This window comes from Pinus tabuliformis, chromosome 8, assembly GCF_031772625.1.
Source record: "Pinus tabuliformis cultivar Carrire ecotype Pingquan chromosome 8, CPIR1, whole genome shotgun sequence".
NCBI classification, from domain to species: domain Eukaryota; kingdom Viridiplantae; phylum Streptophyta; class Pinopsida; order Pinales; family Pinaceae; genus Pinus; species Pinus tabuliformis.
In genome coordinates, this window is record NC_142294.1 from 338,363,583 (window position 1) to 338,507,761 (window position 144,179).

Genomic DNA, 144,179 nt, shown 5'->3' on the forward strand with positions numbered 1-144,179 from the left:
TGAATAGATAGATCCTATAATGACAAACTGATGTCAGAACATCACCATCTGGGTTGGACCCCAGAATCCTATAAGTAATTATGAATTGGAAGTTAAATCAAATCTTCGAGATCCAGGATTTGGAAAAGGAAAATATCGGAAGGTCTAATTTCCTCGGAGTCTCAAGCCCCGGAAGCCCATAACTAAACAAATATTGAATTAATTGAAGAGTTGGGATACGAGATTAAGGAATTTCATAGGGACAGGTGGGATCACATCATTGTCTAAACGTGATGTCAACTTGATGTGTCAATGGACACATGGAAATCAGTATCGAGCTTTTTAGGTACCCAAAATCCCATGAGTGAGTGACATGTGTACCTCTCATAATTCTACACATGGTTAGGATTATTTTACCACGATGACACCCTGGCAGTGGGAAATCTTGGAGGTGGGAATCATGTAACCTTTTATGAAATAGATTATTGAAGAGTAGTGGCACTAGGAATCGTCAAGAGATGGTGATGAAAGGAATCACGTCTCGTGAGCCTATTATCTAATGTCATGCGGGTCCTAAGTTATTTTTCTAACCATCCTAGACACTGCATGTGATGTTTTATAAAGCCAGGGAGAGTCCCCTCACAATATATTTGAGTCATCGATTAAAGTGAGAGGTCATTTTATCAAAGTTCCTCCTAGGACCACCTCGCTTGTTAAATTTTGGTAAGTGATGTGATGCTAGGTGTGTTTAGATGTGTTAGGAGATGCTCTAATCCGTCAATCCCATTCAACGATTATGAGCTTAGGGGGACACCTCATTTTAATAGATATATTTCCCAAGTTGTCTTCCATCGTTTCATTGTGTTTACCTTCTCCCTGTTCGCCAATAGCTAGTTGTGCTGACTATGTTGGAATTTCATTTTCAACCTATCAATGATCCAAATAAGATCGATACAATAGTATACTTTTGAAGAAAAAATGAAAGAAAAAATAGAAACAAAATTTTATACCCCAATCAGATATGTTGCAGATCGTGTTAGAGTGCTTCAGTAGCCCATTCCTTCAATGTCAAAGAAGGAGTTGGGTACATAACATAATTATTATTTATTATTTATTATGATAATAATTACACATAAGTGTTGGCTTGTTGAGGCTTGACCCAGGTTCAGAATTGTTTTAGCCAAACAAATCCCGTACTACTCGCCCTTTAAGCAACAATCTGCAAAGCGCAGATTGAAGTCTCACCCGAGGTAGTAAGGGAGGGTGTTAGAACCAGGTTTCCGCACCCTAGGGATGTCTTGATGGGGACTAGAAGGGTCGTAATCCGATCGGTGCACTCACACTGCTCTACGTGGCTTCGCATAGATATGCGACAGGCACTTCCTAGATTCTTATTATTATACATGTTTATTATCATTCATATCTACTTCTTAAGGTCTTTAAGAAAACATTTAATAGGAATAATCAATGCGCACAATCATAAATATGCATAAATTCTTAACATAAGAAAATAGATAGATTTGTGATGAAGCATGCAATGATTCAAAAACTCTTATCTTTCTCTATTTTCTGTTCAGTACAACCAGATCCCCCCTGTGCACTCAGCTACAGGGGTCTGTGCACACAGCAACAAACTCTACTAGGCCTCTACACACACAGCTGTAGAGACTCTATCTATCTACCAACACCCTTGACTCAGACTTACAGACACATAGAGAATATTGCCTTAATAAACCCATAACATTCAAGATCCAAAAACCCAAAAACTACCTTCTAACCTTAGAGCCTTGCTATAAGGTTGACTTACTTTCTATTTTCTTACATTATATTCGAGTAGACAACCTTTTGACTTGACTCATTACAATTCACGCGTCGCACACTTCGCAAACCTTCAGCATACTTTTACCCAAACTTGTCGACTTTAAGCCTTAAAACCGTTATGCGGGGATCTGCTACCCAATAAGCCCCCAACACAATCATCATGACTTGTCCTGAGTCACTCGTCTGGTGTGGAAATCTTCACATAAAGGTCATGCAACAACTTCTATTCTTCGCTTAAACTCACAACAAAGTCTTCCACCATCTGTTTTACCTATTGTACGTGAGCCATTGATGCATCAATATCAGTTTCATTTGTTTTTCCTTGTTTTTCTGGGTTCATATGCTACCTGCATGTGCGCTAACTTTCCCTTGACATTGGTGGAGACCACGAATGCCTCATAAAGCCAAGGATAAATGCATTCTTTAAGCACTGTTTCCTTCTTCCGTGTGGCATCAATTTGTGCCTTGAGAACCTAGGCCTTCCTCATCTTGGCCAATCGCTATGTGATGGTGACCGCTTGCACCATCCCTCGGACTTGGTCATAAGCCTGCTACAACTCCCATGCTTCTGTCTCTACCTGTTGTAGCATTGGGTCTTCCTAAAGGGATGTGAGCGTAAGGAGTGACTGATCCAACAATCCCAAGCTATCTTGGACAGCGTGCACTATCACTTCCCATCCTGCTTGGATTTCGCAGTGGCACTGCTCTTGAACTTCTAGGGGTGTAGGAGGCTACACCTTCATCCTTAGTTCCGTGATTTGTAAGTTTAATTCCCACTGAGCTTTCGCGGCCTCCTCTTGGGCCATACAGAATCCTATGGCCATGTGATGAATCTTGTCAGCTATTGGGAGTTCTGCTGGCACAACCAACTCTAGTACATTGCTACAGACCTCCACCATGGCTTGTTCCAATTCCTTGTTGTGTGTGACCAAGTCATCGCACTGTAGACTGATCTACTCCAGATTTTCCTTGTGCTCCATTAAGACTCGGAGGGTGCAACCTTCCCTATCACAGAGCTCAGCGATGACCCCATCCTATTGGGTTTCTTTGGGAAGGGTGACTAAATTCAACCCCCAATTTCACATGTCACCTGCAGCTTCTGCTATGATAGCGCTGCTGGAAACACTAAAGTGTTCATTGTGTGGGCTCGCACCATCTGCTCGACTGTGGAGGTATCGTCTGCTAAGTTTGGTATCATCCCTCCTGGGGGTCACACCTGTAATGCCTGTAGTTGCACTCTGAGCTCCCCCAACAGAGTTGTATAATCTATCATCACCTCCTTCAAAGCACCTTTAGTGACATTACGCGCTGGTTCGCTGTTGTCAAGAATCTCTTTCTCCAAAGTCTTTGATGTCTTTTTCTTTTTGCATGCATATGGCGGCTCCTTGATGCATGGCCTCTTGACTTGGGTCGATTTTGTGGTAAGGTGCCTTCATTCTTGTATCTCCATTTCCATCTAGATGTCCTACTCTGAGGACATTTCCTGATCTTCCCTGATTTCTTTAGGGATTGCTTCATCGGTCACCTCCTACTGCGAAGTTGTCTTCTATCCCTGACGCGTCCTTTCCACCATCTTAGTGAGTCGTAGCTAGATTTCCTCCTTTTGCTGCTCTTCTTCCATCCTTTCTAATGCAGTGAAGTCTGGGGCATGCCACTTCGGAGGCCAGACTGCCATCCTTTCTAATGTGGCCAAGTCCGGGGTGCGCCACTTCAAAGGCCATGTTGAAATTACCTCGTGAATTGCATTTCCCATTGCAATGAATGGAAGTTTTACCCATGTTTGTTTTGGATCCTTCCGCGCTTAGATATATAGATTATGCATGTCCATTTTGAACTCGGCCATGCTTTGCAAACTGTTGTATACTGTCGGGGATAACCACGGTCTGTGAGTGACTCATGTCCGGATACTCGCTTTCATGAATATCCAAAACACCTTGATCTCACGAATCCTCGTGCCACCTTTCATAGCCCAGAGCAAGTTATACCGCATGGCTTTAGGGAGGTTGTCCTCCATGTCAGGAAATTGGCTACCCTGCCGTAGCTCTCCTCCAACTAGTAGAATTGTTAGGAGCAACCATGCGTAATGGAAAGCCTTACCTTACTCCTGGGCTTCCCAACAATTTGTCAAAAATCTGTTGCAGAGAAACTGCACCCATTTGAACTGAACCCCTTCCCCACACTGCTATGTGAGTGCAATGACAGTGGCTGACACTTCGTCTATGCAACATTTTCTGATGAGCTTACTGGCTAGTAACTAGGTGGTGATGCACACCCCTCAGTCTTTCATGATTTCTATTACATACCCTTACTTCTATTTTTCCAGCTTATATTTACCCTTCATGGCTTCTGCGAGACCCACGTTGCAACTCATTTGGCTATGTCTGCAGGATCCTTCCCTTTAGTAGGTAGCTGGGAAATTTGGTGTACTAAATCAGCCATGATGGGAATCGGTTCCTCCAACTAGAGATACTCATCATGTACTAGACATAGTAACTGTCAGATAACAAAAATGGTGATGGCCGCATGGTGATAGTGGGGTATCCACCTAAGATTGAGTAATCCCACCTTCTCCACACCCCGTAAACACTTCTGCTGCAATAATTTCTCTTTAGCCAATTAGGGGAAATTCTTGTTGTCCGCAAGATCCCAATCTTCAAACTTGATACTCATTACTCGGCCCAGCGAAAGACAGTAAAACCTTATCTCATCTGGAAGAAGCAGGGTCTGGAGTTGACTCTTCATGGCCTTCAAGACCTTTGGTATCTTGGCCAACCCTTTCCATGGACAGACATATAATGGTAGCAAAGGTATTTGGACAACACCCTCCTCTTCGTCATGCTGTGCTTCAATCTGAGTGATCAGTTCTTGCAAATCTTCCTCATCCTCATCGATTTCAGAGGTGATTGATTTGCCCTTTTCTGCCACTAATAATTTACTAAATCTCGGTGATACCCAAACTAGTCCTGTAGTCTGCTTGTCTTTCTAAGGTCGCGACGTGCTTGGGGACTTTGGAACTTCTAGGGTAGTGGTCGCCGCTCCCGACTCCTCCTCGGTCAGATAGGGCGCTTCCTTGAACATTACCCTGGTTCTCATGGTTTCTATCCTAAATTCACTTGGGGATGTGCTCTCAAGGGGCCAGGTAGGTGGGAGCTCATTATTTTATGCTAGCTTGAGTATTACATAGTCAAGGGTTTCTATAGGGCTACCCCAATGGATTTTATAGGAACATGTGAATTTGAATTTAACCCTTCCCTCCACTTCTGATTCAGTAGTATCTTCTTGGCCGTAGATATTTTCGTATCTAGCTCGGAACTCCTATCTTAATGGCTCACTCCCCACTCCTCCCTGTTGTAACTCTAACTTCTTGTCATGAATAGTGACGTCAACAGTCACCTCCCAACCTTCCCATGCGATAGTGTAGCCCCTTCGGTGTGACCGTGATCTTGCTAACTGACTGGCCCTACACGAAACCTTCTTTCCATTTAGGTATTCTGGTTACTTATTGATAGTCCCACGCCTCCTTTCAATAGCTTGGAATGCTGAGACTATGCCTTCGACAGCTACTCAGGTGTTCGCACCCCAGGTGCAAGAATTCAGCTTCCCTGCTAGCCTGGGTTGCGGGCACCTTATGAGTGCCTTCATATCCATTATCCCATCGTGCTCTACTATATATGGTACACTCCTTCGTTGGTGTGGTCACAGCCATGATAGTAGGGTCTCAGCTTGTTCTAGTCCCAAGGTAGAACCAACCAGGCCTGGTTCGCTTATTTATGGACTCGCGTGGCCCGCTTGTGTGACGTCGATTTGCATTTTGCTGATTTCTTCATTCAACATCATGGTTGTCCTCCTTAGGTGTGCCCGTTCTTCATCAGTTTCATGAAGCCTTCCGCTGCTGCACCGAATAGCTTCCTACAACCATCGAATTCCTTTGCCCATGACCTCGCGTGTTGTCCACACCGCGGAGGTTGCAGTCTGGAGAGTTTCTTCTATCCTCTTAGTTCCATCTTGTCTCATCATTGATAAGATCACATTCGCCCCCCTCCTTTTGGTGATTGTCTTATAGGCCCATCAAACCCCTGGTAACCATAAATTCCCATTGGATTGTCTTATCAGGCGAACATTGTTCATGCTACCACCTGTTTTCCTAATGGATTTGTCATGAACAGTTGGCAGAATGCATCACTGGAAAATTCTAATTTAGGTGGTTATGTAGTTGAACAACAATTGCACAACATACACCTACATCCTACATTTCCGATGCGCCTACCTTCTACATCCACACCAATTCCTCCTAGTATTTTAGTGTGCACTCCACCCTTGTGCCGTTGTTGCACACAACGCCCTTGTTTGTGCACCCTACAGTTTTTGTTCCAGAATTGCCTTTTCATAGTCATCTACAAGTTCCTCCATGTTCCTTACAACCGCATCTGTTGGCAGTTCCCTTGCTTCTATCATTACGCGGTGTAGTGATCTAACCATCATATTACAATTTAGCATTGTTACCTCATGCAATTGGTTTTGCCATCGCTCGATCTCTTCATCTGAGTCTAACGTGTAGGAACTGTCATGTTCCCATGAGATTCTCTCGTTCGCTGTCAGATTCACCCGTTCCTAATCTTGTGCTATGATTTTGTAGATGTCGTCCAGTTCATCGTCATTGTCCTCATTGCGCAGAGGCTTAGTGTAGAGTTCTCCTTCGGCTGGGTCCAGCAGAACCACCACGCGTAGAGACATTTTCTCAAATATCATTTTTCATCTCTTTAGGTTGATGACTCCATTCATATCTATGGCCCAATCTATCCCTAATAATGCATGGTATGAGTTATTGTCATCCACAATTTCTATTACCTAAAAATCACTTTGTGTCCTTATGCCTTTGATATCTACTGTAACTCCTTGTAATCTCCCCATGGGCAAGATCCTCTATTGGTTTGCCATCCATAATTGAATAGGATACCATTGTAGTGTGGGCCTGCCCATGCATTCCCAGGTCTGTTTAGGTAGCACATTCACATCTAATCCCAAGTCCACAATGATGTAATCCATCTCATAGTCACCAATCTGTGTAGTCAGCCACATTTCCCGCCTAGTGCGCAAAGCATGCTTGCCTAGTTTCCAGACCATGCGCGGTTCACCCGACCCTGTGCACCTAGTTATCAGCTCTTCCAATCCCTTAACTAATTTATTGTCCCATACTAGCCTCATGCATGTCTCTAAAAAGGTAGTTAGCATAGATAGATCCATTTATGGTTCAGTTTGATCCTTGCTACCTATAGTAGAGGCTTCCATGAAGCTCTTCTTAGCTTCCATAAATGTCTCCTTCGCACATTCTAAATCAAACTCGGGTTTTTTTGTACGGGCCTTGCGAACCCATGTGTACTCCTCAGGTCACTTCCCCTTATCCTCTCCTATAGTGGCACCACTTCTGAGCACCATATTCATGTTAGGGTCCTCTTCGCGTGATTGAGCCTTCATCATTTGGATGTTCTGCATGGGAGTAGACTGAAGCACCCCTTTTTCACACATCTCTATGATTAGTGTGGGGAAATCTACATCTTCATGATCAAACTGGTAACAATTACGGACAACATGTTCTATTCAGGTTCGTACAGTCACACGCATACTGCATAGGTCCTCCATAATTGTAGTAGATTAACTGTCCACGCCCTCATCCAGGTCCCATTCCTCCTCATCCCTGTCTGTGTCCCTAGAATCCACCATGCACTATTGCTACGGCAAGATCCTAAACTTGAGCCTCAATCTGCATCCTATAGGTAGATTTTCTATCCATTAGCAATTCATAACTCTAACAGTCTCATTCATCATGACCCAACAATTTATAAAAGCCACGAAATAGTTACTGGGGGGTCTGTGTGAACTTCTGCAATAGATGAAAGTTGTCCATTGTGTGCTTTCCTCCCACCTGACAGATCACGCACCAAAGTGTGGGTTCCACACTTGGCCCCACCTACACCTCTGGTCTCACTGGCATTGGTCCTACCAAATAGTTCGTGAATATTGGACAATTATCTTTATCATGGCCTTGGGCTTTAAATTTAATGCACCATACCTCTTCACGCACTACTAGGCAGGGCACCTTATCTTGTTTCAAAATTTGCATCTCCAAGCGTAGGTTTTCTAGTTGCGCGTGGATTTGTTGAACTCCCAACCTAAGATCCCTTATTGGAGTCTCATGCAACCTCATCGCTATCTCTAAGGCTTCAGCGTGGGTCATGATCTTTTGTTGTGATAACGCAGTCTGTAGATTTGGTGTCAAAGACGCCACAAACCATGCGTAGTGCTACGTATTTGTCAGTGTCATGTTAGCCTCATGGATCATACTCTTCAGTCTCTGATCTAGATCCCAAGGGGTTTCACTTGGTAGCATCACGATCTCCTTGAACCCGATGATCGACTATGTCTCAGATTTTGGCTGCCTAAATTCATTGTTCAATGCATCCTGGATAGCCGTTATTCCCGAATTTGGGTGATTGATAGAGTACTTTATATACCATGTCAACGCGTGATCCTGTAACTTGCTTACCAAAGTATCCTTTTTGATGTTATCATCTGTAACGCCTTGGGCTTCCCATACTACCTTTACCGTGAACCATAACTATTTTGGTTCTTCATTTTCTACACCTCTAAATATAGGCAACTTGATCGCACTCACCATTCTAATACTCAGTGGTGGAGGTGGAGGGGGTGTAGGTGAATATGGGGTTGATGTAGGTGAAGTGAGTGATGGCATGGACGGTGGTGGTGCCAGTGGAATGCACTGCTTTATCAACCGGACTATACTTCTCAGAGAGAACCCAGTAAGCTCCTCCTCACCTTCTCACGAAAATGAAATCAGGGGACTTTTCTCTAATCCTTCGGTCCCTCGGTAGCCTCTTTTTCTCTACATTACCCCAGACATCAATGGATGCACATAACCCATTTTCACATAACATCATTTTAATCCAAACATTCAATGATTTGATGTACTTACTCTTCGGTCCTTTGATAAAGCGTCTTTTTGCCTCGTTGTAACTCACTGTTTTGTCTATCGCGAACTCGCTGATAAACCCTCCTATTATCCAATCCAACCAGTGATCTACTACCTGTGTGATTTTATATTCAGATGCCTCTAGCATGTGTACCAACTCTGGATTCCACACGATGGGCTGATCAAGTCTACACCTTCCCTGACAATTAGATAGCCTTGCAATCCACTGATACAGTTCAGTCGAGAATGATGCGAAGAAGATCTTGTGGATTTCCGTGTATATGTAGTGATCCAACCACCTCTCCTCAGTTATCTGTGCAATTTTGTTTTCTTATACCATGAACTCGTGAAACTTCTGATCCAACGAATCTTCAATCTCTTTCTTCGTAGGGTTCCAGCATTATGAAATCAGACGTCCATTAGGCAGAACCTGGTCCTAGCAACAGAACCATTTGTTGGCTTATTGGGGCCTGACCGGGGTTTAGAATTGTTTTAGCCAAACAAATCCCGCATTACTGGCCCTTTCAGCAACAATCCGCAAAGCGCAGACTGAAGTCTCACCAGAGGTAGTAAGGGAGGGTGCTGGAACCAGGTTTCCACACCCTAGGGATGTCTTTATGGGGATTAGAAGGGTTGCGATCTGATCTATGCACTTTTACTGCTCTGTGTAGCTTTGCATAGATCTGTGACTGTCACTTCCTAGATTATTATTATTATACGTGTTTATTATCATTCAGATCTACTTCTTAAGGACTTTAAGCAAACATTTAACATGAATAACCAGTGCGCACAATCATATATATGCATAAATTCAAAACATAAGAAAACAGATAGATTTGTGATAAAGCACACAATGATTCAAAAACTATCATATTTCTTTATCTTCCATTCAGTACAACTAGATCCACCCTGTGCGCTCAGCTACAAGGGTCCATGCACATAGCTGCGGACTCTACCAAGCCTCTGTGCACACAGCTACAGATCATCTATCTATCTACCAATGCCCTTGACTCGAACTTACAAATGCAGAGAGAATAATGCCTTAATAAACCCATAACATTCAAAATCCAAAAACCCAAAAAATGGCTTCTGACCTTAGATCCTTGCTCTATTTCTACATTCCCATGGTCCATAGACCATGGGCAGGCTGACTTACTTTCTATTTTCTTACAATATTTTCTGGTAGATAACCTTTTGACTTGACTTATTACAATTCGTGCACCGCACACTTCGCGGAACCTTTACCATACTTTTACCCAAAATTGTGGACTTTAAGCCCCAAAACCGTTACGCGGGGGATCTGCTACCCAACATGAAGATGGAAATTTTATTTGTCAAAGTAAATTAGAGGATGGTATTCTTTTTAATGTTTAAAATTTATAATGGCTAATAGTGTATTGGATCCTATATATATATAAATATATATATATATCTATATATATATATATATATATATATATATATATTTAATATGGATCTCAATGATGTTGATAAGTATTAATTGTAGACTCAATTATGAGATAGATTATTGGGAATAATTTTCTTTTATTAAAGTGATAATTAATTTTAAATGAAATAGGTATTAAGTTTATCTAATAAAAAAACTAATGATATAAAAATTTGAATATTATTTAAAAAAACAACTTTTTTCCATGGTAATTATTCAGTGAGTAACTACTTGGGAGAATTGTTTTGGATAAGATATATGACCAAATCATAATGATTTTAATTACTTATCTCAATATCAATATTATTCAATTTGTCTTGCCCCTTTTATTTATAAGAGTTACTCAACGTGATTTTCAACTTGTTAAATTTCTTTCCACACAAGCTGACATGTCTTTGGAGAAAAAAATCTCATTCAAAGGGCAATTAAACTCGCTAAGTACCTCTAAAATGATATTCCTTTGAAAGAAATAGTTTTTTTTTTTTAATTATAATATAAGGGAATTAATATATTATAATAAGGATTTAATAGTGCAAGAAAAATCTGATCATTTTAATTGTAAATTTTCTTCATTCCTTAGTTTCTTGAGATGATAGAGACTACTAATAACTTGAATGATAAATATTGATGAAATAAAAATTTTGAGTACAAAGTAACAATGTAACAATTTTGAATGATAGAAAATGTGAATAATAAGTATGTAGTCAATTACAAATAGTCTTCATTGTGATCAATCTCAAAGTATTTTATTCTACTATTCTTATTATCACACATGTTAGTTTTGTTATATTTTCATATCGATCATATGAAAAGGGAGGTTGAAATCGTAGATCATTCAAATCTTTAACTCACACTATTGTATTAAATGTCATATCTTGTCTCTCTTACTCTCCAATAATAATAGAAACTTTCTCCAAAGTCAATCATTGTGACTTATGGGGTGTTACGTGCAAAGTAAGTTTCAATGGTGGTTGTTTTGTATTACCTCATTTGAAGGAAAAGTGACTAAAAATGTTGAATTGTGGAAAATAGAAATAGTAAGAATGTCTTCAATTACAAACATTTTACAATTTCAAGAAGTAAACATTATAATCAAGTGAACATTTTATTTGAGATGAAAATTCAAGTATTTTATTTATGCTTGAATTACTATAACATAGAAATCAATACACATGGTTAATACTTTTTTTTCTTAAACTGAAACCATTGTGCAATGTTAATATAATTACCATGAAATTAATGTACACCATACATCTAATTACATCAAATCAGACATCAACATATTCACTAAAATTATTGCATCTAATGCAATCAATCAAATGGGATGAGAAATTAACATCTACACTAATGGAAGAAATAAAATAGGATTAGAAATAATCATCTACATTGAAATCAATGTATCTAATACAAGAAATCAAATAGTATTAGAAATCAACATCTACATAGAAATCAATGCATCTACTTCTAGCAATCAAATACGATTAAGAATCAATGTCTACATTGAAATCAGTGCATGGAAATAAATTCATCTAATGTGAGTAATAAAATAGGATTATAAATTAAAATCTTTACTGAAATAAATGCATCTAATGCAAGTAGTCAAATAGAGTTAGAAATCAACATCTATACTGAAATCAATGCATCTAGTGTAAGTAATCAAATATAACTAGAAATCAACATATACACCAAGATCAGTGCATCTAATGCAATAAATAAAATAATATTAGGAATCAACATCTACACTAAAACTAATGCATTTAGTGCAAGTAGTCTTCCTCCTTTTGTCTCCCCCCTCTATATATATTTATACATCCCTTCATATCTCCTTGTCTGTCTCTCTATCTCAGCCCCCAAATACACATGCTTTTTATCTCTTCATATCTATCTATCGCGCCTTCCCTCCCTCTCCCCCACTTCCATATATATATATATATATCCCTTTTTCTCTCCTTCTTTGTCTGTCTACATTGCCCCACAAACATACACATTGTTTCTCCATATATATCTATATCTCCCTCTCCTTCTCTTCCCTTTATCTACCTCTCTCTCTCTCTTCCCATTCTCTCCCCCTGTATTACCTTCTATATATCTTCCATCCTACTCTCCTCTCTCTAAATTCCTCTCTCTCTCCCTTCATATCTCTCCCTTTATCTCCCAACTCCCTATGTCTCTCTCCCTCATCACTCACTCTATCTCTCCCTTCATCGTCAAAATATTTCACTATCTCCCTCCCTCTCATTCTCTCTCCTTATCTCCCCCCTCCTCTTCATTTCTCCTTGTTTGTCTTTCTATCTCACCCCCAAACATACACACACTCTCTCCATAACTCCCTTGTCTCTCCCTCTTTGTATGCACCTTTCTCTCTCTATTTATTTCTTCTTCCCCTCCTATCTATTCTTCCAAATCCATCTCTCTCCCGCTCTTTCTCCTCCATTATCTCTCTCCCTCTCTCAAGTCCTCTCTCTTTCTCTTCCTCTCTCTCCCTTTCTCTCCTACCTCCCTCTCCCCCCCCCATCTCTCGCTTTCTCCCTCTCTCTTCCCTACAACCCTGCCACTATCTCCCTCTTTGTATCATTATATATCTCCACCCTAGCATCATATTTGTGTCTCCCTCACTCTCTTTCTCTTACTCTTCTTGTTCTCTCTCTCTCTTCTCTCCTATATTTCATCACTCTTTCTCTTTCCTCTCCATCTCTTTATCTCTATATTTGCCTTGTAACTCTCTCTATGTCTCCATCTCTATCAATCTAGGTATTTGTTCTTCTCTTCCCTATATATTTGACCCTATATATATATATATATATATATATATATATATATATATATATATATATATATATATATATATATATATATACAACAAATTTTATATTATATTAATACAAAATGATTAAATTTAATAATATTAATATTAAATTTTTAATATTAATATTATATTTCATAATAATAATAATAGAAATAATAATAATAATAATAATAATAATTATTATTATTATTATTATTATTATTATTATCATTATTATTATTTTATATTTAAGGATGTTTTTACATAAACTGATAGTAGAAATTATAATAAAATTAAATAACATTAATATTTTGAAATATTATAACTTTTATTACAGCTTTGACTTGGAAATATTTTGTCCTTAAAAATTTTAATATATTCATCAGAGGTGATTTTTCCTTTTAAAGATTTATCATATAAATATTTAACTAAGATAAATATTAAAATATTTTGAAGCCATTTTATATAAAGCTTAAAGGATTTCTTTAGTGAAAGAGTGTGGAATGACCTATTAAAGAGTTTTTTAACCCAACATTTTGGACTTGAAAGTGAGTCCATCATTAAGGGAACACTTAATATCCTAAGAAGATTTGATGTAAAAGAGCTAATGATTTATATGTATTTAAGTGAATAATATTTTTAAATAATGAGTCCATATAGGTGGAGTGTATTGAAAGAGTGTGGAATGATTTGTTAAAGAGTTTTTTAACCCAACATTTCGGACTTCAAAGTGAGTCCATCATCAGGGGAACACTTAATATCTTGAGAAGATTTAATATAAAAGAGCTAATGATTTATATGTATTTAAGTGAATAATATTTTGGGAAGAGATTTTGCTCTCAATATTCATAATTTCTCAAAATGAGATGTGTTGTCCAACATGTGCCTTCCATGATAGGACTAGATGCTTTTAAATAATGAGTTCATACAGGTGGGTTGAAATGAAAGAGTGTGCAATGACCTATTAAAGAGATTTTAAACCAACGTTTCGGACTTCAAAGTGAGTCCATCATTAGGGGAACGCTTAATGTCTTGAAAATAGTTAATGTAAAAGAGCTAATGATTTATATGTATATAAGTGAGTAATATTTGGGAAGAGATTTTGCTCTGAATATTCGTAAATTTCCAAAATGAGATGCATAGTCCAACATGTCCCTTCCATGGTAGGACCTGATGTTTTCAAATAATGAGTCCATATAGATGGAGTATATTGAAAGAGTGTGGAATGACCTGTTAAAGAGATTTTTAACCCAACATTTCACACTTCAAAGTGAGTCCTTCATTAGGGGAACGCTTCATATCTTCAAAATATTTAATGTAAAAGAGATAATGATTTATATGTATTTAGGTGAATAATATTTTGGGAAGAGATATTTCTTTGGATATTGGTAACTTCTCGAAATGAAATGCGTTGTCAAACATGTCCCTTCCATGGCAAGACTTAATGTTTTTAAATAATGAGTCCATATAGGTGGAGTGTATTGAAAGAGTGTGGAATAACACGTTAAAGATTTTTTTAACCCAATGTTTCAGACTTCAAAGTGAATCCATCATCAAGGGAATGCTTAATATCTTGAGAAGATTTAATGTAAAATAGCTAATGATTTATATGTATTTAAGTGATGCACTATCCAACATGTCCCTTCCATGGCAGGATTTGATGTTTTTAAATAATGATTCCATACAGCTAGACTTTGATTCTTTGTGTTAAATGAATATTTTTCTTTTTCTTTTGATTTAATAAATTGTATTGGCTTTACAAAAGAGTAAGGATCTACAAAAATTTACATAAGATGTAATTTAATGTGCTATTTTTTTGTAGTAAGTAAATTTATGATCCATTCAAATTCAAAGTATATGATAAGGTATATTTTAACCAGAAACATGCATAATTACCCATTAGCTCCATAAATATGTCTTTTAACATAATAATGCATTTTAGATTCTATTTTAATATGTAACATACACATGCAAAGAATTTTTAAATAAAAGTCAAACTTTGTGATTAAAATATTTATTTTTTAATATTTAAAAAAATTATGAGATTACTCAACTCTCTCACATCTTTGCTACTTCATTTCCTTAGACTTGTTTGTGTTAATTTATTCATGAATCAATATTCCTTCATTCGCCACAGTTAAAGAAAATTTCGGGAAAAAAACTTCCAACCAATCATAGTTATAGAAAATGTTACAACTTACTTGTATATAATTATTCTTATTACGTAATATTGCACGTTTTTTTCTAATTACTATATAAATATTATTCTTTTCTGAAATTTATCTTTTATAAATAATCTTCCTAAAAAAATCTAAATCTATAATCTAAACATGTAAACATTTTCTTCTAATTTATTTAAAATTTTGATATATTTATATTTTCTAGCCATTAACATAATTAAACAAACATGTTTTTCTCACCCATATTCCAGTTTTATGTAATATTTTCCTTCAAAAAAACTTAATTTTTAAATACAATACCATGAATAAGTATGAACCAGAGAATATATCCATGAAGAAATTGGATAAGGTTGAACCTTTCGTCAATTAAAGGCATTCTTATGTTTGAAAAGTGGCTAGATGTCACTAACTCATCAATTCAAGAGTACTAAAGATAAATTCGTAATTTCGACTATAAAAATAAAAAATATATATCACAATACATAAATTCATCTGGTGCACATATCCATGAAGAAATTGGGTCAATTATAAGCATTTTTATGTTTGAAAAGTGGCTAGATGTCACTAACTCATCAATTCAAGAGTACTAAAGTTAAATTCGTAAGTTCGACTATAAAAATAAAAAATATATATCACAATACATAAATTCATCTGGTGCACATGTTTAATAATTAATACTCGTTAAACATTTTATATATATATAGTTGAAATCATTTTATCACATATTTATTTAGAAAAATGGTTTATTGTTTATCAACATATCAATGCAGAAATTTTCACTTTTTTTCAACTTTTTTAATTATAATTAGGAAATCTATGCTCTAGTACAAGTTATTGAAGAGTAGAAATAATATTTTATAATTAAACATTACTCCATCTACAAAGATCACCCATTTGCTACTATGTTTACAGGTTTTGAATAAGTTATAAGAAACTAATAATTATAAGTGGATGAGTTCTTTTAGTAGTTTCAGTTAGTGATCAAGTAAAAGAAGGATAACAACAAAAACTTGACCAACATGTTTAAAAAGCTAACCACATAAAAAGGTATAGAATTCAAAACTTTAATCCACATGGAGCCTTTAACCCATGATGTATGCTTTGAGTCATATACATAGAATGAAACATTTAGGTGTAACGCCCCTTTTTGTGTGATAAATTATTTTAAACCGAAGCTACGTTAAATCTAGGTGTCATATCCTCTCTTGTATGTTAAAATATTTTAAAGCTAGGCTGAGGAAAGCTAAGTGTGATACCCTCCTTTGTTGGTTAAACTACTCTAAACCTAACTTGAGGAAAGCTAGGTGATATGTAATATGAAAATCAAATACGTTATTAAATAAATTAATAAAAATTTATCACTTGGATGGTGGAGCACCAAGAGAGAGGATATTCTTCTCAAACCCCATGAAAAATGGGATAGAGCTGAATATTCCATGATAAAACTTCTATATGTGATTCTAGATAAGCTTAGATGGATTGGAGATCCATAGGATGGATGGGAGATAAAGATAAATCAGACATAAAAGCTCTACAGGAGATAAAGGCAAGATTTTATGATGAAAAGCCTTGTGCGAGATAAAGACGAGATTTTCTGAGAAATACCTAGGCAAATGGAAAAATCCATAATAGCGGAACACCGTTAATGGTAACTAAATCATGAAAGAGGGTATTATGCATTGATCAATTGAGGATAGTTCATCCTTGGCAAGATCTCCGGCTCAGGGGGAGTCAAAGATGATTCATGATTGGTTTGTGGTGCTCCTCTCTCCAAGTGAGGTTTTAGTTGGTGTTATATGCATGGATTTTTTTTATATGATGACTAATACTCTCTCTCTCTCTCTGTTATAGTTCCAATTTGTTTATGATAAAATTTCTTAAGTTCCTTCGCCATAAGAATGTTCCATGAATTACATCTGCTTATGTATTAATAGATTTAATGGTGTTTCCCTCTATTCTGATGAGGTTCATTTCCATGGTACGGGTTTTATATTAATTCTTACTTTTTATGAAGTTAAATCATTTAGCTAAGATATGCGGACCATGGATTTCTTATCTCGATATTTACTTCCTACTATTGCAATGGTTAAAACTTTTAGCTCAAGAGTATAGAAGTTGTGTTGTTGGTATCTATGAAAATGATTGTATTATTATTATGCATGTAACTTTTATTTCACTCCAGATAGCGATGAAGTAGTTTTTGAATGTAATCTTGGACCTTGTTAAAGGTGTGCAAGGAAAATATAGTGCCTCTAATTTATTTCATATTATTTATACATTAAGACTTTGGTGCATGCAAACCATTATGGAGTAATGTTTTTAATTTTATAACAATGTAGTATTGTCTATGCCTTGCATGAGGTATATCAATAATCTTCTTCATATATTAGATGCAATAGACCCAAAGAGATTTCATATTATGTGTTGGTGAGGTAGTTGTCAAAGGGTTTAATGCTTGTTCCTCCGAAACATAATTGGTTGATCTGAGTTATAAAATTTGACAACTGGATCTAAACACCCTCATCCTGGTACCGGTTAGGGAAGGTATAGGTATTATTGCATGTGCATAATAGATAACATAGTAGTAGCTTTGATTATGCCTGAAGTAAGATGAATACCCATGCTATCGGAATTAGATGTAAGGAAATGTTCTGTTAATGTTGCATGAAGACATTAAAGTAGTTGTAAGGGTTACATATCAGGAGAGCATGTGATATTACACCCAAGGTATATGATTCCCTACCTTGATATTTCACAGTGGTTATGATCCTTGGTTCACTGAACTCATGATGACTATGAAATCTTAACTATAATCAAGACAAAATTTTTAAATTTATGGGGCCTAGAGGCTATTTTCCTGGGTAGGATAAGGAGGTTCATTACAAATGGTATCGGAGCTTGAGTTCAAAACTTGAGGCTTATGGACACATCTACCTCTGTTGGTGGGTGTGATTATAAAATTCCTATAAAAACAATAACCCCAAAATTTATGGAAATTTAAACATATGAAATTCATAATAATTTCTCACCACCAAGGGAATTTAAGATCCTTTGAAGGAGAATCCAAGCATAATTATGGATGTTGAAGGGTCAATAATATATATATATATATATATATATATATATATATATATATATATATATATATATATATATATTTGAGGAAGAGTTTGTTTTTATAAAAGTTTTAATTGATTAAATCAAGAGCTAAATAAGTTCGCTCTTTTGGACCAAACCTTTATTTTGTTGAGGTCGAACATCCCTCGACCGCCTATCCCATAGCCACATTAAAATAATTGTGAAATTGTGGTATAATTGTGCATATTAAATCATGCATTAAAAATATTAAAATAGGAATTCAAATATTAACATGGTTATTATCAAAATATATAACATGTTAGTATTTTAAAGGATTTGAAACTAATAAGGGCTTTTATGCATATGGTGCCTAGAAAATAAGGGCTTTAATTGACTAATCTATGGCATAAGGACTAAATACGGATATTAAAACCAAGTAGTGAGACTTCAATGTCGCTGGTCAAAATAGGTTGTGTCTTTATAAAGAGTTGCATACAAATGTTGCACTTTCGGAGATAATAACTTATGTGAGTACATAGAGTGACTTTTTAAAATAGAATGCAAGAACTCCATGCACTATTGTAAATGGATAAAACACTAAATTTACTCTGAATGATTACAATAGAGGTTAATACTTTTGTTAGTATACATTAGTTAATTTGTCATGGAATAAGCGGTCTCATGCCAAATCACCGAGATAAAATCTGATTTGTGCAATATACATTTTGGGTATGGGTATGTTGGGAAACCCTGAGAGTGAGAATGAGATGAGAAGGCAACTCAGAGAGGTTGGGCTGGAATCTGAGAAGGCATTTTTTGAGCCTAGTTATGTTTTTCATATACTTGCATGTACTGCAAAACCCTCTATAAGTATCAGTCAACTTATTAAAACAAAATTACCAGATACTGCGAGTTATATTGTGAACGAATAATCAACATATAATTTTTTTGTTTGAGGCTATGTATGTAATTTAAAATCCATCTTTAAATATCTACCAACCGATTAAAACAAAATACAACTACGTGTGTAATAAGGATGACGCGGGCTTCATCCAAACTTTACGGCTCAAGCTTCGAACAATGGTCCTAATCATATAATCATAGCTTGCATGGCACGAATATGCCAATAGTTGGTGTTCACTTGTGGTGGATATTGGACTAGTACTTATTCATAGCTGCACCCAATGATGGGAAACATCCATGAGAGCTTGATCTCATCTAATGATTCAGAGAGGTAAGAAAATCTTCGACCCCTAAAAAAAAAGAGAAGCAAATTTTCTCTTTGCTCACGAATATAGTAATGTTGTCCATTAAACCACTGGTAAAAAGTAGCTATATTGGATAACATTGATGTTCTTTCCTTTGTGAATTTTTCCTTATGACTGTTTATCAAAAGTTTAAAGGGATAAAGTAATGTTTCTTTTTTTTCAGCTGAGACTAGAAGGTTTCTTAAATTACGTGCACACTAGTTTGTGAAATTCTAAAACCATGAATCATGGATAAAATCATTCATAAATTAAGGGAATATGATCATCAATGGAAGAATCAAGGGAGTATGATTCTTCAAAAGAATGGAAATAAATCAGCAACAGAAGAGCTTTTGCGTTGTGATTTTGCATACGACCTGTCGATGAAGAGGTATGCCTATGGTGAAAATAGGTAAACCACAACGAAACCACAACTACTGTTGTTTCCTCTGCACAATAGATAGTTACGGATAAGAGTTACCATCAACATGTCGAGATGGATGTGTTGGGAATGATTTTGTTTTTACGATAATGTTTTCATGAAGTATCCCTGAAAAGTTACAAGTATTGTTTCTTTGATAAAGGTGGTTGTTTCATTTTGACTACATCTTTCGACATGTTTTACCACAGTTTCAGATGGATAAGGAAGTCGCCGCATGACTATTTCTTTTTTGAAAGCAAGGGAAAATGCATATCTATCAATTGGAAGCATGGGATAATGATTATCCTTGTGGGCGGATAGAGATATCATTAGATTCCACGGAGCTCCACTGTATAAAAACCAGAAAGAAGAATGCGATCTTCAAATAAGTATTCTAGCCATCGATATGGAAAAGCTACAAGCTCGGTCTCTATAGATCTCGTTATGCTCTACAGACAACATGGGTAAGTCTATTTCCCCCAGTCATTTGAGGTTATGTTTGAATAAGTTGACAGTTGTTAAAAATTGTTCTCAAAATAGTTCTTTTAGTTGCGGACATAGTTGATGTGCAATATATATTGATTGGATTGACCTCCTTTTCTGATCTATGGTAAGAAGTAGATATGGGAAGAAGATTTGACAGTGGCGAATAGCAAACTTGCATGCATCAATGCCCATAATGATGCTACCAGGTGTTATCACTTGTCTTATGTTCCCATTAGAATTGATTGTATATTCATAATGTCCCTTTCTTCTTACCGTAAGAAGAATGCTCAAATTTTAAGTGATGAAACTCAGATAGTACAATGGCTCACATTGTTGAGCTGGTGTCGATTACGTACTTTTTTTTTGTTTCTGTAATTTCAACGGTTGTTCTCTTTCGTTTCACCAAAGCGCTCCCTTTGAGGATTAACAAAACCTTTATCGCTGGAAAATATATCTAGGGGAAAGGGTTATACAGACCTCCACGGACCAGCGTAATCCTTTTCTTAACCTTCTGCACAGAGATGGGGATTGGTAAATCCTGTTAAATACTTCAAGCAGAGTGCAGGTCGACTTCGTTTAAAATTGTATGTTGTTGTTGCTGTGAGGCTTGAAACTTAAACATTTATTGTTGTACTAAAAAAAAAAAGTTTTCAAAGATAAACTTCCCAAAGAGATGTTTAATCTTTGTATCCTCTATGAAAACTGTCAGGATTATAAAAGAATCACTAATTTGTGGAGTCCCCATATTCAGAGATTCTGAAGACCTTGCTTAAGGATGTTGTAATTTCTTGGTCAAGAATACATTCATCTGAGGCACTTGAACACTTTCAGAAGTTCAATATCCCAGTAGATTCTTATGGTGGTTGTCATCGAATCGAAATGGCAAGGTTATGCACAGATGAAATTTTTAATATTCCCTTACAGTACTCATTCCTGCTTAGTGTTCATTTTAAGTGAACTTGCACAAATAAGGGAGACAATATATTTAAGTAAGTTTCCTCTTCTTCGTAAATAAATATGAGTTTATCAAAATGATATTATTCTAAATGGTTGCAAATAAATTACTATTTCCAAATTGTTTTGCATGTGGGACTCATTGTGAAGTTACAATGAGTTGTATAAATATGCCTTCATAAGTGAAGAATTCACAAGTGAAGAATTCACAAACTAAATTAGGCTAAAAACAAAAATGAAAATATATAGATATAAGCAAGGTAGAAACTAAGCAAGTTCTGAATAACTAACTTGCAAGGGGAAAGAGCGAAGCCTTGGAAATCCATGTTGGAATGAAAGGTAAAATTTTAAATAATAACATGGTCATTACAATAAAAGGAAGAATGGTTGAGTTATGCAATGGTAAAGATTTCCATGAATAATGTTAAAAATTATAAAGAGCATGAAATGGCATAATTATTTTTCAATATATACAATGCATTTTGGAGTGTAATTTGTCCTTCAAAAAGAAATTTGATTGAGTGGAAATCTATTTTAACATGTTATTATATACCATGATCTATGCATATGCATACTGGTACCTATAAGTATTCTTGTGTACCACAAATAAACTAGGGAAATTAATAAGAAGCAGGTTCTAATGCTCTTGATTGATGAAAGAGAGATCATGTTAAGCTTATAAGTATCTTCTTAATAGTATGAAACTTTGCAACTTAAGAGCATACTTTAATGTATATATATGATATAGATAAGGTTCTGGGGGTAATGTTTAGCCAAAATGAACCCTTCCAATTTGGATAAGATTCTAATTGACAAGCAACAATGATTATGATCTAGTATTATTCACAAGTTATTACTTGTAGATAAGTAAAGGTGGGTATTTATGTATACCTTGAACTGTGGAAGAAATTATCTTTTCCGTGGAATGTCATGCAAGTATGCAGAATTTGACTTTTAAATCCTTGTATAAGACTTTCAGTTGCTTGAATTATATATGAGGTAATATTTAGCATAAATTATCATGTGCAAATGATAAGCAAGCAAGGTGTACCACTCATGAATATGATGTGATTACACCAAGAGAGCTTGTAAGTATTGTGTTGTTTCTTATTAACATTGGTGTAATGGGCAAGTTCGGCCTCTATTTAGGATGTGGATATTGCTTGGTTTATTTTATAATAAATCTTCCCTCATAGTTAAGCAGTGAAACCTTTTTAATATACATGAATTATTAAGTAATTATGATAAGAAACAACGAGATGTAAACTATGAGAAATTTTCATATTTTAAAAAATGGATTAATCACACCTTGAAAGAATTATGGTCAGATTGGAGGATTAATTAAGTAGGTATTAATTCCTACTACTATATGAAAATCCTTATAACCAAATCATTAAGGCCTACATAATTACCTTCCCTAAAAAAGTGGTGAAAATGGAAGATGATAGATTGGGAAAATCAATGCCATAGGATATTATACTTATGGTGAGAAAGGTGTGATGATGGTATGATAATCATCCACTCTCGAATGTTTATAGCATAAGAAACTATGAATGCAGAGCAATTAACAAGGTATAATGGTTAATAATTACTATTGTGTCAGAGGTTATGCACAAATTGTAGTTCGCTACTATGGTTATGGTAGAGGGCTTACCCTGTTAGGTACTGACCATGAGCCTTTGTGATAAACATGACATATTGGTAGGATATGGTTAGTGGATGATTTTCGAATGTGTTATGAGAATGTTGACTGAGAAAGCTTGTGAGAATTTTTAACATTGATGTAATTGACATATATCATCATGATATTAACATTATAGTTGGCTTCAATAGAAGAAGTCCATGTTTGCATCATTTTTTTATTGTTATATGATACATATACTCACGCATTGTCATGGATTGTTTGGTATATTGTTATCATAAGCCTAGTTAAGGGGTCATCAAGATAAACATGTTGTGGAAAGAATCATGCTAAAATCTAAACATAATAATGAGGCATGCATTATCCATGTAAACACATGGGTGTAAAATATATAGCCTTATAAGAATATTGTAGTTATCATTTGGTTGATGAAAGATGTCAAGCATCCATGACATGAAAGAGTCTTGATTTTAATGGATTATTGGAATTATCTTGCAACTCATGATGAATTCTGGTATTGGTCTTGGTTCGTTAGACAATTTATATAGAATTATTTGTACAACAAAGTTAAAGATGTGGCTACCCCAATGCCTAAAATGGGAGTGATCTACAGAAAAATGAACATGATTGACATAATGATCACGTTGGTAAAGTATAGTGCAAAGTGGTTAAGTTGTTGAAACATAAAAGTGCAATAGTAAATCACCCGAGATAAATGAATTAAGAATGAAGCATTGATCTAACAATTGTTAAACTATGACTTAAACGTCTGCTTAAGATACAAATATGCGTGAATACATACTATATTACTGATATTTTGTTACAATGACATGAAAGTTGAAAATGATTTACACTTGACAAAACTTTCTCTGATTACAAAAATGAACCATGCTCATACAAATTCCTTGTCAACTGAGTACAGTTATTTGTTTTCTAGAAAAAGATAAAGGAATGTTGGCATGATACTAACATGGTAGAAAAATAAGTGGACAAAGTTTTTGTCATGCAGGTGATACCATGGGAATGGTATGATGGCCTATAGAACAAATGGTACTATGTACAGTAGTAAATACGGTACCCATAGGACTACATATGTTACATATTTGAAATATGATATGTATATTAGTGTGTATAATACACATTGTGTGTAGGTATGCATGAAGACATTGGGTAGATATCTAGTAGGACAACTAAATAGTGGTTACACAGAAGAAGAAAAGAAAGAAGTGGTTCAAGGATAAGTAACCATGGTTAAGTTTATAATACATACGATTATGATGAATATATATATTGTTATGAAATTGCACACATATTGATGTGGAAAATATGCTAACATATGCATTGTATGCAGATAAACTGCAAGAATAAGGTGTTCAAAAAAGAACACAAAGGCTTGGAAGAATGCTAGAATGAACATGCATTCTTTAGGTAAAATGAAAAATGAGCAATAGTTACTTTCGTAGTATTAAGTAATAGATTATGATATGTATCATACTTAAAATCCTAAATCTATAAATTCTCACCAATGGTTTGAAAACCATGTTACAGGTAGCTATGAAAGGAGGAGAACTCTTGCTGACCAATGTAGATATGGAAGAGGATCGCTCCTTGTGACTGATGTACATTATGAAAAATTGCATCAGATGGCAAAGCCATGAAATCTGTTGATTTAGAAACTAGCTACCTGTGAATGAGGACATGATGTAGTGACACACCGATAATGGTGTAAAATTTAAGGGGAGGAGTATGTAACAACCCTCCCTTGTGTGCTAAATTATTTTAAACCCAAGTTGAGTTAAATCTAGGTGTGATATCCTCCCTTGTATGTTAAAAGATTGTAAACCTATGCAAAGGAAATCTAGGTGTGATACCCTCCTTTGAGGGATAAACTACTCTAAATCTAAGTTTAAGAAAGCTAGGTGATATGTAATATTAAAATCAAATGTGTTATTAAATAAGTTAATAAAATAAATCACTTGGAGGGTGGAGCACCAAGAGAGAGGAGATTCTTTCCAAATCCCATGATCTGAAAAATGAGATCTAAGACAGTAATAAGGTATTACAGACTTATGTGCATGGATTAGTCTACGTCATTTTATGCAATGGATCGATAAGATTGTGAAATGCATAGACAAAAAAGAAGTAAACAAAACATAATAGACAACACATAACACAACAAATTTAATGAGGAGTTCACCCATTACTCCTGGGCTACATCTCTTGGTCCAGCCTTTAACGGTAGCCTCTCTATTATGTCTTCAAGAAAAGTTCTTTTACAACAGTCAGCTCAATTTGAGTCTCACACATAACAGATTACAATAACAAGATCTTTACTTGATCTTCTCAAGTTCTCTATGAGTACACAGACTCCCTCAGTGCTCTTTGTCTCCATGCAGACTCTGTCTTAGCGTTTGCCTCAAAATACTGCTCTCTTATTATGTTCTCTATCTATGGCTTTTAAAGCCAACCGTGTTGCTTGTTCGTTTCATCTCCTTGGCTCTAAGTCTTCTCGGCCTCTTGCCAACTACGAATCCCTCTTACAACATTATACAACCATCGCTTAAGGCCCCAAAGGGGAGGTGGCCATTGCTTCTGTAACGTAACAATGCCTCGAGCCTCTGGAACCTTTGAAACTGTCGTGTTCTTCTTCCGTAGTGAAAATACATTTTAACAGAGAAAACCGCCAAAAGCATGATATGTCTGACTTCAAAAGTCCTTCAATGCACTTCATTCCCCTATTGGGTCCACCTATCGATCGTTGTCACTTCTCACAGTGGTTCTATCCCTCTGTTTCATAAATACACTTAAAATCATGAAAATCCATTGGGAAAGGGTCTTCCTCATACTTGAAATCATAGGTAATAGCCTTAAGGTACCTTTTTGGGTCTAGCTTATCGCATCAGTGTTCTACCCTTCGCATTTCATTTATCAAATGAAACTATGAAAATACATTAAACCATGGTGTTTGGCAGACTTCAAAATCCCTACAATCTAGCTCATAATCTCATCAGGTTTGTCCATCGAGTCTCATGTATGTATATACACATACCCCCGCTCTTGTAGATCTACCAATTACAATCTGGAGAAGAAACATGGGTCATCGATATGTGCACTTGATCAACGGTTCTCGTTGACCCTGCCAATCACTATCGCATCTCTTATAAGTTCTGCGTCGATCACAGTCAAAAGACTCATGCAGATCCCGTTGATCTTTTCCGAAGGTCACTACTGATTGTGATTACCGATTCAATCTAGACCATTGATTAGCTAGATCAAATGGTTACTGTGCATCACTTGTTCCACGCCTCCATACTCTGTTTTATTCATGATTTCGTGGGTTTTGGGCCTTCCGATAGTGTTTCGCCGCCTTGTTAAGGGTGTTTCCTCTGCATTAACTTTGATCATTTAAAAGATTTTTGATCTTTGGAATGATTTTTAAAGATTTTATGAAGACTTAGAGAGCATTCTTGGATCCATTTGGATCACGCCTTCCCAATATAAAAAAGACTTTTGCACCACCAAAAGTTGGTTTTCAAGCATCAATCAAGTGAGGATACAACTGCCTCACTTGTCCAATCTCTATCATTTTGTACTGCTAGGTTCTGAACTTTTGATTCCAATCCTTAGGTACTCAACATCTCCTTTGCGCATTGTCCTCACCTTCCTATCCAAAATTGTATCTTCCCTGCAACTCATTGAGGTATTTAGGCAACAGATTATCAATGGAAGGTAATTGACTTTGCTCTTTAGGATCTTTAATTAATGAAGGTTCAAACAGCCTTAAACTTTCTGCGTTTACTACTGAATATATGTGCATGTATGCTGGCAGATCAAGGCGGAAAAGATTCTCACCAATTTTCTCAACTACCTTAAAAGGCCCATACCTTATTGGCTTCAGTTTCTTTCCTTTACCTTGCATTTTTTCCTTGCTGATATATAGCCAAACTTGATCACCTACTTGGAATTTGTGCTGCATCCGATGTTTATCATGCCTTGCCTTGTATTTGGCTTGGATATTTTCCAGCTGTTCCTACACTTCCTGGTGAATTTCTTAGATCTGTTTAATGAATCTGATTGCTTTTTCCACATCACTGTGTCCAGCAACTACTATGTCTTTTTCAAAGACAAAATCCAAGGGATACCTTACTATGAAACCAAAACCAATCTCAAAAGGAGATCTCTGTGTAGAAGAATGTTTAGCATGGTTTTAAGAATGTTGCACATAACATAAATGTTCATCCCAAACCTTGGGCTGCTTGCTGCAATAATCCCTGAGCAATTGGATCACTGTCCTGTTGACTAACTCTGTTTGGCCATCTGTTTGTAGATGAAAGGCTATGATTTTCTTCAGTCCGGTGTCCATTGATTCCCAAAGACTTCACCAAAACTTCGCAACAAATCAAGAGTCTCGATCAGATACTATGGAAGTGGGTAACCCAAAATGCACCCAGACATGTTGAAAGAACAATCACGCTATTTTTTCAACTATAATCTACTTATTACAAGGTATAAAAATACACATTTTGCTAAACTTGTCCACAATAACATACAAATAGTCATGACCTTTTCTAGATTTTGGTAGTCCTTCAACAAAGTCCATGGAAGCACTTTCCCAAGGATAGAAAGGGACTGGTAGTGGAGTGTACAAGCCTAGTTTTCTATTGTTGGGCTTACTTTTAGCACACATGGTACACCCTCTTACATATCTAGAAAATGTTTCATGCATTCTTGGCTAATAGCAGTATCTTTGCAGTTATGCCATTGTTTTACTTACCCCAAAATGACCGGATATCAGAGAAGTATGTGCCTCCCTAATTGTTTTAATTCTCTCTGTTTGTGCAATGCATAGCTTTCCCAAATGATACAAGAGTCAGTCCTTAATATAGTAATCCAATTATTCTACCTTTTTACCATTACTTAAAGCTGCATATACATCTTCAAAGTCTATATCTTGAGCATATTGTTCAATGTAGCTTTCATGCATTACTGAGTTATGATTAAGTATAGTAGATGCATTTATAATTGGTCTAGAAAACATATCTGCGAATTTATTGTGTATGCCCTTTTTATATCTGATGACTAAATGAAACTGGTGTAGGAAACCCATCCACCTATAGTGTCTTGATTGATGCAATTTAGTTTGTGAGTGCAAATACTGAAGTGGTTGATGATCAGTGTGTATAATTGTTTCTTTTGCCATTAAGTAATGTTTCCACTTCTTCACAGTCTGAACTAATGCATACAATTCTTTATCATATGTAGGATAATTAACTACTACAGAATTAAAAGTCTCAAAATGATAGCATATGGGTTTACCATGTTGCATCAACACTGCTCCCATGGCATAGTCATTGGCATCGGTTTCGATCTCAAATGGTTGTTGAAGATTTGGCAATGCTAGTACTGGTGTTGTACTAATTCTTACTTTCAAGGTGTCGAAGGCTTTTTGTTATTTTCCTCCCCACTGAAACACCTTGTTCAATCCTGTTAAAGCATGTAAGGGAGCTGCAATTAACGAAAAGTTAGCATTAAACTTTATCTAATATTGTGCTACCCCTAAGAAGCTTCTAACTTCTGTAGCAGACTTGGGCTTAGGCCAGTTTACAATGACAACAACCTTAGAGGGATCTATCTTTATTTCACCACCCCCTAAAATGTGACCCAAATAATTCAAAGATGTTTTACCAAATTCACACTTTGATAATTTAACATAAATATTTTCTTTTTTCAAAACATCTAGAGTCTACTTTAGATGTTTCAAATGTTATTCCCATGTTTTATTGAATACAAGAATGTGATCTAGATATACAATTACAAAATCATCAATAAAAGGCCTGAGTACATCATTCATTACTCTCATGAAAGTGGCAGGAGCATTAGTTAAGCCAAAAGGCATAACTAGCCATTCATACAGTCCTTGCTTCATTTTGAAAGCAGTCTTCCAGTGATCTTGCTCTGCTACTCTAACCTGATGGTAACCACTACGTAGGTCCAACTTGGAAAAGTAAGCAGCCTCTTTCAGCTGATCCAATAGATCATCAATGCGAGGAACGGGATAACGATTCTTGATCGTTATTTTATTCAGTGCTGGGTAATCAATGTAGATCCTCCACGAATCATCCTTCTTTCTCACCAACACTATTGGCGATCTTCATGGCGATGTGCTTGGTCTTATGAACCCTTTTTCGAGCAGCTCCTTTACTTGCTTCTTGATTTCTGCATTCTCTAAAGCGACTAACCTATACATTCCAATGTTAGGCAATGGAACATGTCACTGCAAATTAATATCATGTATAATTTCCATTTTGGGTCGCAGACCTTTAAGTTCTTGAAATAAGATATCATATTCTAAAACAAATTTTTCTAATTCAACTTGCTGTTCAGCATCAAAGCCTTCAAATACATTGGTTTTATCAGGTTTCTTTTCCTTTACAACCATCAGTAAAAATTAGTTGCATGAATTTACAATTCTTTTCATCTGCCCTTAGTTCATAAGAGTATAATTATTCTTGAGTTTATGAGCTCTTACAATATATTCGATTCCATATTTAATGAGTTGATACTTATTTTTAGCTCTATAGAAAATGGCTTTTCTATCATACAAGTAAGGACTTCCTAAAACAATTCCGCATATATCCAAGGGAATGATATCTAACTCAACCTCATCTACAAATGTTGACCAAAAGAAAACCTGACTTTACATTGTCTAGTCACTTGTAGCTTTGATTTATCACATACCCAACCTAATGGATATGGCTTCTTGGGAGGTGTGTTTTGTAATCCAGCTTCTTTACAATTGCTTCAGAAATTAAGTTTACTTGTGAGCCACTATCAAACAAAATATCAATCTTTTGATGCTTGGAAATAACTCTAATATGAAAAAGCTCATGTATTCTTCTCTCATTTTCTTCACTATCAATAGTTTGTGCAGAATTACTAGTAGATACTTCAGAATTTTTACCTTTTACATCTGTGGCTGCAATTGTTGTTTCATCACCTAAGTCTGACCCCAAATCTTTTCATATGGAATCAACAGTCTTCTTCTTCTTTCCATCAAACTTCTTGGGTTTCAGCTCCGGATGCAAAGACTAGCAATGTTCATCATCATGTCCATCTTTCTTGCAGTGAGTGCATGAAGGTTTGGCCTTCTGTACAAAATTTGCCTTCCTCTCTTTCCATTACTACTTCCTCTTTTCCTTGTTCTTGCTTGCAATGGGTTTTGATGATACCCCAATCATTGAGTTCACATTCTTGCCTCTAGCCTCTAGATGGGTAGCCTGAATAGATACCTCATATATGCTAGCAGGGTTAAACATGAGAATGGTATTTATCAAATAACTATGTAGACCACCTATATACTTCAGTAAAGTTTCAAGTGACTCTAAAGAAATGCCTAGAATCAAAGCTCTTTTTCTAATTCCTTGGGTGTAGCTTTGTACACTTTGCCCTTTTAATTGGCAAAGAGTTTCCCAACTCATCAGAACTTGCTGCATATAAGCTAGTGGATGAAATTGTTTTTTAATTGCAGAAACAAATTCACTCCAGACAGAAGAGTTTTACCATGCTTCTTCAAGTCAGCTTGTGTCCTCCCTTCCCACCATACCAAGGCAATTCCTCCAAGGTGTAGGCTAGCCAGTTGAATTTTACTTCTGTCTGAATCAATGCTCTACAGATTGCAATACACATCAATCTTTCTAATACAGTTATCTAGCTTCTCTACATTTAACTCTGCATCATACATTGGCAAATCAAATTTAACATCTAATTTAATCAAAGATGTTTTCTTCTTCTTATTTTCATGGCTGCTAGGAGGTGTGGGTAGAGGAACCTCTTTTCCTTTCCCTTTCCCTTCAAAATGGCCACCTATAAGAGATTATTTTGTTCCTTTGTTTTGTTTAGAAGTGGAAGAATCTTCATTTCAAAATTTCTTAAATTCTTTATACATTTCTTCTACCATGGCTCTCATGGTCATGAAAATGTCCATTAGTTGAGAGTTTGATTCCAAGGGAATTTCTTCTATCATCTTCCTCTTACGATAGACTCTATCGATTTCTAGGTTAGTTTCAACCAATTCTCCTTCTCCTAATTTAAGCTTTGACCTAGTTATCATTCACTAACAGTACAACACAAGCTTGTCTAACCTTAGCAACCTAAAGCTCTGATACGACTTGATATGGAAAATGAGATATAAGACAATAATAAGGTATTACAGACTTATGTGCATGGATTAGTCTATGTCATTCTATGCAATGGATGGATATGATTATGAAATGCACAGACAAAGAAGCAGTAAAAAAAAAAAAATTAGACAACACATAACACAACAAATTTAATGAGGAGTTCACCCAATACTCTTAGGCTACACCTATTGGTCTAGCCTTCAATGGTGGCCTCTCTATTTTGCCTTCAAGCAGAGTTCTTTTTACAATAATGAACTCAATTTGAGCCTCACACGCAACAAATTACAATAACAGGAGCTTTACTTAATCCTCTCGAGTTCTCTATGAGTACATAGACTCCCTCAGTGCTCTCTATCTCTGTGTAGACTCTGTCTTGGCATTTGCTTCAAAAATACTGCTCTCCTATTATGTTCTCTATCTGTAGCTTTTAAAACCAACGCCTCAAAGGGGAGGTGGCCAGCATTTCCATAGCGTAACAATGCCTCGGGCCTCTAGAACCTTTGAAACTACCACGTTCTGTTTCCATAGTGAAAATACATTTTAACATAGAAAACTACCAAAAACATGATATGTCGGACTTCAAAAGTCCTTCAATACACTTCATTCCCCTATCGGGTCTGCCTATCAGTTGTTGTCACCTATCGCAATGGCTCTGTCCCTCTGTTTCGTAATACATTTAAAATCATGAAAATGCATTAGAAAAGGCTCTTCCATGGACTTGAAATCATAGGTAATAGTCTTAAGGTACCTTTTCGAGTCTGGTTTATCGCATCGGCATTCTCCCCTTCAAACGAAACTGTGAAAATACATTAAAACATGGCGTTTGGTGAACTTCAAAATCCCTACAATCTGGCTCATAATCTCATCGGGTCTGTCCATTGGGTCTCATATATGTATATACACATAACCCTATTCCTGTGGATCTGCCGATTGCGATATGGCGATGCAACGTGGGCCGTCAATCTACAGGCTTCATTGACGGTCCTCGTTGACCCTGCCAATCACTATTGCATTGCTTATAAGTTCTCTACTGATCAGAGTTGCAACTCTTATGTGGGCTCTGCCAATAAGGCTGATAGCGATCCGCCTATCGTAGTCGCAAGACTCATGTGGATCCCACCGATCTCTGCCCAAGGTCACCACTAGTTGCGATTACTGATTCGATCTAGACCATTGATCTACTAGATCAGATGGTTACTATGCATCACTTGTTCCATGCCTCCATACTCTATTTTATTCACGATTTCATGGGTTTTGGGCCTTCTGATAGTGTTTCCCCACCTTTCTAAGGGTGTTTCCTCTGCATTAACTTTCATGTTTTAAAAGATTTTTTATCTTTGGCATGATTTTTAAAGAGTTTATGAAGACTTAGAGAGAATTATTGGATCCATTTAGTTCATCCCATGAGGAATGGGATAGAGATGAATATTTCATGCTAAATCTTCTAGATGTGATTCTAGATAAGCTTGGATGGATTGGAGATCCATCAGATGGATGGGAGATAAAGATCCATTCGACATAAAAGCTTTGTGGGAGACAAAGGCAAGATTTTATGAGGAAAAGCCTCGTGGTAGATAAATATGAGCTTTTCCGAAAAAGACCTAGGAAAATGGAAAATTCCATAAAAGCGGGACACCCTTAATGGTATCTAAATCATGAAAGAGGGTACTAAATACCTAGTGCATTGATCCGTTGAGGAGAGTTGATCCTTGGCATGATCTTTGGCTCGGGGGGAATCAGAAGTGATTCATCATTTGATGGTGGTGCTCCTCCCTCCAAGTGAGGTTTTAGTTGGTGTCAGATGCGTGGAATGTTTTGTATGATGATTCTTACTCTCTCTCTCTCTCTGTTATAGTTCCAATTTTATTATGAGAAAATTTCTTAAGTTTATTCGCCATGAGAATGTTGCATGAATTACATTTGCTTATGTATTAATAGACGTAATGATGTTTCCTCTATTCCTATGAGATTCAATTGCATGGTATGGGTTTTATATTAATCCTTACTTTTTGTGAAGTTAAATCATTTAGCTCAAATATGTTGACACTGGATTTCCTATCTCTATATTTATTTCCTACTCTTTGAATGGTTAAAGCTTTCAGCTTGAGAGTATAGAAGTTGAGTTATCAGTATCTATGAAAATGATTGTATCATTGTTATGCATGTAACTTTTACTTCACTCCAAATAGCGATGAAGTAGATGTTGAATCAAGTCTTGGACCTTATTAAAGGTGTGCAAGGAAAATAGAGAGCCTCTAACTTATGTGATATTATTTATAAATTAAGACTTTGTTGCATGCAACCATTATGGAGTAGTGTTATTAGTTTTATAACAATTTAGTATTATCTATGCCCTGGATGAGCTATATCAATAATATTCTTCATGTATTAGATGCAATAGACCCAAGGAAATATCGTCTTATGTGTTTTTGATGGGGTTGTCAAAGGATTTAATGGTTGTTCATCCAAAACGTAAGTGGTTGATTTGAATTATAAACTTTGACAACTAGATCTAAATGCCCTCATCCTAGTACTAGTTAGGGATGGTGTAGGTATTCTTGCATGTGCATAATAGATAAGACAATAGTAGCTTTGATTATGCCTCAAGTAAGATACATACCCATGCTATCGGAATTAGATGTAAGGAAATGTTCTATTAATGTTTCACAGAATATTGGATAAAGACATTAAAGTAGTTGTAAGGGTTGCATGTCAGGAGAGCATGTGATATTATGCTTAGGGTATATGATTCCCTGCTTTGATATTTCACCATGGTTATGATCCTTGGTTCACTGAACTTGTGATGACTGTGAAATCTTAATTGTAATCAAGACAAAAAATTTAAATTTATGGGGCCTAGAGGCTATTTTCCTTGGTAGGCTAAGGAGGTTCGTTACATTAGGAAGGTTTATCAATAGTTGCAATGTTAGAGTCATTTAGATAATTGTCAGAACAAAATTCACTATGGTCTCTAGAATGGATTAAAATATAGGTTCAAAAATCTATTTGTTCATATTGGTGAGTTCCTACAGCTAATTAAGGAAGGTCACACATCTAAGGTTACAGGTCATTTCAATGTGGGGAAGAGGATTGGCAATTTCCTTACATATTTGTACAAATCCATGATGTAAGAAGCTATAGCTAGGTTCGTTATAGAATTTATATTTTAGTTTACTAAGAAACCTTGTTATATGAAATAAGGGCTATATCGTTCATTACATATACCCACTCGGGCATGGGAATGCATTTCCATGGATTTTGTAGGTTGTTTCCCAACTAACAACAAGGGACAATACTATCTATCTTTCATAGTTGATAAGTTCAATGAGACAAGCATTTTAATACCTTGTAAGAATACAACAAGGAGAGGAGAAGCACCAAAACTGTTTTTTCAGTACTTTTGGACACATTTTGAGATACAAAAAAGCATTGTTTTAGTTAAGTACAACATATTTCTTAGGGAATTTTGGAATTCAGTGCTGGAAAATATGTATACAAAATTGAAGAGGCCTACAATGTAGACAAATGGGAAAATATAAGTACTAAACAAAACGTTGATACAACTTTTGAGGTGTTACAATCAAAAGCATGTGAAAACTTGGGATGAAATTTTTTTCTACATATAGGACTCCTATGACAAGGTAGTAAAAAATTCAACTAAACATTCATTGTTTGACATTAGTTTGAATATTTTCCACCTTCACTTTTAGATGTTGTATATGTGTGGAATGTAGGAGTAAAGGAGGATATCACCAGGGGTTCTTTAAGATGAGGAACATACGTTTATAATATTGTCTAGATCCATTTAGAAGTATAGGAGGAACTTCAGATCTCATAAGAAAAATACAATGTTGAACATGATCAAAACAAGATAGAGAGGTAATTTATAGTGGGAGACATAGTATGGTTACATTTGAACATAGAGAGGTTATAGATTCATCATAGGAAAGTCAATGATCTACAATATTTCCCTTTTGACATATTGGAGAAGGAGGGAAACAATTTATACATTCACATTTACTCAATGTTGAACATGTAAAATATCAAAGTCTATGAGCCTTCCATGTTGGATTAGGAAAAGGAGAAGCTCCTTCCTTTCGTAGATGACTTATCTCCATAGTGTTAAGTATAGTTGATATAAAATATAATTTTGTATAAAAAGGTATATAACTACAAGACACATGTGACACGCCGATTGGTATATTAGGTTGAAAGGATAATTCCAGGAAATGCTAATCGATAGTACAAGAAAAGGATAGAGACCAAATTTCCTCTCCTCATTTAGTAAAATACATTTAGGACTAAAATCTTGGGAAAATTGAGAAGTATGATTTGGATTATAACATTATATTATTTTTCATCCATCTTGATACTTTTGAAGTGGAAAAATGAGATAATTTTTCCTACATGAGAAGTTTTAGTTGTGAGACACAATTTCGAGTATTGGGGTCTAAAACCTTCTTGGCTCTAGTTTAAGGCCTTAAATGGAATTTTGTATGAGTAAAAAATTCCTTCTAAATTACTAAACCCTGTGATACTAATATAAATTCAAATTACTTTCCAATGTGTCAAACAATCACCTAAATCAATATTTAGACACAAATGGTATGCCTTGGAAATTAACCTGTCATGATTGCCCACCACAATTTAAGAGGATGGTACGTTAACCCTCGCCATTGATGTAAAATGGGTAGATAAAACCAACAATATGAATAACACTCTACAAGGGTAAAAGTTATAATTCTAATTATGATGGTCGACATTTCTATTTTGAAGTAAAAGTTCTAGAATATTAATTCAATTATCAATAATTATTAGGTGTATGGTAAGGATTTATCTCAAAAGTAGTTACTTTATTATCTTCCTTGCAATTAAATTAATTAATTAAAAAAAGGTCATATAAGTAGGTATCATATGAAATGAGCTATGATTTTTTTGGAATGCGGTACTAATAAGCCATAGTATCGATCCATAGTATTATAACAAAGGTCATTTACAAGTTAAGAGTCCTTTTGGTCAAATAGGGGATTATCTCTATGGTTAAGAATATCGTTACATGTTTTTATAAATCTATATATGTTTAAACTATATATTAATTATTTTCATAATTAATAATAACAATATTTATTGAAAATAAAGTTATACTTTAATTAATTTTTATTAGTTTTTTAAGATTAGTAATATGAGACATATCATGAAGTAGACATTTCGATGTTCATTATGGACTGATGCCCATTTCGATGTTTATTATGGATTGATGCCCATTGGTGTTTACTAGCCATTTATTTATATATTGCATTAGTTGAATTTGAATGAGTTAGACTTAACCACTAATTGGATATTAGGTTGTGTTATGACAGTGCCACTAGGCAGAAAAGGGGTTCCATTTTATTTGCTTGCATCCTTTTCCTATTAGTTTAAATTAGTTGAGTGTTGTGGAGAGTAAAATTACAATAGAGGGAGTTCATGTTCTAGACACAGATCATAGGAAACTCCATTGAAGTTTTTTCTCCTTTGTACTTACATCATTTCCATTCTATATAAAGGACAACATAGAAACCTCACCTCTAACTCGATTTTCTTCCATAAACAATTCCTTAAGCATATTTCGAACCTCATTATAAATTGTAAGTAACTATGTTTACTCATTCTTTATTTTCAATATATTATATATCTCTTGCATAAATAATAAAACTCTAATAAAAAATATGGAATAAAAACAAATTAAATATTTATTATATAAGTCTGAATTTATTTTGAAAGATTTTTTGTTACTATCTCTTTTCCAAATCACTTCTTAATTCTATATATATTATATATAAATGTAGATTTGAGTTACTATGTGCACTCGTTAACTAGTTATGGACAATTCATGTAATAGAATGAGTCTTTTGTAGAACGTGTTATGTCGTCTTATTAGTGCCTGTCTTTGGAAGCATAGTGACTATTTCGTTTGCTTGGGCATTGACTTCATATTAAATTGCGCTGACTCACTCATCTACCTAAATTTTTTTTAAATATTCTTTGAAAAAAATGCTTTTATCCAAAATTTTGGTTCGGAGGTCTTATTGTTGGATTGCAAATTGTGCACATCAAAAAAAGGTTTATCCAAACTCTAAAAACACCCCATCAACTTTTTTATCCAAAGTTTGAGGCTTTATCCAAAATTCAAAAAAACCCATCCACTTTTTTATCCCAAATTCAAAACTTCTTATATCCTTCATTTTATATATTCCAAAGTTTAAACCAAATATATTTTTCGTTTTACAATTATTTAAACCAAATATTTCCTTCGTTTCACAATTATGTAAATGTAACGGTAGACTTTGGGATATGCATATCATTGCCTTGCCTTGCCACCTATTGCTACAATGAAAATTGGAATAATACATTAAAGAGTTCGACCTTGCAACCTATTACTACTACAACTTGGTGTCAAGCCAGCTGTTAGGGTGTAATTGTGGTTCCACCTTCTATACTCGCATGTTATCACTATCAACTAACTTGCTGCTTCAAGGACAAACTGGGAGAAACACATTGGTGTGCAATGGTTATAGTTTAGGTAAATTTTCAATCAATTCATATACACGAGCTAGTTATTTAGTAGGTCATGTCTTGGCTAGTAGATGTTAGTTTATAATAGAGTCGAGAGAGTCAATCGAGTTAGATAATTGATAGGTGGGGAAAGGTACCACATAGAAAATCCAACATCAAATATAGAGACAAAGACAACAGAGTAAGTAACATAGCTATCTCCAGCAAGGAGGCCAGCATGACGGCTAGACTCCCTCCATTTAGTCTGGTCTTTTGTTCTGAACCTATATTATGAATCTATATTGTAATAGTTGGTGCTCCCACCCTTGCATCTATGCATGATGTCTCTATATATTATGCTACCTTCGCTCCACCTCTCTCAAGCCCTTAGGGTGACTTTCTCTTAGCTTGCTTGACCAAGAACCCCCACTAAGCCATACTAAAGACAACACCAATGCCTAAGGTAGCGATTTCACCCCCTAAAATAAGCCTGATAGCCCTAATACTATTACGAGTATCCCTATCTTTGACTGGTATAGGTAGATACTATGGAAATGGAAACAATATACATGGTGTTAGACTCCATCCATGACATGGTTGATGGGGCACTATTAGGAGGAGTAGAGACATCTAAAGAATTTGTTGACCCATAGCTTGAGCTCATTCGAGAGCCAATTTCAGATCGAGGTAATGGAATTGGGTGCAAAACTAGATGTTTTACTTGCCTCACAAAAGGTAGATATTGAAGGACAGAATCTGGTTCACTAAGGTTTGGACATATGTATTTATCCTAGTTGTTGTCTCTCATGTACAAGGTATGTTTCTTATGTGTCTTCTTGTTCTTCCCGTGCTTTAAATTCTTAGATCTCTCTTCACTACTATGTGTCTACTTGTTCTTCCTGCACCTTAAATGATTATCCCTCTCTTCACTACTACAAAGCACTAGTCCTTGACCAATTAATGAAATTTTGGAACTTTTGGATTCTATCTCTTAGTATGTAGAATTGTGTATTTCATGTTATGATCGTTGTCTTTGGCTTCTTTTCTTATAAAAATAGTTGTTTTTCTCACTTTTTTCTTAAGTTAAAATTTGTATGGTTTATTGGTTATTTTTTCTTATGAATTTATTTGCAATTTTTTTACAGGCCAAGAACAGGTAAAAGTCTTACCATAATATCTATCTCATTGATGGGAATGAACTCTCATTATATTTTCCAACGCTTAATAAACTCTTTCAACTCACTAGAAAGTTTTCCTAAAGTTCATGCTAATGAAGTTTGGATGTGATTAAGGGTTTGAAAAATGCTTTTAAGAAAATATTTTATGAACATGCCATCTCTTTCATTAAAAATTAAATAGGGCAACTTGTAGTGAAACTGTTACAATGAAAAACAATCATTAATGGCCATCTTATAAGGAACAAAAATGTTCCAACTCTATGAGTATTGACAATTACCATGAATTGATTATTCTAATTTTACTGCCTTCACAATCTATTAATGACATTGGTTTTTCCATTTATTTTTTGTTGCACTCTCTTTCACTTTATTATAACAAAAACGTAGATTATGGATACTTATTTCCTTCCATTTTATGAATAGATTATAGATCATTCATTGAATTCCCTATTATGCTCAACTTGTTTATATTGGATACATCAAAGAACATAAAGACATCATTGATATGATAGAATGAAAATTTTATTATTTCCAAACTGTCAAGAAATATGAAAATTTTGGTATTTTTCATGAATGTCCTTCGTATTACTCGACTACAAATTGATGAACATGGTGCAGGTTATCAGATTTTTTTTCTTCAGTTCATATACCATTTTGCATTATCAATTACAATGGTTTATTTTCCATGCAACAATTGATAGAATTGTCTTCAAGAACTATTTCAAGAGGGTCAATGAACGTTGCAAAAATCCAAATATTACATGGACAGATGAGTTGGAAGCATAAAAAATATTATGATTTTTCTTTTAACTAGAAAAGATGAAACCCTGCTCTAGCAAATCTTATCTATCTCGTCAAAAATTTTCAACCAACCAATTCATTGTACTCTTTTGGTTTTATACTCTAGTTCATGATACATGCATTGTTTTGTAGTGTACGGGGTGGAGGAGCTACTTCTAGCATATCTGGATATTATACAGTCAATGTATTATCATGGAAAGACAACACTACATGTTTCATTTTACAGTGCTCACTTTGTCATTGTTAAGAAATTTTTATCATCCTTTCCACTACTTCTACATGATGGAAAGACTCTATTACACATGGTTGTAGCTAGATATATAGATTATGGATTTTCATCTTCTTACCTGATAAGAAAATAGATCTTATGAGACATTTAGTCTGAGATGTATCAAGGAAGAACTATAATACACCGAAAATATTTTGGAATAACACTTCTCACCATGTTAGATATCAATATATATGACAAAAATGAAATGTCTATTGTTGATGTATTGGAACCGAATCCTACTATCTGCTATAACATCATAGCATCAAAGCAATTTCTTAAAAAGTTGGCATCAATAGGTGGATAGTTGGCATCACTAGGTGGAAAACTATCTGCTATAACATAAAATAATCAAAGAAATTGCTTAAGAAGTTAGCATCCACCAGCAGGTAGAAAAGAGGTATTGTCCTAGGAATTTCTTCTTTAAGAAATGCACTCATCAACTTCTTTAAGAAATGCACTCATCAGATAAATTGGCATTGCATTGAAAACTTATGTTTATAAAAGGTTTCAATGACACACACCTATATAAGGGATTTCAATCTGGTAGAGACCACTTTTGCTTGCTACGCTTGTTTAAATAGGATAAGACTATCATAGAATTATAAATAAGAGAATATTATGAGAATGTTTGGTTAATTGTTCTTTAGGTGAGAGATTTACTACGATGAATTGGGATCACTTACAAGATAGGAGTATGAAAAAATTAGATAATTGCATGAAGAGGTAGAGTTTGATGTAATGACAAAGGAAAAGTATGTAGAAGTTGTATCAGAGATACATTAATGGAAAAAATATTTGGATTTGAATGTTATGCTTTCATGAAATAATGGTGCATTGTACGGAGACTTAGTGTCCATATCAGATATGTATATGATTGATATGGTTGTGGTTGCAGAGGAAAAGACATAATTTATATGGTTCTAACTTTGTATGTATGGTTGCTATGTCATTACATTGTTGATTTGTTGTATTTATAATGGTCATGTTGTTTATGGAGTTGCGATTGGTGTCTATGTAGGAGGTTTTTTGTTTGTCTGCATATTCATGTAATCTTTTTATTTATGGTTTGTATTCTTTAGTGAGAGATTTATTTGTTGATATTTTTGATTGTATGAGAGCTACTGATTGTATTTGTGGTATTGATTATTGTTTAGACTTGAGTTGTATAGTGATGATAAGGTTTTTATGTATTGAGGTTTTATATGTTGAGTATGATATATGGTTGTGAGAGTAGATTCCATTTCAATTGTGGTTAGCCATAGAGTCATTGTGAACTCATTTTGAAAATTGATGAAAATAGGTTCACGATTGTTTCAATGTTCAATATGATGGGTCATAGTTTAAAAATACATGAAATGAGGTCCAAGAATGTTTGAAGGTTTGGACCTTTAGTGTTTGAGGTAGAGGCTTGTAAGTGAGTGGTGGCTTTCCAAGGGGGTAGTTCCTTCAGGTCGAGGTTGGAAAACAAGATTAGGGAGTAAAGGCTTCCTTCCATTGGAGGCTAGAAGAATAGAGAGGGTGGTGGACTTCCATAGGTGGTGGCCTGCATGGTTTATGGGAGTGGGAGCTTCCAAGTGAGTGGTGGATCACATTGCTTTGCAAGTAGAGGCTTGCACAATGGTGTTGGCCTGTGGTTCATATGTAAAGTAAGTTCAAGATTTATAAAAGAATGAAGATGAAGCATATCTTCCGATGATATTTTTTACCCTTCTAGTTTCCACCTTACATATAATGTCCTTTTGTGATGTGATTATTGATGTGTTTTTGTTATATGTGTTGACGATTTATGGTTTATGCATTGTTGATCTCATGGTACATGCGCATTAGTATTGTTTCTCATATGATCATGGTTAATCATATTGTATTTATTGTTAGTATATTTTGATGTGTTGTTGGTTAATTTATGTATGCTTATGTGGTTATAATAAGAAAATCTTAAAGAAGGAAAAAAATCACCATATGTCTCACTACTAATTGCCCCTGCACCCCAAGACTCCTTCCTCTTCCTCATGTATTTCTACACTCATCTTCAACCCCTCCTAGCTTCATAACATGCAGAAAGCATCGAGCTAGTAGTTATCTATTGGCTAGGACATGTTCTATAATCAAACCATATACCCTTAGCACACACCTTAAAATTTGTTGTTTGTCTTGTATCTGAATTTCCATTTAGAGAATCAGAGTTCTTGGACTTGCCATTTGTCTCTCACATCTTGCCATCATTCACTTGTCATTTGTCTAGCATAACTTGCCGCAAACTAATCTTCTATAAAATCACTATCTATAGTCATTAATGTAACTCATGGACATATATCTATTAATTCATTATTACTGAAATTGAATTATTTACAATATTTATTACAATGTTTATTACGTATTCAAATGCTTTAATTTCAAATAATAATTTGAAATATTTTTTAATATTAAAATTTTGTAACGTTACATTTCTGAACTGTAATTCATTAGTTTTAAATTTTCATATGCTCAAACTTATGATTCAAGGATAAGTCCACAAAATTGCAATGAAAATTATCAAATATCATATATGCATCCGCCATGAGTGCGTTTAATAACAATAGTGTCATGTTCATTCATTTGACATTCCTAGAAAAGTCTTTCCCATGATGCCAAATAGGAGCGAGCAAAGTCGCCATAAACTTAGTGGAGTGACAAGTAAAACATAAATTAGACAGAGAAACCATAGATTTGGTGTCTTCAAAAAAATTCAATATATCCTCTTCAATTTCACAAAGATTCTTAATATACTCAAAACATTCCACCACATATTTAGAAATTAAGCATCAATTTTTGCCACTCATATTGCTAAAAACATTCGTGAGCCACCACTGTAACAGTGATAGCGTTTTTTTATTCTGAAACTAAAAGATATTTCAACAAAAGCCTGCAAATATACATTCTATTGAAATTAGAGAATAATAAAAACAATTTCAAACATCACAATTCCGAACCAGAAATAAATTTTGTTATCTAGAAACTCTAAAATATTCCATGTATGAGTTTACACAACCACATAATAAAAATTAACAATTTATATCCGGGGTTAAATATAATTTGGACCCCAAAAGGTTGTGACTCTGCACTAATAAAGAAACTAAACCACCGAGTAGATTATTGTCCTTATCACCCAACATATATGATACCTAAATAAATATTTATATATTTATTTTACATTTACAAATGCGAAATAATAAATATGTTATGCTTGATGTTGGACTGGGTAATAATGAGGGTTGCTTCTGAAACCAGAAATCGCTTTGGTGGATCTGAAGAAATAAACATACTTTTTCTGTTATGTGAGTTATTTGTTTATTTATGTAATTAATATTTATAATAAATAATATGGTTAAAAATAAATAAAAACTTAATATAAATCTAATATACTTATTAAAAAAATAAATAAAATAAATTTAATGAATTTTTTATTATCAAAATTTTATAATAATAATAATAATAATAATAATAATAAAATCATAATTCAATGAAATATCACATTAATATATAAGATATATAATTTAATTTAAAAATTTTAAATAAAATAAATTTAAGGATTTTTTTTATTATCAAAATTTTATAATAATAATAATAATAAAATCATAATTCAATGAAATATCACATTAATGTATAAGATATATAATTTAATGTATTTATTTATTAGGAAAATAGAAAATTAAATACAAGATTGTAGTGATAGTGTGCTTATTTTGGAATAAGCTTTTTATAATTTTAATTTAATTATTAATAATTATTAGGTCGACGACAAAGATTTAACCTCCACATAATATTCTAGAGTATTTTTGGTAATATTCACAAATACAAAGTTGAGATTTATTGCTAATGTAATTATGCACTCTTTGTTCATTGAATCTAGAGACTCATCTCATTCTAGAACCCAGTATAAGGGGGTTGGTAAGTTTGTGCATCCATCCATGCCCCTTTAAAATGAAATTAAAAATTATGTTCTACATAAAAAAATAATGTTGGCTATAATTAAACAAAAATGAATATGTGATAAAGTAATTGAAAGAAAAAAATATGTGAATTAGATGTTTAAATCTTATACTTTTCCAAAAGATTTCAACAAAAGATTTAATTAAACTATTTTAAGATCTATTTTAACTAATTTATGTCGATATCAACTTTAGGTATATTTTTATATAGAAAAAAAAATTATGGTTAAAACTTTTATTTCGTCCTATATATACTCTATTTAGCATTCAAAAATACAATTTAAACAATGAAAAATAACACATTGCATTTTTCACTTTAAAGAAGTTTGCACTGGAAGAAATTTGATCCTTATCAACTAATCTTGAATCCGTACTTAAGATCGATCTATGTTGGTTCTACAACTTAGTAAGAGGGGATGTGTAAGTTTGTATGTCCGCCATTTCCATTTAAAATAAAAATAAAAAAATAAAAAATAGCAAATAAAAAATATGTTCTAAATAGAAAAATAATGTCAAACATTTATTTGATCATATATATACTCTATTTAGTATTCGCAAAAACAATTTAAACATTGCAAAATAGCATATTGTATTTTGCACTTTAAGGAAGTTTGCACATGAAGAAATTTGAATTTCATCCCTCTCGCCTCATTTTAGATTTGTACTTAAGATGGATGTACATTGATTTAATTAAATTGATTAATGTCCACGTGGCCTTCCATAAATAGTGATCGGGTGCTTTGTTAAGGCACTCCTTGATGTGAAGTCACTACTTCAATTCCCAGCGGAGATAAAGGTGATATATTGAACATGATGAAGATGTACTCTTGCTAACTTAATAAATAAAAAAAAATTGATAATAATAATAATAATTCAAAACTAGAATACATGTCACATGAAATTAGTTCCTATTTGGAAATACAAATTACATGTAACATGAAATGAGTTATGGTTTTTTGAATATGTAGTATTGATAATCATTAATATTAAAATACAACTTATCTAATTTTTATTATAAATTAAAAAAATATATATATTTATAATTAAATTTTTGTTATATATATTATAATGATGATGGTTAATGTCCACTTAGACCAAACTTTGGTCTATCAGACCTAAAAAAACAAATTATTTAGTTTGATTTAAGATTTCATTCCTGTGCTGAAAAAACTTGGAGAGAAGCCTCCCGAACTCATTATAATTTTGACATCGTAAAAGGCTAGGAAGGTCACTATTGCGACAAAGATTATGACACTAAGATCTAATGTGATTGTACGCAGGACACTCTAAAAGGAAGTGGTTTTCATCCTCAATATTCCTATTCTCACATAGAACAATAATAATAACAATTATAATTATAATTATAATTTAATTAATATTTTTTATAATTAATAATAATATAATAATAAAATAATTAAAAATAGAATTATTTTTTAATAATTTGGAGCATTTTTACTATAGTAGGTGGAAATTTAGATTCCATTATCATTTTCAGGAGGAGTACGTTGCAAGAGAGAATTGTTGTGACCCCGTTCACTTGCTTTCAACACTTACCCATTTTCCTGAAAATATGTTTGATCGAACAACCCTCTTCCACCACATCCAGACTGAGCTGCACTGCATAGTCTCAGCCCTCAGTGACTTGTTCTGCTACCCGAAACTGTGTAGTGCTTGAGGCTATCCTCTAAGTTAGTTGCGTTGCAGAATCCCCGAGGTGAGCAACTTTCCTACCTCTTAGAATTTCACAGAAACTGCTCCATGTCCAAATTGAACTGTTCATTTCTCAAGCACAGTCATCAAGCCTCCTTATGGTCTATCGGAACCCTGAACAACACAAAGTCTTGGGTCTGCACTGGTCTCCAAAACTGTGAAGACATGTCCAGCTAGTCCTCCACTGCCTTGCTCTGCACTGCCTTTAGAAACTGCGCAAACATGTATTGCATGCACTCTGTTCCCTATTCTATATTATTCTAAAAACCTGCACATCCATTTATGGCAACCCCTCTGCTACCTGTCCTACATTTTCCTCCAAAACTATGTAGTCATGATCAGCAGGTCCCTTAGAGCCATGTCATGCCTTTCTATTAATAACTGCGCAGAACTTCCCAACAGGTCCTCTATAGCCCTGTCTTGCCTTCCCTCCAGGAAATGCAGAAAAGTTCTCCTCAAGGCCCCACCTTGCAACTACTGTTAGTGTCCTTCACTGCGTAATTATGCCTCCCAGTGGTCACTGCCCAATTTTTCTCCATAGTGCAGGTTGTCCTCCTGGAGTTCAACGTTCTAGCTTGAGCTACATTTTGCGTTGTCACAATGAGTTGTCCTATGTCCCTGTCACCCAGAACATGATAACAATGCATCATGCTAGACTAGGAGGTTTTGGATTTGATGTCATCCCATCATGAGTGAATTACAGGAACAGGTACACTGATAGATCATGGCGAGAGGACGAATGAGATAAAGAAGGAATGCACATGCTATAAGACTTGCTTGTAGTTGGAAGTACGTACCAAGCACATCAATCAACAAGCGAAAGGAACATATGCATTGAACCATCATGCAATACAAAGGCCATCGAAGATCCCATATCACTATTCCATCCTTGTGGATTGCTACACGGGATACTCAACAAACCATCTTTATTTTATTGTTATAACGACTATCATAGTCTTGTGGATTACTCCACTGGGTGGTGAGAGTGTTGTCCCCTTCACCTCAGTTTTAATGAATGTCACATCCGTTGTGGACTATTCTCCTAGATGTTGGATAAACCCTTTCTTGTTAATGTGTGTCTCTTTGTGGCTGGTACTGCTAGCTCTCATTTAGAGGCGCACTTTACTCTCCCCCTTTGCAGTACGAGAGCATCGACAAAGTTATATTATGAACTCACCAGGCACACATACCTTGCTATTTAAGGATACTAGCGTAACACTCTCATTTGCTGACACCTAAAGCCAAGGAAAATTTATAAGTATATGGAAATTGAGCCCTCATAATGAATGGGACTCCTACAGCAAACAATGTGAGGTCTAGTTGGGACTTCACATTGGGGAGATCCCCTTTGTTGGAAGGTCCAACACCGTTAAGAAAATGGTGCTAGGAGGGCCAGATGATAGGCTATGCTAATAGAGTCTAGTTTGAATATCTTATGTTAAAAATGGATCTTCCTAGAATCATAATCCCGGGATGTTTTTATAAAGAGATTAATTATACCATCCCTGCAGAACTCATTCATGGCTTATCTGAACATAAGTTTGATGGTGAGGGTGAATCAATTTTTCATGAACATTTCTTTCAAGTTATCATTCTCTAATTGTGTAACAAAGTAGAGTCTGAAGATGTCATGGCTAGATTACTCGCCCTCACATTTGAAGGTCTTGTTAAGAAATGTTGCCATACATTACCCATTGCTTCTATTCATTCGATCACTCACCTTTCCTGGATTCTCCGTAAAGATTTGGATAAGTAAAACCACAAAGATATCTATAAAAGAATATTTCATTTAAGAATTAACTGTAATGAATGAGTTGAGGACTTTGTTGATTAGTTCCTTCACCACTGTTTCGAAATTCCCAAAAAAAATTGAACTTAGATTTCTTGGGGCAATAGTTTAAACGCATGGTTCATGTTTCCCAATATAGTGAACCTCTTGATTTCCCTTCTTCCCAAACAATTGTGAACCATGAGGCACCTCAAATTACAGAGGGGGAGCCCAGCACCCTTTTTTGTTCCTTGTCCTCCTCCTTTTCCAGTCCCGATTTTGGTGCCCCCTTATGGTGATTACAAAGATGAGAAATTTGCGCAACATGTCCCCAACCTATCTTCTCATCTATATCCCACTTCTATGGGGGATGTTTTGGAATGTCTCAGGAAGCCTATAACGAAGACTCACTCCTTGATTCTGCAAGAGGATGTCATCATTCATAACTAAAGTCTTGAATTTGATCTACATCTCTGCCATCCTCCATCATATACAAGAAATGACTCCGTGTACCATGGCTAGCTTGATCAACCCACTTCACCAGTCAATTGTTTGCATCCTCTTGATTCTCAAGATGCTGGCTCAAATTGCAATCAGGCACAAGGAAGTCACATTACATAGGTAGAGAAGCATAAATTTAAGGACACTATCAGTCTTCCCTCTATGTTTCAAAATTGTGCACATCAAAACAATGAACTTCCATTCTTGAACAATTCTTAATATGCTAATCTCAGTGGAACATCATGTACAATTAATTATTTCGATTGACCACCCGTCTTGCGAAATCACCACTCCCATACTTCCATATGTCATGACAAACACCCAATCACATCATGTCATTTTTCGTTTTCTCATGAAGACTCTGAATCAGATCTAGAATGTGATATGGTTAAACAAGACATCCATATCAAAACTTCCTCTTCACTTAACTTTCGTGTGTGTCCTACCATTCACAACACATCCACATGCATTGGAGATACTCCATGTTCTCTTGTTTCTTCATATGAATAGTTATCTCCTCAATTGACACAAGATGGTGAGGAGTTTCGTGATAAAGTTGAAAACAATATAATCATAGAGTTTCCTTAACATCCCCCATTGTCTCTTCTCTTGCATGAAGACAAATCTTCAAGTTAGCTTGCTCAAGCTGAAAATTATGGTGAAACATGTGACACAGATGGTTGTCGTCCTCAGAACAATTTTGAAATCAGCAACAACAACCATCCTCAAGCCATGCATGATCTGGTTAAAGCTTCAAATTATGATTTTTCAATTCTAGAAGGTTTTGGGATGTATCGGGGAGTCAAGGAACTTCAACGTTCATTGATGGATATTTCAAGACCTCGCGAGTCTAGTAATCCCCCAGAACCACATCAGACCTGGTTTCAAACTTTAAAAATTTCGCGTATGACTAAATCCATAGATCTGTCACAATGCGTCCATCTTCATCAAAATATCTTATGTCAAACTCGGGTTGGGAATGTTCATCTATCATGAAATCATGGGATTATGAGATTGATCAACTCAAAGACTCTCTTTCCCTACTATCATACTTATCAAATTTCCCTCTTCATGATCAACTCCTGAACCTTATGTAAAACCTTTCCTTGCAAATTGTCCATCATATCTAGCTCACAGTGAACTTGGTTCCATTATTTGAAGTGTTCACAAGGTTTTTCACATGGATTTTTCTTTGTTCATTACAAACTGGGAATATGATGTCTCAATTAATTCATCTGATCATCACTCTACCTTGGGTGATTGTCATTTGGCTTATAATTTTCTCGTCAGCACGTCCGATGACAATTTCTTCGTGCACTCTGATCTTCATTGCTTATCATACTTTTCCTCAAATTTATGTGAAGCAGGTGAGGCACTTCAACCTGCACTAATGGTAGGTGCTCACTATCTTGGCATGACTGCCGAGAATGATTAGATTTATTTTTCCTTACAATATCCCCATCATGATACTGTCTGTCAAATAGAGAATTCATCCTCTCAAAAATCATGAGTCTTTCCAAACACCCATCATGAATTTTATGATCCAATCATTGAATGGATCGAAAAATCTTACTTGGAAAGCCATGTTACAGGGAAAAAACTTCAATCCTTTCTCACACTTGTTGAGAAGCTCGGTGCAGAAGAGGATGCACCCAAAAGAAATTTTTGAAGTTTATTTAAAAAGGGTATCCATAAAAAAGATAAGAACATCTATTGGTTGGTTTTGATACATATTTATGCCCACATGTAAGACCTTCCATTCTGTGTGCATCTTGTTCAAGTTTTTGTATTTTATATTGCACACTCTTTTTATCTGTTTTAATATCTTGTATCTTTATGGATGCAGGGTGGGAGAGACTATGATGTCTTCACTAGAAATTTCAATTCATGTAACCCTAACTATTTAGATGTTAGAATAGGAATATGATTAGTTGCATCTCAGTTTTCCCTTCCTTGCACTCACGTTGCACTCATAGTCTGTCATGGTTTTCTTATTTTACATCTTGTAGCTTTAATCATTTTTCTTCTTATTTGCTAGTTTTGTTTGTGATCCAGGTGGATGTTGGTGGCCACCCACCAACCCATTTGGACCCCCACAACTGTCTCTTTCAGTCTTTTTAGTTTCCTAAATTGTAGCATAGTTTACTATTTTTAGCAGTTTTTCGGGTCCTAAACTTCCGGAGCCGTTTTGAGGCCATAAACGACGTTTTTTTGGGAATCTGGGGCAACATGGGTCCGTGGACCGATGTTGCCTCCCAAAGTGGTAGTACTCGGATAGATCTTTCTAACGAGATATCGTACGCGTCAAACGGAGATCGTATGCCAAAGTTACGACCCCGGGAAATTGATGTACCAATTTACCCAAACGGGGCCCACAATTTGGCCGTTCATCTTCTAGGGTTAGGTTTCGGGATGTGAAGGGTTTTCCATTGTTTCTCAACAATAAATAGGCCTTCGAGCCTCATTGTAAGACAGTTTTGGAACAGTTCAGAGGCATGTAGCCATCACATCTCTTCTCAGAGATAAGCTACCATCGCCCTAGCTAGTTTATTTCCATTTCTGGTTGTAAGCATATTTCAGTATTTTCCATTAATGAAATGAAGTATTATTTCTGCTGCATCTCTGTATTTATGGTTATCGCATCTCTGTATTTATGGTTATCTCTGTAATCTATTGCGTTCCTGTTTAAATCCGGATCAGTGGTATCAAAGCGGTCTGCTTTTTCTCTGTTTTTCTTTGCATGTCCCCAACGAGGTTGGGATATAAGGAGTTAGGGCTTGAACTGGTCGAACCTTTGCAAGACTAGCCTCGCAAATCCCGACGGCCTCCCATGGCGGATGAGAAGAAAGACGAGGGGGCAGGAGATCCTATCAAAATCTTGCTCGAAGAAGCGCTCGAGCGACAAAGGAACGCGATGATGGATAGCTTTGCGCAGATCCTTCAGCGGCTACCCAGAGGCGACGCATTGGCTTCCAACAGCGACTCTGGAAACGCCACACCGTTTAAGGTACAAGTGAATTTTGAAATCCCCATCTTCGAGGGTAAAATAGACGCAGATGCCGTAGATAAATGGTTAAATCTGCTAGATGGGTATTTTTCTGTTCATGAATTTTCAAGTTGGGAAAAGATTGTTTTCGCTCTTCTCAAAGCAGCCCCCCACGTCAATGACTGGTGGGAAACCTACTGCGAGCAGAAGGATGAAAGTACAGGCTCACTATTTTCAGCCGCACCCACTTGGAATGACTTCCGGGATGCCATCAAAGAGCAGTACTACCCTGTCGGAAGCTATGAGGACAAATACATCAAATGGACCACACTGCGGCAGGGACGAGACCAAGATGTGCCGGAGTTCACAAACATTTTTCATACCCTTCGCACACAGTTGGGTATCAAAGATTCTGAGCTGCATCTGGTACTCAAATATCGTGGCTGCCTACACAGATACATCCAGGAAGAGATGGTATTCTTGAACATCTCCTCACTCGGCACAGCGTACCGATACGCTGTCAAAATCGAGCAAAAGTTCAAACAGAAGAAGCGAGACTTTGGATCTACAAATCTGAAGCCCAAAGGACAAAGCCAAGGCGGGGCAGCCCAAGACAACCTGTCGAAGTCGCAAGAAAAGAACAACACCACGAAGCCGAAGAAGGACACAGGAAAGTGGTGTGAGTTCCAGAAGAGTCCCACTCATAACACAAGTGAGTGTCGGACCAAGCAGTCGCTGGTGGCCGAGTTGAAGGCTTCCGAACCAGATGCATGTTCTGATCCTGAGCCAGAACCCGACAAGGGTAATGGCAAAGGGAAGCAGATCATTGATGCGGATCCTAGCGCCATTGTTGCCACCGCCAAGATCCAGAAAGATGAGCCCGAAAATCCAGAGGAGGGGGAGCATCTTTTCCACTCACAGATGTGGGTGAAGGGTTCACCGCTGCGATTCATTGTCGACAGTGGTAGCCAAAAGAACCTCATTTCAGCAGAGTTCGTGAAGTGGTTGGGCCTACCGACTACACCGCACCCGCAGCCGTACAGTATCGGGTGGCTTCACGAAGGACGAGATCTGAAAGTTCGCCAGCAGTGTCGCCTTCCCTACAGCATCAAGCCCTTCACAGATGAGGTATTGTCTGATGTTACACCTCTGGATGTTTGTGATGTACTATTAGGCCAGCCATACTTGTGGAGGCGACATGCTGTGTATGAGTCAAGGCCTCGTGCTGTCATTATTTCTTTGAATAATTCATTATACAGGATACCAGAGGTAGCCCCACCTACTACCACATCCTTGATCACTACTAAGAAAGGCAGCAAGCTCATATCACAGACCAGGAAATTCATCTGTCTGGTTCACTCCCAAAATAAGGGGAAGGTCATTGCTACATCCATGACCCCTGCAAAGGGTTCCTACACGCAGCAGCAGCAACAAAGGGATACGGTCATGAGAGAACACAGGAACAACTTCTCCTCACCCACAGGGGTACCACATAAGTTTCAGGTGGGCAACAATGTTTGGTTACATCTACAGAAAGAACGCCTTACAAGAGCCCATCAGAAGCTCCGACCACTCCGACATGGTCCTCACAGCAGTACCAAGGCTATGGGCAACAATGCTTTGAAGCACAGCATTCCTCCATTCCTTCGCTTGCACTGAGTATTCAATGTGGACCATCGTCGACCATGCTTTCCACCATTTCTGGACACATCAAAGATTGCAGAACAGCTCACCAGAGAACCAACTCAGCAGAAGCTTCCTCATCTCAGGGAGGAACTCAACGCAATGGGGACCATTGCTTCCTAAGGGGGGAGGAATGATCCAGGTGGATGTTGGTGGCCACCCACCAACCCATTTGGACCCCCACAACTGTCTCTTTCAGTCTTTTTAGTTTCCTAAATTGTAGCACAGTTTACTATTTTTAGCAGTTTTTCGGGTCCTAAACTTCCGGAGCCGTTTTGAGGCCCTAAACGACGTTTTTTTGGGAATCTGGGGCAACATGGGTCCATGGACCGATGTTGCCTCCCAAAGTGGTAGTACTCGGATAGATCTTTCTAACGAGTTATCGTACGCGTCAAACGAAGATCATATGCCAAAGTTACGACCCCGGGAAATTGATGTACCAATTTACCCAAACGGGGCCCACAATTTGGCCGTTCATCTTCTAGGGTTAGGTTTCAGGATGTGAAGGGTTTTCCATTGTTTCTCAACAATAAATAGGCCTTCGAGCCTCATTGTAAGACAATTTTTGAACAGTTCAGAGGCATGTAGCCATCACATCTCTTCTCAGAGATAAGCTACCATCGCCCTAGCTAGTTTATTTCCATTTCTGGTTGTAAGCATATTTCAGTATTTTCCATTAATGAAATGAAGTATTATTTCTGCTGCATCTCTGTATTTATGGTTATCGCATCTCTGTATTTATGGTTATCTCTGTAATCTATTGCGTTCCTGTTTAAATCCGGATCAGTTTCCTTGTTATGTACACCTTTCCTCTCGCCTTATTTTTCCTTTCATGTTTAGTTTTCCATTTGTTTCCACTACGTGAATAAGCGTTGTGCCTGCATTATTTTTTGGCTTCTGATGGGTATGTGGCTAAAGTCCAAAGAGTCTTGTGACACTACAACGCTTGGCCAGTCTTGTGTTTGTCTTCTTTGTACTTGGTTATAAGTTATGGCCGATGAAGTTTTGATGCATAATATGATCTGTTTGTAAGAAAAATTTTGGTCGATCATGAATGCAGATCCAGTCTAGAAAACCTCATGCTTGTACTCAGTTTTCTTCTCTGGTGTGTTCAAGATTATCCAACTAGTAGAAATGGAGAAGGGTAAAATCTAAATGATCAAACCTGAATTAGAAGTCTTTATATGATTCTCTGAAGGAACAGCCTCTCCCACTCTTAATAATTTGGGATCCCTCTTCTGACCCAAAAATAAATAAGTGCCCATGCACGGTTCTTTACAAAAAAAACAAAGGTGAAAGAAGAGAAATTCTTCCTGCATAGAGAGGTTAAGAAGGCAAGTCCACCAAGGTACTGTTTAGGCATCTTGGTAGTGCGACAATGCATGTGTTCCTGCGTGACTCCATTAGGATACTTTCCAGGCCTACTGTCAATGGAGCAACACCAAAGATGAAAATCTATACTCCGAAATTCTTAAGCTTGTGAGCCAAATTACCCTTCCCGATTTGAAACACTATGATCTGGCTAAATTTTGTGTTGTGTTCAACTGAGTCAGAGCAAGGTGAGCTATGCTTGTCCACAGGGTAAGTGGGGAAGCCGAAGTGATCCGTAGAATGAATCAATACTCCCTAGAAAGGCCAAGGCCATTCACTATAAATGGACCAGAACACAGAAGTTGATATTCAACCAGTGTGTCACCAAGTGTTACAGTGGCTGTAAAATCCTCGAAACAATTTTATTACATCAAAATTCTAGAGCCTTGGTTTTTCCTTTGATGGCTACAAAAACTCGAGCTCACCCAATGAGGTCTTGTCAAGTATTTTCACCCTTTTCCTTGTTTGACCAGCAGTCATATTTTGGCATATTAATTGCTTTGTCATGCTTGCGATATTGTTCTGGTGAGTTTGAAGGTTTGTCTTTCTGTGTTTGGGTTGTCTTCACAATGTAAACATCTATCGTACTTGCATAGAAAGTTATAAGTACTGTCGCATAAGTGTCATCACAGTCGTCCAAAGGTCTATCTCAAGTGTCATGCTTGTCACTTTTAGCTCCAAGACAGTCTCACTGAGGGCATGTTATGTCCTGTTGTACTGGTGGTCTATGTTGTGTCGTTGTAAAAGTATGCTAAGTGTATGATCACAATATCAAGTATGCACAAGTTCACTTGATTTCAACACTTACCCATTTTCTTAAAAATCTATCAGAGACAACCCTCTTCCACCGGATCTTGACTGAGTCGTACTACACCGTCTCAGCCCTCAATGACCTTGCTCTTCTTGTGGAAACTATGCAATGCTTGAGGTTGTCCTCTAAGTCATTTGCATTGCACAATATTGGAGGTGAGCAACCTGTCTGCCTCCTAGAAATGCACAAAGACTACCTCTATGTCGAAACTAAACTACCCATTTCTCAAGCATAGTTATGAAGCCTCCTTTTGGTCTACTGGAACTAGGGAAAATTTTAAGAACCCACCATAAATTTACATGTATAATAAATGGGTGAATCTCCATGGTATATAGGAAAAATGGAAGGCGATTTTATCAATAATATGATATGTATATATAATTTTTGGGCGAATCTCTCACCAGGCATGGCAAATATTTTTTACTCAATTATAAAATCTTGTGTTTATTGAATACACAAATGAAATCATTGCATTTCTTTAAAATATCTTTTGAAATCAAAATTACCGAAATTACATATCGATAACCTAGTACGTGTAGGATAAAATTCACCTGTGCCATTCACAAAAATCATGAGAAAAAACCTAATTCTATATATATAAAACCAAGAAAAATTCAAATTCATCACTTCTAGGGACCTCGTAACCACCCTGCCAATACACAATTATGTTCCTGTTTGCAATTAGAAAAATTAACCAAATTACAATCTGTTTACTCCAGCATATGTTGGAAAGTTATAGAAGGATGACTAGTGCAATCAATCCATTCCTTTTAGCCCTTGATTTGTTTCAGTTTAAAACAGAAGTATAGAAATATACTTGTCCAATGTCTATGCTTTAACCATTCACCTTAAGATGTTTTTACAATATAATTTCCTAAGTCTATTTAATATCTTCATTATCATAAAAACCAACCTATATCCATTTTAACTCCACATCTACCACTCTTAGGGGGATGAAATCTATTTATCCCTCTGAGCACTTGGTAGACCCAGAATTAAGATGGATCTAAAATGATAGAATTTCCCCTTTAAATAGTCTATGCTCACATGAATACCATGGTATTACCATGGGTTATCATAAACCTGGAGCTTAAAAATTACTATTAGTAATTTATAAAAATTGATAAAATTAATAGTTGATTTTTATTTTAACCAAGCTAAAATGTTTAACATACATTAAATTACAGCATCCATTTTTACTCTTGATCGGATCAAATATTTTTTCACTCTATGCTAGTTTTCATATCATGATATTTGATACCTCTCGGGTGTTAGTAGATCCAGAGTAAAGATGGATCTATGTCGGTTTAATTCCCCCAATTAAATAGGCTACATTCCAGGTGAATACCATGGGTCAATACCATGTGCCATTTTTATTTTTATTAATACTAATATTAGGGTTAATAATATTTTTTTGCATGGTATTAATAACAATCTAGTCCATGGTATTTGTCCCATAGTATTTTACCCATAGGATTCACCTAAATATAACGCATTTTTTGAGTGTTTGTAAATATAAGGTGAGTTATGGAGTAAATATAAAAAAATGTTTTATTTGTTTACCATACCTCTCGTTTATTTATATTTTTATTAATTTACCATACCTCTTTTAAAAATATGGTATTTGGCCCATAGGATTCACTTAAATAAAACCTCTTTCTTGAGCCTTCATAAATAGAACGAGGGTTATGGACTAAATATAAAAAGATGTTTTATTTATTTACCATGCGTCCAGTTTATTTATATTTTTATTTATTTACCATACCTTTTGAGTAAGTATAAAAAGACCTTTTATTTATTTACCATACCTCCACATATATTTTTATTTGATTACACCCTTGCATGTATATAAGGTGACTTATGGAGTAAATATAAAAAATGTTTTATTTATTGACCATACCTCTCATTTATTTATATTTTTATTAATTTACCATACCTCTACTATAAATATGGTATTTGGGCCTTTGGCCCATACGATTCACTTAAATAAAACCTATTCTTGAAAATGGGCGAATGGATTCACTTAAATAAAACCTTTTCTTGAAAATGGGCGAATGGAAGGTTGTAACTCCTAATTTCAAGGGCTAAATTGACCTTTTTTACCCTCTCCCTTAAAATAAGGTGGGCTATTTGAGGTGATTTGTACAAATGTACTATGATAGAAAATATTCGCCCACTAAAAATTTAAAACCCCTTAATTTCGCCAAAGGGCGAACATTCGCCCCTAAAATCACCCCTAACTGGAACCCTACACTGCACTAAGACCTAGGTCTGGATTGATCTCCAAAACTGCGGAGACATGTCCAGGCTATCCTCTTCTGCCTTTCTCTGCACTGTCTTCTAAAACTACGCAAACATGTCTAGCAGGCCCTCTACTGCCTCTCCTACACTATTCTCCAAAACTACGCAATCATGCTCAATAGGTCCCTTTCATCCCTGTCATGCCTTGTTCCTTCAAACTATGTAGAACTACATAGAAAGTCCCCTACAACCCTATCTTGCCTTCCCTCTAGGAACTACGCAGAAGTGCCCCTCAGGGTCCCACCTTGGAGTAGCCATGCATATCCTTCACTAAACAATTCTACCTCCTAGCGGTCACTCTGCAGTTTTTCTCGATAGTGCAGGTTGTCCTCCCGAAGGTCCTCATTCAAGCCTAAGCTACGCTTTGTGGTTTCCTAGTGAGTTGTCCTCCCTCGCTGCCACCAGAACACGATAGCAATGCATCATGCTAGACTAGGAGGTTTTGGATTTGATGTCTTCCCATCATGAGTGAATTGCAAGAACATGTACACTGATAGATCATTTCAAGACGACAAACAAGATTAAGAAGTAGTGCACATGATAGAAGACTTATTTGTAGTTGGTTGTACATACCATGAACATCAAGCAACAATCGAAAGACCCTATCAAAGACAAAGATTATCAAAGACCCTATAGCACTATGTCATGCAGAGGAGAAGACAAAGCACACCAAGAGTACATCCATCACTTAGCAGTGCAGCAGCTTGACACAGACACCACAGTCAACACGTACATGTCAGCAGTGTCATGTCGATTTTTGTCATGAGTTGTCTTGCCCACATCACCATTATGGGCCATATCCATTGTAACTTAATGTAATTTAAAGTGAAGTCCAATGGATGCAAACAAGAAGTTGAAAAGTCATGTTAGTTAAAAAGTCATTGGAAGTTGAACGGTCGTATGGGTAGTCCAAGAGTCATAAGATTCAAGCATCGTCCTTGGCTGTATATACCCCTCCCATTGTATGAGCAAGGACTTTTAACCTTGGCTCCTCCCATATATCCTTAAGAATATGTAGCATGTTCTTTGAGGAGTGAGGAGCAGCTCTAATGTCCCACTACTGGGACTAGTCATGTATGGTGTATAGATGTGTTTTGGGACATTTTTCCTAATTCAGAAGCCTATTAAGGCCAACACATTTTCACGCATGTTTTATAGATTTTTGTAAGGCTACTCTTTAAAAAATTGTAATACATTTTTACTTAACCTGTACTAAGATAGTTGGTCTACTTTGGTTCTTTTAGTACTTACATTATTGAAGATGTTTTCTATTTCTTATCATCGTTATCTCATCCTTGTGGACTACTCCACGGGATACTATAGAAACCAACTTTGTTTATTAGCTATCAATGCTGTCACATCTTTGTGGACTACTTCAGAGGTGCTCAACAGACCATCTTCATTTTCTAGTTATAACGAGCATCACATCCGTGTAGACTACTCCGTTGGGTGGTGTAAGTGTTATCCCCTTCACCTTGGTTTTAACGACTTCCACGTCCTCTGTGGACTATTCAAATGGAAGTTGGAGAGACCCTTCCTGGTTCATGTGTTTCTCTTCCTGGGTGTTACTAATATCTCTCATTTAGAGGCTCACTTTACTCTCCCCCTTTGTAGTAAGAGAACCTTAAGATGGTCACATTACACACTCACCAAGCACACATACCTTGTTGTTTGAAGATACCAACGTAACACTCTCATGTGCTCACAATTGGAGCCAAGGGATATATCTACGTATATGGAAACTAGGCCTTCATACTGGATGGGACTCATACACCAAATGATGTGAGGTCTAGTTGGGACTTCACATCGAGGAGATCCCCTTTGTTGGCGGGTCTAACATCGTTATCGAAATGGTGCTAGGAGGAGGGCTAGATGACCGAATGTGCCCATAGAGTCTGATTTGAATATCTTATGTTAAAAATGGCTCTTTACAAAATCATAGTCCCAACATGTTTTTCTAGGGAGCTTAATTATACCATCCCTGCATAATCCATTCATGACTAGTCCAAACATAAGTTCAATAGTTAGGGTGAATCAAATTTTCGTGAATATATATTTCAAGTTATCTATTTTGTTTGTGTAACAAATTAGAGTCTGAATATGTCATGTCTAGATTACTCACCATCACATTCGAAGGTCATGTTAAGAAAATGTGTCATACATTACCCGTTGCTTCTATTAATTAAATCACTTAGCTTTGTAGGATGTGTTAACACTCAGGTTGTTCCCTTTGACTCCCAAGGGAATACGGTCGTGGTAACCACTAACCAATCTTTGGGTCACAAGTTCTAGCCTACCTATGACCAGAGAGGGCTCTCTCTTTATGATTTAACTTTGTTTGTATACTATTTTAGGCTAGTTATGATACTCAAGGTTTTGTTTTGAATTTTGCTGGGTGATGATTTCAGTCAAGATAGATATATGTTTATCAGGGTGTTCTAGGCCATTGGGCATGGAGTCAGTAATGTTTAATTGCTTGATATGCCTCCGCTGATACAATAGTGATGCTACAAAGCCAGATAAGTGTCCAAGGAACAATTTTTTAAATCAGTATATGGATGTGATGGAATCAGGGCTTGAAAGGCAGCTAAGGATCTTTCAGTAAACTGATATGGAGAACAGTGGGAATATTAGTCAGGACCACTGAAGAATTCTTGCATAACATTCATATTTATAGAATTGATGTAAACATGAGCAATTAAGAATTCATGTTCATGATTAATTCTGAAGAAAACATTTTCAGCAACAGAGATTGAGCACGAGGTTTAATCAAACATTTCCTGTACTATTCTTTTTCTCTATTGTTAGATTGGTGAAGCATGTGTATGATTCAAACAAACATACGAAGATAAAACATAGATTGAGAAAACTTATTGTTCCATTTGGACAGCATACGAATTCTGCAACAGCACGCAGAGCATCATTGAGACATCAAGCATTCAGGAAACACTGAACTTTTTCCAGCCTTTTTCATTAGATCATCTGAAAATATACAATATATTTGCCTTAGAGTGAAAATAACCAACCCCTAATATGTTGCCACGGGAGGTATATATACAAAATTTACATAAGAAAAAAATCTAGCTAGTGAGTTAATGGCTCATTAATATTGTGCCAACTCTTGGAGCATTGTAGTTGAGGAAATAAATGCTGTATTAACTTCTAAGTGTATTATCTGTCCAAAATGGTCAGAGAATGTTGACTTTGTGACCGATGGAGTCGGCTGAGGCCGTGCTGCCCAAAAGTTGCGCATTTCCTATGTTTTGGCTTGCTTCCGCTGTCTTTATGCTGAGTCACCCTTTTTCGGCTGCCTTGTATGCTGTCCAGATTCTGCTTTTTGCTTTTGGCTGAGTGGAAGCTGACTGGGATTGATCAACTGAGATCATTGACGCAAAATTTGCAGCATTGCCTGCCACCGATCCTCTTTGGGCAGTTGGTGTCTTCGAATTTTCACCAAGGTTTCATCTGCCTCTGTATATCTATAAAAATTTGGAGGAACCTCAAATAGGTGATTGATTTCATGTTCAATAAAAAATAGATTTTCAAGCTTGTCATAGAGGCCCTGCCCTGTTGGAGGCCCTGTTTCCTCAGAAGTACTGGCAGATGCAGTAATTTGATTTTCAACAAAATTTGTCAACCTGGTAGCATATTGCTCACGAGGGAGCAGTCTTCCTGTGCTAGTTAGTAGGCTGGGCAATCCCTTTCCTTGCAGTGCTCCCATTTTGAGCTTGTATTCATCCACCTCAGCCTGTATTTCATGGCATTTCCTCTCTACATTTTGTACAAAATTCCTCAGAGTCAGCACCTTTTTATCTGTAAGGACAGCATCTGTTCTGTTAACGATGTTGAGGGCTACTAGCTCCTCCTTGGTCTGATTGTTCAGAAAATTTATCATTCTATTGGCCTGCTCAGGCCTGTTCCCTAGTACTGTTCTGGCTTTTTGGATCTCAATTTGTGCTTGTCCAATCAATTCCATTTGTTCATGCACTGTCTTGATTGACTTCCATTGTCTAGTAAGGGAGTGGTCAATCCGGGTCCACAAAATCCTCTTTATTTATGCCAGAGTATTTTCAAGTTTGAGCTCCTTTTCTAAGGCCTTGATTTTGTCTTTGAGGGCCTTAATTTCTCTAGACTGCTCTGCTACAGTCATCTTTGATTTGTCATATTTGGCCTCTAGTTCTGCCAATTTTTCCTTGGCCTGTTTGATCTCGGTTGCTTGGAGCTCCAGCTCTTTGATAGCCTTTGTTAATTCATCCATGTTTAAGCTGGACTCAGGAGCTGTTGTTGTTGCTGCTGCTTCTGTTGTTGCTGTAGTAGTTGCAGGGGCTACTGCTACCTCTGTAGTGGTGGCAGTGGTTGAGGTAGTTGGAGGAGGTTGGGAGATTGATTCTCCCTGTTTGTCTTGCAGTGCCCCTTCTAGTTCCTTCTCCAGATCAATAACCTTTTGATTGAGCTGCATTATTAGATCAAGCTGATCTTCAGACTCTTTTTCCTTTTGCAATTCTGTTGTTTGGGGGTGCTCAGTGGGAAGCAGTTTCAGCCTTTTCTTTAATGCAATAATATCATCTTCCTTCGTTTTCATGAGGGCCCTCACGCCCTTTGGGTCCTTAGGATCATGTCCTAGGTCTATGATGATGTCCTCTAGTGTTTTAATCCTGTTGTCCTTAGCCATGGAGGGCATTCTCTCGAAATCCAACTGAATGTTTGTATTCTTCAGTGATTCTTTGAATTCATGGGCCATTGTGGCCATGTCTACCAAGGTGGCATAGACCATTTCCCCCGTTTGTTTGTGCAGCTCTATCTAGTCCATGGGGTGAATGTCCTTTGCCATTACTTCCACCCTTGTTCTTACAAAATCTGCAGCTGATTGAGGTTGCGGCACCTTGGGTTTGAAGTGACTGAGGATCATCTTCTCCTCTTGTATGTCATATACTGACATCAACCTCTCTTCCTTAGCTGGTGTTGCTTTGAGGAATTGTTTGTATACTTCTATTCTCAACAGATCATTTTGTGCTTTTATTTCTTTGAAGGAAGCCTTGGTGCTTGAAGGCTTCTTGCTCTGTTGAGTGGAGGAGGACACCTCCATGCCAAGCTGTAATCCCTGCTCTTGCTGAAAAGAGCTTGTAGCCGTTTGCTGACTGTCTCCCCCTTCTTTCCTTGGACTCTCAAGGACTTCTTCACTTATTTCTTCTATGACTGGGGAGTCAACGTTTTGTCTCTTGGCCTCAGGTTGCTGGGAGGATCCACTAGCAGGAGTGGACTCTCCTCTGTCTCTTTTTTTTCCCCTCTCCTCATGTGCAGGGGTCTACAATATAGGCGCTGTTGGTGGTTCTGTTTTTGGCAGAGGGGTTTGCTCTTGTTGCTGCCCAATTGAGGAGGCAGGCTTTTCTTTTACTGTCTCTTCTTCAGCCCCCATTATTCCGTTGCCCTTGTCTGTGCCTGATGCTACTGTAGATGGCGCCTGGGTGGCTGGTGCAGTTGTTGTAGTTGAAGTTCCTTCTCCAACTGGATGCGGTTGCTTGAAGATTACCTGCTGCACAGAATCTAAGTCAAGAGTTTTTTCCAAATCCTTGACATTTCTTTGCATTATTTCTTCTTCAGTTAGTTTCTCAATTAATGTGTCTTGCAACCATTCTTGCTGATTGGCATACTGCTCAATATGTGGAAATTTATAGTGCTCATAGCCTAGCAGCCTGTACTTTACCCTTCTAGCACAGATGAAGCCTTCGGGGTCATAAGGGACCCACCGGAAGCTTTTTGATAGCTTGTATTTATCTTTGAGGATTTGCTTAGCCTCTTTCCATCCCTCGTTTTTGTTCATGATAAAGGGGCCCAGGTGGTGTTTAAACTTGAGGTGGGATTTCTTCTTAGCACTATGAAAGTGGGTGAGGTCAGAGTGAATAAGCTGCCTATAGTACTCCAAGGCAAACAGTCTCATTGGTACATATTTTGGGAGCCTATATGGACAGAGCTCACAGCCATAAATTCTGATGACTGTATGATCTTCGTATAGGTACCAATCACCTATTTTATAATTTTTGGACAGCAGCAAAGTTTTCTGGATTTCAAATGACACTCTGGGAGGAGGGGACCTCATCAATAAGCAAGAGACTGGATAGACAAATTGATCAATAAATTCATAGTATTAATATGGTGAATCTTGGACTTGGTGAAAAACTGATGTCCAGAAGATGACAGACCTTCTTTCTCCTCTAGAATCCAGCTTCTTGATAGGGCATTGAAAGGCCTCGGATTGATAATACATGAACAAATGGTAGATGTATGATGAATATTTGAATATGCCCTCCCTGTCCACTTTGAAAAGCTGGTCATGTATCTTGTTGGCTATGAATTTAGCAAAGTTATACTTGTAGGCAGGAGGCTGGCCTGGGCTGTAGGCAGCTAATAACACCAGCACTGTCTCATCAACGAATTCACTGGTTTTATAGCCCAATACATAGGAAATCATGTCAACCAGAAGTTGGCCTACATCAGTAAAATGGACATGCAAGAAAGGAGGTGGCCCTGTGGGCTGGCGGTCAGCTCTCATAAATGTCTTGGTGATCTTCTGAATGTCAGCAGTGGAAAGCTTGGCACCTATATCTAGCAGATAATTCATGGAGAAGGGATACAGCAGCTGAGTTTGTTTGAAGTTGAGCATCTGGTTGATGGATTCAGCATTGATGTGGAAGAGTATGCTCCCAGATGGAGACTTGACAGCTCTGTGATTTGGATCATAATTCTCAGCACATAAGCGAATGATTTCTGGAAAAATGTTAACAGATGGGAGAAAGTAATGAGGCAGATTGGATTCCCATATCCCATATGTGTCATTGTTGCTCAAGTAGTTATCCCTCAATTCCCGGAAGGTCTGCAAATGGTTCCTGTCACCCACAAGGTCTTGGATGAGGTAATCTTTGTCACCAAGAGGGAGGGCCTCAAGCTCTTTGTTAGGTGGATTCATGCGGGCAACACTGAGAGCTGTGGGTGCAAGAGCAGCCATTGCATAGCTTTTGGGTGCTGACTATAAAATGCAGTTTCTGAATGCAACAATGTGAGTGCAATAACTTGCAAATCTTTCTAGAAGTCAACTGGCAGATTGAATGCAGGTGATGCCAGATATGTTCTTCAAAGAAGAGTAGGTGGATTAAGTAGGCTTGCCTATGTTATGCTCTTGTAAATTCACAAGGATTGTGAATAATGAGGATGAATTACAGAGGGAGGGCAGGACTATAAGCTGGTGAAATGCTGCTTTTCAATCATGTACCCGGCAAAAGGGAACAATGCCGGGCAATTGGAGGGTCAATTTGCAAATTAAGGCCGAGAATGGTTTTTCAACAGTGAATTTTGGACAAGGGGACAATGTGAATTGTTTTGGGCCAACCTTTACTGAATGACAGAGTTCAATTTAGGATTTACCAGGTATTTAATGGATAATATAGCAGAGAAATGGCATGAACACGGGCAAAATAGGTGAATTTCGGCAAATACCTGGATAAATGACGCCGAGAGCCGCCGGGTTGAACAGTGGATGAAAAATGCAGCTGAATTGGTGAGTGGCGGCGTCCCAAACTTTGAATTTGCAGCGTAGAGGAAATTTTTGGAGCGAACGAGAAAAACGGCTCCCACTCTTTTCAAATGAAAATGACATAAAATGGCTCAATTGCGCGTTTATAACGACAAATTTAGAAAATATGGGCTTTTGGTGCTTTTGCGCGATGACGTCAGCATTACATCATCGGTGGGCCCGGGTACGGATGATGACGTGGGTGCTGAGCTGGAGGCCAGTGTGGCAGGACATGGTGGAGGGACGTGGGGGCGGCAAGGTGGCGTGGAGGGTGACGCGGCGAGGTGGCGGGGGCCCAGGGTATGACGTCATGGCGACGCGGGAGTGACGTGACAGGGAAGGCGGGTTGCGGGAGGGCGGTTTCTGGTTTCCCCGCACCGCCATTGGAGGAAAGTGGTAATGGGGAGGGGGGCTCCGACCAACCCCGTGGGCCGCCACGCGTCCAGCGTACGGGAGAAAAACTACCCGCTCCCCAGACGCTAAAGCGCGACAGGTCTAGATCTAAAATTGACCGTCCACCTTTGGATTGGGGGCAGCGGGAGATCGACGGCTGGCGGGCGCCCCGACCCAGCGTGCAAGTTTGGGTGGGGACCCGCCAGCTAATAAAATATTCATTTAAATTCTTTGGGTTTAGAACTTTGGTTACGGGGGTTTTAATGGATTTCAGAGGTATATGGTTTAATGTGTCAGGGTCCAACAATATGTAACATTAGGTTTTGAGCGGGGGGGGCTTTTTCATGGGTTTTTTCGGAAAAAGGGTAGATGAGAGTTTAGTGTAGGTTATTACTCTAACTAGAGGTTGGAGTAATCCCAAAGCAAGGGTTGACTATAGTCCCTGGTGGACTAATGTCTCCCATAGAAGTGCTATTTAGCTATAATGCTAAAGGAGGGATATTTATACATTTTTTGGGTTGTTTGCATACAATGCTATGATAGTAGGGGGAGGGGTAGCACTTAGGGATTTATATAGTAAAATTAGAAATTAATATGAATTGGGGATGTGAGAGAGGGGTAAAGAGCTAAGTGTAATGAGTAAACTTAGTTTCAGAAGCAGATAGGAATGAAGAATGATTTTACACAGGAAATGTGGCTTCTTTTCAAAGAGAGAAGCCACAAATTGACATGAAATCAGCAAATGGTAGATGTAAGGAGGACTGTATAGGCAGATCCTGCAGTGCTCAAAGGGATGTTAGTAAGAAACTTTTGAAGGGGATGAGGGAAGTTAGTGATGGTTTGGTAGTTTGCCAAATAGGCCATTGCTCTTGCCTTTCTCCTGCTGGTGACATCATATGTGATTTTTCTCATGTCAAATGCTTAGACCTTGTATTCTGCAACCTTCAACTGCCTACCCTGCCTAATATGCCTAACATTTTTTCTTCCTTTGGATGGGTGCACTTAGCCTTGCAAACCCTGATAATTCTCTTTTCTTTTTTTTTGTTGTCCTCCTATCTAAGTCTACCCTTATAGCTTCCAAGGGCCCAAATTAAGCAGTTGGGCTCCTTCCTTTCTCTATCCACCTAGTCATCTGTCAAGCTTAAACTTTTTGAGCAGGTACTTCCTTTCTAGTCTACAACATGCAATTTAAAACATGGTGAGGCCCAGCTTGAGCTGTTGGACCACCCATCAAAGTAGCAGTGGAATTTTGGATTAGCCACTTTCATGGTCTTTATTTGGGGTTCATTTCTTTTATTTTTCTTTGACCAATTCATTTTCTTGCCTTTTGATTTTTCTTTTAAGGCATACCCTCTTTACATTTTTTAATTGTCTGCTTCTTCCACAAAAAATGGAACCTTAGTAGCATGGAAGGTGAACATTTTTTGCCCTTCCACTGTCAATCATGAGAAATGAAAACCTATTGGTATAGCAGGCTAACAGTGGCTCCACTTGGGGATGGCTTTTCCAGATGAAAAGCCAAGAACAGCAGGTCAGATTGCCTCACTTCTCCATTCTTGCTGCAGTCTGAATTTCTCTGTTGTTAGAGACTATTGCCCAGGATCTTAGATACTTGCAGGCAGTACCCACTGAGCTGATTTGCTGTGAAGTTGCAGATCTGTTTTTTACCTGTTTCTGAAAATTTTACTCATCACCTTGATAGTTACCCTATGTTTTTATTTACTTTCCCATGCTGGGGTCAAAACTTATTCCAAAAAGAAAATAGTGCAGCACCTTGGTCTTTCTCAAACTATACTCCACTTGGTGCTTTATTTATCTGTTGTAAATGAAAATACTTTGAAAATACAAGTATTTATGTACAATATATGACTGTTTAGTGTTTGATCAAAAGGAGTCAAAATAATGCTTGAGCATTCTCCCATTAACTGGGCCTTCCTCCGTGTTTGAGCCATCCAGACTCCTTAGAAAATAGGTGTTGTTACCTTGCATAACATAAATGACATAAGGTCCCTTCCATAAAAAGTCAAACTTGCCATGTTTGCCTTTGTCCTCCCTCCTGGAATCCCATCTTAACACTTTGTTTCCTATAAAGAAATCTTTAGCTTTGGTTCTTTTTTTAAATATTCTTTTGAGCTTTTCTTGCAGTACTTGGGTTCTTTGATAGACTTCCTCTCTCGTTTGCTGTAAGTGAATTGTCTTATTAATTCTACTTTGAATGTCATTGGGCTCAGCTTGTATTTCTTGCAGCAACTTAATCACAGGAATTCCTAGAGATGTAGGAAACTTTGCCTCTAGCCCATATACCAGTTCATATGGACTCATGCCAATTGATCTCTTCGTGGTTAGTCTGTCTGCCCACAATGCATTTACCAATTTATTATGCCAATTCTTTTTGTTTTCTTCCAAAACTTTCTTGATGATATTGATGAGACTTTTATTGGAAGACTCGGCTAGGTCATTACCTTGAGGATAGTAGGCAGTGGAGTGACCTAGGGTCATGTGATACTTGTGACAAAAGTTGATCATTTTTTTGGATTTGAAAGCAACAACATTGTCTGTAATGATTTTTTCTGGACAGCCAAACCTGGACAAGATGTTGGTTTCTAGGAATTGTATAATAATGGAGTCATTGGCCTGCCTGCAGGGGATGGCTTCTATCCATTTGGTAAAATAGTTTGTGGCAGTGAGAATCCACCTATGCTGGCTAGAGGATGGAGGGTGAATTTCACCAATGAAGTCTAGACCCCATTGCTAGAATGGTCTCTCAGTTGAAACTGGTTTGAGTGGTAAAGGCAGTAGCTTCCTCTTGCCGTCAAAAATTTGGCATTTGTGACAAGACATTACAAATTTCTTTACATCAGCAAACAAGGAGGGCCAAAAAAATCCCGCCCTTAGGATTTTATCAGCTGTGGACTTCTAGTATAAGTGTCCTCCACAGTCACCTGCATGAAATTCTTTGAGGACATTGTCAGTTTCTTCTAGTGTTAAACAATTGAGTAAGATCCCTTCATGATTTCTCCAAAACAAAACACTATTAATAATACAAAACTTTGATGCTTTCATTTTCAAGAATCTTTTCTTGGTTCTGGACAACCCTGGAGGAGCTTGCAAGTTTAATAATACAAAACATATATCAACATACCAGGGGGATTTCATAAAGGCTTGATTGATCTGTGGAGTCGCCATCTCTTGTTCGTCGTCCAGTTCATTAATGTCAAGGGCTTGAAAATTGGTTTCAGTCATTAGTTTGGCTAGGCCTTGTCCTTTTATCAGTTTGGTAGGTTTGATCTCAATGTCATATTCTAAGATATTGGCAATCCACTTGCCCCTCTTGCCTTCAATTCCTTCTTGGGTTAAAATGTCTTTGACCACTGCACCAGGAACATAGGCAACTATATGAGAGTACAGGATATAGATTCTGAAGTCCTTGATGGCTTTTACTAATGCATAGGCTTGTTTTTCCATGATCTGATATTTCAAGGGAGCATCCCTAAGGGCTCTGCTAAAAAATGCAATGGGTTTTTCACAGCCCTGGTCATCTTTTTGTAGCAAAACAACAACATTTGTATGCTCAGAAGCAAAAGAAAAAATGATAAAATATTGATCAAATCTAGGGCTTGTTAGGACTGGTGTGTTTGTCAATGCTCTTTTGATATCCTCAAAGGCTTGTCTAGATTCCATGGTCCATTTGACCTCGGAATCCTTTTTCAGCATATTGTTTAACAGTCTTATGAGTTCAACCAAGTTAGGAATGAACCTCCTCAAGAAGTTAATTTTTCCTAGAAAGCTTTGTAATTCCTTGATGTTTCTTGGATGTGGTACTTGTAGGATAGCTTGAATTCTGTCTGGGTCAATCCTAATACCATATTTTGAGATTATATTCCCCAAGAGTTTACCTTCCTCTAGCCCAAACAGTGATTTCTTTGGGTTCAAAGATATGCCATATTTTCTACAAATTGTGAAAACCTGCCTCAAGTGTTCCAAGTGTTCTTGATCTGATTTTGAAAAAGCGGTAAGATCATCAAGGTAGACAACTAGGAAATCATGAATTTCCTTGGCAAAGGCAATATCCATTGCTCTTTGGAATGTGGCCCCTGCATTTTTAAGCCCAAAAGGCATTTTGACATATTTGAATGTTCCCCAAGGTGTGGTGAAGGCAGTTTTGTCTTGATCATCCGGGTGTACTAGAATCTGATTGAATCCTGAGAAACCATCTAGTAAAGAGATCCTAGCGGCCCCCACTACCCTTTGCAAGATATGATCCATTTTTGGTAAGGGATAATGGTCCTTGAGAGAGACTTTGTTCAAATTTCTTAGGTCAACACACAGTCTGATTTCTCCTGTCTTTTTTCTAGTAGGCACTAGGTTTGAGATCCACTCTGAGAATCTAATTGGGGCAATGATTCCTACTTCATACATACGTTTAACCTCTTTTTCAATGAGGGGGAGGAGGACTGGATTGACTCTCCTGATTTTTTTTTTGAAAGGCTTTTGATTTTCTTTTAGAGGTATAGTGTGCTAGATAACTGATGTATCATAAGATTTAAGGTCCTCATAGCTCCAGGCAAAGACATCTTGAAATTCTTTGAATAACTCAATGTATTTTAGTTTCTGCTCAGGTGGTAATGCTTTGGATAACTTAACCATTTTGGGATTTTCAGGAGTCCCAATGTTACAATCTTCTATTTTAGCATTCAATGGTTGCATTTTTGGTTTTCTTGAGATATCATTTGAATCAAACAGATCCTCCAAAGGGGTTAGACCTATGGGCAGAAAATTATCCTTTAGCTCAATTACCTCAGCTTCTGTTTCAGCCATTTCCTCACCATCTGGTTGTTTCAACTCCCGTATAGTTTCCTTGTCAAAGGTGGTAGGATGTAAAACCAGATCAGCTGTTTCAGCTGATATTTTCTGTGTAGTTGTGCATGCCTATGGTTGATCATCTCTAGTGCTAGTGTCAATGTTCATGCCAGAAAATTCTTCCTTTAAAGTGAGGAAGTTATTTATCTGTGTATTACTCTCGAAGACTTGCCAATTCTTGATGTTATCCGGAACTGAAGGTCTGTGTTTGATTTCAGCAGTAAATGTATGATTGGTTTTGAAAGGCAACTTACAAGTGCTGGCAAAGGTTGCCAAGCTGTGAGCATGTAGATTGAGTTCTCTGGAAATTTTAGTCAATTGTGATTGTGAGAAACTCTCAAGTACCTGAATAGCTGCTCCCTTATATGCTCTCAACCTTAGATCGTTTGTGGTAAAGTTTCCTTTCATCTGTTGTATGATCAGATCTGAATCTCCTAAGATTGAGACTTTGGTTGCACCTAGATTTTTCATGAGTTTCAGACCTAACAGAAGGGCCTCATATTCAGCCATGTTGTTTGTGCATCGAAAGTTTAGTCTGTATGCATGGCCTTCAGCCTGGTCATTGTGCATATTATGGATCCAGACTCCTGCCCCAGCTCCTGACTTGTTTACAGAACCATCAAATTCTAAATACCATAAGGTTTCATGATCAAGATTTGGATTGAGGTCACTAGAAAGTTGGACCATGGGTAGGTTGGTTTCTTGCAAGTTACTTGCTACATCATGTTCCTTTGTCTTATCAGCTGTACCCACAGTCCCTTGGTCTTTGAAAGCACATTGCTCATCTAACTCCTCTGTCTCTACTGTCATTAATAGTTCAGAATAAGCTTTGTTACAGATGTCGGCATTGTAGAGAATAAATGAATCCATGTCAGAATGTATTGAATAGATTGGGAAATTTTGGGGCTTCTCTTGACTGCTTACCACATATTTCATCAAGGTTTCACGGTATAATCTCTTTGGATTCCCAAAGACTGAGATAGTTGCATAGGACATATCTAATTGCAAAGATCCTTGAAGTTTGGCCCCCCAGGATCTGGACAAGAGCATGCCATACTTAGGGGGTATGTCAGCTACTACTACATCCATCAAGATAGTTTTGGTTGGGTATTGAACCAGGGAAACACATAAGTCTTTAATCAATCCTAAGCACCTGACTTGGCTTGAATCAAATGAGAATAGATCTTTGAAAGGTCTTGTGATGTCTAGGTCGAGTTTTTCCATTACAGATTTGGGCATTAAGTTGTGTGAGGCCCCAGAGTCGAACATTGCGTTATGTAGGACCTTGTCATGAATGTTTAGACTTACATAAAATGGTGGAACCCCTCCATTTTCTGTTTTTCCATTAACCTCAGGTCCAAATAGCAACTCAGGTTGGTCATCCAGGACATTCACCGCATCTTTATTGTCTGACACTTGTAGTGACTTGTTAATCTGCTGCCTGTATACCTCATGTTTAGCCAATTCCGAAAGAGGGACTGATATCTTTAGTTTACTTATTTCGGTTTCTAGGTTAAAATGCTTTTCCATTTGAATTTTGGCATTTGTTGCAATAGATTTTTCCCTTTCAGCTGGGTTGTCAGTGGTCTTTTACCCATAGTTGGCTTGATTTTGAATAAAACTGGTGCCATGTTTGTTTCCTGGGGGAGTATCTGCCCTTGTTTTTGAAGGATGGGGTTGGGCTGGCTGGGTTTCAGAGGGTGGTTGTTCTGAGATGTCCTCCACAGTGACATCTGTGGTAGGTGGGTTCGAGCTGCCAGCTGATTGTGGGAGAGTGGTATTATCATTGATCTTTTTAGACTGCTTATTGTCCTTTGGTTTGAGGGGTGTAGGTACATCTATCGTTCTACTCCTTAGTTTGTACTGTTTGTGTACCTCATACACAGTTGCATCATACCCTTCTTTAAAATCGAATGATTCTCCTGACTTAGTGTGGTATTGATTGTCATTAAAAACCTCTTGATCTTCTTGTGTTAGAAAGACTTGATTTTCACTGTCCAAACCCATTAGGTTGATGTGAGGGTCCTCATTAGGTTCACTAGATGTGGAGGCTTCAGCATAGTTCTCTTGGAAAGGAGGTCTAACATGTTGGTCAGGATCAGTCCTTCCAACATTAGGATTTTGATTCTTTCTAAAGTTTGGGTTCCTAATATTGCTTGTTTGACCTTCCCATGATGATTTTCTTTCTATGGTTTCCACCCTGTCTCCAAGTCTGTCCATCCCTTTGATGATTGCATCTAGCTTTTGTTCAAATGATGAGGGTTCTTCTTTAAAAGTAGTTCTTCTTTCAGTCCTTGCCTGGTTCCTCTTAGCAATCAGATTTACCTCTACACTTACAGCTATGTTTTGCATGTCTGCCAAAGTTGCAAGGGCTCTTTCTCTCAATTGATATGCCATATCAGCATCAAACCCATCCAGGTATTTAATCAATGCTAAATCAGGTGGAGGCCTAAGATTTTGAGGAATGGCATTATAAATAGTGTTGAATCCAGTGCAATAGTCTAAGACAGTTTCTTGTGGGTCTCTCCTTATGGTGTCATATTCAGATAAAATGTGTAGAGGGTCCTTTTTCTTTTCCCATCTGTTCAGGAAGGACTGATAAAGGGCACTGGAATCAGCTATGGAATTCACAGCTAGTGCCCTGAACCAAGCTCTTACTTCACCCGTCAGACTTTGCACAAAAATATTCATTCTGACATCATCATCATCTATTTCATAATTTTCAAAGTAATCTTGCATTTTCTTGGTATGTTGTAAGGCAGTGTATGTACTGGTTCCATCAAAATAAGTAATGTTACTTTGGTAGTCCTGAGGCATGGCCCCAGGATTACCAAGTAACTGAAGGGGTGCATAACGATTAGCCATATTTGGGGGGATAAGTGGTACAACGGGTAGAAAGGGAACAAGTGGAACAACGGGGACAGCAATAGCAGTTTGTGTGTTAGGTGTTGACAATATGTTTTTTGAAGTGGATGATGAAGAGGGGGAAGAATGGGCTATATGAGGGTGGACTGATGGTTCAGCAGGGGTTGGAATAGAACTTTGTTGAACTGCCTCAGGGCTAGATTCAGCAGATTTCTCCGGTTCCTTTTGGTTCCTATGAGTTTTATGGATCAAATTTGGATTTTCGAAAACAAGTGGAGGATTTGGGTCAGGATTTGACCTGGTGTGCCTAGTTCTCTTTTTAGGAGCCAGCTTCTGAACTTGCTTTTGATACTTTTGAGAATATTTTTAGAATTTTGTAAGGAACTGTTCAAGTTTTGGAACCATTGTCTAAAAACAGACAGCAGCTGAAAAATACGCTCTCGTTCCCCAGTGGAGTCGCCAATTATGTTAACACTCAGGCTGTTCCCTTTGACTCCCAAGGGAATACGGCCGAGGTAACCACTAACCAATCTTTGGGTCACAGGTTCTAGCCTACCTATGACCAGAGAGGGCAATCTCTTTATGATTTAACTTTGTTTGTATTCTATTTTAGGCTAGTTATGATGCTCAATGTTTTGTTTTGAATTTTGCTGGGTGATGATTTTAGTCAAGATAGATATATGTTTATCAGGGTGTTCTAGGCCATTGGGCATGGAGTCAGTAATGTTTAATTGCTTGATATGCCTGCGCTGATACAATAGTGATGCTACAGAGCCAGATAAGTGTCCAAGGAACAATTTTTTAAATCAGTAAATGGATGTGATGGAATCAGGGCGTGAAAGGCAGCTAAGGATCTTTCAGTAAACTGATATGGAGAACAGTGGGAATATTATTTAGGAGCACTGAAGAATTCCTGCATAACATTCATATTTGTAGAATTGATGTAAACATGAGCAATTAAGAATTCATGTTCATGATTAATTCTGAAGAAAACATTTTCAGCAACAGAGATTGAGCACAAGGTGTAATCAAACATTTCTTGTACTATTCTTTTTCTCTATTGTTAGATTGGTGAAGCATGTGTATGATTCAAACAAACATAAGAAGATAAAACATAGATTGAGAAAACTTATTGTTCCATTTGGACAGCACAGGAATTCTGCAACAGCATGCAGAGCATCATTGAGACATCAAGCATTCAGGAAACACTGAGCTTTTTCCAGCCTTTTTCATTAGATCATCTGAAAATATACAATATATTTGCCTCAGAGTGAAAATCACCAACCCCTAATACGTTGCCAGGGGAGGTATATATACAAAATTTACATCAGAAAAATATCTAGCTAGTGAGTTAATGGCTCATTAATATTGTGCCAACTCCTGGAGTGTTGTAGCTGAGAAAATAAATGTTGTAGTAACTTCTAAGTGTATTAGCTGTCCAAAATGGTCAGAGAATGTTGACTTTGTGACCGATGGAGTCGGCTGAGGCCGTGCTGCCCAAAAGTTGCGCATTTCCTATGTTTTGGCTTGCTGCCGCTGTCTTTATGCTGAGTCACCCTTTTTCGGCTGCCTTGTATGCTGTCCAGATTCTGCTTTTTGCTTTTGGCTGAGTGGAAGCTGACTAGGATTGATCAACTGAGATCACTGAGGCAAAATTTGCAGCATTGCCTGCCACCAATCCTCTTTGGGTAGTTGGTGTCTTCGAATTTTCACCAAGGTTTCATCTGCCTCTGTATATCTATAAAAATTTGGAGGAACCTCAAATAGGTGATTGATTTCATGTTCAATAAAAAATAGATTTTCAAGCTTGTCATAGAGGCCCTGCCCTGTTGGAGGCCCTGTTTCCTCAGAAGTACTGGCAGATGCAGTAATTTGATTTTCAACAAAATTTGTCAACCTGGTAGCATATTGCTCACGAGGGAGCAGTCTTCCTATGCTAGTTAGTAGGCTGGGCAATCCCTTTCCTTGCAGTGCTCCCATTTTGAGCTTGTATTCATCCACCTCAGCCTGTATTTCATGGCATTTCCTCTCTACAGTTTGTACAAAATTCCTGAGAGTCAGCACCTTTTTAGCTGTAAGGACAGCATCTGTTCTGTTAACGATGTTGACGGCTGCTAGCTCCTCCTTGGTCTGATTGTTCAGAAAATTTATCATTCTGTTGGCCTGCTCAGGCCTATTCCCTAGAATTGTTCTGGCTTTTTGGATCTCAATTTGTGCTTGGCCAATCAATTCCATTTGTTCATGCACTGTCTTGATTGACTTCCATTGTCTAGTAAGGGAGTGGTCAATCCGGGCCCACAAAATCCTCTTTATTTCTGCCAGAGTATTTTGAAGTTTGAGCTCCTTTTCTAAGGCCTTGATTTTGTCTTTGAGGGCCTTCATTTCTCTAGACTGCTCTGCTACAGTCATCATTGATTTGTCATATTTGGCCTCTAGTTCTGCCAATTTTTCCTTGGCCTGTTTGATCTCAGTTGCTTTGAGCTCCAGCTCTTTGATAGCCTTTGTTAATTCATCCATGTTTAAGCTGGACTCAGGAGCTGTTGTTGTTGCTGCTGCTTATGTTGTTGCTGTAGTAGTTGCAAGGGATACTGCTGCCTCTATAGTGGTGGCAGTGGTTGAGGTAGTTGGAGGAGGTTGGGAGATTGATTCTCCCTGTTTGTCTTGCACTGCCCCTTCTAGTTCCTTCTCCAGATCAATAACCTTTTGATTGAGCTACATTATTAGATCAAGGTGATCTTCAGACTCTTTTTCCTTTTGCAATTCTGCTATTTGGGGGTGCTCAGTGGGAAGCAGTTTCAGTCTTTTCTTTAATGCAATAATATCATCTTCCTTCTTTTTCATGAGGGCCCTCATGCCATTTGGGTCCTTAGGATCATGTCCTAGGTCTATGATGATGTCCTCTAGTCTTTTAATCCTGTTGTCCTTGGCCATGGAGGACATTCTCTCGAAATCCAACTAAATGTTGGTATTCTTCAGTGATTCTTTCAATTCATGGGCCATTGTGGCCCTGTCTACCAAGGTGGCATAGACCATTTCCCCCGTTTGTTTGTGCAGCTCTATCTGGTCCATGGGGTGAATGTCCTTTGCCATTACTTCCACTCTTGTTCTTACAAAATCTGCAGCTGATTGAGGTTGCGGCACCTTGGGTTTGAAGTGACTGAGGATCATCTTCTCCTCTTGTATGTCATATACTGACATCAACCTCTCTTCCTTAGCTGGTGTTGCTTTGAGGAATTGTTTGTATACTTCTATTCTCAACAGATCATTTTGTGCTTTTATTTCTTTGAAGGAAGCCTTGGTGCTTGAAGGCTTCTTGCTCTGTTGAGTGGAGGAGGACACCTCCATGCCAAGCTGTAATCCCTGCTCTTGCTGAAAAGAGCTTGTAGCCGTTTGCTGACTGTCTCCCCCTTCTTTCCTTGGACTCTCAAGGACTTCTTCACTTATTTCTTCTATGACTGGGGAGTCAACGTTTTGTCTCTTGGCCTCAGGTTGCTGGGAGGATCCACTAGCAGGAGTGGACTCTTCTCTGTCTCTTTTTTTTCCCCTCTCCTCATGTGCAGGGGTCTACAATATAGGCGTTGTTGGTGGTTCTGTTTTTGGCGGAGGGGTTTGCTCTTGTTGCTGCCCAATTGAGGAGGCAGGCTTTTCTTTTACTGTCTCTTCTTCAGCCCCCATTATTCCGTTGCCCTTGTCTGTGCCTGATGCTGCTGTAGATGGCGCCTGGGTGGCTGTTGCAGTTGTTGTAGTTGAAGTTCCTTCTCCAACTGGATGCGGTTGCTTGAAGATTACCTGCTGCACAGAATCTAAGTCAAGAGTTTTTTCCAAATCCTTGACATTTCTTTGCATTATTTCTTCTTCAGTTAGTTTCTCAATTAATGTGTCTTGCAACCATTCTTGCTGATTGGCATACTGCTCAATATGTGGAAATTTACAATGCTCATAGCCTAGCAGCCTGTACTTGACCCTTCTAGCACAGATGAAGCCTTCGGGGTCATAAGGGACCCACCGGAAGCTTTTTGATAGCTTGTATTTATCTTTGAGGATTTGCTCAGCCTCTTGCCATCCCTCTTTTTTGTTCATGATAAAGGGGCCCAGGTGGTGTTTAAACTTGAGGTGGGCTTTCTTCTTAGCACTATGAAAGTGGGTGAGGTCAGAGTGAATAAGCTGCCTATAGTACTCCAAGGCAAACAGTCTCATTGGTACATATTTTGGGAGCCTATATGGACAGAGCTCACAGCCATAAATTCTGATGACTGTATGATCTTGGTATAGGTACAAATCACGTATTTTATAATTTTTGGATAGCTACAGAGTTTTCTGGATTTCAAATGACACTCTGGGAGGAGGGGACCTCATCAATAAGCAAGAGACTAGGTAGAAAAATTGATCAATAAATTCACAGTATGAATATGGTGAATCTTGGACTTGGCGAAACACTGATGTCCATAAGATGACAGACCTTCTTTCTCCTCTAGAATCTAGCTTCTTGATAGGGCATTGAAAGGCCTCCGATTGATAATACATGAACAAATGGTAGATGTATAATGAATATTTGAATATGCCCTCCCTGTCCACTTTGAAAAGCTGGTCATGTATCTTGTTGGCTATGAATTTAGCAAAGTTATACTTGTAGGCAGGAGGCTAACCTGGGCTGTAGGCAGCTAATAACACCAGCACTGTCTCATCAACGAATTCACTGGTTTTATAGCCCAATACATAGGAAATCATGTCAACCAGAAGTTGGCCTACATCAATAAAATGGACATGCAAGAAAGGAGGTGGCCCTGTGGGCTGGCGGTCAGCTCTCATAAATGTCTTGGTGATCTTCTGAATGTCAGCAGTGGAAAGCTTGGTACCTGTATCTAGCAGATAATTCATGGAGAAGGGATACAGCAGCTGAGTTTGTTTGAAGTTGAGCATCTGGTTGATGGATTCAGCATTGATGTGGAAGAGTATGCTCCCAGATGGAGACTTGACAGCTCTGTGATTTGGATCATAATTCTCAGCACATAAGCGAATGATTTCTAGAAAAATGTTAACAGATGGGAGAAAGTAATGAGGCAGATTGGATTCCCATATCCCATATGTGTCATTGTTGCTCAAGTAGTTATCCCTCAATTCCCGGAAGGTCTGCAAATGGTTCCTGTCACCCACAAGGTCTTGGATGAGGTAATCTTTGTCACCAAGAGGGAGGGCCTCAAGCTCTTTGTTAGGTGGATTCATGCGGGCAACACTGAGAGCTGTGGGTGCAAGAGCAGCCATTGCATAGCTTTTGGGTGCTGACTATAAAATGCAGTTTCTGAATGCAACAATGTGAGTGCAATAACTTGCAAATCTTTCTAGAAGTCAAGTGGCAGATTGAATGCAGGTGATGCCAGATATGTTCTTCAAAGAAGAGTAGGTGGATTAAGCAGGCTTGCCTCTGTTATGCTCTGGTAAATTCACAAGGATTGTGAATAATGAGGATGAATTACAGAGGGAGGGCAGGACTATAAGCTGGTGAAATGGTGCTTTTCAATCATGTACCCGGCAAAAGGGAACAATGCCGGGCAATTGGAGGGTCAATTTACAAATTAAGGCCGAGAATGGTTTTTCAACAGTGAATTTTGGACAAGGGGAAAATGTGAATTGTTTTGGGCCAACCTTTACTGAATGACAGAGTTCAATTTCGGATTTACCAGGTACTCAATGGATAATATAGCAGAGAAATGGCATAAACACGGGCAAACTAGGTGAATTTCGGCAAATACCTGGATAAATGACGTCGAGAGCTGCCGGGTTGAACAGTGGATGAAAAATGCAGCTGAATTGAAGAGTCGTGGCGTCCCAAACTTTGAATTTGCAGCGCAGAGGCAATTTTTGGAGCGAACGAGAAAAACGGCTCCCACTCTTTTCAAAAGAAAATGACATAAAACGGCTCAATTGCGCGTTTATAACGACAAATTCAGAAAATATGGGCTTTTGGCGCTTTTGCGCGATGAGATCAGCATGACGTCATCGACGGGCCCGGGTACGGATGATGACGTGGGTGCTGAGCTGGAGGCCAGCATGGCAGGACACGGTGGAGGGACGTGGGGGTGGCAAGGTGGCGTGGAGGGTGACGCGGCGAGGTGGCGGGGGCCCGGGGTATGACGTCATGGCGACGCGGGAGTGACGTGACAGGGAAGGCAGGTTGCGGGAGGGCGGTTTCTGGTTTCCCCGCACTGCCATTGGAGGAAAGTGGTAATGGGAAGGGGGGCTACGAACAACCCCGGGGGCCGCCACGCGTCCAGCGTACGGGAGCAAAACCACCCGCTCCCCGGACGCTAAAGCGCGGCAAGTCCAGATCTAAAATTGAGCACCCACCTTTGGATTGGGAGCAGTGGGAGATCGACGGCTGGCGGGCGCCCCGACCCAGCGTGCAAGTTTGGGTGGGGACCCGCCAGCTAATAAAATATTCATTTAAATTCTTTAGGTTTAGAACTTTGGTGACGGGGGTTTTAATGGATTTCAGAGGTATATGGGTTAATGTGTCAGGGTCCAACAATATGTAACATTAGGTTTTGAGCGGGGGGGAGGTTTTCATGGGTTTTTTCGGAAAAAGGGTAGATGAGGGTTTAGTGTAGGTTATTACTCTAACCGAAGGTTGGAGTAATCCCAAAGCAAGGGTTGACTATAGTCCCCGGTGGACTAATGTCTCCCATAGAAGTGCTATTTAGCTATAATGCTAAAGGGGGGATATTTATACATTTTTTGGGTTGTTTGCATACAATGCTATGATAGTAGGGGGAGGGGTAGCACTTAGGGATTTATATAAAAAAATTAGAAATTAATATGAATTGGGGATGTGAGAGAGGGGTAAAGAGCTAAGTTTAATGAGTAAACTTAGTTTCAGAAGCAGATAGGAATGAAGAATGATTTTACACAGGAAATGTGGCTTCGTTTCAAAGAGAGAAGTCACAACTTGACATGAAATCAGCAAATGGTAGATGTAAGGAGGACTGTACAGGCAGATCCCGCAGTGCTCAAAGGGATGTTAGTAAGAAACTTTTGAAGGGGATGAGGGAAGTTAGTGATGGTTTGGTAGTTTGCCAAATAGGCCATTGTTCTTGCCTTTCTCCTGCTGGTGACATCATATGTGATTTTTCTCATGTCAAATGCTTAGACCTTGTATTCTACAACCTTCAACTGCCTACCCTTCCTAATATGCCTAACATTTTTTCTTCCTTTGGATGGGTGCACTTAGCCTTGCAAACCCTGATAATTCTCTTTTCTTTTTTTTTTGCTGTCCTCATATCTAAGTCTGACCTTATAACTTCCAAGGGCCCAGATTAAGCAGTTGGGCTCCTTCCTTTCTCTATCCACCTAGTCATCTGTCAAGCTTAAACTGTTTGAGCGGGTACTTCCTTTATAGTCTACAACATGCAATTTAAAACATGGTGAGGCCCAGCTTGAGCTGTTGGACCACCCATCAAAGTAGCAGTGGCATTTTGGATTAGCCACTTTCATGGTCTTTATTTGGGGTTCATTTCTTTTATTTTTCTTTGACCAATTCATTTTCTTGCCTTTCGATTTTTCTTTTAAGGCATACCCTCTTTACATTTTTTAATTGTCTGCTTCTTTCACAAAAAATGGAACCTTAGTAGCATGGAAGGTGAACATTTTTGGCCCTTCCACTGTCAATCATGAGAAATGAAAACCTATTGGTATAGGAGGCTAACAGGATGCTGTGTAAAAATTTTGATAAGTAAAACCACCAAGATTTCTGTAAACGAATCCATCATTTAAGAATGAATCCTGATGGATATTTTTAGGACTTTGTTGATTGGTTCCTTCACCTCTATTGCGAAGTTCCTAAAAACATTTGACCTCATATTCCATGGGCCAAGAGTTTAAACAGTTGGTTCATGTTCCCAGAACGGCAAACCTCTTGATTTCCCTTCTTCCCTAACCCTTGAAAACCATGAGGAACCTCATATTGCAGAGGGGAAGCCCAACACCAAGTTTGTTCCTTGTCCTACTACTTTTCTGGTGCCAATGTGGGTACCCCCTTGCTGTGATTGCAAAGCTGAGAAATCTTCAGAGCATGTCCCTAGTCTATCTTCTCATCTATCTCCTGCTTCTATGGAGGATGTTTAACGAATGGCACAGGAAGCCTATAGTGAAGACTAACTCCTCCATTTTGAAAGAAGATGTCACCATTCATAACTAAAGTCTTGAATCTGATCTGCACCTCTTCCATCCTACATCATCTACAAGACATGACTCCTTGTACAATGACTATCTTGAAAAAATCACTTCACCAACCAACTGTTTGTATCCTCTTGATTCTCAAGTTGCTAGATCAAATTGCAATCAGGCGCAAGAGAGTCACATTACACAAGCATAGCAGAAGAAAGGCAAGGAAACTATCAATCTTCCCTGTCTGTTTCCAAATTGTGCGCACCAAAAAATTGAGCTTCCATTCTCGAATGATTTCGAATATGTTAATCTCGGTAGAGTATCCTATACAATTAATTCTTATGATCAACCCCCAGTCTTGGGTAGTCATCACTCCCATGCTTCCATATTCCATGACAAATTCCCAAGAACATTATGTGATCTTCCATTTTCTCAAGAAGACTCTAACTCAAATCTAGAATGTGCTCCAGTCAAAGAAGATGTCAATATTGAAACCTCCTCTTGACCTAACTTTCCTGTGTATCCTACCATTCACAATACATCCACATGTGTCAGAGATACTCCATGTTCTCTTATTTCTTCATCCGATAAGGTATCTCCTCAATTAACAGATGATGGTGAGGTGGTCCATGACAAAGTTGAAAATAGTCTAATCACAAAGTTTCCTTCCCCTCCCCTGTCATCTCTTCTCTGTGACAGACATGCCTCCATCCTAAGAGAAATTTTGAAATCAACAAAAACAGTCATCCTCAATTCAGGAATTTCGGAATTCTAGAAATTTCCAGGACGTATGAAGGATTTGAGGCACTTCAACATCCATTGATGGTTATGTCAGGACCTCACGACTCTGGTAAGCCCCTAGAACCACATCAAATCTAGTTTGTCATGCACAATTTATCTATCTGGATTTTTTCACTCAATATGGATTCTCGTGTGAAAAAGGTTTGGTATTCGGGGTGTCATCATTCAAACTTTCAAAATTTCACGTATGAATGAATCTAGGAATCTGTCACAGTGCGTCCCTCTTCATGAAAATATCTCATGTAATACTCAGGTTGAGAATGTTCATCTATCATGAAATTATGGGATTGTGAAGTTGATCATCTCAAAGACTCTCTTTTCCCGCTATCATACTTATCGAATTTCCCTCTTCATGATCAGCTCCTCAACCTTCTTTCAAACTTTGCACTACAAATTTGTCCATCATATCTAGCTCATAGGTAACTTGGTTCCATTATTTACAACGTTCACAAGATTGTTCACATGGATATTTCTTTGTTCATTGCAAATTGGGAATATGATGTCTCAATTAATTCATCTAATCATTACACTGTCTTACGTGACTATCATTTAGCTTATCATTTTCCCATCAACATGTCTGATGGCAGTTGTTTCATGCACTCTGATCTTAATTTTTTAGCATCTTTCTTCTCATATTTTTGTCAAGCAGGTGGGGCACTTCAACCTGCCTTGATGGTAGGTCCTGACTATCATTGCATGACCCCCAAGAATGATCAAATTTATTTTTCCTTACAATATACCCATCGTGATCCCATCTATCAAATCAAAAATTCATCCTCTCAAAAATCATGAGGCTTTCCAAACAACCATCATGAATTTTATGATCCAATCACTGAATGGTTGGAACAATATTACTTGTCAAGCCATGTTGCAGGAAATAAGTTTTAATCCTTCCTCACACTTGCTAAGAAGCTCGATGGAGAAGACGATGCACCTGCAAGAAACTTTCAAGGTTTGCTTAAAAAGGGTATCCATAAAAAAAGTAAGCACGTGTATTTGGTGGTTGTGACACATCTTTCTTCCCACATGCAAGACCTTCCTTTCTGTGAGCAACTTGTTCAAGTTGTTGTATTTTCTGTTACACACTACTTTTTATCTATTTTAATCACTTGTATCTTTGAGAATGTAGGTCAGAAGCAATTATGGTGGCTTCAGTGGAAATTTCATTTCATGTAACCCCAATCATTTAGTTGTTACGATAGGAATATGATTAGTTGCATCTCAGTTTTCCATTCACTGCACTCATCTTGTAGTCGTAGTTCATCATGGTTTTCTTATTTTATATCCGATTTCTTTAGTCATTTTTCTTTCTTGTCTTCTAGTTTTGTTTTGTTTTTGTGTATGCCTTTCCTCTCATATTGATTTTCCTTTCTTGTTGAGATTTCCGTTTGTTTTCACTACGCGCATAAGTGTTGTCCTTACACTATGTTCTGGTTTTTTAATGGGTATGTGGTTGAAGTTCAAAGAGTCTTGTAAACACTGCAATGCTTGGCCAATTGTGTGTCTATCTTCTTTGTGCTTGGTTATAACTTTTGGTTGATGAACTCTTTACGAAAAATATGCTCCATTTGTAAGGAAATTTTTTTTCGAACCATGAACCCGTGTATAGTCAGGGAAACTTCATGCTTGTACTATGTTTTATGCTTTGGTGCGTTCAAGCTTATCCAACTACTAGAAACAAAGAAGGGGAAAATCTCAGTGAGCAAACCTGAATAACATGTATTTATATGATTCTATGAAGGAAAAACCTCTCCTACTCTCAATAAGTCAAGATGCCTCTTCCACCCCAAAAATAAATAAGTTCCTATGCATGGTTCTCTTTCAAAAAAATAACAAAGGTGAGAGAAGAGAAAGGTTTCCTGCACAAAGAGGTGAAGTAGACAACTCCACCGGGGTACTGTAGAGGCTCGTTGGTAGTGGAGAAATGATTGTGTTCCTGCGTGACTCCACCAAGGTACTATCTAGTCCTACTGGCATAAGAGCAACACCAGAGACGAAAAAATATACTCTAAAAATCTTAAGCTGGCAAGCCAAATTACCCTTCCTCATTTGAAACACTATGATCTCGCTAAATTTTGTGTTGTGTTTAACTAATTCGATACAAGATGAAGCATGTTTGTGCATGGGGTAAGTGGGGAAGATGAAGCGATCCACACAATGAATCAATACTCCCAAAAAAGGCCAAGGCCCTAGACTATAAGCAAACCAAAACAAAGAAGCTGATATTCAACTTGTGTGTCGGTAAGCATAGTAGCAGCTGCAACACCCTCCAACATTTTGGCTTACATCCAAATTTCATAGCCTTCCTTGGATTTTCCTTTGATGGTTGCAAACACTCGAGCTCACTCCATGACCTCTTCTGATGTATTTTAACCCTTTTTCCTGTTTGACCAACGCACATATTTTGGGAGATTGATTTATTTTTCATGCTTTCGATCTTATTCTGGTGAGTTTGAGGTCTTTTATTTAAGTGTTTGGGTTTTCTTTGCTATGTAAACATCCTTTGTACTCACACACAAGGTTGTAAGCATTGTCATGCAAGTGTCGTCACAGCTGTCTGAAGGTCTATCTCAAGTGTCGCATTTATCATTTTCAACTCTAAGATAGTCTCAGTGAGGGCATGTTTTGTATTTTTGTATTAGTCGTCTATTTTGTGTCATCGTCAAAGTACGATAAGTGTATGATCACAATGTCAAGTCTGCACAAGTTCACTTGCTTTCTCCACTTAGCCATTTTCCTGAAAATTTGTCCGACCGGACAACCAACTTCCACTAGATCTCGATTGAGCTACATTGCATAGTCTCAGCCCTCAACGACCTTTCTCTACTACCCAGAACTGCACATTTCTTGAGGCTATCCTCCAGGTCACTTTCGCTGCACAATCCCAGAGGTGGGTAGCCTATTTACCTACTAGAACTGCGCAGAAAATACCTCCATATCCAAATTGAAATGCACATTTCTCAACCACATTCATCAAACCTCCTTCTGGTTTTCCAGAACCCTACACTTCACCAGGATCTGGGTCTACACTAATCTCCAAAACTACACAGAGATGACTGGCTAGTCCTATGCTACCTTGGTCTGCACTACCTTCAGAAACTATGAAGACATGTCTAGCAGGCCCTCTCCTGTCTATTCTGTAATGTTATGAAAAACTGCATAGTTATGTCTAGCAGTCCTTTTGTTGCTTGTCCTAGATTGTTCTCCAAAATTACGTAGTCATGCTCAATAGGTCCCTTGCAAACATTTCATGCCATGCTTTTGAAAACTACACAAAACTACGAAGTAGGTCCCCTATAGTCCTATCTTCCTTTCCCTCCAGGAAGCACGCAGAAGTGTTGCTTAGGGTCCCACTTTACAGCTACTATTATTGTCCTTCACTATGTAATTATGTCTCCCAATGGTCACTGTGTAGTTTTTCTTGAAAGTGCATGTTGTCCTCACAGAGTTCCTCATTCCAGCCTGAGCTATGCTTCGCCTTGTCTCATTGAGTTGTCCTCCCTCCCTCTCACTCGAAACACGATAACAATGCATCATGCTAAACTAGGAGGTTTTGGATTTGATGTTGTCCCATCATGAGTGATTGCAAAAAAAAGTTACACTGATAGATCATGGCAAGATGACGAAAAATATGAAGAAGGAGCACACATGCTAGAAGACATTCTTGCAACTAGATGGACATACCAAGCACATCAAGAAATAAGCAAATGGAACATATGAATTGAACCATCATGTAAGACCTAGAGAATCAAAGACCCCAGAGCACTATTCCATGCGTATGACAAGACAAATCACACCAATTATGTCCATTACTCAACAACTTGACATAGGCACCATAGTCATCCAATACATGTCAGTAGTGTCATGTCGAATTGTGTCATGAGATGTCTTGGCCACATCACCACTATGGGCCATATCCGTTGTAACTCAATGTAATGTAAAGTGAATTCCAATGGACACACACAACAAGTTGAAGAGTCATGTTAGTTGAAAATTCATTGGAAGTTGAACAGTCATGAGGGTATTCCAAGAGTCACAAGGGTCAAGTATCACCCTTGGCAACATACCCCTCTCATTGTATGAGCAAGGAATTTTCACCTTGGCTCCTCCCACATAGCCTTGAGATTTTGTAGTGTGTTCTTTGAGGAGCGAGGAGTGACTCTAATGTCCCACTACTAAGATTGATAAGTTTGTTAAGGGCAACACATTTTCAGGCATGTTTTATCGATGTTTGTAACACTACTCTTTAAATATTTCTAATGCATGTTTGTTAAACCTGTACTAAGATAGTTGAACTAATTTGGTTGTTTTAGCACTTACATTGTTGAGGATGTGTTGTATTTCTTATCACCCCTGTCTCATCCCTGTACACTACTCTATGGGATACTAAATAGATCACCCTTATGTATTGGCTCTCACCACTGTCACATCCTTGTGGACTACTCCATAAGATACTTGACAAACCAGCTTTGTTTTCTGGTTATAATAACCATCACATCTATGTGGAGTACTCCATTGGGTGGTGTATGTGTTGTCCCCTTCAATTCAGTTTTAACGATTGTTGCGTTTGCTGTGGACTATTCCGCTGGATGCTAGACATACCCTTTCTGGTTCGTGTGTGTCTCTGGATGGGTCGTACTAATACCTCTCATTTAGAGGCTCACTTTACTCTCCCCCTTTGTAGTAAGATAACCTTGAGACAGTTACATTGCACACTCAACAGAGACACGTTCCTTGTTGTATGAAGACACTAGCATAATACTCTCATGTGTTGACAGCTAGAGCCAAGGGAGATCTCTTAGTATATGGCAATGGGGCCTTCACACCAGATGGGACTCTTACACCAACCGGTGTGAGGTCTAGCTGGGACTTGACATCAGGGAAATCCCCTTTGTTGGTAGATTAAGCACCATCAAGAGGATACTAATTAATGTGACAACATATTATCCACGCGTCGATGAGAAGAATCCTCTACTAGGTGGGCACTGGTAAAGATCAGCCGAAATGTCTCCAGAGATTTTGGAAATGTAGCTTATGCTCGAGAAAATACAATTTGAAGATATATTCTTCATTTTCATTAAATAGCAAACCTCTAACTCTAGATTATAAAATTCTATAACTGAACACATCCACCATTTGTATTAATATGCATTTTGTGCGTTTGATGGCATCTTAACATCTGCATAGGTTAGACTGGATACCAAGTTTTTCTCACATATGGCTTAATTTAACCATTCTGCGAGCATGTGAGGTTAGTCATCACAAGATAATTGCAATCAATTTATCAATTTCATGGTTGTCAATATGAAAAATGGCAAGATGTCTTGAAGGTTTCATTTGTTCAAGCAATATATGTAATTAATGTATCCCAAACGGAAATATGGTAGTGTTGTATATGTGGAATAAAAAGCGTTGTTGGATTTGCTAATTTAGATGTGTGCTTTTTTTTGTCTAGAAGATCTCCTGTGGGCACATGAAAAAAAGTTTAGAGTTTAGGGAACAAATGAAATGATAAAGAAAACGAGCATTCAAGTGTAGATGAAATACTTCTATGTACAATTACATCTATGTAACGTTTTCCCAAAAGAAAAAATGTGGAGGAGGATTGGAGCGTGTGTCGGGAGTCTACATTGAGCTACCTCATATGTAAATGACATAATCCTCCAGAGGCATAACCACGAACACATTTTTCTGTTTTAATGGACTTAGTGTTGGAGAATTTAATCCCAACCACTTGTTAGGTGTCAAAACCATCCCTCCAAGTGTCCTAGTTCAGTTTCACTTAGTCCAGTTTAGGTCGAGTTTGAATCTAGTCATTTATTACTAATGTTTCCAATGTAATACTTTTTAAGTGATTTGTAATACTAAGAAGAGTAAGCCCTCTGCTCCATGTTTTGTTCTTTTAAATTTTTGTCATTGTAAGAGAGCTTAGCATGTGCGAGACTCCTTGAGAGCAACAAAAGAGAAGCGAAGCTAGTTTGCATAAGTCTCCCTGGGAGAGAAACAACATGAACAAAGAGAGAAGAAAAAAGAATACGCAAGTCAGCATAAGACTTTTTGACAAAGCAACGAAATTTTGAAAAAGCCTATTGTAAAGAAGTTGAGAAAGAGCCGGTTGAAGAGGGTCAAGATGTAAAAGAAACTGGAGTTGTATCCACAGTAATGCAACTTAGAAATTAATCCACTACATTGTTAACGTAGTCCAAAGATTCAAAGAAAGCATTAGTGGTACTAATGCTTGACTCCACTGCAAGAGATCGCACTAATAAACACTAACAACGTTTTTCAACTCACGCACCCTTCGGATGGCTAACAATGTGTTACAGTAATTCTTAAAAAAGGAAACGTGCCTGCAAAGTCTATGGACTCAATGGTGAACATCGCCTTCGAATTTTTAGCCGACTCTTCATACGGATGGAGAATTCCAATGGGGAGCACAAATAAAAAATGTCAATGGAGTATAATGGTATTATTTTAAGTGGGCTTATCTCAAATTCTTTAATATTGTTTTTGAATTGGAATGTGAGACAAGATTCATATTATTTATAAAGGGCCCATGTAATATTTTAAATAGGCTCCACGCGATTTGGAAAAGGGATTAATATAAAGGAGGTGCATGTAATGCGATTTGGAAAAGGGATTAATATAAAGGAGGTGCATGTAATGTTTGTAAAAGGGCATTATAATGTTTAAAAGAGGTTTTTTAAAAGAGGAAATTCAAAACAAGGGAGCTGCATCCTTTTTTCGTTAAAAAAACAGATTTAAAAAAAGATGTATTGTTTCTATTCATTCTAGAAATTGTGATTTTTTTAAATGTTTTTGTGAAAGTATTTCTCTTGTGAAAAATTGAAGACTTGTTTGTTTGTGGAAACCAAGAAGAAATGACGTTTTTATCGTAGTTAGATGCGATGTCTACCTTTTATTTTGTTTGTTGAGTTGTAGTGAATCAACACTCAACAAATGGGAAGAACTAAGAGGCTTCCCTTGATTTCAGATTCCAAGGTAGCCAAGGAGGCTTGGGATAGCCTTGGGAGGAGCTTTGGTGTAAGGGGGAGCACTGAAGTTGAAGTTGAAGGTGGATCTATAGTAACAGATCTACAACAAGATGAAAATTTTGTTGAATCCCAATGTGCTCAGCCACAAGTGGATGATATCTGTAAAGAAATCGAAGAAGTAAGAGAGAGAGAGAGCACATAGATTCTCATGAATCCCACTGTGAACAGCGACAAGTGGATGAAAATTTGGTGATTCTAGCAATAGAGCTTGTTGATGAAGATTTGGCAAATCCAACAATAGAGCTTGCTGATGAAAGTTTGGTGAATCCAAAAACAAAGTTTGTTGGGGACAATGAAAGTGTCACTAGAGCAGTCTATGTAAAGGTGAATACAACAATTAATATTGCTAATGTAAAATTTGATAAGGAATTGTTGGCTAATGATGAATGGTTTCAATTGATGCAACAAAAACATCATATAGACATGATGCTATTCAGTGAGAAAAGCCCACTTGAATCAGTGGAAGACAACCTGTTCGTAGCAGCACAGGTTAGTAAAGAAGTCGAATAGACAAAGACAGAAACAGAGGAAGAGGCAAAGAATGAAGCCCACAGAGAGAAAACAGAGACAAAGGCAGAAGCAAAGTTGGAAGTGCAATAGAAAGAAGCCCTCATTATAGAGAAAAAGGAATAGAACCGATGTGGTTTTACAAATATTTTAAATTCTAACATTGATTTCCAGTGTGCAGGTTCGTAAAATGACTATGAAGAAGAGATAAATTTCCTTGAAGCATGGCTTGGAAAACCATGTCTGGATGAGGTTTGTATAAAATCTGCAAAAATGAATGTTGAAGACAACATGTATGATGAAGATATTAATGAAATTTTCAGGTATTGGAGTCTGGAAGAAATATTTTTTTATTATAATCTTATGTTGCAATAGATGAGTGATGAAAATCACACTACAGAAGATAATATGTGGCAGCAGCCCACATACAAGCCAATTTTTAAAGAAGTACAGGATATGCTTAGGAAACTTGGAAGAATGGAAGATCTGCATGAACAAATGAGTAAACTGAGGTTTGAAGGTTACAACAAAGAGAAAAGGTTAAAACAATTTAGAGGCTACCGAATCTGGAAAAAGAGGAGAGGAAAGGTAATGTCTTTATTTTTAAATTGTAAGCGTAGCTGAGACATAGACTAGCAGGTATCTTATTTGAATTTTATGTGGTGGTAGTTAAGGGGGGGTGTTGTAGAATCTAATCTCAACCACCTGTTAGGTGTCAAAACCATCCCTCCAAATGTCATAGTTTAGTTTCACTTAGTCGAGTTTAAGTCGAGTTTGACTTTAATCATTTATTACTAATGTTTCCAATATAATCTGTGATTTGTAATCCTAAAAAAAAATAAGTCTTTTTCTCCATAATTTGTTCTCTTCAATTTTTATCACTTTTCCAAAAACTAAAAACTAAAAAGCTTAGCCCATTAAAAAATGTTGATAAAAAAACCTAATATTTATCTTATCTTAACCATTTTCATCCACCGGTATTTTCATCTTCATTTCTTACTCGTAAATGCTCCATATATAATTATGGAAGGGAATTACAAGTTCTATATATTATCTACAAATAGTGAGAGAAGCCACATATATAGCTGACTTATTTTTACTTAAATATTCTTACGGCCATTCTAATGAATAAATTTCATCAACTGATATCTTCGTCTTTATTTTTAAGTTGTAAATATTCCACGAATAATTATAGAAGAGGGTAACGGATCCTATATATAAACAGAATCACATATATATCTGGTTTACTTTTAGTTATTCTAATGAATATAGTTGTGGTTGGGGTGTTTAAGTTGTGGGTGGAGTGTTTAAGTTTATTTTATTATTATTTTTATTTAAAATATTTAAAGAATAATTTAATATTAAAAAATATAGTTTTTCAAATTTTTGAAATAATTAATTTATATTCAAATATAGCATTGAAATAATAGGATACATTTATTTGAAATAGGATTTATTGTAAGTGAAGAGAAATTAAATTTCTTGAAATGTAAAAACAATAATTATAGTTTAATTTTCTCAAAATATTTCATTTTTTTTTATGTACATAATAAATATGAAGTTCAGATGAATTTAAGTTGAATATATATATATATATGATTGTGTCAAATCTTTAGAGTATAGAAAAAACACAGAAATAATATTATACACACAAATATTGAAAATAGAAAGATTTATAAATCTCTCTTGGATTGAGCAACATAAAATTGAAAAATTAGAATTTTTTTTTTTTTCAAATTGCAATATACGTATGAGCCTGATATCATTAATTTAAAGGGGCAATGAAAATATTATATTTTTCATATTTGTTAACATTTTTTTTAAATGTCATGCATTCACTTCTACGTCAGCTTCATATAAATTTTATACTTCAAATTGCTCTTTCAATAATTTAATGCATATTAAAATATTTTATGGTGATTGTTCTTAAATATTTTTATTATTAATAATTTTTTTTTCAAATTTGAAATAATCAAATTTTATATTATATATGAAGTTCACTCATGAAATTCGTGATACGGAAATATTATTTTGTTATTGAGATATTCTCAGAATGTTACCTATCATCATCATGTTAAACATAAAAGAAATAACTCAGGTCTGACACTGAACTAGTTAGGGTTCAGAACCACTCTTAGGCGGGCCACATGCAAGGCATGCAATGAATTTAGACACAATGCTAAACACCATTTTTGAAGGAAAACAAAGAGAACCAAATGAATGGTCGACAATCTTGCCACGGCCGCTTTTCAATTTTTGGTTGAATATAAATTGTAAAACCGAATAAAATAACCCTCGGGCTTCACGTTTGCATCAACAATCCTTACTGTTGAAGTACATATGCTGCTTCGAGCCGAGGTATTCAAAGACACAACAACGCATAGTTACCAAATACGTCTGAATTGGTGAGAAAAATACGGAAATTCGTGAGTTCGATTCGTATTCGGAATAGTTCGATAAAAATTGGATCCGTTTTTTATTAGCTGCATGATGTGAGAGTGTGCATTCCTAATTAGGCTCCTCCTATTATTTCTCGGCCTATTTTTTCCACAGTAGTATTGCTTACTATTTCTTGTTGGTAAGCTTGCGGGTTTATGATAGGATTTATTAATTTGCGTGTTTGAATGTTAAATGCAATTACTCCTGAATAGGAGACAGGATAACATGTAAAATAGAAATTAATGTATAATATAAAATGGAAATTGATATCAATATAATATAAAATGGAAACTGATATTAATGGAGGCAGGATAGCAGGTAAAATGGAAACTAATGTATAATGTAAAATGGAAATTGAAGGTAAAATGGAAATTAATGTATAATGTAAAATGGAAACTAATGGTGAGAGAAATTTTCCCAGACTTTAAAATTTACACAAAATAGATTTCAATGGAGACAGGATAACAAGTTGGAAATAATTAATTCCTACTTGTCTATGGTTGTAATTTCCTAATTGAGGAGTTTGTTCCTACATAATAGGAATAAGCTAGAATATAGTTTCTCCTAGTTTAGTGTGTGGTTGAGAGAATCTCTCAACCACACTACTGTACGTCTAAGATAGCATTCCTATCTTGAGACTATTGATTGTATAAATATGTGTGTAATTTCCTCATTCAACAATTAATAGAATATATTTTGAGTGACTGCAATTTTATCTTGGTATCAGAGCTTAGGAGGGCCTGGCCCCTCTTGGGCTTGGCCCCTCCTGGGATGAGGGAAAATAATTGAGTGTATAATTTCATTATTTGTGTGTCCATCGAAAGCTATATGCGAACAGTTTGGAACCTGCGCTTTCGTTCTGGATCTGTCTTTGCGTGTGGGTTTTGTACTGTTGTTTTAAAGATCTGCTGCAGTTACGAAGGTGCGGGCAGGAGTGGAATTCTTAGATCTGAGTAGGAAACAACCTCTAGGGTTTAATAATTGTTAGCATGGCTACGGCGAAGACGAGTTTGAAGAAGCCCGTGTTCATGAAGGTGAACGAGCTACAGCTGGGGACCACGGGGCATACGTTGGTCGTGAAAGTAGAGAGTTCGAATCTGGTTCATTTGAGAGCCTTGGTGGCTAGTTGATCTAAGAGCCTTGGTGGCTGGAGAGAGGCGTTGTCGACAGAGCCTTAGTTGCGAAGGAGCTACGAAGAAACTCCTTTTTTTTTTAAGGTAAGCCAGACCAGTGCAACATTCATGGCTTGTTTACGTGCTGGTCAACATAGCATTGGTCAGGGGTCATCGCGGGATTTGTCCCTTAATTCTGTGATAATCAGACTTTCCTTACACGAATCATCAACAGCACAGGCCATCATCGCGGACTTGACCTTCTAATTGCACGTTGGTGCATTTCTGATCCCCAGTCGGTGTGTTGTTCTTTCGGTCGGTGTTGCTTTGATCCCGTGGCATTGCTGTTCAGATCACTAACACGCCTGTCGTTTTTTCTAAGCTTTGATTGGTGTGAGGATGCCGAGATCCTTTGGTGTGTCTTCGACAGCAGATTGCTTGCCCGATAATTCTGCTTGATTGATCCGTTCCAGAGATTGTTGACGCAGTTGTTGGCACAATTTTCTTTTTTTTCCTGACATTGTTGGCAGAGATCCTTTGACATTGAGATTACCCTAATCGATTGTCCTCAGATCCGAGTCTGCTCGATCTATGCATTGAGGTTGAGATCTCAATTCTGCTCTAATTTTACCAGTGTTGTGTTCGTTGAGGCCGAGATCTGATTGAGATCACTTGAAGTTGAGATCGCTCCAGAGATCACTTCATTGGTGCTTTTGGAGGCGATGCTTTGTGAGCGGAGGTGTATTGAAACCCGAGATTTCTTTGTATAGGCCGAGGTGCATTAAAGCAATCCTAATCTATTGGAGAGAGTTTGAAGCTGAGATCACTCCTTTGATGACTTTTGTTTTCGGTGTAGTAAGATCGCTGGTTGAGTCCGCTGCGAGCTTGCAATCTGTCCCAGCAATTGGAGCATATTTTCTGACTTGATAGGTAGCGTAAGTGGCTTTCGATCCGTGTTGAAGATCAAGACTAGATCTGCCTGTATCGTTGCCATTTGGCGGAGTGCTGTCAAGGCTGATTGAAGCCGATTTGTGGCAGAAGCTTTGAAAATGGCTCCAGCCGTCGCAATTATAAATAATGGCAGGGTTTTCCGCGGAAACCCCAGAGCAGTGTGTGTGTTGAGCTGGGATTCAAGCAGCCTGTGGAAGGAGATTCTCAATGGATGAAGTGTCTGTGTCTCTGGTTGGAGGAATGCCTCGGCTGTGCCATCATCGGTGCCAGTCGTTTCTCGTGGTCAAATTGGTTGGAGTAACCTTACGGTGCCGCTGCTAACAGCCTCGCGGAGGATTTCAGCACCGTGGGATGTTTTTGGGAAGAAGGGCTCCTGCTTGGCTTGCAGCTGCGTACCTGATAATGGCAATCTGGGCATTGGGCTGCCTGGTTCTAACCAGGATCAGGAGCAGTTCGTTGGATGGTTCAGACAGGCGTGGCCTTACATACAAGGCCACCGAGGGAGCACGTTCGTTGTCGTGATTTCAGGCGAGATCATGGAAACTCCTCACATAGACTTCATTCTTCAGGATATTTCTCTCCTCCATGGTTTAGGAATCAAGTTTTTGATTGTTCCAGGAACACATGTTCAGATTGATCAACTCCTGCAGGAGAGAGGATCCCTGCATCTAACTATCCCTGCAAGCTCAAATTTTCCCAGAATTGAAAATTTTAATGTTTCCTTTAATGGTTTAAAAACTGAGATAATAAATAAAAAATTGAGATAATGAGTAAAGAAAATTTTGAAGTTGAATAAAAAATAATTGATTTTTTATTATATATTTATGTTAAGAATTGATTTTTTTTATATATATTTATGTGAAAAGAAATTTTATAAAAATAAGTTTGAAATATTTATTTTTTAAATGTCTTAACTACAGAAAAGATTCTAAAATAAAATCAGAAACTAATGACTGAAATATTTTTTTATTTTGTATATTATATTAATTAAAATTATTTCAATTTCAAAATAAATGAGAAGAAAAGAGAGACAAACTATATATATATATATAATGTACAATTCTTTCCCAATTGAAATTTTTTTATTCGAATTTGAATTCAAACTTGATAACTCTGCAAGAACGAACACCAAAACTGACAGAACTGCTCACGATCAACAGAGAAACTTGAGAAAATGCATATTTTGTTATGGAACCAATCATAGGAGGAGGACAACACGATGAGGATAACTTAATTGAACACCTTCTCCAAAATCCAACTCCTAGTTCATTATCCTTAGAAGAAGAAGTAAAGGAAACACTAAACAATCATCAAATTGACTTATGCTTGGCCAACTCCAACCCACTCTGAGCCAAAACCATAGAATTTGGCTGAGAGAAAACCTTGAAGATTAATCCATCTCTTTCTACTTTAGAAGAGGAACAATTATGTAAATTGTTGAAAGAGAACCTAGAAGCCTTCACTTAGAGCTATAAGGAAATGAATGGAGTACACCCCTCTGTGTGTACTAACCACATATACATCAAGGGAGGTTGCAAGACAGTCAAGAAACCACAAAGGAGAATGAATCCAACCCTTAAAGGCATCGTCAAAGTAGGAATCCAAAAACTTTTAGATGCAGGGTTCATTTACCCTATCTCTGACAATGAGTGGGTCTTTCCTATAGTGCTAGTTCCCAAGAAGAATGGTAAATGGAGGATTTTTGTCAATTATAGGGAGTTGAACAAAGCCATAAAGAAGGATCATTTTCCCCTGCCCTTCATTGACCAAGTGTTAGATGGCCTGGCAGGGAAGAAGTTCTTTTCTAGAATCATAAGATGGTTACTTTTATTATAGTAGTTTGATCTAACTATCGTTGATAAGCCTGGTAAAAAAAATGTTGTTGCTGACTTTCTGTCTAGAATGAATTTTCCTACAGGTGAAGAAGGAATGGTGATGATTAGCTACTATATGAGAATTTGTTTTCTATTTCAGTGCTCTCCCCATGGTTTGCTGATATAGCAAACTATCTGGTATTAGCATAGTTCCCAAAAAACCTCCCCTCCAAAGAAAAGAGAAAGATAATAAGGAAAAGTGTGACCTTCACCTAGATTGGGGGAAATCTATTCAAACTTGGCCCAGATAAAATCTTGAAAAGGTGTGTAAGGGAAGAGGAAGTCTTTGACATCCTTCTGACCTATCATGATGGGCCTTGTGAAGGTCACTTTGCAGCAAAGAGGAGAACATTCAAAGTGATGCAAGAAGGTTATTATTGGCCTACTCTTCATTAGGATGTGAAGAAGTATGTTAGTCGGTGTGATCGGTGCTAGTGGATGGTAAAGCTGACTCGAAGAGATGAAATTCCCCTACAACCTCAAGTGACTTTCGGGACAATTGACAAGCAGTGAATGGCCTTAATTAGGCCTAGAAACCCTCCATCAAGGCAAAAACAACACATCATTGTGTGCACTGATTATCTGACTAAATGGGCTAAAACCAAAACAATCAAGGCAACAACAAAAGAAAATGTGGCTGAGTTCCTAAGGGAGAATATATTCTATAAGTTTGGGTACCCTAGAGAGCTAGTCATAGACCAAGGCAACTTGTTTACATCCATCATGATTGAAGAACTACTCAAGCATCACAAAGTCAAGCATAGGACCTCCACTCCTTATCATCCACAAGCTAATGGGAGAGTGGAAGTGACTGAAAGAGAACTGGAGAACATCCTAACCAAGATAGTGAACAACAGTAGAAAGGATTGGGCAGAAAGACTAGTTGAGGCCACCTGGGCCTATAATACAACATGGAAGACCACCACTATATTTACACCCTATGAGCTGGTCTATGGGAAGAAGGATTTTTTGTCCATTAAATTTTAATATAATACATTGAGAATGGCAACCCACCTAGATCCAGATCCCAGTCATGCACAACAAGAAAAACTATTCCAATTGAATTGCTTGGATGAATTCATAATGCACCCTCCTCCATACAGAGATAGTTCAACTTCAGAGGAAAATCTGGCAAGACAAGCACATTAAGGCAAAGAAATTTCAAGAAGGAGACTGGGCATTATTATATGACACCAGGTGTAAACACTTCAAGGGCAAGCTAAGGAAAATATGGCTAGGACCTTATGTGGTGGAAAGATACCATGACAATAGTTCAGTGTAGATCAGAAGTATAGATGAAGAAGCCATTACATTACTAGTTAATGGACACAGACTAAAAATGTACAAAAGGCCTTTATCTAAACAAGAGTTCATTGATAGTATCAATAAGACAATGATGATGATGGAGCAAGTTCTAGCACCTCCCTCCTCAGGTCACTAAAAAAGAAAAAAGAAAATAAGGATTTAGGTGCAAACCTCCATGAGGCACCTGAGTCCCATCTTTTGGTTGAAAACTTCCACGAGGTAGCCCAAGGAGCAGAAAAATGGAAAGAAAAAGAAGATCCCTGGGTGAAACCCTTCCTTAAGGTGCTCAGGGCAAATATCTAGGGTGAAAACCTCTCTGAGGCATCCTAGGTGTTTTTTCTAAAAAATAATAAGAGAAATAGGAAAAAATCATGATTGTTATTTGCAGGGGGATGAGAAAGACACTGAGGGAGAAGAGAGAAGATCCAGAGGTTGCCCTGCCTCACATATGTTAATCTTCTCCACTCCTTACCGTGCATCCCTCCATGAATTCCATTGTTTTTCATTTCATTGCTCTAATTCGGGTGAAAATTTTGTTTTTTACTAGGACCCCTCACCTTATCCATTACCATCATCCCTGCCTTCAAAAACACTCCTACTCCCTTTATCCATTGAGCACCCTTAGGTATTCAGTCACAGGCACCATCACTAGAAAGTAGAAGAGGAAGAAAGATGACCATACACCAGTAGTAGCAACATCAGATTTACAGACAACAAACCATCAGTAGATAGAAAAGGAGGAAGAATAATGACCATCAACAACACCTCTAATATTTGACAACTGCAGTGTGGCATTAGGGCCATAGGTAAGTGTCCTTCTCACTCACTCATATGCATCATTTGATCAAAAGTTGTAAAGGTTAAGGGGTAGTTGGTTTGTAAGTAAAAAGGTGGCTAGTTTCCTCTAAAAAAGGGGCTAGTGGATTACATACACAGGAAACTCTGTCTTCTCAAGAATTTGCTCATTTCCTTTTCAAACCTCACAAGCAAGATGCTCATCAAGTAGATCTCATGTGAGGGTAGATACAATGTGTTTATTACTACCACTTTAGAATGCTTGAAGAGGTAATATTTGGGGTAGAAACACCAATTCATCAAAGCCTCAGCATACCATATTTTCTGATGCAATCATTCATGGACTCCAGCAGCAAAGGAAATAAAGGAAATTCCCAATAATTAGTTCACCATGGGTTGATCACAATCCTCATTGAGGATTCCCTCCAAAACATCAAGATCCCTATAACATGGAAAGTCTTCAATGACTTACTGACAGAGGATGACATCAAAACTTTTATCTATGGTGTTAGTCTTTTTGTCGATGAGGAGGAGGAAAAACAATAAGAAGAAGATACAGAGCTAGATGGTGATGAAATGGATAAAGAGGACACTAATACAAAGAAACATGATGTTGAAATAGAAGAAGGAGAAGGCATTGAAACAAAAAAGAAAGAGAAACAAGAAACAAAAGAACTAAGTGGCTTTAGGGATAGAGAAGAAATTAAACAATAAAATCTCATGGCCCTAATCATCACCCATAATCTAATTGCAAATGATCCTCAGCTGACACATAGATATCTTGCTAGCCAAGGGCAAGCAAGTACACATTTTGAGGATATGTTTAGGCTGCTAAGAAATGACAATATATAGGCCTACTAAAGGAGATGGAAAACACTACCACATAGCTTGAAGATCATAGAATATTAATGGGAAGAAGGAGAAAGGAAAGCAGGCTGCTATAAACAAGAATACATAACCACAATAAAAGCATAAGATGTCAAAGAGGCTACCAAAGCCACTAAGTTGCTTAGAGGATGAGAAACACTTTCAGTAGGGAGGTGATGTTGAGGTACACCATTGAGTAATTATATGGGCCTTAATTGACCTCAATTCACCTCCTATATTAGTCTAACCAACTATTCTCACAACTTATTATATACATTTGATTATATTTTTCTTATGAGATGAGTTAGAGTTGGATATTTTGCTTTGTGGTCTAATGTGCATGTAATGCAGGGATAAAAGGTAAAAGCAAAGAACTATGATAAAAGACCTTACAAGAGGTAAATCCTCCTCATTTACTTCCCCTCTATTCGAATATCCCTCCATCAGCTAAAAGTACACACAACCAAATCATGAGTTGGGAGCTAAGACTCGCTATTAGAAGGCAGTCGAGCTAGTGAAAGTGAAAGGACAAGTTTATCATTAAGTTGGGAGCTGTACCTCCCTAAATTTGAGGGATGTCATTGGAGACTTCAGATGTATAAGTAGAGAGGCTTAGGACCTTAGTTTTTTTAGTTAGTCACTAGTAGTCAGTTACTGAGAGTTAGCAAGAATTCAAACTTTTGATTGTAGAACTAGACCTGTAATAGTTCTTGATGTAATATAGTCTTTTCATAATGAAGATGAGTTTTCTTCTGAGCCAGCACTGAGTTAACTAAAAGGGCTGAAGCTCTTGGGTTAGGGCCCAACCCTAGCAGCCAATGCTCCTCTTTTTTGTATTTTTAAGTAGCATAGCTTTATGTTCATGTGTTGAGGTAGTTCATTTGCATTATAGGAGTAGCATAGATGCATGGTTTGATTGTTCATTTGCTTCAGTAAGTTCATTCCCATTACAACATAATAGCATAGATTTATGGTTCTATTCATTTGCTTAAGTAGTTTCCTAGTTTTTTATTTATTTGTTTGAGTAGCTACATTTCCATTACAACAGAGTGGAATAGATTAGTTGTGTTCTAGTTCGCTTCATTTATGCTTTCATTCAATTAGCATGGTAGAAAAGGAAAGATCCACAAGGTTGCCCACAGGTGTGTCGATCTCACCTCCTCCATCTGGGACCATGACGTGAGGAAGAAACCCTGCAGCAAACCCAAAAAAATAGGGTTTTGGTTTTCACAAAGAATTTGTTGTTTAACACAGTCACTGAGCTTGTTTCATATCACTCTATTCCTTTAATGGTCATCTTCTCCTTCACTCTATTCTCATCACTTGATCTTCCTCACATCCCTTTCATTCTCTTTCAGCATGGAAAGTTGAGCGGAAGCTGTTAATTCACGTCCAAATGGTTTTTAACTATAGATCGCCTCACACAGCAAAACTAAACAATCACTGCCCGAATTGACATTTTGCATTTGACTTTATGCACTTTAAATCCCAACCATCTATCTGCCTTGTCACATCCGACGGCTATCACACATCCACTCGCCAACCAACTTGGTCATACCTTCACCATTGATCTACCTCGCCAGATCCAATGGCCATCACATGATATCGCGTGCATATCTGTCTGATTGTTATCTGCCTGAGGGCATGCGAAATGGGTGGCTTCCCCATACTACATGTCGGTCGAGGAGGCTAATCGCATAAAATCTTAGGAAAGCACTTACAGCTTTGAGGGCGTGTGATATACTACTTACCACTCTCTAAACCTGCTCCCTAATTTTTGCATGTTCCTTTAAGCGCTTCTGTCTCTACCATCGATCTATCTCCTTATCTGACGATCATCGCATCACTCGATGCCATTTCCACACGTTTATTTTTCCCCCAATCTAATCTCTACCATCCATCTGTCAATTAATAATGTTTGTCCATCTCCTAACTCCACCCACACGATATAATCTCAGTCGCTCATCCTGTTAGTTCACCTTGTTCAGTCGTCTACCTATGTACCCTCCTGCGATCCGATCTCAGTTGTTCATTTTCATTTCACCTGCCTGATCCAATGGTTATTAGGTGCTATTGCTCCCTCATGTCCTCTTTTCACAAATTTGACCTCTGACTACTTCTTCTGCTTAGACACAGACTGAGCTTAGTTTCCATTGTTTACCCCTTAATCTAGTTTTCATGCTTTTACTCCTGCAACTTAGATAATTAGCATTAGACTAGTGATTCACCTAGTAATTCTATTTAGCATAGTTTTTTAGCTAGTTAGTTAGGGTCTGGTGTGCGTTTAGCATTACATACTGAGCTTAGTTTCCATTGTTTACCCCTTAATCTAGTTTTGATGCTCTTACTCCTGCAACTTAGCTAATTAGCATTAGATTAGTGATTGACCTAGTAATTCTGATTAGCATAGTTATTTAACTGGTTAGCTAGGGTCCGGTGTGAGCTTAGCATTACATGATTGCTTTATTCATTTCTGGAGTGGAATAACTCTCCCCTAGAATAGCTTTGCTCTCCTTCCATCAAAATCAGGCTTCTTCTGACCCCATAGAAGTCTGGCTTTGAACCCTTGTGGTCTCTTGCCAGATGGGAAGTGAAAATAGGAAGTACCTTCACATCTATTTGTGTATATATCGTAGTCACCTGCAAGTTTGTATGAACCCCAGGTTGATAAGTAAAGCTGGTAGCCCCAGAAGTTGCAGCATTCTTGCTACAATACCTAGGCTCATTAACTATCTCCTTTTGTACACTCGTCAACTAGGCTTGGGAAACTTGACTTAGCTCTTGGTAAACTAAGTCATAAGGCTTGGGATTATTGAATAGGATTTAAATAATTTGATAATGCTTGGGAATATGGGATAGATTGATTAGACTAGGATTGGGAACTCGGACCAGGACTAGATTGATTGGACTAGAAAAGGGAGGTGATTCCACTTGCCTATATTCCACTTCCCTCTATTATGTAGAGTTATAGGTTCAATTTCCTCATTAAAAATTTATTTTCCACTAACTAGAAGAAGATTAGAGTGACCAACATTGACTGACGAAAGTGAGGGTATCATCTACAAACTATAGATGGGAGAGACACTTGGAGAGGAGAGACCAACCTAATGGATATGGATTTCAAGGAGGATTCAATGCCAACATCGCAAAACAATTCTTGCTAGATGAAAAAATGTAGGTTCCATGCAGGAGGGCGTGTTCACACCTTGAACTTTATACTTTTTATTATAATTATTATATGATACATTATTTATTTTATATGAATTTGTGATAAATTAAAAAATAATAAAATCAGAATTTGAAATAAGAGTTAAGAAAAATAACTAAAATTTTGTTTATATGCAAGCAACCCACTTGCTTGATCATTCAAAAAATCATCACCACTTGTTTTATCATTGAACGAATACAAATGAAGCCCATGCAAAAGTATAGTCTCCCATCCCGTACACCTGAACATAGGAAAATCTTCCATTTCTATACGCCATGGTCAAAAGTGAATTTACCAGAAACCTATGACAGTATCTAAGTCAGGTTATCATCAAAAGCCTCATACAACAACTTCACTGAATTGGATATCTTTTGCTCGCAAGTTACAAAAGTAAGCTTTCCCCTCCGCTACACCTTTCTATAGGGTATAACTGTAAGATACATACGCCAACTTCAAGCAGGAAAATTGACCATATAATTTGATAGTAGCTAGATATTTTCCACATATTAGATGGAAGCTTACTAGATACAGATTTAGCATAGCCATGTTCACTCAGAAACAACTTTTACCATTTTATATGTCATGCCAATAAAGACAGTTTTTCACCATTAAAGACCATGTGATGTGAGTGGAGATCTGCAAGATCAATGCCTCCATAACTTCCTTTGAGTTTGGAGTTACTAATTATTAGTAATGAGGGGCAGAGATAGAAATTGACACTTTACCTTCAGATAAATGTTGGAACTCTTCTATTATGACGCATGCATGGTTGTTCTACTTGTTGTTTCTGTGGTAAGTTGATTCAGTTGGTAGATTTGGTAGTGCTTCATAGATAGTTTCTATATTATTATCCTATGACATGTTCCTTTATTTTTATAGACGATCTGCATTAAATACAATATTTTCAAATTTTCAGATGCAATTTGATAAAGGAAATCGATTGACTTTGATTAAAAATAATGCATACATTGAAAATTACATAATAATGTTGGGGCTACTCATAATTACATCTTTTCAATGGACTCCCTCAATAGAATAATAGGTTCTTATTTCCTTGACGTTATAGGTATCTCAGGATAATCTCCACTTTCCTGGGCTTGTTGGAGCATGTGCTGAAAATTCTAGACATAACACCAATGTGTCCAAAATAAATATAAAAAAATGATAGAAAGTAATTCATTTTGGAAAAAAATAATTATTTCCTATCGAGGGAAAAAAACCCACAAACAAATGAGAGTACCTGTCTAATCCTAACATAGTTATTTTGTAACAATTCAGCATAAACATCACTTGTAATGTCGTTGGAAGTATTCATTATACGTGTTATTATGGAACATGCTCATAATCAATAAGAGCTTTATAAAACATGTTTTGTTTATTTTTTAACCAAAATATGACTTCTAAATTTCTATATGTAAGTACTTGAAAGAATATGATTAGATCATAAAAATGAAAGCTTTTCAAAACCATTTTGTGTTCACCTTTTAAGCCAATTTCTCTATCTCTAGCATCTGAATATTTAGACATGGCTCTTGCATTTGCATGGACTTTGATAATATGATGGATACGATTAAAATCATATCAAATCAAGAAATAATTGTTGTCTACAAATCAATGCTATCTTTTGTTGCCTAGAGATTTATAGTAAATGAACTCGTATCAAAGAAGAAAGGTACAATTGTTGGGAATAGTTGTAATGCAGTCTTTTACAATAGTTATTATATGTTTCTCCATTTCCTTGTGAAGAGGAGCTATGTATTGATATTTCTATTTGCAGGGGAGTACACCTACCAAATTTCGTTAGCTCGCCAAACCCACAACGATATATTAGCAAATATAACTGGTGTTTTTTGTGGTTTCCAACTCCGGACTATTGTTGCAATTGGAAGTGGAACTAGTGTAGGTTACATCCTGGGAGATGCATCTGCAAGAAGAGAGCTAGTATATTTGGGTATTTCCACTCGTAAAGCGCTTCTTTAGAATCATTGTACAAGGAACAGGTTCTGCTAATGTTCTCCTCCTATGTTAGAGGAGTTAGAGCATACGGAGTGGCGTTGGTGACTACCAGAGGGGATATCATGGATTCATATTGATAGACCATATTGTAGAGGATTTTACCTCCAGGAAGAGAAGGAAAAGGAGAGGAGGCTGCATAACCGACATTTGCATGGACTTATGGATGGCTATATAGGTGGCACATTGGGTTGACTTTTCAAATAGGTGGCAGGCTGAGGTGACTTTTCAAATAAAGTACAAGCTTTCTTATGAAATGAAAACATTTATCCCCCACTAGTGGTTGTCCATGAATTACCATTTATTTCCTTCTAGTAATGCTACCATTAGTTTCAATAGTTTGAAAATGCAAAGCAAATGGATAAGTATAATATATGGTTTTACCTCCCCGCCTCGGGAACAGGCAAAATAAGATGGATAAAGAGAAAATTTGCAGGCAAAATAAGAAGCAAATGGATAAGTATAATATATGGTTTTACCTCCCCGCCTCGGGAACAGGCAAAATAAGATGGATAAAGAGAAAATTTGCAGGCAAAATAAGATGGATAAAGAGAAAATTTTCTTATTCATGACCGTTTGTGACAACAAGTAGCTTAACTAATGCTAACCCTACCATTTCTATTACTATAATCCTAGTCATACATGGAAGGGACAAAAAAAAATCCTAAAGTTTGTAATTTTTACCATCCAAAGATTGAAAAATTTAAGTACAATTTCAAGAAATATGTGTACCTTAATTACATGTATACATACTCTTTCGTGCTTGCATTTGGCTATTCTTGTGCCTTCCTCGTTATATATATAGCTAGCGACTCTAGCACAGTGTCTATTAACAAAAATATATACACAGTAAATTTAACATAAAATTTCTTAACCATATCCATTAGTGTGGTTTAATCTTTGAAGATAAAGGGAAAAAAAACTTACATGAACAATGATTACAAATAATTATCACCATGATTAGAGGATGAAATTGAATATATCCAACGTCCAACATTTTTGTGCTTATGGAGAATTTCACCTCCACCTCTCACATGTTACACAACACATATATCCAAGAAAATCAGGTACATGCCTCTAGAGAATGTTATCTCCACCTCTCAAGATGTTACACAACACAAACATCGAACAAAATGGCATACACTTATCCACAAAACTTAATGCACATAATCCTGACCAAAGGAACAATCCAATATCCTACAGGAATAGACATGCCAAGATAGCCACGTTTTACAAATAATTTTTTAATTAATTAGTTAACGAGAGTATTAGATTTGAGAAACTAGAAAACTATTGAGAAAATTTTCATATTATACATTGGATCATGAATATTTTTATTAAATGAGGAATTTTTTTAATTGACCATCTTAACCATTTATTTTATTGAAAATGTAAATTTTTCAAACTTAATTCTAATATAAATAAAACTTTCAAAATAATAATATATTAACTATTATAAATTATTGATAATTTTTTATCAAATTAATTTATTTAAAAATATAAAATATTATAACCGTGTTAATCTAAAATGATTTTAGTAAAACCATATTTAATATTATAATTTTTTTAATTTAACCATTTTAGTAAAACCATATCTATCTTAGGGAGATAAGGAGAGTCATTGATACACATTAATTACACATTCCATTGAGTAAAAAGAAAAAAAAAAACCTAAAACACATATAAAAGTATAGCAATATATAGATGCTATAGATAGTCCTAAACATTGATCTAAAACTTAGAATTTATGAAATAGACTTACTTTATATATGAAATCAAAATACTTTCCTATTTAAGGTAACTCACCAAATTAGTATGACATTATATAATAGGAAAAGAGGTTATATGGTTATATATTATTTTCTTTAAAAAATTACATATTTTCAGAGAAGATTAATAAAAATAAGTATAAATATTTTCATGGTTCTATTATACTTTGCATTTTTAAATTTGGACTTTTTTCACTGTATATGAGAGATAAAAAACTGAAAATCCTTTTTATTAAATTTTTTACTAAAAAATTTTAACTAAAAATGACACTCCCTCCATGGCTTTAGGAGTGGAAAGAATACCCACATTTTCTTTTTAGAAGTACATCTAAATTTATCTTTGGTCTTTTGTATACATTTTAAAAATATAAATAGAGAGGTGAGATGTTATATTTATAACTATAACTATATATATTTTAAAAGGTGAGATGTTATATTTATAACTATAACTATATATATTTTAAAAGGTGAGATGTTATATTTATAACTATATATATATATTTTAAAAATATTTACTAATCAAAAATTAAATAATTAAATTCTATTATTTATTAATTCCATATCATCATATTTAAATGTTATATTATTTTAACTATTGAATTTATTAAAGTTTTGGTAGGCTACTAAGAAATTTAAACTAAAAATGACACTCCATCGATGACTTTAGGAGTGGGAAGAATACCCACATGTTCTTTTAGAAGCACATCTAAATTTATCTTTGGTCTTTTGTATACATTTTAAAAATATAGATAGAGAGGCGAGATGTTATATATATATAATTTTTAAAAATATTTACTAACCAAAAACTATATAATTATATTCTATTATTTATTAATTCCATAACATCATATTTAAATGTTATATTATATTATTGAATTTATTAAAGTTTTGGTAGGCGGTTAATGTATCCTGAAGAAACCTGGAAATTCAATTTGCCAGTTTCATTGTTGTATTTATACATGTGCAATTTACATCATTCATAATATTAATATATTGTTGAATTTATTGAATAGTAATTTATCCACCCTGTTGATTAAGTTTAAGTTGAGCCAATTTTTTGCCCTTCCAAAACATGTCTGTGGGTGTTTTGGAAACATGACAATACTTTCTTTGTGTCTAAATCTGAGCATTTGCAGAAACCCTTATGACTGTGTGGCTACCTCTCTACAGACATGTCAGAGGGTTTCCAACCATAGGAATGCGCGTCACTAGGATATTTAACTGAAATGTTAAAGCAATCACATGAAGAAGCACTCTTCGTTGCAGGAAGATTTGGCATTGAACGTTTTTGGCTAGAGCAATATGTTGTGTGGAAACCCTTGGAGACATTGCAGATGTCAGAAGTCGATCACTCCGTTTATCCCTTTGGTTTCATATGAGCTACTTGTTGGTGACCAGCATGGTATTTCTGGAATAAATAATTGAAAGATTCATTTTGGCAAGCACACACTTGGTTTCACAGTTGACGACGGTATATTTTCCTTTAATAATAACCTCTGCCGGGTTTGCGACCCTAGCTTTCGCTGACGATGTGTCTTTCATTGAATGCGTCATACATTGAAAATTATTGTTTCAGCCTAACCTTTAGAAACGCATAGCCTAGTTGAAGTAAAAGAAGTGAGAAATAAAGTTTGGCAGAATAAAGCTCATTTTCTTCCTCCTCCTCGACCAATGAAGCTAAATCATGTTCTAGGGAGGGTTGAGCAAGAGGGTATAAGACCAATGGTTTAGACATATGCCCATTCCTGATGATCATATTCCGAGCTCTGTAGCTAATGTAGGCATCAACTCTAGCCAACCTTGGCCTCCAAGGATGAGAGAATAACCAGTATGTTTAGCCTTAGGCTGGAGAACTAGGAAATCTATAGGGTACTCCTAGGAATCAATGGAGACCATCACATCCTCCACAATTCCCTAAGGGGTGACTGTGGAATTGTCTGCAAGCTGCAGAACTATTGTGGTCTTCCTTAATGACCCTTGGAGGTTAAGCTTGAGCATGGTTTCCTTGGTCATCACATTAATGGCAGCTCTAAGATCAATCAGAGTGTGTGGGAAAATGGTGCCATTGATGTGCACATCAACTACAGGGCTTCCAGGGTCTAAGTATTTTGGACATATTAGCTGCCCCAAAATTATGTCAGATAACTGCCCAATGACATTAATGGTAGGGGCATCCCTTTCTCTTCTTCGTAGATGCTTAAATCACTTATCCTTAATCAATTTATTGTAAATAGAAACATCTTTGATTGCCTGGAGATGGGTGGTATTTACAGATAGGTTTCTCAATTCTCCCAAAGGTTCAATTCTTCTAGGGTAGGCTGGAGTAGTTGGGCTAATATTCCAGGAAAGGGTGGATTTGCTTTAAGTTTTCTTTCCTCTCTTCCTTTCTCAACCTCCCTACGTGGGGAGGGAGGTTGGTTATCTGGGAGAATTCTCCTAGATCTTAGGTTGATCTCTTGGGTTTCTACAGCATAAGGTGGGTATGATGTCTCACCACCATATCCTTGTTGAGCCTGCCTATTGCCTAGGTTTGGATTTGTCTAGGCAGGCATCTGGGGTTGCCTAGGTGGAGTAGAGTGCAGGAGTTGTAGTTGGGTAGGTGGTGGAGGCAATAGGGCTGGAACATTGTTGACTTGGGGCCTCCACCCCTGGGGTGGGGTATTCCACTGATGTTGTGGTTGAATGTAATGTTGAAATGACTAGCTGGCTGGCTGGTAATGATACTAAGGTGCATAGGACCAATGAGGGTGTGTATACCAAGAAGGTTGGGAAGGGGGTTCCTAAGAAGGTATAGTTGTGGTTTGGTTGGGTCTGTAATATGCATGGGATGATCCTTGCATACGATGCTGGTATGGTCTAGGCCCAGGAGATCTCCTTTGGTTGATGTAGCAAAGCTGCTTAGTGACCCCTTCAACTCCTTCATATATAGCTTTGAGTCAAGGTAAAGAAGGGCACTTATCTGTGTAGTAGTTTTCTTCACAGACTCAGCAAATCTCAATATAGTTCAATGGGCACTCCTTCCTAGGATGCCTTCAGGTGCATCTAGGACAAAAAATATGGCCAAGGCTCTCTCTACTTCCTGTTGCTTCCTTTTGATATTCATGGAATCCAATTGCAAGGCAAGGGTTTGCAACATCTCACTTTTGAGGTCTTCCAGCATATTTCCAATTTCACTCTTGATGGATGAGTTGAAAGATGATGTACTAGCCATAGGTTGACTACTCCTACCCTTTTTCTAGGTTTCCCTAGAATGGTTTCTATAGACAGTCTTGATATCCTCATAGGGTAGTTGGTAGATATCTCCTCCTGCTAACAAATGCAAGGTATATAGGATATCCTCCCTTACTCTAAGTAGGACCAACTTCAATGACTCAGGGTCATGTGTGCACCTGGCTCTTTTGTAACTGAGCTAGAATATTTCTTCATATTCTTCCAAGGATTCATACTGGCCTATGGTCATCCTAAAGATCTCTTCTTTAGTGTCTTTTGACCTATGGTAGTCCCTATATTTGTTGTTAAAGGTCTGCTACATCTAAGCCCAAGTTATGATGCTATCTCTAGGTAAACCCATGATGGGCACAATGTTGCATCCTTGAGGGTAGATGGAAACAATGTTAAATTTTTCTCATCCTCTGTATATTCATAGGTTCAGCATATAACAACAAAGTCAAACAATAAAGTGTCAGGGTCCTCTGTGGTCAAAAAATAGAAATGAGGTAGAGCAGAGGGGCTTATATTCTTCATTTTCGTGTCCTCATTGGTTTCCCTAATGGGGAAGGCACTCTCAATTCTCTCTCTGTTTCGTCTGTCATTTTGGTTTTCAGCCATTGGTTCAGTAGGAATGAGTTCTTCCTCTTCTTCTTCCCCTATAGGTTCTTCAAATATGTTAGGTTGCTCACCTGAAGGTTCTTCCAATTCACAGCCACCGAAGAAGAAAGAAGGTTGACTGTTGGATGTAGTGGGGGTATTTTGAAAGAGTTTTCATGAATTATCCCTATTCCTACGAGGTAGGAAAGGAATTTTTTTTGGTTTTTTTTGTAAGATTTTTCTTTAAAGCTGGAAAGTACTCTGCAGGAAGGAAGGTACTGAATGAATGAAAATCACTAATGAAAAGGAAAATACCTGCTGAATTGAAATTGCTGAATGAAAGACTACTGATAGAAAGAAACTCCTTGCAGAATGATATTGCTTAATTGAATGAAAAACTACTAACAAGAAGAAACTACTTGATGAATTGAAATTCTTCTTGCAGAATGGAAAGGAAAGGAGATAAATGACAAATGAAAGAAAGAAACTAGATTAATTTTGCAAAAATAAACTAATGGAAGAAAATTTAATACTAGAAGTAGAAGAAAGGAAAGTTAGATATTGGAAATAAAGGAAAATAGTAATTCACATCCTTTTCTAACACCTCCCCGACAACAGTGCCAAAAAGTGATGAGCCTAGGTATTGCAGCAAGAATGTTGCAACTCCCAAGGCTACGAACTTTACTTATCAACCCAGGGTTCCTAGAAACTTGGAGGTGACTGTGCTATATACACAAGTAGAAGTGAAGGTACTACATGTTGTCACTATTCATCTGGCAAGAAACCGGTTCCAAGCCAGACTTCTGTAGGACCAAAAGAAGCTTGATTTTGATGAAAGGAGAGAAAACCTATTCTAGGGGAGAGCTATTCTACTGCATAAATGAAGAAAGCAATCATGTAATTCTAAACTCACACTAGACCCTAGCTAACCAGTTAAACAACTATGGTAAGAAAAATTACTAGGTGAGTCACTAATCTAATGCTAATTATCTAAGTTACAAGAGTAAGAACATCAAAACTAGACTAAGGGGTAAAAAATGGAAACTAAGTAGAGTTTGTGTCTAAGCGGAAGAAGTAGTCATTGGTCACATTGGTGAAAAGAGGATGCGAGGGAGCGACAATGCCTTAGAACTATTGGATCAGGTGGGTGAAAGGCAAACAAACGGTTGAGATCGGATCGCAGGAGGGTACATAGGTAGATGGATGAACAGGGTGAACTAACAGGATGAACAACTGAGATTATATTGCATGGGTGGAATCAGGAAATGGATAGACATGATTAATCAACAGATGGATGGTAGAGATTAGATCACGGGAAAAACAAATGTGTAGAAATGGCATCAGGTGATGCGATGGCCATTAGATCAGGAGACAAAACGATGGTGGAGATTGGAGCGCTTAAAGGAATGTGCAGAAATGAGGGAGCAGGTTTAGAGAGCGGTAAACAGTATATCACACGCCCTCAAAGTTGTAAGTGGTTTCCTAAAATTTTATGCGATTATTCTCCCCCACTGACACGTAGCATGGGGAAACTACACATTTTTCGTGCCCTTGAGCGGATAACAATCAGACAAAAATCCACACGATATCACGTGATGACCATTAGATCTGGCGAGGCAGATCCATGGTGAAGCTTTGATCGAGCTGGTTGGTGAGTGAATGCATGATAGCCATTGGATCTAACAAGGCAGATTCACGGTTAGAATTTAAAGTGCACAAAGTCAAACACTAAAAGTTAATTCGGGTGGTCATTGGTTAGTTTTTCTATGTGAGGTGATCTATGGTTAAAAACCTTTTGGACGTGGATTAACAACTTTCAGTCATCTTTTCATGGTGAAGGAGAATGAAAGGGATATGAGGGAGATCAAATTATAGGAAGAGAGAGATGTAGCAGATGACCAGTAAGGAACGAAGTGATAGGAAACGAGCTCAATGACTGTGTTAAACAACAAACTCCCTGTGAATACCAAAAACTTGTGTTTTTGGGGCCACTGCAAGGTTTCTTCATCATGTCATGGTCCCAGAGGGAGGAGGTGAGGCAGAGACACCTATGTGCAACCTTGTGTATCTTTCTTTTGCTACCATGCTAATTGAATGAAAGCATAAATGAAGAAAACTAAAACACAGCTAATTTGTTCTACCCTGTTGTAGTGGAAATGTAGCTACTTAAATAAATAAACAGAAAAGAAGGAAACTACTTAAGTAAATGAACAGATCCAGAAATCTATGCTATTATGTTGTAATGGTAATGAACTTATTGAAGCAAATGAACAGTTAAACCATGTATCTATGTTACTGTTGTAATGGAAATGAACTACTTCAACAGATGAACAAAAAGCTATACTACTTAATAATACAATAAAGAGGAGATTTGGATGCTAGGGTCGGGCCCTAACCCAAGAGCTTCAACCCTCTAAGCTAACTCAGTGGTGGCTTACAACAAAACTCATCTTCATTATAAAAACATTGTATTACATCAAGAACTATTACAGGTCTAGTTCTACAGTCAAAAGTTTGAATTCTTGCTAACTCTTGGTAACTGACTAGTGTTGATTAACTAAAAAAACTAAGGTCCTAAGCCTCTCTACTTATACATATGAATTCTCCAATGACTTCCCTCAAAATTAGGGAGGTACAACTCCCACCTTAATGATAAACTTGTTCTTTCACTTTCACTAGCTCGACTAACTTCTAGTAGGGAGGTTTGGCTCCCAAATCACTATTTGGTTGTGTGTAGTTTCAACTAATGGATGGATATTCAAACGGAGGGGTAGTAAATGAGGAGGATTTGCCTTTTGTAATTCCTCTACCTTGTCCCATCCAAGTTTTTACCAAGTTATTTTACCATATTTCCTTGCTTTTACCTTTAATCCCTACATTACATCCACATTAGACCACAAATCAAAATATCCAACTCTAACTCATCTCATAAGAAAAAAATAATAAGAATTATGCAATAAGTTGTGAGAATAGTTGGTTTGACTAATCTAGGAGGTGAATTAAGGTCAATTAAGATCCATATAATTACTCAATGATGAAGCTCATCAATAACAAGCCCCAAACTTATTATATCTAAATCTTAAGCCAATCATTCGAGAAAATAAGAAGCTAAGTCTTTACGATATAGAAGTCTTAAGCTAGGCCTTCAGGAGCCTTTGATAAGAAAGCCAAGCCTTTGAACTAGTAGTCTCAGCTACATCTCCTCTACCAGTCCAATTCAAATAAATAATATTAGAGTACGATGACTAGTACGTTTACAAGTCATCGAGTATGGTGACGCATACATCAAAAAGTCTTCGGTTAGGGTGACTAGTTCATGTAGGAATGATTTCGATCCATTCTCCAATATCTCAATGGACCTAGTTATCGGTTACTGGAATGTATCACTTTCTATAGGCGAGAACATCTAGGGGGCTACTTGAAGGGTGGCTCCAGCTTGAGGGCTCAAAACAATGTTGAAAAGGGCCATCTATGTCTGGGGTTCTTCAACTAGATCTAGAACACTACAATTTTTAATGTGTATGAATCTTCATGATGCAAGAATGAGCTTAAGTCAAACATGTGAGAAACGGTCCAGTCATAGAGAAATAATGAAACTCCCTCCTTGATTGGAAATATTTTTTGGCTGGTTGGAAGCACCTACAGTGTATTTACTAGTTTTTATTCTGGACAATCCTTTTCTGGGGTTATTTTCAGCCCCTTTTCAAGGATATTGAAGTGTGTTTCTTCTCTCTGGAAGGCTTCCTATTTAGGGATGTTATCTGCCCAGTTTTTTCCTAACTATTTAAATTTTGGTGCTCACCACTAGGGATTTATGTGTTGGTTGTTGATGCTCGTCTTCTTTTCAATCTCTCTCTTTCCAGCCTCTATTCTAGGGGTGATATGCAGTTCTTGGTAGGTATTATTTCCGTAAGTGTTTTTATATACCTTAGATCTGAAAATGAAATCACAGAAGACATACAATAATATGATAGAAAATCCCCTTCACTTAATATTGAATAAAGTATTTAGCATTTTTTATATATTTTTTTTTATTCAATTTAAAGGGTTAAGGATCATAATATGTGTACCCTTGTCATTATGGTTATAACTTTAGAGAGCTACAAAGTTACCTATGGGTTCAATTGTGGCCACATATAACCAATCCATAATGAATTTTGTCAAAATTTTGGCACATTACATAGTACCACCTTTGGAACCCTCAAGAATCTATCTTGAAGCAACTATGACAGAGGATTCAACAACATGAGTCAATAAGTATCTGCAGCAATGTGCACAAAATGATGGTCTCTTTCTTTTCTCTCAACCAATGATAACCTATTGAAGAGAAAGCAAATGGCTATTTAAAACTTAGAATTGTATTGAGATTATGGAGATGTACATTGTTGTATTAGTAGGGTTAAGGGATAACTACCACCTACCCTTCCCTCACCACCACTCACTCTCATTCTCATTTTAGCTGGTGGAGCTTTGTAACAAACCATAAGACTTCTCCAAGTTAAAGGCTTATGATAGTCCTGAACAATTATGATGGAAGGTTTCATACACTTGTTTCCATTTTTCTTATCTTCTGGTTTACAGAGGTAAGTGGTTAACTCTCTTGTTGTATTTTCCTTAGCTTTAATGGAAAGGATGGCATGGAACAAATTTTAATCGATTGTTCCTATCCAGGTAATGGTAAGAGAATTATTTTTCCCCTTTTAATTCTATCGGTATCTATGTGAGGTTTTTTCAATCATAATTCCCTTTGTTTCAAGCAGGCGTCTAGAGGATTATTAAGGAATTCTATTCCAAGTAACAAATCTTTCCTCCATCATTACCTTATTCTATTTTTTGAACCCTAGGTCATTATATTAATCTGGAATGTATTTGGTTGAAGCAAGTTAGTGTTTCTCTCCTTTATTCAATAATTTGGTCATCTTCATTTTGGTGTTTTTCCGAAGCTCCTGTTATTTTCAAACCATCATCCGATATGAGTTTCACATTTTGCCAGGATTTCTTGGCATCATTTTGTTTGGTTGAGGCTTTCTTTTAATGCTTGAAAAGTAAATTTGTATTTTTAGAGTTAAAATCTCTCCTAGTGTTTAGGGAACTGGATATGGATGACTCAAAATTCACAACCTATTTATAATTTGTTTTTATTCCTACAGTTTAATCTAATTTATATTTTCTGAAATATATTTTCTCATATCGGGATTCAATTGTCGTTAAGGATTACAATTTCTATATATATTTCCTGGCGTTCCAAATATATATATACTTATCCTGCACGTGTTAATTTGTTAAACCTAAACTGGTGCTCTTCTTACTACCAAATTTGAATCGTGTTATTAAGAAGTGAACCTTGCATGGCTACCACTTGTTCTTTTTTTTAATTACAATTATGAACGGTTTTCGTTCAGCTATACAGAATCATTATTGTTCGTTTCCTTATTCTGTATGTTTTATATTAGTGCCTATCCATCAACAACTGTATATTTATTTCCGGTCTCTATCTAATAATCACCTTCTTACAAAGATATTACTATCAACACTTCAATGGGTAAGCCTGATGTGTTCTCCTATTGGGACCTATCATTCACGCTTCTAGAATGCTTAGGTATAATTATTTATAGAGATAAGGAATATTCATAATTTAGACATTTTTTCTACTAGTGGGAACTAACATGTTTCTATAGTGTGTACTAATAATAATATCATACACACAAACTTGAATTGTAGAAAAAAAAATAAAAATCTTTCTTCACATTCCCTTCTGTACATATCATTGAATATAAACTTTACCATAATTATATCAGAGAATTTTCACATATTTTCATTCTGTTAATTCACTGAGAAGTTAAGAAATATTTTACATCAAGTCAGTACTTGTAGTTAAAGATTTCATATTATATTATCATTCACAGTAACAGTTTTGTTCTGAGAGAAGCATAATAACATAAAACACTTATTTGTTAGGCTTAGGCTGCTAAGGAATTCACAAAGGAGAAGTACCACTCCTCCCAACCAATGAGAATGACAACCACTAGTTCTCTACTGGAGCTAGCTTTTCACTCCTAGAATATTTTTCAATAGTGACCTAGCAAGGTCTATCCAAAGGCATCAAGATCGTACCATAATTGGCAACAGATTGTCTTTCCTTAACACCATCCTATTCAAGCTACTAATTTATTTTTCTCACATTTTTTAGTTGCTTCCTCCCATTGTCCTTTGGATTGTTTTCCCAATTGAATGGTCTATCTACACAGAAAGGATGTAATTATCCTCTAACTATATAGTAAGTGAAAACTTTTTAATTTAGTGTCTTTTCACCTTGAATTCCATGACTTTTCATAGCCTCTTTTATAGAAAGTAAAAATAAACATTAAGCATTAATGTTTTCCACTAGGCTTTCTACATAGCCCATGGTCTATAAACAAGTATAACTTAGGAATTCCACTAGCCCCAACCAAGTCAAGGATACCATAATTGGCAACATCGTGTCTTTCATTAACAACGTCATATTCAAGGTACTAATTACGCTGTAAGTCGTTCCCTTTTGAAAAGAAATCCCTCCTATGCCATATGTAGTATTGTGAGTCCTTGATTTTCATGTTAGACGATTGAAACAACGTCAACCATCCGATTGAAACCACTATTTTTAGTTACAATTCGGTTAAGTGATAGATCCAGTATTGTTAGTTACAATTACTTACCATGATAAGCCACCGCTGTGGAGAGGATGAGGCCACTGCTTCACATAAGCTTAGTATTGTGAGTCCTTGATTTTCATGTTAGGCGATTGAAATAATGTCAACCATCTGATTGAAACCACTATTTTTAGTTACAATTCGGTTAAGTGATAGATCCAGTATTGTTAGTTATAATTACTTACCATGATAAGCCACTGGTGCGGAGAGGATGAGGCCACTGTTGCACATAGGCTCTTGGTCAAACGCTGCGAGCCTATTCCTCGCCACATTGGTTTTCTTGGGAGCACTAGTTGGCAAACCCTCTCCGGGAACTCCATTCTCCCCAAATGACTCAAGTTCTCAATTCTCCCTGAACGACTAAGGTTTTGTTGCCGCTCTCTGCCGGGGTCATGATAGTGGCTTCTCTGGCTTTTATGCAAAAACTCTATTCTCCCATTCTCCCCAAACGACTCAGGTTTTGCTGCCGCTCTCTAATGGGGTCATGACAGTGGCTTCTTTGGTTTTTATCTGGTCTCACGGAGTGTCTCAGGGAGTCGACCATGCCACCGATGTATTAAAAATTTTGGTTGATAAGTTTACCTCTACTATATGGTGATTATTTATAACTATGATATCCCAATGGTTCTTTGTTAAATTTTCTTTTTGGGAATTTCTTATTTTTGAATATTCTTCAATAACGCATAATATTTAATTCTTAGTAGGATGTCCAGATTGCTTATTATAATTGTTAATTGTTTTCTTGTTAGAACCGCTCCTATTTCAATCTTATATGGACAGTAAGAGTGTCGAATTTTACATTATAGCATAGTGTATATTGATTTTACTGGAGTTGTAAACACTGTTGTTAATAAGAAAGAACCTTATTTCAGTTTCTGCTATAGTAGTTTTTGTATAATAGAAAATTGGTTGTAAACACTATTGTTAATAAGAAAGAACCTTATTTCAGTTTCTGCTATAGTAGTTTTTGTATAATAGAAAATTGTTTTATTTTTATTTTTCGTTTACCATTATTTGGAAGGTGTAGCTCAGACATCTTCGAACTGTTTGAACTAATTCCAATGCTACTCCAAAATTTTTGCTGAGTTATTTATAAATATTAAATAGACTTATAAAAAAAAAAAATCTAACTTAATCCTTTCTTGTCAACATAAATTTCTGGCCATTCCTCATTTTCATGATTCATAGAATCTTGAAACAATTATTTCAACTAACATTAATTGATTTCTTATTTTAATGTTAAAAGGTGCGTAGCCAAAAGATTTTCATAAACTCACAGTTGTTTGTGGTTAATGCGTACCATTAAAGGTAAATGTTGCACAAGCAAATCAAGAAGTTGTTCACACCTAATCTTCAACGGTTGGGAAAACAGGAACGTGAACAGTCATCAAGAAGATGAACTGATCCGTCCATTTTATGTATATAAACAATAGTTATCTAATGAAATAATAAATCAGTTTTCTTCTACCCATTCTGGAGTTACCCTGGCCTGACATGGTATCAGAGCACAGGCCCCAGATTCCTTGTAACTCCTCTGGCCATAACGCCTCTATCTGAATGTTTGCCTGGCGCCTTTGTCTGAACGTTTGCCTGGCGCCTCTGCCTGAACGCTTGTCTCTGCCTCTGCCAGCGCTAACGCTTGTCTCTGCCTCTGCCAGCGCTAACGCTTGTCTCTGGTTAGAATATCATTTGGTCTCTGAAAATTGACACGCCCTTTTCTTGGATGTTATCACTATGGAGTAATTTGTCGTTGAAAATTCAGAAATGGCTACATTTCCCATTGCAAACCACAGATAGCATGTTTTTTTTATTTGAATATGCGTTGTTTTAGAATACGCACTGTCTGGTTGTTAATGCAACAGGCGCAGATATACAATTAGTGTGTTGTCCATTGGTTTCTTAGAGAGAGGAGTCTCCCCAATTGCCATGCCTGTTATCAGAGGTCGCCCCGCTATTCTCAGCCTCGCCCATTCTACGTGTCTGGCCTCTTTCTCCGCCATTTTTTCTGTGTTTATTCAGAAAATGTGAATCAACTGTCGAGAATGCAAAAGGCTTTTCTTCCAACTATGTCTGTGCAGCACCATATTTTAAGTTTGCATGGTCAAATTATTTGTGTAGCAGTTTGTGTAAAAGGCGCGCTCGATTTTATATGAATCGAATATCATTTTACACTGGAGGTCCGCATGAGATATTGTATTTGGCTCTATACTTGAAGCGGAAATAATCAAGACATTTTTTTTTTACCATGAATTCGTTTGGACACGAAGTTGCGGGGATTGTTGAAGTGATCGTTAAAGCCTTGCCCTGTAATGTCATCGTGTATTCGGTTTTAGATGTTGGCTTCGAATTACAGTGATAAGTACTCCTTTCAAATGTTTTGTGATTTGTTTGTCTTTGGAGTGTTAAAAAGTTGATTTGAATTACAGGGATAGCTACTCCTTTGAAATCTTTTGTGATCTGTGCGTCGCCTTTGAGATTGCGGGGATTATTGAAGTGATATATTAATACAATGAAGTGAAGTGATCCCTTGCGCATTTTTTTCAATTGCATAATATATTGATATATTGAAGTGATATATTAATAGAATGAAGTGATATATTGAAGTGATCCATTGCGCATTTTTCAAAACATAGTAGTATTGCAGTGATATGTACAATGAAATGCTGATGCTTTTAGCAAATATTAGAGGGATTTGAAGGCTGTAACGTAAGGATTTTTTTTTAGCAGAAGTAATTTTTTATAGAATGTATTCATTCATCTCTATGGTCGGAATAGTTCTCACTGGCAAGGAGAACTATTCTGAATGGTCTCAGATGGTAAAACACACCCTCATCTACAATGAGTTGTGGAAAGGAGTGTGTGTCGGAGAAGAAGACAAAGACCCTGTGCAGCCTACATCAGATAAAGAACTTGTCATTTGGGAAAACAAGAACATCAAAGCCTATGCATTGATCGCAGCATCTGTAAATGAAGAAGTAAGTCGTCATATTTCATCCTATTCCACCGCCTTTGAAGCTTTACAAAAGCTAAAAGAACTCTATGATACACATTCTGCACTTGAAGTTGTTCAGCTCATGATTAAACTCTTCACTCTTGAACTGAAAAATAATGATCCTCTTGCTCTTGCATCTGAAATAAAATCTATAATGCATGATATTAAATCCACTAAGGTTGAGTTGGATATCTCTCTTATTGCCTTTCTCAAAGCACTCTATCCTACCTACTCCAATTATCTTGAGTCATTACAAGAAAATGGAAATCTTAAAGATATAACCTTTGACTCTCTTGTGAAAAAGTTTGCTGAAAGAGAGAAAGCCTTTGGAAAGAAGACAGTCCCTGAATCTTCTGAAGAGACTGTTTTCCCTGCTCATAAAGAAAAGCATCCTGCTCAAGATTGTACAAGAGGAAGAGGTGGACGAAGAGGAAGAGGAAGATACTTCAGAGGGAGGGGGGGCAGACATTCTCAAGGAGAAAAGGCAGATCTGCATTGCATTCGCTGCAAACGAAATGGATCAAATGATGCTTCTACATGCAAGCTACCATGGGACAAAATTGAGTAGAGAAGAAACCAGCAGAAAGGTAAAACTGATGACAGAGACAAAGGTAAAGCACCTGAATCCGCTCACTATATTGAGGCACAATGTAACATTAGAGTAAATGAAGATTTGTTTAATGCTTCACTTGCTTCTTCGAAAAATGATTGGTTGCTTGATTCAGGAGCAACCTGTCATATGACTCATAGGAAAGATTCTTTTGAATATTTCACTAACAATGTTGATGGAGCAGTATACTTTGCAGATCAGTCAAAAATCAAGCCATCAGGGCTTGGCACAATCAGGCTTAAACTGCCTGGTCTTCCAGACTTTCTTCTGGATCATGTTCTATATCTCCCACAGCTCAAGAGAAACTTGCTGTCCTTGGTCCACATCCGCCAGCAAGGTCATTCCATTCATATGTTTGATGGCAAGCTTGAGGTAAGAAAGGCATCTGACCACTCACTTGTCATGAGGGGTATAGAAGAAGAAAGACTTCTTAAACTGCAAGGAACCTCTGCTCATGCACAACATTTCTCATATATTTCTCATCATGAAGAAGGTACACTTCCATCAAGTTTATTATGGCATGCTAGATTTGGACATTTAAACTATGACAGTCTTCGCTTATTAAAGAAAAGTGGTGTTGCTGGTTTGCCTACAATTCCTAGAAAACATAAGCAATGTGATGCTTGCATTCTAGGAAAGCATAGCAAACAGTCTTTTCATGACTCACATTCAGTAGCACATAGGAAGCTTGAACTCATTCATTCAGATTTATGTGGTCCAATGCCTGTTCCTTCTGCAAATGGAAATAAATATATCATGACATTTATTGATGATTACACCAGAATGTGTTGGGTTTATTTATTGAAGAACAAATCTGATGCTTTTCAAACATTCAAGAATTTTCATAAGTGGATTGAAAATGATGCACAATCTCATATTGGGTCTATTCGCACTGATAATGGAAAAGAATATACATCAAATGAATTTGAAAACTATCTTTGCCAACATGGGATCAAACATCAAACAACTGTACCTTATAATCCCCAACAGAATGGTGTAGCAGAAAGAATGAATAGAACAATCTTGAATATGGTACGATCCATGCTTTTCTTCAAAAATGTAAAGATAATGTTTTCGGCTGATGCTGTTCGATGTGCTGCATATATAAAGAATAGATGTCCATCTAGTGCTATAAGAAACAAGACTCCTTATGAATTGTGGTATGGACATGTTCCTTCGGTAAAATATCTCAGGATCTTTGGTTCCACTTGTTATGCTTTAATACCAAAGGTACATAGAAACAAACTTGGTGCTAGAAGTCGTAAGTGTATCTTCCTGGGGTATTCAAACACATCTAAAGCATACCACCTCTATGATGAAGTAAATAAAAAGTTTGTTTTATCTAGAGATGTCATTTTTCTCGAATCATCCAAATCTAACAGTGTTGTTGAGCGGCAACTTGATCGCTTGGATAGATTCACAAAAATGAAATAATTTCAAGAGTTTGATAATTAGATTCCACATCTTGAAGGGGGGATTCCTATACTAGATCAACATGTGGAATCTTCTTCTGAAGAACAATCTCCCTTGCATGAAACTCCAACACCGGATGATCCTTTAAGTGATGTAATTGATAAAATTGGGAGACTCAATCTTGATTCAGTCCCAACTCAATCAACAGAGTAGCCTGGACCATCTCAGAAAGGTCCCCCAAAGTGGCTGACAAAGACACTTGAAAGTGTTCATCCTGGTGAAATTGGAAAAACAGGAACCAGAAATACAAACCGACAAGATGGAGGTGACGTAGATAACTCTAATTCACCTGTTGATATGGATGTTACTTATGATTGTGAATTGAACTTGTCTACATATTTTGAACCAACTTCCTTCAAAGAAGCTGCTTCTCATGATGAATGGAAAGAAGCGATGCAGAAGGAGTATGATGCCCTCATAAAGAATGGCACTTGGAAGCTGGTTGATCCTCCATTTGGAACCAAACCAATAGGCTGCAAGTGGGTCTACAAGAACAAGTACAAAGCTGATGGCTCACTTGACAAGCACAAAGCTAGGCTTGTGGCAAAAGGTTTTGCACAGAAGGAAGGGGCCGATTATGAGGAAACTTTTGCCCCCACAACAAAATGGGCCACCATTCGGACACTCTTTGCACTAGCTGCTCAGAACGGTTGGAAAGTCCATCAAATGGATGTAAAAACTGCATTCTTGAATGGAGATCTAAAAGAAAATGTTTTTATGTCCCAGCCTGAAGCATTTGCTGTGAAAGGACATGAACATAAAGTATGAAAACTTGTAAAGTCCTTGTATGGCCTCAAACAAGCACCACGAGCCTGGTATGAAAAACTAACTGAGCATCTTCTGAAACTCAACTTCAAACATTTTGATCTTGATGATGCAACTTTATTTGTCAAGAAAGTTGGCAACACAGTTGTATATCTTGTGGTATATGTAGATGATCTTTTAATGACACAGAACAATGAAAGCTATATTGCATCCATAAAGAAAGAATTAGGAAAAAGTTTTGAAATGACTGATTTAGGCTATGTTCATTACTATCTTGGCATTGAAGTAACCCAACATCCAAAATCCATATTTCTTTCTCAAAAGAAATACATTGGAGATTTGTTAAATAGATTTGGCATGACAGAGTGCAATCCTCTTTCTACTCCAATGGAACAAAACTTGAAGCTCACATCTATTGAAGGAAAGGAATTTGAGGATGCAACAAAGTATAGACAGCTTGTAGGAAGTCTCATCTACCTCACTACTACATGACCAGACATTTCATTTGCTGTTGGAATCCTTTCCAGGTTTATGCAAAAGCTTTGTGAGGGACATTGGTCTGCTGCAAAAAGAGTTCTAAGGTACTTGAAGGGAACTCAAGACCTTGGAATCAAGTATACACAGGTGGACGACTTCAGCTTGATTGGATACTCTGATTCAGACTCCGATGGAGACAAAGAAATTGGGGTATCTACTTCAGGATATGCTATGAGTCTTGGATCAGGAGCTGTCTCCTGGAGATCACGCAAACAATCAGTTCCAGCAGATTCCACAACAGAAGCAGAATACGTGGCAGCAGCTGAAGCAACAAAAGAAATTGTGTGGCTCAGGAAAATTCTTGAAGATTTACAGGTAAAACAAGTACAATCAACTCCACTCATGATTGATAACACCTCTGCAATAAAGTTGGCCAAGAACCCAAAGTTCCATGATCATACTAAGCACATCAATACTAAATATCATCTGATCCGACATCATGTTGAGGCCAAAACAATCCATCTCCGTCATTGTTCCACAAATGAGAAAATTGCAGACATCTTCACCAAAGCGCTTAGAAGAGAAAAGCTTGAAAGATTCAGAACGATGCTTGGACTCACCAACATCCCTTCAGATTAAGGGGGGGAATGTTCACACCTAATCTTCAACGGTTGGGAAAACAGGAACGTGAACAGTCATCAAGAAGATGAATTGATTCGTCCATTTTATGTATATAAACAATAGTTATCTAATGAAATAATAAATAAGTTTTCTTCTGCCCATTCTAGAGTTACCCTGGCCTGACAGAAGTAAACGCTGTGTAGTTAAATTTATACGTGTGAAGTGACTTTTAATAAATCAAATTGAGGATGACGTGGCTGTACTATTCTAAGGTTACTTGACGACCGGAAATATCCAAGTGAAAATAAATGTATGACATATAAATATTATATTTATATATATATATATATATATATATATATATATATATATAATACATTTCCGTTAATATAGATTAACTAAAAAAATATTAATATATCTGGTATTCTTTAGGTTGTATTCTATAGTATAAAGTGTATTATATTTATATAAAGCATATAAGGAAGACCTAATATAAGAAAGTATATAACGAAGACAAACACGAGACGAGCTGGAAGCATCAATATGCGTAGTATAATTTATAAGTGTGAAATGATTTTTACTAAATCAAATTGAGTAAATATAATATTATGTTTAGCATTATGTTAAAAATTTAAAATCTTGTTATGCTTTTTAGAATTTTTTTATGTTTTTTTGGAATTATGTTTGAATCAATTTTTTTGAGCAGTTTTCTTTAGTTTTCATATGATATATTAGAGGATTTTATTTTAAGATTTTATATTTTAATGTTTTGTTTATATATATGTATATATATATTATTTGATTGTTGGTTTGGTGAATGTAAGTGTAAGTGTGACTAGTATTTTATATGAGCGATATCTCTAATCATTTTAAAATGAGTCTAATATTTAAAATCATTTTCAAATAAATGTAATATTTAAAAATAAGTTGATTCATAAATTTAGGTATTTCTAAAACTAAAATTTGAGTTTAGTTATTGACCATGTGAAATGTCTAATGTGAGACATTAGATGTTAAATGTGAGATGAATGTGACATGTTAGATATTTTATAAATTCATTTTTTATTATAGTTTTGTTTTTTATTAATAGAATTACTAACAATTGTTTAGCTAAAAGAAAATATAATATACATATCACATTAAAATATATAGATAGTACTTATAAATTAACATCCATTTTACCATATAAATTAAAATAATGATTCCATAACCATAAGTAGATATAAACTTAATATTTACAACATTAGATGTTAAATGTGAGATAAATGTGAAATGTTAGATATTTTATAAATTCATTTTTTTATTATAATTTTGTTTTTATTAATAGAATTACTAACAATTTTTTAGGTAAAAGAAACTATAATGTACATATCACATTAAAATATATAACATATAAATAGTACTTATAAATTAACATCCATTTTACCATATAAATTAAAATAATGATTCCATAACTGTAAGTAGATAAAAACTAAATATTTACAATATGGAGATTTTTAATCGCAAATATTTACCATGCATATTATTATACCATGGGCTAATACAATAGGCCATCTAGGTTTTTGATTACTATGTTATGGATCTAGGCTTCTAATTATTCTATTACAATACCATGGGCCAATACCATGACTTATCAACACCACATGCCCAAAAACCATAACTTATTTCTAAATCAAAATATTTTAGAAATACTTTATTTTAATTTAATTTTATAACATTTTTAATTAAATCTAAAAGGAAAAGGGTTATAATTACTTTTGAAGTATATCTAAACCCTCTATTGTTGCAACTACTAAAAATAGAGTCATAGGAGCATAATTGTATGGAAGAATGTTCAGTAATGTGTTATATGCCCTCCTTCCTAATGGGGATAATTTACCACATATGTTTCTTCAAATTGGGGGGAATATTACATTCGATGTAGTGGCAAATAATCCTAAATAGCCCCATGAGGCACCCTTTCATGAAGAGCTTCCTAGGAAATAATGGTAAATGCTTTCCTTACTAATGCAGATAATTTACCACATACCTTTCTTCAAATTGGGGGGAATATTACATTGGTCCATTTGATGCAATGGCAAAGAATCGTAAATAGCCCCATGAAGCACCCTTTCATGAAGAGCTTCCTAGGAAAGAATCATAGATATCAGCCCCATGAGGCACCCTTTCATGAAAAGCCCCATGAGGCAGCTTTTCATGAAGAGCTTCCTAGGCTAACTAAAATTTGAGTTAAACTGGGGGAATGTTACATTGGTCCATTTGATGCAGTGGCAAAGAATCGTAAATATGTCCCATGAGGCACCCTTTCATGAAGAGCTTCCAAGGAAAGAATCGTAAATATGCCCCATGATGCACCCTTTCATGAAGAGATTCCTAGGAATGAATTGTAAATATCAGCCCCATGAGGCACCCTTTCGTGAAGAGCTTCCTAGGCTAACTAAAATCATAGGCTAACTAAAATCCTAAATATGTCCCATGAGGCACCCTTTCATGAAAACCTTCCTAGGAAAGAATCGTAAATATCAGCCCCATGAGGCACCCTTTCATGAAAACCTTCCTAGGAAACAATCGTAAATATCAGCCCCATGAGGCACCCTTTCATGAAGTGAGGCACCCTTTCATGAAGAGCTTCGGCTAACTAAAATTTTGAGTTTATTTATTGAGCATGTGAGATGTTACATATTAGATGTTAAATGTGAGATGAATGTGAGATGTTAGATATTTATAAATTCAATTTTTTTTATTGTAATTTTGTTTTTTATTAATAGAATTACCAACAATTTTTTAGATAAAAGAAAATGTAATATACATATCACATTAAAATATTTAACATATAAATAGTTCTTATAAATTAACATCCATTTTACCATATAAATTAAAATAATAATTCCATAACCATAAATATATAAAAACTTAATATTTACAATATGACAAGATTTTTAATCGAGAATATTTACCATGCATATTATTAACTTCTAAACGGTTTTTTTTACAATATCATGGGCCATACCTAGAAGAGAAAGTACATATCACATTAAAATATATAACATATCAATAGTACTTATAAATTAACATCTATTTTTCCATATAAATTAAAATAATGATTCCATAACCATAAGTAGATAAAACCTTAATATTTACAATATGACAAGATTTTTAATCGAGGATATTTACCATGCCTATAATTAACTTCTAAATAGTTTTTTTACAATATCATGGGCCATACCTAGAAAACAAAGATAGACAGAGGGGGAGAGACGGAGAGGAGGGGAAAAAATCATAATACAATGGGCTAATACCATGGGTGATCCAGGCTTTATTATTATGTTATGGATCTAGGATTTTTATTCTATTACAATACCATGGCTTATCAACACCACATCCCCAAAAACCATAACTTATTTCCAAACCAAAATATTTTAGAAATACTTTATTTTAATTTAATTTTATAACAGTTTTAATTAATTCTAAAAGAAAAAAGGTTATAATTACTTTTGAAGTATATCTAAACCCTCTATCCCCACAACTACTAAAAATAGAGTGTCATAAGAGCATAACTGTGTAGACAATGGAAGAAAAATGTGTTATATGCCCTCCCACTTATCCCAAAAAACCATAACTTATTTCTAAATCAAAATATTTTAGAAATACTTTATTTGATTTAATTTTATAACATTTTTAATTAAATCTTAAAAAAAAGGTTATAATTACTTTTGAAGTATATCTAAACCCTCTATCCTCACAACTACTAAAAATAGAGAGTCATAAAAGCATAATTGTGTAGACAATGGAAGAATCTTCAGTAATGTGTTATATGCCCTCCCGCATATCTTTCTTCAAACTGGGGGAAATATTACATTGGTCCATTTGATGTAGTGGCAAAGAATCGTAAATATCAGCCCCATGAAGCACACTTTCATGAAGATTTTCCAAGGAAAGAATCATAAATATCAGTCCCATGAGGGACCCTTTCATGAAGATCTTTCATGAAGAGCTATCAGCCCCATGAGGGACCCAAGCACCCTTTCGTGGAGAGCTTCCTAGGCTACCTGTGCCCAACTTTTACTACACACTGTATATTGTATTTGAGGCTGCAAAAAAGAAAGAAGGATTAACTTGGTCCATAAACCATCCCACACACATATTTGACTTCTTTGGTTGTAGCTTGATGAATTTTTTAGGCACATTGTGTGTTTATACTGCCATTCACAAACATGAGGGGTTCCCTTTCAAGTGCCCAGGGAACAATATTTTGTGGGAAAATTTTATGGATACATTTGATGTAGAATTGGTTGCAAAACATGAAACTGAGGCTTCCATGTATCCTTATGCAAAGGATGAGGCCTTTAATTATGCTATATTTAGATCACATAAAATATCACATCATTTTTCATCTATACTCTTCCTCCATATACTCTACTAACTTATGGGGTTTATTTTGCAACATTTGGTGCAAATGTTGGTTTATTTATTTCTCATTTCTTAGTTGCCTCAGGCGTCCCCTCATTCCCCCTTGACTTCTTTTCCCAATTGAAATGGTTTATCTATACGGAAATGATGTAATTATCCTCTAACTATCTAGTAAATGAAAACTTTTTAATTTAGTGTTTTTTCACCTTGAATTCCATGACTTGTCATAACCTCTTTTATATAAAATAAAAATAAACATTAAGAATTAATGTTTTTCACTAGGCTTTCTACATATCCCATGGTTTAGCAAGTGTGTTTGGAGTAAAAGTAAGTAAAGGAAGTAAAACAAAATATTTACAATAATTGAGGGGCATTACAACCTCTTTGACACCACATTATTCATGATTCAAAGGTCATCCTTCTGTTACTTTCTCCCAATCTTCCTATATATATATTCAAAGTTTTAGTAAAATAAAAAACAAGCATATTTCTATATATAGTGATGTGAAATATATGTCAACATAAATAATACTATTTTTTTTTTCTGAATCAGACTAAATTTTTTAAAGATAAAAAAATAGTGATACATGGAGGCACCAGCCTTTGCAGAACCTGTCTCAGAACTTTTCCCAAGTATTAACAAATAATAACTGAAAAGAAGACTGCCCTCAAGGGGAAACCAGTCCAAAAATCATGGTGTGAGCTGGCCACGCAGGGGAACCAGCCTGTAAAGCCCATGTTTGAGAGATTTTTGAGCAATACAAAAATAAAAAATGACCCCAAAAAGCAGCACTTACAACAGAAAACTACAAAATGACCCCAAAGATGTTGACCGAGTGTCTAAGAACTTGAAAATGAACTGAAGCCTGTTAGGTGTCAATAGGCAACAGAGGTTCCTCCACAATGAGACACTCGTAAGCATACAAATTTTCGGCATCTTGTTGTTGTTCGCCTATCATGGCTCCCATTTGTGCTTTGCCACCTAGAGTGCTCGTCTCGACTACCATCTTCCTATCACCACCTGGAGTGTTGTTCGTCCTGTTCAGAGCTTCCGGATCAAAGCGAGCAACATCTGTCCTGTTTAGAGTGTCACCCTGAGAGCTGCTATCATGAGTATTCAACTTGCTAGCGCTAGTCCTGTCCAGAGTGACGTAATCCAAGATGTCAGTGTGATGTGGCTCCTCTCTAAAGGCAACCGAAATGGTGGCGATAATACAGGGTCATTCCAAGGTGCATCTGAACTGGAATTGGATGGAATGACCAGGATTCATCATTGGCATAGAGTCATCAAGGGGGTGCTGGGCTTTCGTACCACGCAGAGGGCCAGCCCTATGAGCATGCCCTCTGCCACTGCAGGTGTTGGCACATGGATCCGTGCCTTGAGCAGCAGTCGATGGCGAGGAGAAATCCACTTGAGTGGAGTCAGACGGGGTCAATGAGGGAGGGCGAATTGCTCTCCCTCTGCTACTACCCCTACGACTTCTCATTCTGTGCCTCAAGCGGGGCATATTTTCTTGGTGAATTTCATTACGTTGGGTGCTTGGAGGAGCAGGAGAAGTGATGGAAGGGCTCATGGAGGTAGGAGAGTGAGGAATTTGATTACCATATGTGAAATTAAGCGCTGAAGTGACAATTCTGTAGCAGCAAAGCAGGTTGTGTGAGAAGTGGGCGCCTTTGATCATCTCTATGCAATAGAGGAGCTGGCATCTTCTCCCCGTGGTTATTCGAGAGCTCGGCTCTACCACAGTGGGGAGGCAGTTACAGGCCAAAGGAGGCAGAATAAGGGGAAGGCAATCCGCATTCTCCATCTTAAGGATCAGAAGTAGGTAGCCTCGGCTCTCTCCCATCATTAAAGTATTTCGGCTTTTAGGCAGCATTAAAACACCATAAATAATGGTGGTGAGCGTCTTGGTAGCAGCGCGGGTGGCCATGTGGCCATACCACTTGCCTGCCTGGATGAGCACCGCTGTACCAGCGCCATTAATCACTCCATTAATCACCCGCATCCAGGGAACATAAATAATATTATTAAGTAACAATATAAATCTATTTTAACTATAGATCTATAACTATCTAGAAGAACCAAATTTCTAGAAATTTAAATTGGTCTTCAAATTTTGCAAGGAAAAAGAAAATTGTATTTTGAAAAATTTAATCTCTTTAAAAATTTAGTAAATTCAAAATTAAAGTAAATCTATGCTAGTTAATATTATTTTTCTTTTAACATATATCTAATTAAATTATGATTTTTTAATTTATATTATTTCTAACATTAAAAAATAATATTAAATAATATATATATATATATATATATATATATATATATATATATAAAATTAAAGATTTATTATTTAATTTGAGAAGAGATTTAAAGAAAAGAATATTGAGAACGGGAGGAAAATTTAGAAACATGAGTAAAGAGAGGAATGTTGCCAACCCGAACAAAAACAAGAGTCAACACTCTATCTTAAAATTTTTATGAACAAAATAAATTTGTAAGGGATCCAAAGATAATTTAATGAGCATAGTTATCTTAGTTATCAAATTTTAATTTGAATAAGAATTTGAATTCGACTAGATATATAGAGAAATTTGATTACTTCAAATTTAATAGGCAAAAAATTGGGAAATATATATGTTACTAATAATTTTATTTTTTTTAAATTGTAAAATACTTTCTATATTTTTATAAATTAAAATAATTAAAAATATTGCAAGTATATTTAATATTGTATAATTTTATTTAAAAAAAATATAAAACGATGTAATTTTAGAATAGAGTAAGAACTTCAAATCATAAATTTTAGTATAATTTTTAAAAATGAAAAATAACAATATTATATAATAACAAAAATAATTAAATCTTTTTTACCGAGTTGAAGGTTGTATGTACATTCTATTCAATCCAAAATAGACATCAAGAGAGACACATCCAAATTCTAATTCATGGTTTTTTATTTTGTTAAGGGTGGAGAAGAGTGTTAGAGTGTATGAAAAATACCAAATTTGAAAAAGAATACTACTATATAAAATTCAATAGAGAAAAAAGTGTATTAAATTCAATATGGAAAAATTACATATTACAAATATTTATAACAAACATGCTTTTCAATTTTGGAAAAACATATTCCTATATAAAATTCAAATTAAAAATTTTATATTTTACAAATATTTATAAATGAAAGTATTTTTTGTTATAAGAATTTATGATATTTTGCAACTACAAACTTACTATATTCTACTATATTTTAATATGAAATTTATTATTTTTCACAATTCCAATATTTGGAATTTTTAATACGTAATTTATCATTTACTATATTTTTTTAATATAGAAATTTCCATTTTTTATTATCTTTTAAATATTATAATTTTTATTAAAAAATATTATTTCCAAATTAAATCATAATTGTGTTTCTTTTAATATAAATTTTTCTTATTTAATTTTTTAAATATTAAAATTTGTATTAACAAAATATCTTTTCCAAATTGTGTTTTAACATAAAGTTTTTTGTGTTTTAACCTAAAAAAATTTGTGTTTTAACATTTTAAATATTAAATTGTATATTAACTAAAAATTTTACCACATTACATCACAATTGTTTTTAATATACAATCAATGATTTTTAATATACCATTTATAATGTGAGTGGATCAATGGTGGCCACTGCAGCAGCCCGTCCTCAGGTATTAGTGCTAGATACTGAAAGCAGAGGTGCAGAAGGGGGCAGCGATGCCATTCCCTTTCCGGACGTGATGAAAACGCGCATTAGGGCAGGGCATCAGACTTCCACGGAGTTCTAGGGAACGAGACGGGCGGTTTCCCGAATCCCTCGTGTTGCTGGAGACGGAATGCACAGAGCTGGCCAGGGAGCTTTCTGGAACAAGTATCGCAGCGGATGGATGCTCGCTCCCACAAAAATCTGGCGAAAATGGGACCATAAAAGACATGCAGTGGTTTCTGCCCTAGCAATCTCTGCGATCCCCGCCTTTGTCATGGCTCGAAGTCTCAAGATTGTATCCGTCCCCGAGCTGCCGCTGGTTCTCAGCGAAGGCATTGAAGGGGTTGAGAAAACCCCAGCTACTCTGAAGGCTTTAGCGGAAAGGCATATAAACCCTAGATCCACCATCGATCGGCCAGATCTTGAGATCAATCTAGTAAATCGAGGCTTGGATAAGGTTGATCCGTAAGATCCAAAGCAGATCTTTATCAGATCAATAGAAGGTAGACATTGTTGTGTGCAGATCTGGGAAGTAATGAATGTTTTGGAGTTAAAAAAGGAGATCCAAATCAAACTGGGAACTCCAGTGACATACCAAAATCTGTTATTTTCAGGACTTTGCATGCAGGACCAGCACACACTTCAGCACTATGGAGTTGTTAAAGATTCAACCATCATCCTCAATCTGAGACTGCGAGGCGGGTGCAAAGGAACCCGTTGAAAAACCACAGGTTCCTTCCGAGATGCAGTCAAAGGAAAGGAGCCATTACAAAACAATCCAGCACCCACATCAGAGCTTCCAGGCCCCTACATAGTTGAACAGAAGCCAGAATCACCCATGCTTACTGTATCGCTGCCGGAGGTAACAGATCTATACACAGATTTAATCCACAATGCTATTATATGCAGATTTAATGGTTATTGGCCCAAAGCGGATGCGCTGCATCAATGGGTTTTTACATCTTGGTCACCTAAATGTGAAATATATCTATGCCCTAAAGGTTTTTTCATAGTCAGATTTAGCACAGAACTGGAACGAGACAATATCATTAATCAGGGACCTTGGTTTTGGGGTAGTGCTGGCCTCTTTATCACCCCCTGGTTCCCGGATTTTGATGCCAATACCATGGTAGTTTCAACGATGCCAGTGTGGGTAAGGCTGCATAACCTCCCACTGCATTTTTGGCACCGAAAAGCTTTAACAACCATTGGGAACTCCCTAGGAAAACATCTTAAAACAGATGAAGACAGAGCTATTCGAGGAATTTTCACATATGCCAGAATATGTGTTGAAGTGGACCTAAGTCAAGGACTCCCAGATCACATCACATTGAATTTTAATAATTCACTATGGACGCAACAACTTGACTACGAGAACACGGCATTCAGATGCCGCGATTGCTTGCAGACAGGGCACCTTCAATATGTATGTCCACTGGCTAGCAAGGAGCCAAAAGGGAACAAGAAACAACAGAAAAAGCCCAAAGGTTGGCAGCATACTGAACCACTGGAGGAAGAGGCACTGAACACAGAACCCACAGACGCGCGTAGGAGACAGGAACAAACACAGGAAGAGAGCACTGAGGGGCTACGGCAACAAGAATTACCATTGGAAATAAGCAGCGCCAAACGAGCACATAGCTCCGAAGGATTGGAATCTGATAAAGAACAACCAATGTACACAGAGGAAAACCAACTTGCTATAATTGTTCCCACTCCCAACACTGGAGTCTGGCGCAAAGTAGAGAAGAAAAAAGGCAGGAAAACATAGGCCTGCTGACACAACATTATTTTTCTGTTATTTCTGTTACCTTCCTGTCTTACAGGAACAACCATCCGCTATTTTTTGTTGTTTTCTACTGTTTGCTGCCTGTCATTACACAGGAACAGCCATCTACACATGCTTCAAGCATCTACAAAATGTAATTTTATCAATATGAATAAAATTACGATTTTTTTTCTATGGGAAAAAAAATATACCATTTATAATTTATTACAACATTTTTTAATATAAAAATATATATTTTTTTATTTTTTAAATATTAAATTTACCGAATTATATCACAATTGTTTTTAATATACAATCAATGACTTTTAATATACCATTTATAATTTATTATATCATTAAAAAAAAAAAATTATTAAATTTTATATAAAAGAGGGCGATTTTTCTGCCGGACCGAATCGAACGGGCGTATTTTCCAATTTTTATGGCAATTACGGCCGAACTTGTGACTAAGTTAAAGAGTGAGTACCGTGATTAAAGAATCCAGGGACAGGGAGGTTTTGCAAATAAGAATTTACAGCACAACAATAACTAAAGAGCAATGTTATAGTAGAATTATAGATTATTAAGAAGAGCGTTGGTACTTTTCTTTTCCTCTAAAATATGATAGTGTTTTTGATCGAGTCAATTTTAATGTTGAAACTGAAGAACTATTTATCCATGAGTTATTGTAACTAAAATTATAGCAAATTCAATAACCTAAGAAATCTATACGAAAGTAAATTTATTTTGCCAAAACTAACCCCTACCTAAACTCCGATAAAGGCACATAATTAGACAAAATAGTATAATTAAGGAAAAGGCAGTACAATGAAATTAAAATACCGGTAAAAAGAGGCCATTCGCTGCCCATCGTATGATTTTTGTCCTGATTAAATTAGCAAAATATGGTTTAAATGGTGAATGAAAGACGATAAGATCTTTTGTAATTTTGTAATAATGAATTGGCGCTTTGAGACGAATGAGATTGTCACCACCAAAATCAATGGCAGGTAGGGAACGATGTTCGGCCCCCTCGACCTCCCTATGGTTAATGAGTTTGAAACCACCATCGACCATGTGGTTCCAGTTATGTTGTGTTTGCTGTTGAAGAGAATTTTTCAAAGAGGAGCTGTAATAGAAAATGTTAAGAGCTAGGAGTAAAGGAATTTAAAAAAAAAAAGTAGTTTGAACTACCAAAAGCAAAAAATGGAGATGTTGGTGTACAATTTATATATACATTGACAAGAGTAGAGTCCATAAGCATTGCAAAATGAAAAGTGGCTACAAGATGAAGTAATGAAGAGAGGGAAGAAGATAATTCACAAGCGCACTTTGGATTTACACTTACGTTAAAAGAAAGAGTAAAAAGGTAGATGTTTGTGTGTTGTTATATTGATAGAATTTACTTTCATATTACTTATATTTTTTTTTACCATACAGGCGTATGAGTAACGTCTCCACAAAGCATATATGTGATGCCTCTAGAGATTTAAACGCGAGTGACTTAGTGAAATTAAAAGTTCAAAAACCCTTAAAAATATTCCATGTAATCAACTTGAATGCTTCGCCGCAACGAAAAGACGACAACATCTTTCATTTATGATTTTTGGTACTTTCCCTGTATAAACGAAAGTTATCACCAATACACTGGTTAAAAAAGTTGAACTCCTATCTCACGCAGGGGCATTCATTTATTCATACTTTTATTATCATTATTTACCACGTTCAGTTTTGGCAGATTTTTTTATTGGATATAAAAGAGAACGAAACTATGTACAACATAATAGGATATTATTAATGATGATTATGGAATACTCCTGGAACCTAGAAATTACTTCAATCCTCCACCACAACGTACTAAAATCATATTATTACCTCTAAAATATGATCATGCCGCGAAGATCATTGCACCGCCGCAATGTCAATATCGGTGCGTGTATATTTCACTTTTAAATTCAGACCGTTTACGTCAATATCGGTGCGCCCGTGAATATGGTTATACCTTGAGGTAACGTGCCTAACTTTGAAAACAATAATTACTGTGTTCAAGTCTCAAGATTTTAAGAGTATTAAGAGATTTTGATGATGCTGAATGACCACTTTAAAATAATTAAAAAAATAATCAATCACCAATTTAAATTAATTTAAAAAATTAATCAATCACCCGTTTAAATCAATTTAGTCAGTGGGTAGACAACTTCGGAGTGATATGGTAATATTGATGGGACTGTCCCCTCACCGATTATGCTTCGGCGCCGTTGATCCCATAACTCTTGTTTCTGTCATTTACGTTCAAATCATTCTTTTCCGTACAAGCCGGTGCCGGTAATCAGACCCTACAAGCTGCGGGGCGATTCCTATTTCCAATCCCATAGGAAATTTATTGCGCCTGACATGCGCCCGAGATAGCCATATATAACACGCCAGTATTTTTTTTCTCTGTACCCATCACCACCGGCGTGTTATATATGGCTATCTCGGGCGCGTGTCAGGGCGCAATAAATTTCCTATGGGATAGGAAATAGGAATCGCCTAGCTGCGGTAATAGCATGATATTGTAATAGCATGATATTACTACAGAGAGCTGCATTAATCTAGATGTATATTTATAGTCTGCTTATCAATTTGCCTTTTCGCACAGCTTTTCTTCAAAGAGAAATCTCTATTAACATGGGAAACTTGAGCTTTATCCCAACCGAGATTTCATAGGGCAATGGAAGACTTTGATAAATATTTAATAGCTAAAATAGGACAATTTGGTCGGCAAATTCCAGTACTGGGTCCCCTCATTTCTTACCATACTCGCTAAAGTACTATACACACCAACGAGTAGTAGGTGAACCAGTGAACTCCAAAAAAACTCACGAGTATGTGGAAAACGGAGGCCTTATCATCATCACGATCTTTAGGAGAAGGTTAGACAGTCCTCAAAGGTGGGGTGTTGTTGCGACCACGCTCCCTTGAAAACTGACTATTAAAATATTTAAGCAAGTCAAATTAGATATTGATAATAACGAATAGTGCGCCGTCCATTCGGTTGATAATAAAATCTAGCTACCTCAACAGTTTGACGGTTTGGAAGGTGGAGTTTCGGCTGCGCTGAGACTCTCTAACAACAAGTCAAATGCATGCGCGCTTTACTGGCCCTTCGATTTCAACCTAACTACCCATATGTACATATTGTATTTCACCTAATACTTTTTTTATAGCTATAAATATACTTCTATTCGCATTTACTCAGGGTTTCGGTCCAGAAACCTTGTTCAGGTACAGCGAGCGAGCATGCAAGGAGACAATTGCCAGGAAAGCTAACAAAGAAGCAGAAGCGTGGTGTCCCAGGTATGTTTACATGTTACAGAAAATTTAATTATATTCCTTCTGAGCTTAATTTCATAATTACTGCAAAGTTTGTACAAAATAAAAAATGTTTTTCTGTTGCCGACCATTGATTTATGGAAACGGAGACAACGCTTTATCAAGTCATATTATAAGTCTCTGGTGCAAATAAACATTGCAGTTATTCGTTCATTCGTTGTCTGTTCGACCTTGAATATAACCCCGAATTAGCTGACGAGTTGGATAAAGATTTTCCCTCATAGCATGAAAGAAAATATGAAAACATCCTTATCTAAGCCTGATGTTTTAGACTGTAGTCCTAGCTTATTAGAGGCGTTTATGTGGTGGTTGGGATCAAATATCGAGCTGATGTAACCGGTGTTTGAATCTACAAATTACATAAACCTACCCAGTTTGTTCATATACTGATAATATGATACTGGGATTAGTTTGAAACCTGCGGTGATTTATTTACTTTTAGCTCCAGAACATATTACAGCAGTTGTTTTCACTTTGGTCTGGACGTTCTAGCATATGTCTTAAACATCAGATTTTTCGGTTGCCTGCGTTTCGATTTTGAAACCACTTCCTGTTATAAGATAGAACATGTGATGGTTCGATTAGTTCCCCAAAGAGATACCCACTCATTGACTTATATATGCGGACAGCTAAATGGATAATTATCATAATGAGAAGGCATTTGTTCAGCAGTGACAATGTTTTAGGATTAAGAATAGAAATCTCCCTGAAGGTTAACAACTACAAGAGAATCAATTTAGTCATCATAGTCAGTACGGGAATCAATTTAATGACCATAGTCAGTACACCCATTGTCGTGGAGTTTAAATTGGACCTGAGCTACGGAATATACGCATTTTCTGGTTTCCCATATATATATATTTGATAATTAGTTATCTGTATATAGTATGGATCTTGCAACCCTTATATCGGTTCGTCAAATATCCCTTCTAAAACAAACACACGAGATAGGCCACAACTTCCAACTCACTTTAAAGAGAACTACCTATGTCCGCCCATAGGCTGTTTAAGGATGTTGACTACTGTCTATAGACATTTTTAATGCGCTGTTCGAGATAGAGACTCGAGAGAAATTCAAGTAAAGAATGCGTGAGCAGAAACGGCATTTTCTAGCTACAATATTCCATCTTCCGAAGGAATTTGGAATTAGTAAGGATGATGTCTTGGTTTAGACATCCATGGATTCGCTTCTTTGAAACAAGACATTGGAATATTTTTCACGGACATATCTTATTCCAAATCTGTAATTCTTCTGAGCCACAAATGCTCTAATTTTTGTAATTTTCGAGGATAAATCCTCTATTCTGGCTTTCTTCCAAGAAGTCGGTCCTGGGTACCGAAAATCTCTCTTCAACCTATCTCTTTTATGGCTTTGGATGGGATTTTCCCCTTTTGTCTTTTGAGGGGGCTGTAACAGGTGGAGATTGTGGTTGTGGAGTTTCTCTTCACATTGATTCTGCAATTCATTATCAGGTATGGTGTCACGGCAGGAAAGCTGTTAGTGATCGGGGTGCTCTTCTTGGCTTGATTTAGATTAAAAAAATTATCATTGGAGATTCTCTCACTATGATCAACTCCGTGCAAGGTCGTTTCTCTCTTGAAGTTCCTGCCCTCTGTAATTGGATGTTGTTAACCAGGAACATCATCCCCGCTCTCCCTGAGGTTTCTTTCGAACATTCGGGAGCGAAATTTGGAGGTTGATGCTCTCTCTAAGCTCGGCCTCCCCCTCTGTCCATGCAATCTGTTATTTGAAGAGCTCTCTGATGGGTAGAGTAGTGATGGGTACACTAGTGGTGTGTAGAGTACTGGTGTGGGAATTTTTGAGCTATAAATCCCCTGTTCAGCTGCTGGCTTTTGGCTCCTATGTCGGCATGTTTCATGATGCTATTGTTTTGTGTAGAACTGCGCGCTATGTTTTTTTATTCATCCCTGTTTTCTTGTAGAGGAATGGACTTTGGTTTCATATCTCTTTTGTAATTAGAAGTGCTGACATCTATGAATACTTAGGTCAAGTAGTATAAGCTGATATAGACATATGATTATGTAAAATTTTGTCAGTTTGAATGAAAGTTCTGTTTGTTTAGTTTGAAAAGATAAGGTAGGTGAAGAAAATTTGGGACAAGTAAGATGGTTAGTTTAGTTTGTCTCCTTGTTCGGTAGGCCACCCACTCTTAACCTCCTAATCTTCAAACAATTTTGGAAGTGATAAATAGCCTTTGATGACGCTTATCAGTTGCCTTGATATCTAACACAGATTTCACATTATTTGGAACTATTATTTGTCTTTGTGGTAGTTTTTTTTTCTTAAAATATATATCAAATGAAAATTTATTTAATATATGGTACTTTATTTTTAATTTAATTTAAAAATCTATATATATATATATTTAAATTATTTTTTATGATTTTTTAATATTAATGATGTAAAATTAAATATAAAAAAAAATATCTGATGACTATAATATTAGAGAATCATCGCACTGATAATTAACCTAAAACATTCTTCCTATATAGTGTTTAATACAATTTCCACATTATTTGGTATCTTCACGACGCATCTTTCAAATTGGTTGTCGACTTTGGTAATCATCATTTTCTCGGTAGTTGAGATTAAACGCAAAATGTTATAAATGATACCTTCATCCATCAGAGATGATGTGAGGCATTTAAAATGGGAAAACATATTTTTTCAAATTTATTCGATCAACGCTCACGTTCATGCTTGAACATCTTCAAAAATGAGGAAGGACAATACGCTGCAATTGATTGACAACATTATTGATCATATAATATTCGAATTCTCCTGATAGATTACCATTGGCCCCATTTAACTATCAATCTAAGGCTTCTGAAGTTGAGCATTAGTATTGTTCTAGACATGGTTTTCTATAATTTCCAAGCCTCGTGAGCTTCCGCGATATTACAATTCTAATTAATTTAGAAATTTAACGATGTCACGATATTATAAATCTAATTAATTTGGAAATTTAATAAATAAAAATTGGTACAGCAAACAGGTGGAATCTGGCTGTACGATAACCCCACCCAACTAAGATTTTCCTGACCAACATTACATTCTTCAAAATAAACATTAAAATGTAGCAATGGTATAATTTAAAGCTATCAACAATTTTTTTCTCCTTAATAAAGATCATATGCAAGCAAATGTATAATTTAATATGTTATGTGTTCTATATGTAAACTTTTAAAATGGGTTGGTCAGCGAATGATGGAGTTTTAAACATCTAAATATGTGTAATTTAAACATTGGAGTTAGCAAAGCAAATTGATAGAATGAGCAATCTGAATGAAAAGGTTTATTGTTACATCAAAAATTTGTGTGTTAGTAAAATTTCCAAACCGATAATTAAGATTTTTATGATAGGGTGATAATTATAGATTCGAGAGGGGGGGTGATTCTTCCATCACTTTTTTCGATTTAGTTAGGGGAAATCAAATTTAGGTCCAAGTTCTGATACTTTGAAGATGATTAAACTTTATAGTTAGGGAAATCAAACTTAGGTCCAAGTTCTGATACTTTGAAGATGATTAAACTTTATAGTTACACCAAAACTAGGAATTATTATTAAATTTTTCAAACCGGTAACTAGTATCCTCGGAATGACAATTAAGGGAAATCAAACATAGGTCCAAGCTCTGATACCTTGAAGAGGTTTATAGTTACACCAAAACCAACAAGTATTAGTAAAAAGGGGAAATTTAACTTAGGTCCAAGCTCTGATACCTTGAAGAGGTTTATAGTTACACGAAAACTTGTAAGTATTAGTAAATTTTCCAAACCCATAACTAGGGTCCCTAGAATGGAAATTATAGATTCCATAGAGGTGTCATTCTTCCAACACTGAAGATGGTCAAGCTGTTGAATAAGATTTTGTAAATTATATTTGGTGTTCCAATCTTCTGTTAATAAGAGTGATCAAATTACATAATTAGCAATTTCAAGTTAAATTCTATAATAGAAAGTTAATTTTATCCACAAAGATTTGGGTTTGATTTTCATTATATAGTTATGATTTTCATTTATATAATTTTAAATAGAATATGCACTTTGTAAATAATATTATGGAACTCAACTTTATTGATAAAGATTGAGTTTTTATTTTCATAATATAATTTTAAATAGATTATGATATCTTTTCAACAATAAATGAAAGATGAGATTACTCGAGTAAGTTGCTAATGTTGTAAGCAATATTCTAACTAATAAACTTGACAAAGTAATATTCTCAGGTTTTAGTTATTGGTTTTCTCTTTTAAAATTGAATTTTGATTTTCATTATATAATTTTAAAAATAATATAATCTCTTTTAAAAAATATCATGAAAAATGAGATTAACATAATTGTCAATGTTCTAACGGGTAAACTCTACAAGATAATATTGTCTTAAACTCCACAAACTAATATTCCCTCAAATTTAATCACGAATCAATCCTAGTTACCAAAGAATTTAAAATTATGCACTAAACATAATCTAAGCTACCAAGGAATTTAAAATTATGTGCTAAACATAATGTAAAAGCATAATACTTTGGTCTAGTCGAATTTTTTAATAATATATTCAATAGTCTTGTGTCCATTCTCAACAAGTTGCTATCAACAACTTAATAACTCAATATTCACGATCATCAATTCCAAACAATATTTTTAGTTTTAAATTAAAATCCACTTACATAGCCATCCCTATATCACCCTCAAGAGTAACTTTATATCCTTAATATATAAACTATCCCCTTATGATATTCACATTCCCTAGTTTATTGAATTCATGGATTATATTTTGGAAAATTATGGTATATAAATTGATGTAATTTCCAATTTTTTTTTATATCGCCATTTATTTTTAGATGATTATTATTTATTTTTAATCCCAAAAATTCATGAAGAATTGGTAATTTCTAAATATATAGATTAGCACTATTACACTAGATATAACTATATTTTAAATGCCACAGACAAACCAATTATAACATGTATTTAACATATTTTAACTCACTTAATTAAAAAAAAACTTATTCACCAAATCATTTAAATTAAAATTCTTTAACTAATCTTCAACTAAAATTTATTAACTTTTAATTAATACAAATTTTATTTTATTCTTTATTAATAATTATATTAACATTGTACATTTCAAAATAAACAATATATTTTTTTATATTTTTTATTTACTAAAAACTAATATGTTATCTAAATATATATTATATCTAAATTAAAAATTTAGAATCAAATAATTACTATACTACCTAAATGTTATCCAATATGTATGAACAGACTAATAATGTACCACTACCACTACCACTACTACTACTACTCGTCATCGTCTAGTATAAAATCTCTCTATATAAATGATCCACCGACTGCAATTCATTACCTAAGTATCTCAAAGGGATTTATATTAGTTGATACAAGATTAATGAATGTGTAGTATTTTATTCCTGATTCACGATACAAGAATAATGAAGGGGTATCATTTTATTCCTAAATCATGTATAAAGTTACTTTGAATAGATTTGTGAAAACACAGTTTATTATTTATCATAGACACGATTATTTTACCCAAATTATATCTCATATCCAAAAAAAACCTTTTTATCTGCTCTTTATATTCATGAATTTAAATATCTCTAATAACCATACTAGCCCAAATAACCATGATGAATGAAATTATATTTTATAATGTAACATCATTTACACATCAATAAAAATTATTAAAGCTGTATCATTTAATATTAATTTAAATTTTCAATGTAGGAAATAAAAAAGATGATTATTATAATTTTAAAATTAGTTTCGTCAAAATTACAAAATCTTATGTTCAATCTATGAAAACAAATAAGTGATATTATAATTTTAAAATTAGTTTTATCAAAATTACAAAATCTTATGCATCCCTTCCTATTAAAAAAAAATATTTACTTCAAAACTAATTAATAGCTGCTTAGATGGGATTGAATCACTTGCGTCTGATCGTGGGCAATGGTATGAGGGAGCTTGAAAATGTTCTGAGGGTGATTGCCAATAGAATAGCTAATAGGTTGATTCCGTTGATGAGAAAAAGTCTGATTATGGTAAATAGTCGCTTTGTTCCGAAGGGAAACAGGGAGGGAAGAGCGGAATCGGGAATGAAGCCAAATAGAAAAGGAACGTTTCAAAACGATGTCTATGTATATCACATAGACAGACATATATATATATATAAACAAAATAAATTTTGTATTTTGAAGTTTATTGATGTAATTAGTAAAAATTATACTATTTGTTTCTTAGTTTAAATATAATTTTGTTAAATTAAAAAATAATAACTATGTATTATAAAAATAAAATAATTAATAAAATATTATATTGTTAAATGTGATTAAAAAAATAAGAAATATGATTAATTAATATTGATTATATTAATATATCTATCTATCTATATATATATAATTTAATATGTGTATGTGTTTTTTATTCTTTATTAATATATATAATTTTTTATATGATGATGATGATGATGATGATGGTTAACGTCAATTGAGACCAAATAATGGTCTATCGAACCTAAAGAAACAAATTATCTATTTTGATTTAAGATTTTATTCCTATGCTCAAAAAGCTTGGAGAGAAGCCTCCCGAGCTCACTATAATTTTGACATTGTAAAAGGCTAGGAAGGTCAATATTGTAACAAAGATTGTGAAACTGAGATCTAATGTGGTTATACGCGGGGCACTCTAAGAGGAAGTGGTTTTCATCCTCGATGTTCCTATTCTCACATATATGGTAGATCATTTCCGTCCATGGCGTTTTAGGAACTGCCCAATGACCTGTTTCACTATGGAGCTCATGAGAATTCGTTCTAATCTTTGCTATATTAATTTTCTTCTTTGAGCTAGTTAAAATAGAGAGATAATTTTGATCTTCTAGGGTGGGGTTGATGACCTTCTTATAATAACTTAATTTTCTTTTAGCCGCTAAGTCTTTCTCACACCACATTTTCTCTTTGAACTTAGAAGTAACAATATCTTTAATGTTATTTATGTTTTGCAATGCATCATTTTCGTTGATCTCCCAATAGTTTAACCAGGCCCTTGTGTCTTTATGCCACCCTCGATTGAGCCTTAGGTGGTTTTGGCTAGAATTTAAAGCTAGCTTAGGAAGTCTATGATTGTCTATGTTACTGATTTTGTGCTTGTACAACAGAAACCTAAGCATAACTAGGCTCTCAATAGGGGAAAGACCTGCTTCTATAAGGAGAATAGGATAGGGTGTATTACTTTTAATTTTCAGGTTATAAGTTATAAAACGCTTCTGGATTTGTTCAATCTTTCTCCATGATTCTCTGGAGATGTTGCAACCCCAAACCTCACAGCCATATAAGATAACAGGAGTGACTAAAGTTTCAAAGAGGAACTTCTTTTTATCCCACATTACAAGGTTTGAAATTTTACAATTATTTTCAAGACCAGAGTAAGCTTTCCACCCCCATTAATCCTTTTCTCAATGCTATGGTTCTAGTTGAGCTTGTGATGAATATCAATTCCTAGGTTCTTGTAAGAATACACTTCCTCCAAGTTATTATTGTCATACATAAAATTAGCATAAGTGTCCTTCTTGGATTTGATAATCATAACTTTTGTTTTGTCAGTGTTAACAGTCATACCCATGGTAGAGAAAAAATCCTTAAGAAGCCTGAGTTGCTTATCAAGATCAGATGGGCACCTTGCCAAAAGAACAATATCGTCAGCATAAAGAAGAAGGATGACGACTATCCCAACTAAGATCGTGCCATCACATCCTGCTTCCTCTAAATAGCCTTCGAGCTTATTGATGTAAATG